The sequence below is a fragment of the Microtus oregoni genome, unplaced genomic scaffold (genome assembly GCF_018167655.1).
Source record: "Microtus oregoni isolate MIOR12 unplaced genomic scaffold, Mior012 000054F_ref0000373, whole genome shotgun sequence".
NCBI lineage: Eukaryota > Metazoa > Chordata > Mammalia > Rodentia > Cricetidae > Microtus > Microtus oregoni.
In genome coordinates this window covers 6,615,041-6,759,219 of record NW_024543830.1, presented here as the reverse complement: position 1 = coordinate 6,759,219, position 144,179 = coordinate 6,615,041, and the positions used below count along the sequence as shown (strand labels likewise).

General features: G+C 43.3%; 2 protein-coding genes and 1 non-coding gene across 3 annotated transcripts in view; 1 reads left to right on the top strand and 2 right to left on the bottom strand.

The window, feature by feature from the left end:
• Positions 1-2,139, bottom strand: part of Tbx15 (T-box transcription factor 15) — a 99,266-nt gene extending 97,127 nt beyond the window's left edge. Inside the window, exon 1 of the mRNA XM_041638165.1 lies at positions 1,544-2,139. Coding sequence (XP_041494099.1) covers positions 1,544-1,748 — 205 coding nt within the window. The 5' untranslated portion in view covers positions 1,749-2,139. The remainder of the gene's footprint in view (positions 1-1,543) is intronic.
• A 35,954-nt stretch (positions 2,140-38,093) lies between these two features.
• Wars2 (tryptophanyl tRNA synthetase 2, mitochondrial) lies at positions 38,094-114,348 on the bottom strand. The gene is made up of 6 exons (XM_041638041.1): positions 114,219-114,348; positions 66,635-66,892; positions 52,644-52,724; positions 49,831-49,916; positions 40,705-40,823; positions 38,094-38,914 (listed from the first exon to the last, which is right to left on the bottom strand). Exons 1-6 carry the CDS (start codon positions 114,306-114,308, stop codon positions 38,466-38,468), a joined length of 1,083 nt encoding a protein of 360 aa, XP_041493975.1. The 5' UTR covers positions 114,309-114,348; the 3' UTR covers positions 38,094-38,465.
• Positions 114,349-143,560: 29,212 nt separating this feature from the next.
• On the top strand, positions 143,561-143,672 carry LOC121438131. The gene has a single exon (XR_005973072.1). It is a non-coding gene; the product is annotated as a small nucleolar RNA SNORA44 (small nucleolar RNA).
• The last annotated feature ends 507 nt before the right edge of the window (positions 143,673-144,179 follow it).

Here is a 144,179-nt window from a genome sequence, read left to right as displayed (position 1 = left end):
CTAGATTCTCCCCCAGGGAAAAGCTCCTTTGACAAGACATCAGTCTTGCTAAGTAGAATAATTTCTCCCTTCTCCACTGTTGGGGAAATAAAATAAAAGTGACTCCCAAATCGAAAGTTGTCAGAAGGCCTGAAACATATTCCACTAACTGTACCGATGCCTTAGCGAAATTCTCAGAACAGATCATTTCGGAGAGGAAACGGGCTCTCGCGAAAGAAGGGGCGCACATTAGCCATGCGTTCCATCCTATATTGCCCACGCAGAGGTCCGAGTGGACCTGTCCTCTCTCCCAAAGAGAGAAAGTCGTGAATGGACAAAATAAATCTCCTTTTAATTTTCTTTTCATCGACTAATAAAAATAATTCCCCAGCACTAACGCGAAATTCCGTAACGAGCTGCAAGAACACGGAGACTCTCTAAAGCTCTGTCTCCGCGGGTTCCAGGCTAATCGCGTTATTATTAGCCTCCGGAGCGTGGAAACTTAACTGTCAGAGCCGAAAGAGAAAATGTAAGCGACAGCTGTCCCTCTTCGGGCTTTGGCCAGCTTTTAGGCCAGGATCTCCAAGTTCTCCAGCCTACTGGCTTCTCCCATCCCTGTGTGGGTGGTTGCCCTACTCCACCTCCCCTCCCCCAAGCCGTAGGAGCTGGGTCTGCTACTTCTGGATTTTAGCTGGTACAAAGGGACACCTCCTGCACGGTTTTAGAAGTCTGGACTGAAAATACTATTTGCTCTCAAGCCGCTAAACCATGTTGTGACTGTTGTGTTCGTGTGCTGTGAATACAGGATTCTGACAACAGCTGTTCCCCCAGGCCGGTTTGCACTGTTGAAATCTTGGCACTTAATAGAAGATGTGAGGCTGTTTTCCCCCTGCTAGGGTTTGTTAAAATACACACATTGACATCCGCCTTGAGTTTTAACTGTTACGTGTGTATTGTATGTGTATGATAAGGATAGATCCAAGACAAATTAGTTAAAACATTCACCCACCCAAATACAGAAATGAGGGCCCTGAATAAAGACCTAAGTTTCAGGATATAGCGTATAATATGTCTCCAGTGAGACAGAAATACAGTTATTCTCCGCCATCTAAATCTTAGTTGGGAGAGAAACTAAATGAGAAAAACGGAGCATTTCCCACGACCACGGTAAGGGCTTCACAGGCCAGCACCCCAGAGCTCTCAGAAGCAAGTCTCAAATCAACTGGGCTCTTTCTCCAGTGTCTTTGACTGCGCTCTTCCGAACCCAGGGACCCTTAGCCCTTCAGAGTGGGCGCCTCAAAATGCTGCTTGTTCTCTGCTACAAGAGAAGGGAACGAATGCAAGAAGGCCTGCTTGAAATTGGCTATTAGCATGCAAGGCTCGGGCCAGCCCCCCAAATTGGTTCCGGCGAATTTAGGGAGGCTCAAGTTATTTATGCCAAGAAAAAGAAACCCACGTCGAAGCGAGGCAGGGAGTCAGCAGGCCGGGCCTCTCTCCACACGCGGGCATATCATTTGGTATCCCTTCTCCACCCGCCTCCCCTAGTCCGATCTCACACACTCACCCGGGTGGGGCTCCAGGCCGTGGGTCGCCGGGTCGTCTGTGTCTCCGAGTGGGCCTGCGGGACTCAGCGCCTCCATGGACAGGTCCAGCCCTTTCTCCTCCCAGTCTCGCAGCTTCCGCTTTTTATTTGAGCCGATCAAGGCTTCAACGGAGAAGGCATGTGCTCTGGAGCTCAGGGCGACTGCAGATCTTCTCCTTTCACTCATTTTAGCCGCCCGCACTCGGGTCCCCTCTCGCCCGCGCTCTACTGAGCTGGCAGCCCTGCGGCCGCACGCTCGGAGCGCTTGCCGGCCCGGCCCTGAAGAGGCGGCGGCGCCGCGGCCGAAGCTGGGGCGGCGGCTCCGCGGGTGATCTGCGCCCTCCCTCCGTGTCCTCCCCCGCCCTCGACCGCCGGATCAGACCGGTGCCCCCAGCTACCCCAGATTCTAGGAACGAGCGCCAGGAACGCCGCCCGCTCGCTGCATGAGCGCTGAGTCCAGTTTCCCACCCACCCGGGCAGGCGCTCACAAGCCTTGCAGACTGGATTTCATCTTTCTTTCTTTCTTTTTTCTTTTTCTTTCTTTCTGTCTTTTTTAAAAAATCTCTCCTCCCTTTTTCTTTTTTCTCCTCCCTCTCCCCCCTTCCCCTCTCGGTCTTCCCGTCCTTCCCCTGTTCCAAACTTCAGGGAAAGTTTTTTCCCCCCTGAATTCCTCTCTTCCTGAGGAACAGGGGGTAGGCAGTGAGCTCCTGTCCGAGGGGTGAGGGAGAAGGGAGGGGGAGGAAGAAAAAGACAGAGGGGAGGGAAAGCCAGCCCCCAACCAATGGCAAGAAGGGAACAAGAGAAACCTCGAGAGCTCCGGCCAATGAGGAGAAGGGAGAGACTGAGGCTGGGGCCAAGGCTGAGCGCTGGCCGTCCCTGGGATGCTTCCCTGCCAACTTTAACCCCTGGCTTCCCGGTGCCCGACCGGTTTCTTGGGGGGGCGGGCAGGGAAGGGCAGTCGGAACAGCTGAAAGTCAAACTCTGATCTTTGTCTTTATAGACTCGACCAAACTGCAAATCCAGATTACAAACCCTTACGTTTTCCTTCCAAATTCTCTGCGTCTAATAGACCTGGCTATTCATAATCAATTTAGATGCAAATCTGCAAAGTTGGTGCTGTGACAAAATGCTAACCTGCCCCCACTCCAACAAAACAAAACAAACAAACAAAAAAAGGCAGAGTAGGTTTCTGATCACGTCACCCTTGCCCCCCGGGGGTTTTGAGATCTGCCCAAATTTCTCCACACAGGTTATGGCTCTGTTCCCCATCAATGTTTTCTGAGCGGATCTGGTTAAGGCAAAACGAAACAAACAGAAAAGTCCTGTTGCCATCCTAAGTCTTTTATGTGAATATGTCAAGGCTTTACTCTCCTTCCTCCTCTACCTAACGAAGGGAGGAGAAGGGCAGCGGAGACCTGAGATACCAGCGTGGGGCGCTGACCTTACCTCGGGTACAGCAAGCTTACCCTGCTGGACTGGGCCCGCACCACACAAATAGTAGCTTCCACAGCGCAGCACGCTCTGAACTGCCTTTCGCCTATTCCGGGCTCTTATTCCAGAGAACAGAACCACAGCGGGTATTGGAAGAGAGCAGCTAAGAATTTTGATGGCTAAAAAGGAGCCTTTCAAATTTCTTTCAAATCCCCTCACCTCCAGAACTTGGCTCTCACCTCTCACTATCTCCCTTCGCGCACACTCCCCCACGCCAGCCCCCTTAAATCTTTCAGGACAGTTCATTCAGCACGGATAGTCAAGGAACTTAAAATCCAACCTTCCTTACCATTCCTCCAGTCCACTGATTCACGGGCTATTTACCCTAATTGCAAATAGCATAAAGGCCCCAGCACAGACTTATCCCGAGCTAGCTCAGTGTCCCGCCAGGTAAATAAATAAATAAATAAATAAGAAGCTCATATTTCGGGGGCAGAGGCCTAAAAGCCTCATTTCCCCATTCCAAAGACCTGGTCAAAATAATTCTATCCTGGGGCTATGATGGCGGAAGATGCTGAAAGCTTAGCGTGTAGTGGGAGGCCCAGCAAAAAAGAGCCTAGCCAGGTACTGAGCAAGGTCTGAATAAGTAAGCTTATATGAAGGGGTGCAGGGCATGTGAGTAGCTCCAAAGAACCAGCTAAGGCGGTAAGGAGTGAAGGAAGACTGTGTCACCTCTGAAAGACCACGCTATGATGGCTGCCCCAAGGACCAAGGAAATTGAGTTCCTGCCATTCTCCCTGAGGGCCTCTGCTGCTGGAAGCGACATCCACATCCACATGGTGAGTGTGCACTGGTCTTTAGAGAACTACGTTTAAAGTTCAGTTTTGGAATTTCCCTCAGTTTGTGCTCTAGCCTGGCCAAGAACAAGCTGGTGGCATAGCAAATACAATAGGCCTTGTAGGAATGTTTCCACCAGTCCTGGGCTCTGGTACCTTCCTGGGGTCTTCTTCTCAGACTTGGAAGTTCCCAGGCAGCAAGGATAAGAATTTAGCGTGTCTGGAAAGCCAGACATTACCGTGATTGTTCCTGGAGACTCTGAGAAGCAAGTGTCAAGGTGCCCTTACAGACCAGCATTTCTTGCAGGAACTATGGCTGAAAGTAACCAGAGACAAGGTAACCCAGGAGCCCTGCAAATCCCTTCCCCAGCAGCTTATGTCTTGCTCTGGGCTTCTGGTCTCATGGAGCCTCTCCGAACCCCTTATGGTGCCTCTCCCAATTCTATAGCTAGGAGCCAGCCTATATCTGGCTTAGTGAGAACGCTATGGGTTACCCTCTAGATTTTCCCAGCTCTTTCCTCCACTCCATTGTCTCCCATCTCTCTTTGAAATCCTCTTTCAATTCTTTGAGAGGCCTGGCCAGGACTGAGAAATGGATATACCATATAGGACAGACACCCTCTGGGAACCTACATTAGTCCTGTCCTGGGCCCCTCCTACTACCTTGAGTCAAAAGGAGGCCTGAGCTGGCTTAGTCATTAGGGCGCTTGCCTGATCAGGCCCAACAACCTGTGTTTGATTCCTGTGACCCACAGGGTGAAAGGAGAGTGCCAACTTCTACAAAGTTGTCCTCTGACCTCCACGTGTGCAACATGGCATTCGCATGTGTGCATGTGCGCGCACACACACACAGAGCCCATATAAATGCGATTTTTAAAAAAAAATGCAAAAGACCGTTTAATCATCAACTAGTCCCAATATAGGTCCAACAGCACGAGCCCACCCATATGGCAGGCCACAGACAGAATGCCTCAGAAGTAGCAGCAGTGCCTTCAATATAGGCCACTACACCCCGCTCCATGGCTCATGTGTGGGAGAGGCTTCTCGGAATGACTTGGCCTCTTCTTTAAGCTGCAACAACTCTGTCCCATATCCACCCATACCCTACAGTCGCACAAAAACCAATCCATGAAAATGAAGACTAGCAGACTTGGACCAATGAGAAAATTGAAGTTTCCCCAAATAAACTGGGAGGAACTTTAACATTCGGTGTTCCCACTGGAGTTCATCTAATCTACCCCACTAAAGGTATGCACTCCTTAGTACAAAAAAACTATGTTGATGGGAAATGTGGGGGGGTTGAATAAGATGATTTAGTATGTTTGGCTCGGGTACATACTGAACAGTCAACAGGAGTGGAGAGGGAGTTGTGGGGTCTAACTAATTTTTCTTCTATTGATTGCTCAAAGGGTTTCCAAAACCTACTTTGGCTACCTTAGTTTCTTTATCTTTTAACTTTTAGGGATAAGCATGGGGTCCCCAGTTTTGAGGCTAATATCTAGGCGTTCTCCAGGCCTCCCAGCTACAGGCTCCACCTTGTGACTTAAACAGATTCTACAGGCTATAATTCCACCTCAAGTCTATCCCAGGCCCAAAATCAAGCCAGAGGCATGAGCTCAGCTCCTGCTTGAGTGTGAGAAAGAAGGAAGAGTGTTAAACCCTGAAAAGTCAGAGGAGATCCCCCCACCCCAGTCACCAGACACCAGAAGGGATATATGTGGACATGAAATCTAGGCCTAGTCATAACAAAGGACACCAGGAAGAAAGGGCAGTGCAGGGACTGCTCTACTCAAACTGGCCCAGCCCAGTTACCAAAATTTCACAGGTAAAACAGAGTTGGCAGCAAGAGGATAAGCAGGCATTCCCAGAAGTGGAGCCCCATGCCCATCCTCCATTTCTCTTCGCCGGTTAAAGCACTCTAAATACCACCTTCAAGTCGCTGCCTAATGCTTCTAATGCTTCAGTGCGGAGGTGACCCACCAGCCGGCTTTGATTTCAGGGAATTTCGAGGGAGTAATTGAAAACAAAGTTAAGAACAACTGGCCAGCAGGACACGTGAGGCTTCCCCTAAACACGTGGGAAGGACATTCTGTGGGGGCAAGGGGATCGTAATGAACTTGGCCATCAGGGGAGGTGTAAAATATTATGAGGCGACTATGGGGTGGGAAAAAAATCACGGAGACTCTAAGGTGAGGTAAGCCTGGTGATCAGTCCTACCACAACCCCAAACTGTATGACCTTAGGCGGGTTGATTAACAGGCTAGGACCTCAGTTTCCCTTCTCCGGAGTGCAGAGATGGAAAGGATTTGAAGCCAGGAATAAGCAAGTTATTCCTAGGGGGCAGAAGGCCCGGCAGACCTAAGGTTTTATTCTGGCTGAGATCAAATCATTCTGGCAATCTGGAGCCAGTGTTTACCTCTTTTCAAGTCTGCTTTCAAACTGGCGCTCTAGAGAATTGGAAGAGCGCGAAATGGGACAAAGTAAGTGGTCTGGAGCCCTACGGTGCAGCGAGGAAGAAGAGAAAATTTTGAGAATCCCTGCCCAAGGCAGCATGGGCTTTCTCATGCAGCGCGCACCTCCTGGGCTGGCTTTGGTCCACAGCTAAGACACTGCCTAAGTCCTTGGCTGTCCCGAGGAACTCCTGCCCTCCACAACAGAGTTGTTTTTTTTTTTTTTAAATAAAAGTCCACGGGGGCAAAAGGTCTTTAATGATGTTTTTTTGTTTTCGCGAAATAAAAATCGTCTATTTTTATTTTAACCCAGCAGCGTGCCCACCTCTCGGTCCTTCCAGATGTTTGCAATAAAATCGCAGGTTTTGCCTTTGGGACTTGAAATAAAATTTAACGGCCTTCACCCCGTAATTATTCTCTTAGCTCGCCCTTCATAAATTTATCTGCTTTCTATCGGCGTTGGGGCAAGAGGCGAGCGAAAGGGGGGAAAGCCCCGATTTTATATTTGTGACTATAAAAAAGCGCCACCCGGTTTCCTCGCCTTCGGCCTCCGCCGCAGTGTGGCCCGGCAAGCCGGGCAGGCGGGCCGCAACATTGCACTATTGTTCCCCCGACTTGGGTCTGCTCTGGAGCTCGGCCCCTCCACAAAGGGGGCCTTGTGTGGCCCTGCCCGCTGCGGCCGCGCCCAAGAGGCGAGGAAATCCTGTTCCCTCAGACTCAGCTCCTCTTTCCCTCCTCGGTTTGAGCTACCTTGCAGCCGGGTTTGCGCCTTCCTTGGGCTTCGCAGGAAGCGGAACTTCCATTTTATGCAAAGTTCTGGAGGAACCTGCTTGAGGATTCCCAGGCAGGCTAGGTAGGGTTGTTTGTCTACAGGAGAACACAGCCAAAGTCAAAGTGGAGGGGGCACTGACGTCCCAGATTTGGCTTAGTGTGCACCCCAACCAGTATGTGAAGCTGATGACTGTCTCGCCACCTTGTTTACACCGTGTACATCCCTCTATCCGCCCATATGCCTTTCTAGACTTAAACACAGGCACAGCTGATAGTTTGCTAGAGTGCATAACGTCACTGCGCAGACTTGCTGGGAAGCATCCTGACCTCGCCCTCCTAGGCTCTCAGAGCCTGCAGAGGCAGCACCTTTGACATCTCTTTACCCAAACTTCAGCCACAAGCTCTCCTTGATCTAAAGTTTAATCCGGGTGCGTTGTTTTTTTAACCACTTCTTCTTCACCTATTAGGGACACCTTCATGTTCAAACGGACAAAGCCAGCTGACCAAAGGAAGAAATGGACCCAGCATTCTACCTCCGGGGCTCAGTCCTTGTAGGAGTCACCCGTTGCCTATGGAAGACCCTAGCTTTTGGCAAAGCTCCAGGAACCCCACTAAGGACTGGGAAGCCTAAGTAGGAGAAACTGGAGTTCCAGTTGGAAGCAGCAAAGCTTTGCTTGCTCTCAATCACATGCCCTGGGATTCTGGCTTGAGCCAGCAGACCCGGAGCCAGAAAAGACAAATTCTGGAGCCACACACTATGGTAGAAAGTTCTTTGGGGGTGCTTTCTGGTCCCAGATCTTCTAGGTTTACCTCCTAAATGTAACTTCGTCTCCTTCCTGGTAGTCTGACAGGTGCCTGGTCAAACAGCTCCCTTTAGGATTTTTTGTTTTTGTTTTCCTGTTTGTTCATTTATATGAAGAGGGTGAACCATCTAAAAGCCTATTGGAAGAGGTAAAGAAATATCAGACTCTGCAGCCTAACTCCATAGCAAATTTGAGACATAAAGATGGTGCCTCCGGTTTCTTGGGTAAAGGTGAGAGGGTCAGAAATGAAGTAGGCCAGAAGCACAACAGCTAGTGTTAAAATCTGTTGGAGCTCAAATACCAACAGCTAAATAAATGTAAGCAAACAGTTTGGGGTATTAACACGCTGATATACTGATGCCCCCACAGGTACACCAGTCGTGGTTAGAATTCATTTGTCATCAATAAAAGAGCCACCTAGGAGCAAAATGTCCTCAGTGGAACTGTGGGAGTCTACCCCCAGAGACCATCACCCACAAAGACTGGCTGAGAACTTTTCCCCTTCCCTTGCCAGTGGAGAACAAGCTATCACTCAGGGGTGGACAAGAATTATTCATGGTGGACAACTGTACCACTGCTGGGGAAGGGCTGGTGGTCAGAACATCTTGCCTGCCAAGGTCAATGAGACCAGCACTACTGGACTTCTGTTTACATTGCTTTTGGAATCAGGTGGAGTTGCAGGAGCTACTTAAGGAATGAACTAAGTCACAAGGAGCTTTGACTTTTGACCTCAAATACATGGACTACTTTGTGGCCCCAAGACCAAACCAAAGCAGGTTGGCACTGGCATAGGCCAGAACCATATTGCTATCATCGGTTCTCCTGGCTTCTTCACTATTGGAAAGTTCTACACGACCCAAAAAGGAAAAAAAAAAAAAGACAATGTTATGCATAGACCACAGTTTCCAAGAAAGCCATCCAAAGAAAGGATAAGACATGTGCATCCCCCCAGCCTTGCTCTCACCACCCACCCTTATCTCCATTTCTTCCTTCTGGTCTGCATCACATAAAGGCTTTTGGAGCCTGTGCTAAGTGCTTAGCATGGACCAGCTCACTCCACCCACTTTGACTTCTGTGAGCCAAGAACCGGTATTACCAGCCACATTTTACACGCGGGGAAACTGTAAGGTGAAAAAGAGTTATGTAACTTGGCAAGGATGTCACAGCTTTTAGTGCAGGTAATGTCACTCCAGAGCCAGCATTCTTAACCCTGTACACCCCTGGCCTCTCTTCTTGCATGTTTCCTTAAGCAGCTTGCACACCTAGGTTCTCCCAAGGCAAAGTTGCTGGTAATTGGGAGGCACCAATAGAATTGTCTTATAAGAGGATGAAGAATGTCCGCCCAGTTATAAATACACACTGGAGCCCTTCCCAGTTCCAGCAGGGCATCTATTTTAACATGGGGGTAAGAGGCAGGCACTCACTTTCCATCTTTTCCCAATGGGAGAAGCAGCCAGGTGCTAGGCTAAGCGGGTATCATTGTGCATGTACCCATGGTTTCCTGCAGAAAGGTAACTCAAGGTGCAGGCTGGGTTCAGTCAAGTAGGATCCCATGGGAAAGCTTGCTTTTGGCTTCTTGGGCTCCAGGCCTGGGCTCGAGCAAAGAATCATTTTCATAACAGTAACCCATTAGTGATCCAGTCTCAGAAACATCTGTCCCCTGCCTCCTATCCACCCAACCCCACTAATAAGCAACTTGGGCGATGCTACCTATATTTGCAGCTGAGAAGGGTGATTCGAACTCAACATGAACTCTCTTCTCTGGATCTACCTCATCTTGAAGAATCTGTCCATCTCAGAAGTGTGGAGGACTGTAACCAATGCCCACAGACAGGTGGGTACTTCTTGAAGACAGATGTGCTCACTCCTGCAGTTTGAGAGCTACCTCTGAAACTCCATGGTCACCAGAGAGGTGCTTCTGCCTCGGGAGGAGCCTTCAGTACTGCCAGAGTTCCCACCTTGTTCTCTGCCCCTGGCCCTGACACAGACACCCAAGATTGGACTGGAAAACCATGGTATATTTTGTCTTGTCTGTGACCTAGATGTACTTAAAATGAAAAGGAAGAACAAGTCTGGTTGCTCACGTGAGTACCAATCACTTATATTTGAGGATCTAAAGCCTCACAAATCAGGTTGGGAGGGAAGATCCAGAGAGAAGATCCTTCTGTTGTTGGAGAAAAACTATGATGAGAGGAAGGAGAAAGTCAGTGGTCTGATGGTCTGATTGCCAAAGGGGCTCACATAAGGCCAAGTAACCCATTTGGGAAGGAGCATCCTTGAAGATGCTGCAGTCTCTCCCTGGCCTCTGGATTGTGATACTTCCCTAGTTGACTGGCCTTGTTGCAGCATCCAAGTGCTTCTGGCTCCCATCCCTTCCAAAGCTTAGTCCCCCTCCACCTCTAGCCTCCAGCAAGGGTGGGGAAATCTGTGAGTAAAATGAAGCCAGCTTCTGGGACAGCCTGGACTCTGTGGCAATCAGCTGCTTATGCTGTCTAGAGGAGCGGGACAAGAGCAAGATGCCAGAAGACACACACACACACACATACACACACACAACACACCCTTGATTGCAAATCCTGTTTCACTGGAAAACCAGTTTTCTTTGAAGTGATTAAAATATCACTTCTTGTCAAGGCAATGTAATGATGCCCAGGGGTGAGCTGGGTGCTGACCCTTAACCCCGCGGCATCTTTGTCTGCTCCTAAAGGGAAATCTCTTCACCTCTTCAGATGCTGTTTCACCCACCCTACCTTTTCACCTGCTCCCTTACTGCCTGGAATTTCTCTTTGCCTATCTCCATCAAATTTGCTTGCATTTGAAAACATCACTGCATCACGGGTATGCCCAGCTCCCACAAATCCTCCCCCCCCCCCAGCACACAAGAAAAAGTGTGTCCTGGGAGGGCCTCTCCTGGGCTCCAGAGGACATTAAACACCCAGCTTTGCTTTGCTGGTTTACCCCCTGAGTTCAGTCCATGTGCAGCAGGTGAGTAAACAGGGCCACTAGTAGCCTTCTCAAAGGCAACCTGAAGCAGGTGAGCTGTGGGCTTTAAGGACTACGAAGGGAGACTTGAGAAAATAAAAGCTAGGTGAATGTTAAAGGGGCAGAAGAACTTAATGGGAAAAATAAAAGGGAAATAGAAGAACGGAAAAGTAAGAAAGGAAAAGCAAGAAAAATAAATGAATTTAGGGCTATGACCCCAACCTAGCATAAAATGCATGTTTTCAACTGCCATCTAATTTCCCCCAAGAAGCTGGGCACAATAAAAATCTAGGGTGAATCTGCCTGTCCTGAGGGACTGGAAGTTCTGCAAGAGTCTCTGTGAAAAGCAACCAATGTCGAAATAACAGCTACACCAAAGCAGGGGCAACCAGAAGGAAGCCTGAAGTGCTCCACCTAGGGTTCTTAACACTGCGAGACTCCTGCTGTGACCTGGCAGCCTAGAAGGCACCGGTGAGCCTAGGGAAGGTGAGGCCACCTCCTGCTCTCCTTCTTCAAGCATTGAGGTGCAGCATCACCAGAAAGAAAGAGGCAGCTACGGTGGGGAAGGGAAAAGGAGAGAAAGCCCTAGCAACTGAGGGTCTCCGAAAAATGGGAGCCATGAAACCGGGTTTTGCTAGTTTGGCCTAGCAGAAAATTTAAGAGCCCTTGAGTTTTGCTTGAAGAGGGTGGTGGGCGGGGACAGGGGAGAAGTGTTGGGGAGGAAGCCAGGAGTGTCTGTTGTTTTGTATGTCTGTCCTCCCTTCCCAATCTTTAATCCAGTTTGGGGTTGTTAAGCAAAGTATAGAAAGAGGTTTCACATAGGTCTAATTCTCGGCAAGCTCACTGAGATGAGCTTGGATGAGAGCTCACTGATAATGGCCCTCCCTAACCCTTGCCCTACCCTCCATCCCCTCCAATGCTCTCTCTCTCTCTCTCTCTCTCTCTCTCTCTCTCTCTCTCTCTCTCACACACACACACACACACACACACACACACACACACACACCGCCCGGCTCAAGTAAAGAAGAGTTTTCATCTCTGGCTGTCCCTCAGCTCTTTCCAATTCCCGCCAGGGATCTGGATGGGCAGTTTTCCCCTTTCCTCACCACACCCCTCCACACCTTCACTCCCTGAAGGTCGTGGTCAAAGACAAATAAAGCCTGGCTTCCGGCTTCGGCTTGGGGGTGGTGGTGGTGAATCACACCACCGGTCCTCCTGAGGAGAGAATCAAAAGCAATTGGCAAGGAGGAATGAGTGGCAGGCAAACCCGGATGACCAGATGTGCCTGGTACCCTAGACCCTCACTGCTGGGCTTGGGCCCGGGCCTGGAAGCTCTTCTTGGCGCTGCACCCGCGGAATTACATTATTTTCCCCCAGTCCAATCATTTTTTAACAAAAAGATATTAAAGAAATATAAATTGCTGCTTTGAGGGATCAAAGTGTCTGTTTCTGGTGCATCTGGGAGAATGGGGGAGGGGGGTGGTCACGGTTGCCCAACTTCAAAGTGTTCCGTTCAGCGAGTTTGGGCCATAATATTTGAATTCTCTTTCCTTCTAATATTGTGGGCGGCGCAACAGAGAAGTCATTCTCCCCTCTGGTTCTGGACGCGCTCGAAGAAAAGTGAGCTGAACTCATCGCACTTTCGCCTGCCTCTAGGCTCAGAGGCCCAAGGCTCCTGCTGGTCCCCAAAACACTGAGGGCGTAGGGGCGTGGTGAGGGAGAGGAAGGGGGCTGGCTGATCCGAGACCGACGAGTTAACCAAATACTCCAAGAAATAGTCGAAAATCCCGGGGGTGGCAAGCCGGGCCAGATCTAGCTGTCAGGGGCTCAGGTCAGCTTCCCAGAGCCAACTGCTACGCCGCAGGGACTGAGGAGAAAAAGGTTAAGATTCACGCTTTTCGGACCATCCGGGTCAGTTCCCGGCTGAGGGTCCCGGGACTCTCGCTAGTGTTTTGTTTCCACATAACCCAGACATCTGGGCGACAGACTCCCCGGGACTGATGGGTGCCGCCAGACTTTCCTGGGACCCCGGGGCATGTATGCCATCCTCGACCCGTATGCCACGCTCAGGGCAGTTCTGGATGGCGGGGGTCGCCCTCGCTAGATCAAGCAATTCGCAGGATTAGGGAGTTTGGGCGACCGAGTAAGCTGGCCTCAAACCGCACTGAGGACCCGGGAGAAGTTGGTCACCTTCCGATTTGCTAGGGAAATTATCTGGGGACCGAGGACAAATGGCGCAGAGAAGGGTCCTTCGCGCGCGCTTTAGACAGACCTGCCTCCGAGCAGATCCGATGCACCGGGACAGCTACATCCCCCACCAAGCTCCTTGCAACCTTGTGGGGGACCAGCCGGCAGTACAGCTGCACAGCTCGACCGTGTTTCTCCTCAAGCGCTGGGTCCTTCCCGAGAAAGACCAGAGGAGTGATCTCAGCCCCAGTGCGCTTGATCTGAATGGCTCCTGGGTGGCCGCTTCTGGTGTTTGAAAGTTCAGATTGGATTTCCCCCATCCCACTAAAATAGGGCAGATTAAAACAACCTAAAGTGCTCCTTATCGTTTGTTCGTGTCCAGGATCTCACAACTCCCCAACCGACCGCTACATCTTTCCTCAGACCAAAGAGACTTGTCATCCCATTGAGAGGGAGAGGACAGCATGTTATTATTCTCAATAAGGAAAACAAAGTCTCTACAACTTCGTTGACTGGTCCTAAGTTGACTGGTCCAAGTTAGGACTTTTATCCGGATCACCTAAATATTCTTGCTTTCCCACTCCAGTGATGCATCCACCCGCCGCCGCCGCCGCCGCCGCCGTAGTCCCTTCTCCCGCCCGTCACCGGAGGTCACCGACCCCTGGCAGCCCAGCAGCTGGGCGCTGTCGGGTGAGCATCACCCTCACCATGCCGGGCATCTCACCTCAGCCAGGCAGGTGCAGGGGTGGTGGGCCAGGCAATCACAGGTCCGCCGGCCGGCCGAGGGGCAGGAGTAGGCTGGGTGCTTGCCTCTTTCTGCTGCCCGGTGGCTGAGGGACAGGGGAGGGGGGACGGGGCCGGAGAAACCGCCGTCAGCGGGTCCCAGCCCCGCCTCCTAAACACGTCCAGGAAAACTCGGGAACTTTCCATTGTCTTTGGAGCGTCACTAAACAAATTGTCCCTACAGCTATAAGGCTGCTGAGAGGAGATGAGCAAGGCAAGTCTTTTGCTCAATACTTCTGAGGATTATGACTGAAAGCCCTCTGGCGTCCCCGTACACGGATGGAGGTAGAAGCACAGTCTCGTTATCTACTGACAGGAGGTCAGGAAGTTAGATTCCTGTCTTTAAGGACTTCGGAGGAAGGAGCTGGATGCCTGGACCCTGGGGATCAAAAGGGGCAACAGGCGCCTGAGGCGAACCCGTCAACCAGGGAAGACCCTGGCTAGGCAACTGATCCCAAGCCCCAGGTTTCCCGGCTAGGTTTCAATTCTCACGATACTAGCCCCCCCAACCCCACTACCACCATCCTAGACCACTTCCTTGTCTGCACAACACACACACACACACACACACACACACACACACATCTTTCACTTCCCACTTTTCTTAGGAAAAGACTTCCCACAATGTACACATCCTTAGCCCCAATCCACTCTTAAGGTCCTTGGGGACTCGCTGAATCTGAAAATTTATTCTTATCAGCGCCTTGGGTGAGAAACGGGCCACCTTTCTCTGGAACTCGTGAGACTGCAGAGCTGATCCTCTGTGACCACCCAGTCGGAACTGACTATGTGAGTCTCTCATTGTTAAATTCAGACCGGCAGGACGGCTCATTTGTTCCTAGAATCTGTCAACCTTAGGCCCGAGTGTCCTTCCGAGTCTGTATGGCCCGTGTGCCTGTCTACCTTTGAGTCCTGCCACCTGTACACCGCGCAGACACAGATCTACACAACTCCTTTCCTGTTTGCTGGTTCTGCTCCGTGATTAACGACCCCAGATAGTGTAAGGAATTCGACTTTTCAAGCTCAGCGTTTTCAATTTCTTAATTTGTCCCCAGGTAACCGTTAGCAATCGGGGCTGTAGATCACATCGGGCAGGCCAGGTAGAGGGAACAGCTGATTCAACACTGTTGAGTTGGGATTTGGTTTCGTTTTTTAAAAGGGTATCCTGAAAAGTAGCCCCCGGAGTACTTCAAGAAGGCAGCAGGATGCAGCCTGCGGAGGTCCCTGCTCCCGCGCTAGGGTTTGGGTTGTCACCGCTCTCCTTCATCACAAATAGCAAAAAGCAAGAGCAGGATGCTCCTTGGGCCTTAGCCTGCCTTGTGGGTGGGGCAGGTGCTCGAGAAAGCCCAGCAGCAGAGCTTCCCTGCTTCTAGACTCATTAGCAGAGCTTCTCTGTGACAATCCTATTACCAGATTCTGGAATACATTTTCCTGGGCATTAACTGGTAAACACGAAGTAAAAGTAAGATGCTCACTTTAGGGCTTCCCTAAAGCTTACCACAGCTTGGCATTCTAGTAAACCTTTGGGCTGGGAAGTGAGAGGCCGCCTTACCCTTGTACCTTCTCTGGCATTCTACCACCAGCTACAATGATTTCACTTCATACTTCTGGATCTAAGAGGAGTTTTAAGAACGCATTTTTTTTTTCCTCTTCCCCAGCACCCACACTGCAGCTTAAGCAGGCAGATGATCTGATGGTAAACCCTTTAAAGAAGGTTCCCGATTTCCCAAATGTTAGGAAAGCAAGAGACTGGGGAAAGGAGAAGAGGGGAGAAAAGGAAGGCGGGTGACACTGTTTCTCTGGGTCTTCCTGACTTCAGTAGATGGAGCAAACGGTTGCTTCTTTCTTCCTTCCTGATGCACCCTCCAGAAAAGTCTTGGAGAGATGGGAAGAGAGTATCTGTATGTCAGCGAGGTGGCAGCCGGCCTAGCTGGGGACTTTCCTGAAAACTTCAATCAATGCATAAACGCTGGCTGAGACTGGAGCTCCAAGACAAACAGAGCCAATCTGCCCATCTGCGAACTTTGTGAGACCACAAAGCGTGCCTCCTACAGAGCTGTGTGGACCAGAATAAGGGTGGGTGTGTGCAGGATGAAATCAGCTGAGGAGCCTCTGTGGAAACATGCGTGAGCTCTGGCAGGGACATGGGAATATGACCCAAGCAAGTCTTGGTTTTTCTGGCCAGTTGACAGGCTTTGGTGGGGGAGTCTAATGGCTCCAAACTGGTTGCAGAGACCCAAGCTCCTTGCTGAGACGTAGAAGTGTGAAGAGAGAAAAGTGATAAAAACAACAAACCGTCCCTGTCCTGTGCATGTCACACACACACCCACAGAGAGAGAAGCTTAATCTTTTAAAAAGGCTGCTTTTTAAGCCTGAATAGATATGCATATAATTTCTCCATTCCATAATTACTGAATTCCTTCCACTAGATGGGCACTTTGTTATACTTTCCCATCTTTATTATTATTATTTTTTTGTTTGGGGAGCAGACTTGGCAAGCAAATCGCAAGCTGGCCTCTTGAAAGTGTTTAAGAATCACAGCTCAAAACCATCAGAGTTATAGGGCTCAGGGTTGAGGCTATCCACACTTTGGATCAGAAGATGGCTGATGCCCTGGGAGTCCACACTTTTCATCCTGAGTTGTAGAAATAGAAAAGGAACAACCTTTGGGTTCCAACTTCAGGTCCCGCCCGTGAGAGTGATGCTGAGTAACCATTTAAACAAATCCCTTTAAAGGAATGCTTTGCCTTCCTAAAGGCTGATCTTTTAGGAGTGTGCCAAGGAGTTCGGGAATAAGAAACCTAGCAATCAATGAATTCTTTTCTAATCATATAACAGAGAGAAGAAAAGATTAATTTAGGGCACAGCCACACACTTCATCAGCACCCATGCATACAGGCACACGGGCAAACTAATGTACACACTCCCACAACCTAGAAAAGGGGTTGAACAAGGGTTTCCCAAATCCACAAACTCCAAAAATACACATAAAATGTCACTTAACTTTCAAAAAGTTATTGGAGACATTCTGGGTTTTATGTACATAATATGAAATACTTGTGCGTCATGAAATGGTTTGACATATGCAGCTATGCCTTATATACTTATTTTATGATGAAAGCTTCCTAACAATTTTCAGGACTAAAACTACAGTTGCCACACTATAGTATAGATCTCCTAAACTTACTCCTAATTAAAGTTTTGTATCACATGACCAAACACTAGATGTTTTATTTCTCCTTCTTCCAGATCTTCCATCCTTTCTTCCTTAATTTTATTTTTTTAATTTCTGAGTCAGGATCTTACCATATAGTTCATGCTGGGCTTGAACTCTTCAACCCCCTGCCTCATCCTCCAGAATGCTGGAATACCACAAAACAAAACAAAACAAAACAAAAAAAACCCTAATTTTTACATGCCTTATTATACCACTGCAAAACCAGAGCTGCAGACACCCACCAGGAAAAGCAAATGAACTAGTTGTCTTGTGGCTCCACAGAAAAACCCAACTGATTCTCCACAACAAGAAATGCTTGCTTAGCCTGCCTAGCAGAGTTAGAGGAGGAGCCTTCAAGGGTTGGTGTAAGCATCCTCTAGTTCAAACATATTCCTAGGCTGTGACATTGAATTCCACTACACGGACCAAGCAATGAGGTAGCCAGCCACAATCACAGTGGAAAACATGGCCACTGGGAAAGTGGGACGTGGGTAGTGGCCAAAGGTGAGGGTGGAGGTTGAATACCACCGGAGCTTGTCCAGATAGACGCCAGTTTGAATCAAGCCCAGTGAAAACAGCACCTTGCTAGATGCAGTTCTCCATCTGATTGAAAGCAGTGGGGAGTGGGCCATGCTAATGGAGACGTTCCTTTCATAGACTCAGTGGACCTTCTAAACACGACCCCTGATGGTTCGTTCAACCCAGGTATGTCTAGGGAAATACATTCTGGAGAAAACCATCCAGCCCTGAAAATAATCCCTTTCACCTTATTGGCTAAGCAAGCAGGTTTGCTTTTGATGAGCACAACTCGTTCCCACTTAGTTTACCATCGTTTCTACACGCAGAGGTGGGACAAGCTCATACCCTTTGCAGTGTTGGGTCATTAAAGTTACTTAACCAGGCATCTATCACTTAGGGGGAGCTCCAACTATGAGCTTTCTTTTTTGGCCAGAGTTCAGCAGGGCGAAGAGATGCTGGCCAGTGAAGGAGGCAGGTCTTAGATAGTCTGAGCCTTGGACCTTGGTGGGGAGTGGAGTCTAGACTCCCAGCGTCTCAAGATAGGAATCAGGAATGCCCTGATGCTTGACAGCAGAATCAAGGATGCCTTGTGCCGAGCCAGCAGCTCGGTCCTTACTGCTGGTTTCGTAGAAGTGCATAGCCTTCGTTGGCATCCAAGGAAGCTTAGAGCGCAGAGAGCGCGCAACTCTTGGAGTCCTTGAGACTCAGACGCGGACAGAAACGAACTGCCTTTGTTCCAGGCGGGCTGCTGCTGCTCCGAGCTCCGGTGGTGGTGGGGTAAGGGAAGGGGAGAAAAAGATGTTGCGGGGCTGAATTTCTAGCCAGGCCCTGAGGCCTGATCCAAACTTTAACGTGCGACTGAATTCCCATGCTTTGGGTCTAAGGCTTAAAGGCCGGCAGGGGCCGAAGCCCGCAACCGGTTCCACAGTGCGGATGTGCTCGCCCCTGCAGTGCTTCTCCAAGAGACCTGGCGGGCAATGAGGACCGGCACCAAGTGCTTTAGCTGTTTACAGCCAAAGAAGGGCTAAGTCTCTTGGCTCCTCTATCTTAGTCGGGTATTGCATACTTCTCAGTTTTCTGGAGGGGGAAAATGTATCACATTGAACGTTAACTATTCCCTTTTATAACATTTTCCCCAGACAATCGCCCTTTCCTTTCTAGAAGGGCCTAACCTTACAGCGCGACGGCCAGAGGGTGAGCTCATGTGATTTCCTTGGACCTCAGAGCTCTGATGTAGTTGTAGCTGCGTGGATCTCGCAGGGACAGGGCAGCGGACTACAGGCGTCCTTGGTGACGCCTCTGTCCTGAAGGTTGAGGCCAAATCAGCTGCAGAGTTAAGAACTCAAGAACAATGGCAATGGGTTTTTGATCCTACTGCATGTACTGGCTTTGTGGGAGCCTAGGCAGTTTGGAGGCTCACCTTACTAGACCTGGATGGAGGTGGGTGGTCCTTGGACTTCCCACAGGGCAGGGAACCCTGATTGCTCTTAGGGCTGACGAGGGAGGGGGACTTGATTGGGGGAGGGGGAGGGAAATGGGAGGCGGTGGCAGGGAGGAGGCAGAAATCTTTAATAAATACATAAATAAATAAAAAAGAAAAAAATAAAATAAAAAAATTTTAAAAAAAGTTCTCAGCCCAACCTTTCCCATTTTCCTGACTTTTGAAAGTGTACCTTATTTTGCAAATCAGGTCTGTGGTTTCTTCCCTCACCTACCAGCGCTGGAAGACAATCTCCACCACCGTTTTGGGAAGCGAGGTTTTGGCTGTTTGCTGTTAGGGCTCTCGGGTTTTACTTATCTATTCTGAGGTGCCCCAACACCCAAATACATAAACTGGCAAATTCTCTCTGGTCTTAGGGTTCTGGGCCAGCACTGCTGACTCGTGTGTAAGGGAGAGGCCACAGAGGCCACATGCAGCTTCGTTTCGATGGATTTTAACCTCCAGATACACAAAGATAAAGGACATTAACTCCTCTGAATGTGAAACAAAATCAGAACGGAAGGTACTGATGCTGTAATGTCTTGGATTGTTTTGAGGTGTGTAATCTAAGAGCCGGACTCAGCTTCATCACACAGTTCCTCACACCACCGCCGCTGACCTCCTGGTTCTGCCAGGAGCTGAGGCAGGCCTTGGGCAAGCTGTTCAACCTCGACAGGTCAGGAATGCCAGGGAGGCCAGGATGCTCAGATTTACACGGGGTAACCCTCTGTGGCCGCTGCTTAGACTTCAGTGAGTTAGTGAGCAACCTCCTAGGGTCCACACTCTGCTCATCCCTTTGCTAACTAGCTTCTTTGAGGTTGTGAGAGTCACAGATTTGGCCCTGCAGCGCCGGGCAGGAAGTCCCTGGCCCGTGTGCACAGTGATGCAGGTACAGCCTGGACCTCTTACCCACTGTGGTGTGCGTACTTTTCCGTTTCCTAGACCCAACATTAAACTATGGTGACTGTTCTGAGCTTTCTAGTGACATCACCGGACTGGCGCAGTAGCGTGCTCCCGTAAAGCTTACTTCCTAAGCTCCCTTTCCCTTTGCCTCCCCTCCCCCTTCCACTCACAACCTCAGATAAAGAAACCGATTACATGGAGGAGATAGAGTTGTAACAGCTATCGTCGTGACACAGGAAATTTAACAGTCACAAGGCTGCCCCCAAGTGATTGTTTTCAGAATGACATCTCCGGGCTACTTTGGGTTGCTTTGGAGCTAATGTCATCTGTGGCAGGATAATTATTGGATCTACTTGTTTTCGTTAATTCCTCAAGAAAAGGAGGACCGGCTCCGAGAAATCCGCTGCCCGAAGACTCAAGAGTGTTCATTCAATTTGTCTTTCAGCTTTATTACCGTTAGCCTTTTAAACTGCACTTTCAAAATGAAACTCCTCCCCAAGAGGCAGCATTCCCTGACCCCTCTACTCTCTCCCCGGTCTTCCTCCTAGTTCCCTCTTTTTTGAAACAATAGTAAGGCTTTCTGGAGTTGGCCTGATGATACAATCCTTAAGGCATCCACAAGCAGACCGGGGGCCTACTTATCAAAGGCCTGAGCTTTTTCTTCTGCTTTTTTTTTTAAAGCTGTTTACTATTCAGGAAATTTGGTAATTATTTTTTTTCCCTCTCCATGTAGTGGTATTGCCCTCTTCCTTTTGATATTAGATCCTCTATGGGCCCCTAGCTTCATGCCGTAGAAAAAGAAGGAAGATGAAGGGACCGCATTCATTTTCCTTTCTGTCATCATCGCTGCTGAAGACCAGCTGAGGGCTTCCGAGGCACAGGGAGCCCAGAGCTTGGAGAGCCCTCAGGCTCCCAGGACACTACAGGCTTTAGTACTGCATCCCAACAGGGTACCTTCAGTACTTTTATAATAGTATTAAAGACACATCATGAAGGGGAAAGGAAGGTTGATAGATAATTTTTAAAAATGCTTTTGTTTGGAAAGTTCCATATAGAAACGTATGAGGGAAATTTTTCCCCACATGTGGGGTGTGAAGGTTATTGCTCAGTTTTAACATCCTGGGTAGCTTGCCATGCTTATTTTGATTTCTTCCATGACAGATACAGTGTCCTGCCCATCACAGGTGACACTCAGTAAATATTTGCTTGTAGAATTTGGAGGAAGAGCAAAGTAAAGGAGCTCCCAAAGAACTGGACGTTTAATTCAATTCAATTTTTTTTTAAAAAATCCTTATATGATACAGTTCTTGAGATAATATGGTTTTCAAAGGAAGACTACTTATGCTGGGTAGTGGGAAGCTGATTACATTTGAAGGGTTAACGTTCTGTCTTCCCCACTAAATTGTACCATAGAGATCAGAGACCCACTGCTAATACTTTCATTACAAACAACATCTTATACATTATTGGGCAACTGGTCATGTTGGAGAATGGTTAGGATAAGACTCAGTTCAAAATGGAATGTATTATGTGAAATTTAATGAGCAGACATCCTCTTGGAATGTAAGGTACCCTAGGAGATGGGTAACTCTGGTCCAGGGCTAAAGAAATTCTATTCAAATCCCTTCAGTTTAATTAAAGCTTTCCCTACACAAATTATCTTCAAAAATGCACTCTCCTCCCTGTCTTCCCACATTAGAGTATAAAGCCACAGAGAAGGAGATGCGCTGAAGTGACGGTGACTTCCGTATTGTCTCTAGCACAGCTATAGTGTACACAGTAACGGCTGGTTGGTTTAGGGAGGTTTGGTGGGCTAGCGACCACGCCACTACCAAGGTTCTATCACTTGAATATTTGTTTGGACTTATGGCTATTTGGTCAGAGAACTCTGGAGACTAGCCACTCCTTTACTTGCATACGATGTCTTGACAAAGGTAGGCCAATCAGTGGATTTCCTCTTAGGAGCTATGATGTCACAGGTTGCTAAGCCTGTGACAGGCTGAAATAAATAAAACAGACATACTTCCTGGGAGCTTTCTGACCCACTTTATTGTTCATTGAATTTCTCTCTCATAGTAAACAGGCACTTCAGATTTAGCAATGGCTTTCTAAGCAGAAAGACTTCTGCTTTCTGGAATTGCCACGCCATTAGCACCACACACGTACATGTAAATAAAGTACAATATGCAAACAGTTACGCTCTCGGCTTGCTTTGCAATGAACAGCTTAGTCTTTGACTCTCCAGTACATGTCTGACTTAGCATGCAAGAGCAAGCCGAGGTAGTTGCCTTGAATACTGGCTAAATTGGAAGGCAGAGAATGCTGGGTTTAATTCTAAACCTGACAAACTAGACCTCACCTCTGCATCAGTCACAGGCTTGATTATCACATCATGGTGAAGGGAAGATTCCAGCCAGACAGCATTATTTCCTTTGGCCAGTTCAGAAAAGAATTAAAGATTTTTTTAAACATTTTAATTTCATGGGTATAGGTGTTTTGCCTGCATGCACAGCTGTGCAGCGTGTGCATCTGTGGGGACCAGAAGAAAACATCAGACCCCTAAAACTGGAGTTAGCCATCATGTGGGTGCTAGAAACAGAACCCTCAACTTCTGCAGCAGGAGCAAGTGCTCTCAGCTGCAAAGCCATCGGGAGCCTGAAGGGAAGACATCTTAAGGATTAAAATCTAACTGTAAAGTGGTGAGGCGCATGCACACATGTACACATTTGCATATTCATAGGAGAACTGTCCCTCAAAGGCATTATCCTCAGATTCTGCATCTTATTCCGATGACTCGTCAGAACATCTTTGGAAAGCCTCCTTCGGAGAAAATGACTGCAGAGGGCTGTTAGCCTCCTAAAAAAGAGAATCTTAATCCTCACTTATGCAGTAGTTTTTCCCTTTCCTTGTTAATATGGATGCATTTATTCTTTCTCTAGAAATAGCGTTTCCTTTACTATACCAAAGATGATGATGATGATATATTTTTTTTTTTTGCCAAAATCAAACTTTGTCATGACCAAACATCTTTGCCTGCAGTCTTGATGTCATTGTGGTGGTTTGAACAAATGGCCCCATGGGTTCATATGCTTGAATATTTGGCTCCCAGTTGGAAGAAATTGGATGTCATCATTTACCCAAACTGTTCTGATCAAGCTCTCTAGTGACCTCCTCCCCCCCCCCCCCCCCCCCCCAGTACTGAATCTACTGATCCTTCCCGTAGGACATAGATAGTTTTCTGCCTGAAAGTTTCCCACTTGGCTTTTGAGGTAAGGTCAGTCGTCCTCATGAACTTAGACCATGAAACCCAATATGGACGAGTTCAACAGAACCGCCATATACGGGCTGCCCATGCATGCTTCAGCATTGCCAGGGCATCAATTTCATTTTCAAAAATTTCGTTTTTTGAGGTAACAGTCTCCCCTTATTTTCCTTATACCACAGCAGTTCAATTTTCCCTGCATATTTTCTGCATTCTTTCTGGTTACCTATACTTCTAACTATACTTAGTCCTTTGGCTTCTCTTTTTCTCTGTCCACCCATCCACTTGACCTTTCGTTAACATTCCCAGGCTTAGATGCGACTAATGACTTACAAATTACTGTCTCCAGCCTGGATCACTCCCTGATTTCTGATTTCAAACATTCAATTGTCTACTCAACATCTCCAAATGGCACAACTTGAACTCTTAATCCTTCTAGATAGATATCCCTCTTGTAATCGCCTCCTACCTCAATAATCGGCAGTTCCATCTAAGCTCAAGCCAAAAACCCTTTAAATTATCACAAGTTTTCTCTCTTTCTCATATCACAACCAAAGCATCAGCAGATCCTTTCTGTGCTGCCTTAAAAAGAATTTTGAAAATCTGACTATCCTATTGACCGCTTCATTCTTGCACTGATGATTAAAATTAAAAAAAAAATAGCATATCTGATCTCCCTGCTTCCATCTTTGACCCCTACAGTCTTCTTTCTAGCATGAACTTCTTTTTTTTTTTTTTAAATATTTATTTATTATGTATACAATATTCTGTCTGTGTGTATGCCTGAAGGCCAGAAGAGGGCGCCAGACCTCTTTACAGATGGTTGTGAGCCACCATGTGGTTGCTGGGAATTGAACTCAGGACCTTTGGAAGAGCAGGCCACTAAGATGGCTCTTAACCACTGAGCCATCTCTCCAGCCCCCAGCATGAACTTCTTATAACTTTAGTCAGCCACAGCTTCTTAACTCCATATGTTATACCACAAAGCCGGACATCCCTCCAATGGCCTATAAAGCTTTAATCTCACTTCTTTCCCCCTCTGACCTCATCTCCCACCCCACTCCTTCTCTTTTGCCCTCTTCTACCACAGCAGCTTCCTTCTTTCTCTTTAAATGAGTCAAGCGTGCTTCTGTTTCAAGGCCTTCGCATTTGCTACTCCTCTGGCTGGTTGGGTTTTCTCCCAGATCATACACTGCTGTCTTTCTCACCCCATTTAGCCTTCTGCATACATTTAAAAATAATTTTTGAATATATATTTTTTTATTTTTAAAAATAAAAAATAATTTTCCCCATACAGTACATTCTAATCATAGTTTTCCCTCTTCCAACTCATTCCAGATTCTTCTTGCCTCCCCTCCCACCCAAATCCGCACCCTTTCTTTTTCTCTCTCTCATTAGAAAACAAACAGGCATCTAAAAATAAAAAACAAACAGAAAGAAGAGTCAAAGAAAAAGCACAAGAAACACACATTTGCAAGCACAGAAATCCCACACAAACACAAAATTGCAAAGCATAATATATGAGCAAAAGATCAGCGAAGTTAAAACATAACAAAGCAAAACAACCTCTTAAAAATACTACTGATTTACCAAATACTTTATAATAAAAAAGTAAAATAAAATAAAAAAATACTATTGAGTTCATTCTGTGTTGGCCATCTACTGCTGGGCATGGTTTGTATATCTAGTGTGACTCTTCTGAAGAAAACTAAGCTGTATGGGATAATCTTTTTGTGCACTGTGAAGATGTGCCTTTGCCAAGGTGCCTTCTGTTTAGTTTAATAAAGAGCTGAATGTTCAATAGGTAAAAAGGAAGAGATTAGGTAGGACTTGCGGGTAGAGGGGATGAATGGAGGTGAGACAGAGATGCCCAAGGACATGGAGAGGAAACAGGAGGTAAAAGATGAAAGAGAGGTAAAAAGCTAAGAGACAAAATGTAGATTAATATAAATGGGTTAATTTAAGTTAAAAGAGCAAGGGGATAAGCCTAAGCAATAGGCCAAGCTTTTGTAATTCATAGTATGCCTCTGTGTCATTTTTGTGAGATGTTGGCCCAAAGGAAAGCCCGTCTACACTGCTTTCCTTTGCTAGTGTTTATCAGCTGGAAAGAGCTTCGAGGTCAGGGATCCATTTTCTTGCTTAGATCTACGCAGGCTCTGTGCATGCTGCCACGGTCTCTGTGAGTTCATGCGTGTACCAGTCCTGTTGTGTCTAGAAGGCCTCATTCCCTTGGCATCTTCCCTCCCATCTGGTTCTTAAAATCTTTCTCCCTCCTCTTCTGCAGAGTTCCCAAAGCCCCGAAGGGAGGAATCGGATGGAGACATTCCACTTAAGATGATGTGTTCCAAACTTTCTCACTCTGCACCTTGCCCAGTTGGGGGCCTCTGTATTGGTTTCCACCCACTGCAGTAGGAAGCTGCTGATGGCTGAAGGAGACACGGATCTATAGGTAGAGCAGAGTATGGTTGGAGTTGCTATATTTGCAACTCTGAATCGGTTTGCCGGGGCTGCCGCAACAGAGTAATACCGGTTGGGTGCTTTGACTGACACTGCTTCACAGTTGTGGAAGCTAGAAGGCTGAGGTTAAGGTATAGGCAGGTCTGACGTTTTCTGAGGATGACTTCTGCCTGTGTTCTCATGTTCCCTTTCTCCATGTGCACACTCCTGGTGACTCTCGGAGCACCTTATGAAGAAAGGTACCCGTTTGATGGGTTGCAGTACACTCTAACAGACTCAGTTTTTAGACTTTTAAAACAATATACGTACTTTAAAAATACATACATACATACGTACACACACACACACACACACACACATATATATATATATATAAAATTTTGTGTGTATGGGTATTTTGCTTGCATTTATGTCTGTGCACCAGGTGTGTGTCTGGTGTCCTTGGAGGCCAGCAGAGGGTATTGGATCCCCTGGAACTGGAGTTATAAATGGGATTGTTAGCTGCCATGTGGGTTCTGGGAATCAAATCCCAGGTCCCCTAGTAGAGCAGCACCAGGGCTCTTAATCACTCAGCCCTCTCTGCAGGCCCAACACAGCAAACTAATTTTAATTGTAGTTATCTCTTTTAGAGGGCCAATCACCCCCAAATAGTCTCAGTACAAGGGAAAGATTTTTGTCTCTCTCTTTTTTTTTTCTCATTGCTGAATAGCCAGTGCCTATATAGTGGCCAGCATGCATAGCAGGCGCTGAATAAACATTTGTAAAATGATGTAATACGTTTGCGCACTTTTCTGCCCCCCTGAAACCATTTGAGTTGGCAACCTCTAACCTCTCTCCAGTCAAGTTATTTTCAGTCACCAAGTCTCACTTTTGCACCAATCCTCTGTGCAGTGATGTGCTTCACACGGGAATGATCTGACAAACAAAGGCAACAATGAAAAGAAACCAAGTCTTTTTCTTTTTGCAATAATTTAAGCCTGGAAGTGCATAAAAATACATACATACAAAAGAGGCAAAAAGAATAGTAACATGCAGTGCAAACTTAAACCTCAATAAGCAGGGCAACTTAGCAACCAGGGAAAAATTATCAAAAGAAGGGGATAATGATTCTGATGTATCAATTGAAAACAAAAATCAAATATCAGGAATGTATTCCAAAATTATGAGAAGAAAGACAGAGGTCTCTGGAAGCCATTCGAGGCCTCCTGTGGATGATTTTGAGGCTCAGGAAGGAGTTGATGTGCCTGGTAGTGCCCAGGGTACGATGGTGCTGGGCAGTAAATGGAAGTAGATCAGAGATGTAATTCCTGCAACGTGAGTGCTTGTTGAGGTGCAACAGGAGGGCATGGTAGAGCCGTATAGAGGAGACCCTCTTTAGTCTCCCGCCCAAGTTCAATTTACTCTCCATAAAAACGCAATAAAAAAATCTCACTGGCCTCCAGACTGTGGAATACTTTTGATTCCAATTTGGAATAGAGATTGTAACTAACAATATTTTTGGAAAGAACTTAGATGTTCTTTTTTTTCTCTTTATTTCAGTTAAATTTTTTCATTTATTTTTACATACCAAAGGCAGTTTCTAGATGAAGTTCTTGAAAAGAGAAAAAAGTAGAGGGAGGAGACAACACAGCACTATTTTACCAGAATGGATAGCAAGGAGTTTAACGACCCTGCAAGATGTTGAAAAACATAAAGTCGGGGCTAAAATGATTTATTCCAGCAAATGGCAGATGTGCAAAGTGAGTTTTGAGTTCCTGATAGTGGGTGGGAGAATTTAACATGTGCATAGTTGGGAAGGAAGCTGGGAAATACTATCAGCCACCTCATCATCATCATCATCACAACTTAAATTCAAGGAATGCCCCTGGTTTCTGATGCACAGAACACCCCTTATGCACTGAGCCTTCTCTCTAGCCCCTCTTGCCTGAACACTCTTCTCTATGTTACTCTCTCCAAAGTGTAACATTCTCATGCTAAAGATAGAAAATAATTTTGCTCTGTATACTAATAACAGCACACACACACACACACACACACACATATATGAGACAGGGTTTCTCCTGTAACAGTAACAATGAGGACTACTGAGAACTCAAGAACAATGGCAATGGGTTTCTGATCCTACTGCACGTACTGGCTTTGTGGGAGCCTAGGCAGTTTGGATGTCCTGAAACTTGCTTTGTAAACCAGATTAGCCTCCAACTCACAGATATCTTCCTGCCTCTGCCTCCTGAGTGCTGGGATTAATGGTGTGAACCACCACCACTTGACTAACAATAACACTTAAAATATTTATTTATCATTTATGAATGAGCGCTCTGCATGTTTACTTGAAGAGGGCATCAGATCCCATTATAGATGGCTGTGAGCCACCATATAGTTGATGGGAATGGAACTTAGGACCTCTGGAAGAGCAGCCAGTGCTCTTGCCTGTTGAGCCATCTCTCCTGCCCCTAATAACAGCATTTTATTAGGTGTTGAGTTTGTTGGTTTTCTGTTACTGCTAAAACATCTGATGTAGTCAATGAATAAGGAGGGAAGGTTTATTTTGGCTTTTGGCTTTGCCAATTTCAGCCCTTGGTCAGTTGGACCCATCAGTGTTGGGTCTGTCGCAAGTCACCTTATCATGGTAGAAATATGGAGAAAACGAAAGCAGAGAAAGAGGAAGGGATTGGGGTCTCTAAGCTTTACCTCTTACGTAGTTGGGACCAACCTAAGCTTTCGGGGACAGTTATCCAACTCAAAGCAGAATTATCTAGTTATTTTAATCATCTAGTTTCTCTTGCTAATGAGAATAATGACATGCTAGCTTTATTCTCAAAACACAATTCTTTTATGAATTGCATCTACTGTATCTTTTCCATTAAATCCTCCATCCTATCTAAAACGTGAAGAGATTTTACATGAGATATGCCAAGCACAGGCGTCTTTGCTCTTAGTCTACTTTACAGGGCATCTCCCGCACCACATTAATCTAGCCTGGGCTAGCGTTCTGAGCACTGAATGTTAGAAAAGTTTCCTTCTGTGATGTCCCTGTCGGCCACGTTCAGAAAGAATGTGAACATTCCTAACTTGTGCTTAATATAATTTTATGACTTTCTCGCCCATAAATTTAATCCACGCTCAACTGTTTTGATTTCTAGACCATATAACCCTTTCCCGGCTAATAAGAACTGTAATTTTACTACCCACTGTGTGAATAACTACCTCTTCTGACTTGTCTCTCTTGGCTTCAGGAACTCCTTATTAATTCCAGTATTGGGGAGTCGAGGGTCTGTTTACTTTATCTACAACTGCAACCAATTATTTCTCCTTTTATGATTTGCATACACTCAAATGACCTTGGGTTTTAAAATTTTCTGTGATCACATCTATAAACAAAAGCAATCTAAGATAAACTCTCCTGAGTGAATCTGATTCTTTAAAAAGGAAAAGACAGGAAATAGCAGAGAGTCAAGATAACAAGTGTTTTTATGACTGATTAACTCTCACCAATGCAAACATGTTGAAGATAGAGACTGGCTTTTATTAATTCTTGCAGGGGGGGGGGGCTCAACCTCAGCACACTGGTTCTTAAATGTCTATATCTCTTTTTCACCTCGACTTAAAACCACATAGCTAAGCTTCATCGCCAGTTCTTCATGCAGTAGCTATTACGTGGAGACTAGATTTGCATAGTTAACATGTAAGTGCCCAGGAGACTTCGGCACATCTGGCATGGGGATCACAGTTGCTGAACCTCTGCCTTAGCACAACTAATGTTACCTGCACAAGGCTAAATAGAACAAGCTGTAGAGGGGCCATTAGGCAAGAAACTAGTATGGCTATGGCCTAGTGCACGTAACACAGAGAGCCCAAGAGGAAGCTGCTTAAGTGTGGAAGGTAAGCCAGGCAGATAGTTAAGAGAGGCAGTAGGGCTTGCTTACTGAGCCCAGGCATCTGGTTGCAGGGTTAACTCTTCCCATCATTCCTTTCTGTTTTCCATCAGTGAGTCAAATGTGTTGCTCTAGGAAGCAAGACAAGGAAAAGCAGCTTCCTTTAAAAAAGAGATGCTCGTTTGCTTTAAACGTCTTGGCTATCGGCTAGAACAAACTCATTGTGTTTGGTAGTTTTAGGCCAACTACACACAGGTGAAAGTCATCTGAGAGGAGGGAACCTCAATTAAGAAAACGCTGCTGGCAGGACTTGTAGGAAGAGCCAACCAATGACTGCCCTAATTTGAGGCCTACTGCCACCAAAGGGAGCTCAAGCTCGACACTTACTGTCTGTGTGACCAGGACCCAGAACCTGGATGGTCCAGAGACTTAGGATAGAAAGAGAATCAATAAAATGTTATTCCTATGCCATTCTGCTATACTCACAGGTCAGCGCCTAGTCCAATCATCATCACAGGGGTTTCCGCCGGCAGCTGATTGGAGCAGATGTAGTGACCTGTAATGAGTCCTTTTCTGTCCCACCAGCCAACTTCCAAATAACGACATAGAGACTTCCTATTAATGATTAAAGCTTGGTCTTAGCTTAGACTTGTTTTTAACTATCTCATATAACTTAAATCAACCCATTTCTATTACTCTATAGTCTGCCATGTACCACCCATCCCGCTTCTTCCGTGTCTCTTGGTATCTCTACCTTTCTTCTTCCCAGAGGCCTCTCTGTCCCCAGAAGTCCCACTGACCTCTTCTTGTCTAGTCATTGGCCATTCAGCTCTTTATTATGCCACTCACAGCAAATACATCTTCGCAGTGTACAAATATCTCAGAACAGAGATCCATGACCAAACATTAGGCAGAGAGAGTTCAAATTAGAGATCTCTACTGGGTTCCTCCCCTTGGAGCCTGGGGAACCCTGCAGAAGAGGGGAAGAAGGACTGCAAGAGTCAGAGAGATAGAGAACACCAGGAAAACATGGCCCATAGAATCAAATACACAGTGCTCATAGGGACTTACAGAGACTGACGTCGTAATCACGGAGCCCGCATGGGCCTGTGCTAGGTCCTCTTCATATATATTATGGTTGTTTAGCTTGGTGGTTTTGTGGGACTCCTACCAGTGGGGTGAGGGGTGTATCTGACTCTTTTGCCTGATCTTGGGGCCGTTTTTCTCCTACTGGGTTGCCTCGCCCAGTCCTGATATGAGGGGTTTTGCCTAGTCTTATTGCAACCAGTTATACTGTGTTGGGTTGATATCCCTGGGAAGCCTGCTGTTTTCTGAAGAGAAACAGTGGAGGAGTGGATGTGAAGGATAGGAGAGAAGTGGGGGTGGCAAGGTTGGGAGGAGCGGAGGATGGGCAACTTCAATTGAGAGATATTGTATGAGAGAAGAATTAAAAAAAAAAAAACTTGCCTCTGTAAAATCAGGCTGTAGGCAAGCCTGTAGGGTATTTTAGTGACTGATTTGGGTAATCAGTAATTGATAGGGGCGGACCCTAGCATATTGTAGGTGGCTCCATCCCTGAGCTGGAGATTCTGGATTCTATAAAAAGGCTGATTAAGCCAATAAGCAACAAACCCTTCCTTCTTCCATGCCCTTATACAAGTTTCCAGCAGAAGGCGTGGCCCAGATTAGAGATGGGTCTTCCCACCTCAAAAACTCTAGATTAAAGGCGTGTCTTCCCACCTCAAAGAGTTGGGTTAGAAATAGAATCTTTCCATTCAAGCTAAGCACAAATCCCTCCCAGTTACGCCCCTCTAATTTTGAGGTTTTAGTGAATTCCAGATGCAATCAAGTTGACAACCAAGAACAGCCATCACATTTACTTCACTGCAAGTTGGGAAATGTAGGAGCTACCTGGGGCTGAGAGAGCTGCTGAAGTTCAAAGAGAGATGGTTCCATTACTGACAAGAAAGAAGGGGCGGGTGGATGCTGGAAGAGGGTTAGTAGTTACTCAAAATCCATGACAACTCTATGAATATAGTAGCAAAAACCTGAACAGTAAGCACAATAAAGTTTGTGTGTATGTGTGTGTGTGTGTGTGTACACATATATTCATTCTTTCTAAAAAAAGACAAGGAAGAAATTTGTTCTTAGTGCTAATCAATACTGAAGTTGTTAATTTGGTGTTGGTATGGATCAAGCAATAAAATCCTTTCTGTTGACCTCAATGTGCCCAACATAACACAGTGCATCTGAGAAATGCGCTTAACTTTTCCTTAATAGTTGGATGTGGATCAAAGATGGTTTGATGAGTATCCATCCAGTTGTAGACCATGCCAGGCCTGGCACGGAAGTCACAATAATGGCTGGCATAGCAATGACCATAGGGAGAGCCGTGAGGCACACGGGGTTAGTTACTCTAGAATGGTAGGAAGGGCATAGGCGTCCAGGCATACTGTGACTACACAGAGGTCATGCACTTTGACCTCAGTGGCATCAAGTATCAGAGAAAATAGTGGAAGAGAGGAATAAGTGTAAAAACATCTCAGGAAAGAGCTTCCCTTTAGTGACAAGCTGCAGTGTGAGTTATAAAGCGATAAAGCGCTCACCTTGAAGGGCTGCTTGGCCTTGGGAATGTATTTGTTTGGTTTGCTAGTTAAAGAAAGTGATGGGTAAGAGAAGCAGGGGCAGGGGCCTAGTCTGGCATCATCTTAGATGTGGGGACGAGAAGCAAATGTGAGGTGTCCCAGGGGCAAAGGTGCATGACTGTCCTGCACACTTGTCAGAGAATTGTTTTTGAGCTGAGTAGGACTGAAGCAGAATGGAGACCAGCAAGCAAAGAGGGCGGGACTAACAAAGAAGAATCCTCCAAAGGGCCAACAACTTTCAGGATCTCATTACTCACTCATTTCCTCTGTAGGGACCCAGGAAAGAGGCTGACCCAAAGCAACTTGGTGGTCTTGTATGCGCATGAGTGGGCCTCCTCTTACAGCACAAACACTTCTGGAATAGAGCTTAGGAACAGGACACTTCTTGCTCACTGACTGTCCACAACCGGAACACTTCTATCCCTAGGGCTAGCTCCCATAGTCATGTCTATAAAACTCACAAAGTTTAATTTTAAAAAGCATCACATAACTCCCTGTTATTGGGAGCAGGTTTGGAGAACTCAAGGCACTCTTGGGAGAGAACATTTATTTGAATTAATAATGCTTGCAAGGCTCTTCTGAGGACACGCTAGTGGTGAGACCTGGTAGTAAGAGCTACCCACAGCACCGCTTCATCATGGCATCCATGTGCCTGAAATGGACACGGCTTTCTTACAAGATGGAGCTTGTTACTCAAAAAAGTGAACTCTGTTAAATCACAGTTCAAGATAGACTCATAAGACATATCATCCACTTTTTAGAAAATGATAACTGGAGGCCTGATATATATGTGGGTTCGGGTAGGGAGGATCTAGGGAAAAGTCTTCCACAGAGCCAAGGCAGTTATAGTGGATATAAAATATTTCATTTATGTGAAGACCACTGAGTGTGTCATCTTACATGGTTTGAATGTGGATTCGTTCTGAAGCTTCTGGTGGGCCACCATCCCAGCTGTGAGGTATTTAAGACTGTGGAAACACAGGCTGAAGAGATGGCTTGAGGGTTGGGAGCACTCGCTGCTCTTGCAGAGGCTCTGAGTTGAATTCCCAGCACCCACATGGTGGTTCGCAACCATCCGCAACTCCAGTTCCCCGGGATCTGATGACCTCTTCTGACCTCGGTGGTCACCAGGCATGCAAACAGTGGACACGTACATACAGGAATAAAAAACCCACTCATTTATTATAAAATAAAATAAAAAACAAGAAAAAGAAAAGAAAACCCTTTCTCCTCTCCCTGATCTGTGGCATCTTTCCCCTGGTATCCATGTTAATTGCTCACCCCCAAGCTTATCCAGCATTGCTAACTTGCATCTTTCTGTGTCTTCTGCTAAGTAATGGGTATATTGCATCTCCCTCACTGCCCTCACCAGACAGATCCATCATAAAGATGATCACAGTGTTGAACTGCATATCTGAGGACAAATTTGTAATGCACTGGACCCCAGTCTCCTTCCTAGAGAAAGAAACAATCCCCATGGAAGCAACAAAACAGGGTTGTTGAGTTAACAAATGAGAGCTTAAAAGGATGAGCAGTTGTGCTCCTGGCTGTTGTGGCCCAGGGTGCTGGAAAATCCTAATTGCTAATGATAGGCAATCTGTTTTCAGAGCTGTCTCAGGGAGGAACTGGCTCTCCCCATGCAAATTATTTCAAAAGAGCCACCAAGCTGACAGACTGAAAACAAGTGATCACATAGGGATAACACATAGTTAAGGATGACATAGATGGATTCTCATGCTGAAGAGAGAGACCAAGAATGGCCACATGGCACAGCCTTTCCCTTTAACTCACAGCAGACACAGGCCACTGGGGAACAAAAGCAAAGGGCAGTGCTGGGTGCCTGAATGAAGTTCTGGGGAGTAATTAGAAGAACACTGAAACAAGTGGGAACAACAGGAGAAGCAGGAGGGGCAGAGAAGGGAAATGTAAAGCCTGAGAATATAACAGAACATAGGAGAGAAGACTGTGGACCAGCCAGGGCAGACCACCGCTTTGAGCTTGCTAGTCAAGGTTTATCTCAGGTTCCCAGTGAGGAGCCTATAAGTGAGAGTGGGAAGGGATGTGAAGAACACATCCAGGTTGTAGCATTGTTCATTCATCAACTTCCTGAGTGGGTGTAACAGTTGACATTATATGTCAGCTTTTGTTACACAGGTAGCTGGGGAAACTGATTTTTTTTTTTCTTCACATTTTTGGTGTCTTATGAGGGTATTTCTAGAAAAGACTGGAAGTTGAGTCAGTAAACACTCACCAACCAGTGTACTGAGAGACCATTTCAAAAATTTGGGAAAGGCCAACCTGTTCTTTCCTTAAGCTGATCCATGTTGAAATATCAAAGTTTGTGATTCCCAGGCCTTCAGACTCTGGGGCTTACACAGAAGCTCACATCCCAGTCCCCCGGTTCTGAAAGCCTTGGACTGAGTGAACCACAGGTGATTTAGCCTTTAAATCTTGACGTGATGCCACAACTGTCCTGAGTCCCTAGATTTAAGACAATATTCTACGATTTTTTTCCCTCCAGTCTTTGTGATCAAATCCATACAACAAATTATTATTTAAGGATTTATTTTAATTAATTAATTTTAATGTACATGTATATACTGTGTGGGTATGTGCATATGAGTACAGGTGCATGCTAAGGCCAGAGATATCAGATCTTCTCAGAGCTGGAGTGACAGGCAGTTGTGAGTTGCCCAACCTCAGTACTGGAGACGGAATTGCATGTTCGTGGCAAGAAAAGTATATGCCATTAACCACTGAGCCATTCTCCAGTCCCCAATAAAGTCTTTCTTCTGTTTTCTAAGTGTCCTATTAGATTTGTTTCCCTGTAGAACTCTCAGACATTGGGCAAGGATTTTAATTATTAAGGCAAATTCCGATTTTATGCACTAGGAGTCTTAAAGAAGCAGGCCACAGCACAAGAGTGTTATCAGGACAGTGTGCAAGAGCTGGTTTCCTTCCAGGGGTCAAACTCAGCTTGTCAGGCTTAGCGGCAGTCACCTCTACCTGCTGAGGCCCCACCCCAGCACCTCTCCACTTTCTCTTTGCAGGAAGCCTCTTGGGAATACTGGAAATTATATCTATCACACCAGTTGCCTGTTTATGTGTGTGGTTTTTAACCCCTTGCAACACTTCTGTCTACCAAGAATTAAAGGCAACATGGAAAAGATCCCCAAAAGCAGGGAGGGGAGAAAAAGCATTAGAACAGGATAACCTCTAAGAAGCAGAAATAAACTAAAATGCAAGTCCAAAGATCCTTGTAAGAAATATTTCCAGTGACATCCTCAGACTATAGGCATCTCTGACGAAGACCTAAAAGATAAAATGTAAGGGCCAGTGAATGGCTCAACAGGAAAAGGTGCCGGATGCTAAGCCTTTGACCTGATTCTGATTCCTGGAAACCTTGTGATAGAAAGAGAGAACTGGCCCCACACACCACCCTCCAACTCTGACAGACATCTAAGGGAAAAGGCAAAAGCACTTTGGCCTGACTTTAGATTTCAGACTTCACCTTGTAGGGTAAAATAAAGTTTAGGTTCCCAAGCTGAGAACTTTGCAGTGCCTGAACAACCTCCTCCCTAAACCACAGAGATAGTTATGCATCTTTAGTTATCTAGTAACATCTTGGCTGTTCCCAACAACAGAAGGAACAAGTGAATCTGATTGGTTGGACTGAAAAGCTTGCATTGTTGACAATGATGGCCTATTCAAGGAAGCCCCTAATCTCTAAATCCTTACTGGTGAACACTATAATTCTTTGTGTTTATAAACCTGCTTCTGCCCCCCTGCTCGGGGCTGTCAGGAGAAACAAGGCTCCCAAGTCCCTGTCCTGCAACCCTGATCCACCCTCTTATGTGATGATTTAATACAATCTTTGATACCCATGTGTCACCTATCCCCTTCCTCGTGGCATGTAGTGGGCTAGGTATAGCAACATACCTTGGCATGATCCTGCTCATAAAAATACAAGCACTAATAAATAAATGAATTAAGAAAATAACTGGCTGGAGAGATGGCTCTGTGGTTAAGAGCATTGCCTGTTCTTCCAAAGGTCCTGAGTTCAATTCCCAGCAACCACTTGGTGGCTCACAACCATCTGTAATGAGGTCTGGTGCCCTCTTCTGGTCTGGTGGCATCCATGCAGATAGAACACTATTCATAATAAATAAATAAATCTTTTTTTAAAAAAAAGAAATTAAAAAAAAAAGAAAACAACATGCCCCCCTCCAACAACAACAACAAAAGTAAAATGTATCCTTTCCCTGAGTCAAGTCTGTTTTAATATGGACTTTGGGAAGCAGTGTCTCCTAGTCCCCATTGTCTAACAATGGTTTGTGTTCAGTGAAATTAATCTTAAAATTCAAATTTAAACATTTGTGTGTGGAAAAGCATGTATATGCGTGTAAGTCTCAGGACAGCTGCGGGGAGCCAGTTGTCTTCATTTACCATGTAGCTCTCAGGGACTGAACTCAGGGGTCAGACCTGGTTGGCATCAAGTGCCCCTTCCTGCTGAGCCATCTTGTTGACCCTTGCAAAATTAAACTTGGTATTAGGCCTTGGTGCACAAGCCAGGACTGCCATTTCCACTTTCAGGTGTGAAGAGGGAAGTGCAGATCTATGTTCTGGGTGGTTTGTCATTTCCTAGGGACTGAGGCAGACATGAGACAAGAAGCTTCCCTTCACTGGGAATATAAGAGGTTCCAGTCCTCGCTCCCACTGGAGTCCGGCAGAGACAAGCAGGTGTCTCTGCAACCTAGATGTGAGGCCTTGGGACCCACCTTTGGTGTTTTGCGGGGTAAATGTGACCAAAGTGAGTTGGATCCAGATTTTAAACACACAGCTATTGGCTGAGTTAACACCGACAACATCAGTACTTCAGGCTCTGTCCTTCTAGTACCCACGTTCAAAACTGGAATGTTTGGAGGCTCAAAGCTTGGCAGTCACAGCTATCCGGAGCATCCTTACAAAGCACTAGTCGTGGGAGTAGGGAGAAAAGGCTTCACTCTTGAATTTGCTTCTTGCTTACTGACCCTGTACAAGCTAATCCTGTGTTCTGACCCTTGATTTCCCCGTGTGTAAAATGTAACTCCTCTCAGTGTGCTCCAGAGCAAGGGGGTGGTGCTACTAAACTGTGATGAGTATAAAAATAAAAATGCTTACTAAGAACATGAGCCAGTTTGGAGGGGCGGGGTGCACACCTTTAATTCCAGGTGGATCTCTGTGGGTTTAAGGCCAGCCTGGTCTACCAAGCAAGTTCTGGGACATACACACACACACACACACACACACACACACACACACACACAAAACAACAAAAACAAACAGAAACCTCTGTCTCAACCCCCCCCCCCCCCAAACCAAAAAACAACCAAACAAAAAAGAACACCAAGCCGGGCAATGGTGGCGCACGCCTTTAATCCCAGCACTCGGGAGGCAGAGGCAGGCGGATCTCTGTGAGTTCGAGACCAGCCTGGTCTACAGAGCTAGTTCCAGGACAGGTTCCAAAGCCACAGAGAAACACTGTCTCGAAAAACAAAAAACAAACAAAAAAAAAAAGAACACCACTTGGGCCCCATATAAATGATATAAAATATAAATAAATAAATGAAACTGAGGCAATATAATGAATCTGAATTTAAGAACAGACATTTGTTGGTTTCTTAGGAAACAAATGTAAATTAAGTAGATTATTATATTTTTACTTATTTGTTGTTGGTGGTGGTGATGTGTGTGTGTACTTATACCATGGTGTACAAGTGCAAGTCCGAGGACAACCTGCCAGCCAGCGTTCTCCTTCCACCATGCTGGTCTTGGGGACTGAGCTCAGACTGCCAGGCGTGGCAGCAGGTGCCTTGAGCCTGAGCCATCTCCTGGCTCAGATTAAGTCGTTCAAATACAGGAGGACAAACATCATCTCAGTGACACGTGAGCTGTAAGCATCAACCTGTCTTTATGAACTCCAAATAGAAAGGGGATTCAGGCTTACAGCACCGGGCCTCTATGCACAGCTTTGAGAAGGGCTCAGAAACAGACAGAGTGCACCTGTCACAGGAAAGCCTGCATAAACAGGCACAGATCAGAGCTCAGGCACCGTTAGCTGTGAAGTGTGTGGGAATACTTCAGACCCCAAAGTGCGCCTCAGTTAACTGGGGTGTAGACCCGAGTCTGCTTCGGCTCTCCTGATCATAGCATTTGAGACGGAACTGGAGCATCAATTGGAAGCCTTCATCAAACCAACTGTGTGCAGACTAAAATCTGCCCATGGACAGCGTCTTGACTGGAGTGTGGTGACTGGCTGCCATTCTATAGGATCCCCACCAATTTTTTCACCTCCTCGAACACAGGGTAGGCTAATTCTTTGGCTTTTGCAGATCCAACAAGTAAAATCTTCTTTAAATGGTCCTTATCCTTTTTCAGTTTCTCAATCTCACTCCTGATTGGAGCAAATTTCTCAATCACAGCATCTGCCACCAACAACTTGTAGCGCGCCGTGTCCATGCCTGCACTGCTGCGCACCGCCTCCTCCACCGAGAGGCCTGACACGGCTGCGTGGATCGCCACCATGTTGGAGACGCCAGCTCTGCTGTCTGGCTCGTAGGTGACCTCCGATGTAAAGTCCGTCACAGCCTTCCGGAATTTCCGCACGATCTCCTCTGGGCTGTCTGTTATTCCGACAGTGGCCAGTTTGTCAGGGTCCGATTTTGACATTTTGGCAGAGGGGTCACGGAGGGATTTCACTTTCTTCATAGATGCTAGTGAAAAGACACGTCATTAAGAATGTTAGAGTCTAGATCAAAAACACCAGAGGTATTATCTGATTGTACAAATTGCACACCTGAAGAATGTGAGCAATTTATCAAGTGTGAAGGTAAAGACACCAGAAACAGGTCTTGTTTAGTGCAGCATCCACAGCATGGATCAGCAGTGATTCATCCAGGGTATAACTGACACAAATGGAATTATGTTGGCTATATTACTTATTCTGTGATGTGGAAGTGTCATATATCAATCTGTTGATTTCATTGGTTAAGTAATAAACAAACTGCTTGGGCTCATAGCTTAGAACATAGGTGGGTGGAGTAAACAGAACAGAATGCTGGGAGGAAGAGGAAGTGAGCTCAGACTTGACAGCTCTCCTCTCGGGGGCAGACGCTTCAGAGAGACGCCATGCCCTGCTCCCGGGCAGACACATGTGATGAAGCTCCGACCCAGGATGGACGTAGGCTAGAATCTCCTTGGTAAGCCACCTCGTGGACTACACTAGAAATGGGCTAGTCCAGGTGCGAGAGTTAGCCTAGAAGAGGCTAGATAGAAATGGGCCAAGCAGTGTTTAAATGAATACAGTTTGTGTGTTGTTATTTCGGGCATAAGCTAGCCAGGCGGCCAGGGTGCTGGGATGCAGCCCCGCCACTCGTATTACTACAATTCTGTGCACACTTGTGGGTTCCAGGGAACCCAGGTCCCCAGCCTTGCATGGCCAGTGCCTTTATCCTCTATGCCATTTCTTAAGCTCTGTGAACACTTCATATATTTTGTTAAAATTTTGTGTTTGCGGATGTGTATACAGATTCACATGTGTCATGGTGAATCTGTGACCACAGGACAACTTCTGAGACTCTGTTTTGGTCATCCACTTCATTTTGAGGCAGGCTATGGCTTCCTTCTGCCATTAGGCAGCATCTCCTAGGCTAGTGGGCCATTCTCCTGTCTCCACCTTGCTGTAGGAATGCTGAGACTTTAACCATCTGTGGCAATCCTTCCATGTCGCTACACAGTTACATACTTACAGACACATGCACACACATAAACAGTCACAGAAACCTACACACACAGAGGGGATGGCAGGCTGTGCTTCATAAACCAGTGTCATTGATAACTGCTAAGTTTACGGCTATTAATGGTGAAGCAGGTAAAAAGCAATGGGTTGAACATTGAACTCTTACTGCTAATATGGAGGTGACATCAGTGTGCGGGAGACCCTAGCAGAGCTGAGGCTGGCATTTCAGATGCAGTGGTAGGTGTCTGTCCTAGCTCTCCTCTTCATTCAGAAAACAACATTTGGGGATCATCAGTTCTCTCTTATTTGTCTGGACTATGACTGGGCAGTTCTCATTCTCCTGGCCTTTGTTTCACTGTGAACGTTAAGAAGGGTGAGATACGTGGGTTCTGGGATCAGCAGGGCTGACAGGGCTCAGCTTGGGATAGCTAGACACATGACTTGGACACAGCGTGAACTTTGTTGAGCCTTGTTCTGCTTATGTGTAAAATAGGGTGTGTAATTTGTTCTATCAAATAAAATCTTCATTTATACACACAATCTATTGACAAATATTTTAGAAACTAAAAATTATGATTTTTAAAGTTTTTCCCCATATTTCACATTTTTTTAAATGTTCCCACATAATCCGAAACAATAAGGATTTCAGCTAAGAATCGTGAAGCCTGTCAGTGAGAGAGCCAAATTTAGTCCCAGCAAAGTTCCTGGTCTCTAGTCCACTCTTCAACACGAGCCCAGTTTCATAACCATCCGGTTGTTACTTACTGAGAATGGACTTGGGCAATGGAAAGAACTCCCCATACTTCTGGTTGAAACTCCGAGCTAGATCCTGGACAAGTTCCATGTGCTGGACTTGATCCTCCCCGACAGGAACGTGTGTGGACCTTTAATAAAACACAGACAGAGAAACTCAGCAAGGCTCCTTCTTAGCCGGAAATGGTATTGCAAGCAGCTGCGTGTCCTGTGCCTACTTCACCGTTGGTGTTCAACAAATGGTCACCGACTACAGAGGGAACACGGAGACCCGAGTCTTCATCTGTGTGTCAGACAAATGCTGAGGAGATGGGTGTCTGCTCCGGTTCTGTCTCTCCCATCACAAAAGAGTGCAGCCATCAACACCAGCGTGACAGGATCTTGCCGGGAGGGAGCCATGGCATCTTGAATAGCACATGCTCTGCGTATAATTGTGTCTAAAAGCCACTCCTCATCCCTCACCCAGTCAGCACAGATCACTGCAACCTAGACCAGATGCTTTTACCTCAGAGCTGCGGCTCACACTTGAAAGACACCCCACCCATTCTTCAAATTAGAGATGGCAGACGGCTCTTCCGGCCCGAGCCGTTCCTCCTCATCAAAAAAGGAAGGATTCAAGATCTTTCGGCAATATGTGCCTCCATGTTTGAGGAATTGTAATCGGAGGTCAGCTAATATGTGACGGGGGACGTCAATGAAAATCTCAAAGCACAACGCAGCTGGGTCTAAGAGACAGTGCAGCCCAAGGAGAGTGAACTGCAGGGCGTGTGAAGAGCACACTGACTCTGAGGTAAATTATGAGAGTCTAGGTTCAAATGCAACCTATGTCCACAGATGCACAGGTCTGTAATGATACAGCAACCTGGGAAAGGCTGACGTTCCAGGCACTGGGTTGACTCTCGAGGACTGACAGATAACAATGATGATCACGATGACAACGGAAGGAGAAAGACATACCTAAGTCACCTCACTGTAGCTGCTTCGAGAGAGCAAAGAAAATGATTTGAGAAAAGGAACTAAGGAAACTTGAGTTTTATCTAAAAGTTTTTATTTATTAAAAAATGAGGATATGAAAAAAACCACTCAGAACACAAAGAATTTATTATTTATGATGGTATCATTCCTGCACGCGCAGTTCAAAGCACAGACTCCTGGGGTGGAGACGGGTGGCTTTAATGGTTAATGCTGGGCTGTGGGGTCAGGTTTGATAAAACAGCTACAGCTTCTGACGGAGGAATTTTATTTTAACCTGGAAGAAGCAGTGAATGAGCATCACGGGGCCCTCCCTCTTTGCAAGCCTTCATTTCCTCTGCAAACAGAGAAAATGAAGGCACCATCCTCTTCCGGCTGTTTCCGGGGTTACCAAGGGTAGCTCCTGAGAGTAAAGGCTCACTACATCGAAGCAACTGATATGGCAAGCACTCGTTAATGTTGGCTACGACGAAGGGCAAAATGCCAAGAGAGACATAAATAGTCTTATGGGAGGCACACTGGTTTCACTAATAAGATCATCTTTATTTTAATGGCCAACCTGGCAAAACAGAGAGTCCAATGCTCCACCCCAGAGATGGCCATAGACCTGGGGACAATCCAGATTTGGGTACAAACTGTATGTGAAACTGACAGGTGATCCCCAAATGTAAATTATGAACTGTATAGGACTCCTGAGAACTCTGACCTAAGAAAGCCAGAACACTGAGTAAAGTGGCTTGTGAACCAGGAAGTGCTTCCTCCTCTCTGGAGGTCAGCAGAAGCAGTTCCGGGAAACTGCAAAGGGCCTGGGAGAGCTAAAGTCTCTGGAGCAGAAGGCCCGTGGCTCACTGAGTGGTAGAAGTAGCTTGCTTACTTCGTACCCTCTGCTCAGCATGGGCTCCTCTCCGGAGTCCACAAGCACACAGCCTGCTTTTGTCGATTTTTCTTCGACTGGTCTCTGCTACTCCTACCTGGTAATCATACTGATGCCCGTAAGCAGAGGTCACCTTGGCTCCCTGAGCCCAAATTAGCCAGCAGAGCAGGTTAAAAAGCAGTTACAGTAGCCCATAGGAAATCACAGTGGACTGCAACTAACACAGAAAAACAATTACCATAATCAATACACTTTAAGCACATCAAAATGAATATTTCCACATGTCAAAATGGTTCCAGATTCACAAAGTCACCCCCTCAACAGAAAACATATTTAGTTTTCATAATGACACTGTGTGCCTCTTGCCTTATGTCGGATCCTTGACTCTTTTCTTACAGTTCTGTGGGGTTTTGATTTTTTTTATAAGAGGATTAAAACCATTTTAATTTTTTTCACCTGGCCCCGTTGCTCCACGTGGCATCTGCATCTGACTCTGGTTTGTTTGTTTCTGGTCCCTCCTCCCTCGGCGACCGCTGCCGCTTTCACCTCCTGTAATTTATCTTGGCCTCTGCTTCTCATGCACGGAGTTCACACTCCACATTACCCAGCCTGGCTTTGATTCCGCTCACTCATGGGGCTTATTCTCTTCACGTTTGCAGCCGCTCGCCTCGCAGTCTGCCTTTCACTTCAAATAATTTAGGGCTGCGCTTTTAAAATTTATATCCGACATAATGATATCCATATTAATAGGTCCACTCTGCCTCCCCTGCCTTTCCATTCCCTCTCGCCCTGGCTGTGCTTTCTCAGACACAACATAAAACAAAAGTCTTTCATAATTTTGATTGTTATAACTTCTGTCACATAATAATGCCTCTGATCTTCTTCTCTGGTGACTGAACCGCTTTTCTCCTGCTTCGATCCTTATTGCCTGGAGGTTTGCTTGGGCTCTGCCCCGCCCCTTCGGCAGCATCAGTGTCCAGATGAATGATCATTGCCTGTGGAGATCTTGCTTTCCTACTGGCTTGGCTGTGCCTGTGGGGTTTCAGAACTGCTGCCTTTACTCAGCAGGCCGGGAAAGGGGTCTGGGGTTGTCTTTTCTGTCACAAAGGGCTGGCTCCCCGTCACTGATTGCTTACTGGACATGCGGCAGTGACTGATCATCACAGCAATTAGGTATCAGACATTGATACTCAGTATACATTGGGAGGAGCTGTGACTTCTGACGAGGCCTCTCCTAGGACTGCCCACCTCAAGCAGGGCAACAGCATAGTAAATGTGAGGTTTCCCTGACACAGGACCCGTGCACAGTCGTGCTACTGTGAAGTTGTATTTCCTTTTCTTTACCATCACTACCATGCTCTAGGCTGGTAAGACAGCCTCGCAACAGACTGGCCCAGCTGCTGTTCTCTTTAATCCGTCCTTGCATTTAAGGTTTCCTTTGGAAAGCATCGATGACATCCAATTCGCTGGTCCTTAAATTCCACTGACAGCCTCCCGTTCTGGGAGCACACATTGGTTAGTTTCTTGTCAACCACAGTTCCCTGCCCTCTGCGAGCTCCCAGTGTCCGGGACCAGAGCCTGGAGATTCTGTGCCTGACTGCCTTCCAGTGGAGTTTGATTTCACAGAGCACTGTGCACTATAGCTGTTCCAGAAGAACAGAGAAGGGATGCCGTGCAGACAGCATGGTAGAATGAAGTTGGTACAGTGGCTTTCAGGATCACGGAAGAAAGATTCCAGGCCAGCCTGGGCTCACTGGATAAAGTTTAAGAACCCTAAAATTTTAAGACGAGCTCTAAAAAAGCATACTCCCAGGGCAGCACTTCCAACTCCAGACAACAGGAAGACTCTCAAACTGAAATTCCAGGCCACTTATTCTCCTGTCTACATTTTTGTTTCTTGGTTGTACTTTAACTGTTCCCCAGAGACCATGTGCTAAAGGCGTGGGCCCAGTCTATGGTGCTACTGGGAGATGTGGGAGCAGGTGGGCTAGAAAGAAATTAGGTCATTGGGGTGTGGCCCTAAAAGGTGATTTGGGAACCCTGGTCTGCCTGGCTAGCTTATGCCCGAAATAACAACACACAAACTGTATTCATTTAATCACTGCTTGGCCCATTTCTATCTAGCCTCTTCTAGGCTAATTCTCACATATTAATTTAGCCCATTTCTAATCATCTGTGTAGCGCCCCTAGGTGTGCTTACCGGGAAGATTCTAGCCTATGTCCATCCTGGGTCGGAGCTTCATCGCGTGCGTCTGCCTGGGAGCTGGAAGCATGGCGTCTCTCTGAGGCATCTGCTCCCGAGAGGAGAGCGGTGGAGTCTGAGCTCACTTCCTCTTCCTCCCAGCGTTCTGTTCTGTTTACTCCTCCCACCTATCTTCTAACCAATGAGGGCCAAGCAGTTTCTTTTTATTTAACCAATGACCTTCCTCCATCATATACCTGTTTCTGGTCACCATGGAATAAAGCAGCTCTGTCCCACCATGTGTTTCCACTACGACATCCTGCTTCACTCTAGACCCACAGACATGAGGCCAACCAACCACATTCTGAAACTGCTGACACCCAGGCCAAAGCTGACTTCACTAAAGACAGCGACTGACAGAGTTTGGCTTTCTACTTACAGCTTTTAAAGGGCTACCTCCTCATTCTGTGCCATTTCAGAGTTTTTATTTAAAAAGTGTACTTTGTGTGTGTGTGTGTGCACGCATGTGTGCATGGTATGCTTGCAGTCACAAAACAACTTATGGGAGTCAATGCTCTCCTTCCATGCGGTTCTTCGGCTTGTGCTTAGGTTGTCAGACTTGGAGACAAGTGCCCTACCTGCTGAGCATGCCCACTAGGCCCATCTTATCCTCTGATTTATGGGCTCAGCTTTTTCTTCTGTTTCTCCTCAAATTCTTGGGTCTATGAAGAATTAACAGATTTTCTCTGAGAGTTAATTTATCTCTTTTTTAAAAAATGGGGAGAGATCTCACCCACCTATCTTACAGAGCCATCATGAGAATTTGAATGGCATGTATCTACCAGCTATTGGATGCTCTGGAGACCACTGCTCAACACTTCTCAGTCTTCCCTTCTCTTCCCTCCAAGGGTGTGTACAGCAGCACTGCCTAGAATTATTGCATCACAAGTACTTAGACAACCCTGCTGAATATAAATACATTGTGCATATCTCTATGTATATATATATGTATATATACACACACATATATACACACAAGAAGATAAACAAAAACAAAGAAAAATAAATATTTATTTAATATGTGGCCAGCTATTTAATTTTTTGAGAATGTCAAGAGTATCACATTTACATCGACATCCTTTCCACTCTTCCTTCTCCCCCTCCAATCTTCCCATGTTTACTCCAACTCACTATTAAATTCAAGACCTCTTCTTCTATAATTGATACACATAGACAGACTGACGGACAGACAGCTACACACACACACACACACACACACACACACTCCCTCCTTACTGAGTCCATTGAGTGTTGCTCCTATGTTTATGTGGTTAGGACAGACCAGTTGTGACTGGAAACTATCAGGGCGCTTGTCCCTGGAGAGGACTGAGTCGCCCTCTTTGCCTACAGCTCTTCATCTGAGGTTGAACCCTTCGAATTCTCTCATTCACAATGGTGTGCCATCTGGTGTTGTCATTTTGTAGGTCTTGTTTAGGTGACCATATTGTTGAGATGTCATGGGTACAGCTTCCCTATCATATCTAGAAGACATTATCTAGCAGCTGGCCTTCTGGTCCTCTGATGGTTAGCTATTTAAAATTAGGCATTCAGGGCTGGAGAGATGGCTCAGAGGTTAAGAGAACTGACTGCTGTTCCAGAGTTCCTTAGTTCAATTCTCAGCAACCACATGATTGCTCACACCCATCTATAATGAGATCTGGGGCCCAGAATATTATATACATAATAAATAAATTAAAAAAATAAAATTAGGCATTCAGATAAACAAGAAATGTATGAATAAAAATTAAGAACTTTTGCTATTTTGCTATTTTTGAGTGCTTTTTCTTCATATATTCAATATATATATATATTCAACATATGCTATTATCATCGATATTATTTTGATAGTGCTAGAGACTGAGCCTAGGGCTTCATGCACACTAGACAAGCTCTCTACTACTGGGTTACATCACCTACCCTCTTTATACTTTTATTTTGGGACGGGGTCTCACTAAGTCACTCAAGCTAGCCTTGAACTTGTGACCTTCCTGCCCAGTCTGATGAACAGCTGGGATCACAGACCTGCACCTCCAGGCTTGGCTTAAATTTCTGTTATTTATCATATTCTCCAGATAATATCATCTCAGTTCTCCAGTCCTGGGTTCCTTAAACAACTCCTATGGAAACAATTACATGTCTTTTATAAGCCAATCTGAAGCGGCTTCTCCATTCCTGGTCCAGTGTTTGTTCTCTGGCCTACCATACCACTTATTCTAATGCTGACTTTGACAAAAACAAATACAAAACCCATATTGGACTTGCACCAGCATTTTATGCAGAGGACACACAGATTTTCTGGTGGATAGAAACCACAGATATTTTACCTGTACTTCAATCTATCAACCTACCTATGTTTGTAATATAAATATTCCTAGACATGACTTTTCCCAAATACAGAAAGACATGAAACAAAACAAAAATAAACAGAAAATACTCCCAGCTGCATAGGTGGTCTAGCCTGAGACTAGACAGAAGGGAACACTGGGCTGCTTCTCTTAGTAAAGGGGCATGCAGATGTGCACATCTGTAATCCAATCATGGCATTAGATCTGGCATGTGATTTCTAGGCTTAGGAAGGAGACCACCATCTTGAAGACAGATAATCACCTGGTTTTATAGAAAAGCACCTTTTATCTGTTTGCATGGACAAACTGTATATATCAGAACACAGATGAGAACAGAAGAATTCTGCCAATATCATCCACCCTCCTTTCTGAAGCCCAGAAGAAGCACTATTCCAGCCACTAAGGAGATCAGTAGAAGTTAAGGAACTCTTACAGAATGGGAAAGAAATACCTATCTTGGAAACGCTAAGTACTTCTATGAGCGATCCCTGCTGATGTTGGAGGTAGATTTGCAGTGGCATTTCACTTGTAATTTAATAAATAAAACTAACCTGAAGACCTGGAAAGCACAGCAGCCAGCCACTGGCTCTTACCTCGACCTCCGTCTGAAAATGGCTATCCTGCTTCCAGGAAACCTAGGAATGAGACTGAGACTGAGAGCTGTCTCCTCCCATTTTATAATCCTTTCTAGTTCTGGGATTAAAGGCCTGGACCACTACCACTTGGTTTCTATGGCAAGCTATTGTGATTACTATTGGGATTAATCTACTGGGATTAAAGGTGTGTGTTATTGCTACCTGGTCTATAAGGCTGAGTGGCTGTTTTACTTTTCTGATCTTCAGGCAAGTTTTATTTATTAAAATATAAATGAAATATCACACAAAGACTAAGACAGAGAAGAAGCCAGCAGAAAACTTTAGGGTTTACCTGCCACATCTGAACTACTTACAGCTTTGTGTATGACATGAGGACATTCACAGAGTGGGACTTGACCCTAAAAACGGTGGCACATAAAACATGCTTTGAGATCTTAGCAAGTTGCTTTGCTAATGCCAGCCTTCTAAGTGTCCTCCTAGATCTACAAACGATGAAGTTTGTATCATATGCTACTGATCCTATGTAATTCGTTCAATAACTCTCAGAGGTGTCTATGCTTATCTAATTTGCAAATAAAAGGACTGCAATATCATTTTGCAAATTAGATTTTGGGCAACTGATGAAAATATACATCAGTTGCCTCTTACACAGTTTTAAGTTTTGCAGCTACAGTTACCTAAAAACCAACCGAGGCATAAAAACGTACAAGAGAAATCCCAGAAATAAGCAGTAAGTTTGAATATGCATGTTACTGTAAGCAACACACTGTCCTTCCCTGCCTGCCATCAGTCGGCAATCAGCACTCCCATGACAACTATGCACCCCGACAGCTATATGCGCTCTCAAGTCACCATTGTGCATTGCCTGGGCACAGCCTCACAATGACTAAGTTACAGCACACTGGTCCCAAAGTACGCAGACAGTGCTGCTGGCAAATCAGATATATTAGAAGGGACCTGGTGAAAAGATGAGCGTTCTCAACTTCAGAAAAAGAAAGCAATCATGTATTAAAACAGATAAAACCTCTAATAGGGACTAATCGGTCTGAGAAATTACAGAGTTGGGAAAAATTAAGTCTGTGCTAATTTTACCAAACTAAGAAAGCATGGTAAGCACGTAAGCCCTGCCACCACAGCTTCAGCTCCCTGGTGTCACCAAACAGCATGAGAAGCAAGGCAGATGACAGCACAGTAAAATAAACTTAGAGCCGGGCCTGGGCACAGGCTGTAATTCCAGCTACCCAGAGTTGAGTCAAGAGGAATACACATTTGAAGACTGAATTCATACAGTGAATTCAAGGCCAGTCTGAACAACTTAGCCAGACCCTGTCTCAGAAGCCAAAACGCAAGAATGGGACTGTAAATCTATCACAGGGTTCATCCCCACTAGAGAAAACAAGACAACTGCATACACAGAGCCCACACTCACACAACTGCCATTGCAGGACAGTGCTATGCCTGTTCTTGCCCACTGTCCTCCCTTCCTCCTTCCCTCTTCCCCTCCCCTTCTCTTCTCCTCTTTTCTTCCTGGTCACAAGATGAGCAGTTTGAGCTACTCCCTATTTCTTGTCACTGCCACCCAGCACCCCACTGCAGACTCAAAGCCACAAGCCTCCCTGACCTTAGATTGGGAGCACCTCTGGGTCTCAGATGCTGACTCCAAGCTTTTTTAGCTATGGTGACTCTGGATTTGCTGCTGACCACGCTGTGCCTTGGCTTTCTCTTCTGAACAACAGGGTGATGATGATAAACTTCACAAGGCTATTAGGATTCATGTACAGAGATGACTCAGAAAGGTCCTTAACACATAGTAGGCCCTCCGCACTAGCTCCAAATAGTCAGTCACTGAAACACACACAGATTTAGTTCGCAGTGCTGTCTGGTACATCTGATCCTTTCTGTAGCCCCTTCTCCGCAAGTCAGACCTTTCCCTGAGATGTTAAGAATACTATTGTGTGGCACACGCCTGCAATTCCTGGACACGTTCACCATGAGCATGGGCTGCGCAGTGCGACCTTCCCATGAACAAGCAAACGACACTCACACACAGCCTTTCTTCTCATGGAGAGGATACACAGGCACCAGAGCGGGGCTGGCCTCCCTCCTTACTTGTAGCACAGAATGTCCGCCGCCTGCAGCACCGGGTATGTGAGCAGGCCCACTGTCCCATCATGCTTCTGCCTTGCAGCCTTAGCCTGCAGAAACAAGAGAGAAGAGAAAGAAATCTGACGTGGACCCGATTACACCGCTCAGCTAAGACACTTTGAAGGGAGGCAAGGAGTGCTCTGGAGGTCCTGCAATAACACACATCCAGGGCCTTTAGACCCTCTGGCATCACCTGCCACTTACCATGGTCATGCTCCAGGCTCCAGGAGAAGCAAGGGCAACTTCTCACCATTTGTATCTAAGTTTATTCTCGGAGCTGGGGCAAAGCCCACCTGAGCTCTACCACTGAGCTACACACAGGACCCCTTGCCCCAGGAGAGATCCTGGACCACCTCTATTTCACTTTCATTTCACTAAGGACAAAGGGATTTTTTAGATTCCAAATCAACTATGTTCAGAAATGAACTATATTCACAAAGCCTGATGAGCCAAGTTCCATCCCCAGGACCCATACTCTGGAAAGAGAGAGCTCATTCCAGGAAGGTGTCCTGTGGTCTCCACATGCCATTGCTCACCCTCCCCCAAGACATGATAAATAAAAACATTTAAAAAGATTAAAAACTACAATTACATTAAATTTACAGATAAATTTTTACTTCTTTCTTTCTTTCTTTCTTTCTTTCTTTCTTTCTTTCTTTCTTTTTCTTTCTGTGTGTGGTCTTGTGCCTATACATGTTGGCATGACAGAAGGTATATGCCAGAAGCTTTCATGTAGAGGTCAAAGGACAACTTTTGGAAAGTCAGTTTTCTCCTTCCACTGTGGGCTTTAGGAACTGAATCCAGGTCATCAGGCTAATGCTGAGTCATCTTGCTGCCCAATTTGAGGATATATTAGTACTATTATTTTTATTTATCTATTTCTGTGTATTTATGTATGTACATGCCACATGTGAGTAGGTGCCTGCATAGCCAGAGAGAGGGTGTAGGATCCCCTAAAACTGGACATACAGGCTGTTGTGAGCCACCTAATGTGGTGCTGGAAGAGTAAAAAAGATCTCATAACTTTTGAGCTATCTCTCTAGCCCTTTACTTTTTATATTGGCATGCTGGCCTTGCAAGGTGCTGTGGAAAACACTAGTGCTTACTGAGTGCTGTTAATCTGCAATCCAAGCTCTATCCATCAACCCTCCAGATAACCCACCTCAGCAGCCCTGCCCCACCCTTCACACCACTCCTGTGCTCACTGTTCCCGCCCTTCACACCACTCCCCTGTGCTCACTGTTCCTGTGCTCACTGTTCCCGTCCTTCACACCATTCCTGTGCTCACTGTTCCCCGTCCTTCCCACCACTCCTGTGCTCACTGTCCCCGCCCTTCACACCACTCCCCTGTGCTCACTGTCCCCGCCCTTCACACCACTCCTGTGCTCACTGTTCCCGCCCTTCACACCACTCCTGTGCTCACTGTTCCTGTGCTCACTGTTCCTGTGCTCACTGTTCCCGTCCTTCACACCATTCCTTCTGTGCTCACTGTCCCCGCCCTTCACACCTCTTCCCCTTGTGTCATTGTCCTCACCCTTCACACCACTCCTTCTGTGCTGACTGTTCCAGCCCTTCACACTACTTCTGTCCCTTTGCATATCTTCCCAGGGTACTCAGAGAACTTTTTACACTTAATTATTAGATTCAATCAGAAATTAGTAGTATAATGTTGTACTAAAATATCAAAGTCTTGCCTAAATTAAAATATGTTAGAGAGTCTTATAAAACCTTTGTTTCCAGTTCCTGGCATGTGGTCAATCTGCAGCCTCCCCATTAATGTCTTATTTACCAGCTCTTTGGACATTCACAAGATACCAATTTTTGTTGTAAGCAATAGAATAGACATTCATTTTTCCTAGTTCTGGATGCCAGGAAGTAAAGGATTAAGACAAAGACTAGAGCTAGGAAAGAGAGCCCCTGCCACAGCCCACACCCCACCTCCAAGACTGGCCAGTGGTGCTTTTTTATGTGTGTGTCCTTATTTCCTTTGTGAGAGAGGTAAAGAGACTTATTTTAGAACATCAATCCCATTCATGAGGAACCCACCCTTTCCGTCTGACCACCTCTCAAAGTCCTGGCTGCTAGGGGTTGGGTTTCAAGGTAAGGATCTGGGAAACAGGCACCCCGGTACCCAGACCAGGCACAGGCACTTGGGGGGGCGGGCTTCTCTCTGCAGTTTAGGGAATGGCTTCTGAAAAGCAACTTCTGAGGCAATGAACGGCCCTGAAAATACGCTCAAAAGAAGCTGAAACTACAGTGAGTGCCGATATAATTGGGGCTACCCAATTCAAGTTAGCCAATTGCAAAAGTAAATGGCAGTGAAGCACTGTGGATTACCTAATTTATCTTCTTAGTGGAACTTCTGTGGACTTGAACCATTGTCTAGGCTCAACTTGTTTAAATGTTAAAAATATTGTTTCTTCTCCCCATAGAGAAAACATTCTTTCCAGGATGCTTGTTGGTTCCAGGGGGTATTGGAGGCAAAATCAGGGACCAGTACTCTAGAGATTCTGATTGTTCATTAACTATAACGTAGTAGGTTCAAAGCCATTCCCAAATCTATCCAAATACAGATATAACAAATAGGTCTGAAGCTGGAGTCCTGGAGAACCCTTCTGTTTTCTACTCCACATTGTGACATGGAGAGGTGGGTGATGCTGGTCCAGCCTACAGTGAGTGGCGGACCAGGGTGGTGAGTCAACTCAGGACTCCAAGAACCTGGCACAGCAACAAACAGACGCCTTCCTTTCCATTAATAATCCTGTCCTGGCATTTACCTTCCACTGGTGTAAATGCTGCAGCCGGGGCAGTCTGACCATGCAGGTGAGGATCCAGCTTAACTGAGTGTGTTCAGGCACCTAAGGGAAAAAATAGTAATAACAAAAAAACAGTAAAAAAAAAAAAATATATATATATATATATAGTCAATGTCTTCTTGTATAAAAGCAGAAATAATTAGACAAGATGGTTAGCTCAAATAGTTGAGAATGACCCAAGTCAAGGTTATTAAAAGGAAACACGTGAAGGGCCGGGCTATTATTTCTGATGCATAGACCCTTAGGTCAAGGAGAAGAATATGAATATATATATATATATATATACACACACACACACACACACACACATATATCCACCACTGCTACCACTAAAAACACCCATCCAAACTAATACAAATACTAGTCTTTTGTTTAAGTTCTCAACATCCCTAGTAAGGAGGTGACCAGGGATGTTTCAGTATCTTCAATGTGGATTTTACTACATCCTAGGGTACCCATCCCCTTGAAATGTCAGGCTTGTCAATAAATCTCCTTTCCTCATTTCTTCTCTTGTCTCTCCCCTTCACTTCACTCTCCTCTCCTCTCCTCCCCTCCCCTCTCTTGCCCTCCCTTCCCCATCCAAAGCCCTCTTTAATCCTCTTTAAATCCATGATGATAGCCACAAAACTTTTCATGTAGACAGCAAAGAAAGGCACCTCAGCTCCAATGAAAAATTTGGCCTGTTCAGATCTGCAGTGATGAGAAAGTAGACTGGCTGCATCACCTGTCCACCAAAGGAGAGTTGTAAAGATCCTAGCTCTTCCTCTTTTGAGTCTTTCTTCACTTTCTTTTCTTTCTTTTTTTATTGTATTGTTTTGTTTTGCTGCAACCACCACTAATCAACAAGAAAATACAAACTCGCCTCAACCTAGTTTTGTTTGAATCAAGTTTAATCAAGTAAGCAAAACCTGGCAACAATTGGGACGATTCTTGGGCCCAGGCCATATTCTAACTGATGACCTAGAATGTGAGTCCTAAGAATCCCATTTCTGAGCCCTGGGGATTCCGAGTCTATTGATTGTGGCATTCTGTGTCCATATGATTCCCTTAAAAAGCAGAGACTCTTGCCAATTCTGCAAAGTGGCCCCAAATGTGTTCTCTGTGGGTTTTGCAAAGGGAACATAAAGGGATGGGGATGAACCAGCGCAGGCCTGTTTCACTAGCAAGGAGCTGACATCTGGAGCAAGAGAGTTTCTCTTTTTTTCCCCCTTCAAGTTAGAGAGAAGGAAGAGTTGTTTTTCATGTATTTGACAAGGAATTGCTTTTAAAGTTTTGCGAGTGGCTGGGTGGAATCTGTCATCTTTCTTCTAAGGGGTTTCAGGGAAGGCAATGGCTATGACAACACTGCCCGAGAAAACTGCCAACTCCTGCTGCAGACAAACAAGCAGTGACCCAGCATGTCGCCAAGAGGATTAGAGTGGCTTCCAGTCACCGCGAAAAACGCATCCCATCCGAACACAGCTAGGCACAGAGAAGAGTGAGAGAATCTTCCTCTTTATTGAAGGGAGGGAAGGAATGAGAGTACAGCGAGTGAGTGTGGGTGACATGTGCGGAGAAGCAAGAAAGGCTTAGCCTTGGCGACATGATAAAAAGCTTACCACTGTGTCTCCATGAATGACAGTATTCTGCTTGGAGTAGCTTTTTGTTTGGCCAGATGGAATGAGGATTATTTAACATTCTGCAGAGATTTTGATGTTTTCAAATTAGCATTAAATTAACTCAAATAGATTCCAGTAGAGAAATTAGGTAAAAGGTCAAGACCAATTAACTTTTTGCCGTTCGTCTTCAATCATTATAAGAGAAATAATATGAGAAATAATTGTCTCGGTCAAGACAATCACATGGAGAGGTACTGATTTCTATTTGAAAAAAAAATTCAAAGTGGTAAATACTTAAATATATTATTTTCCTATGCTGTGAAGCCACAAACAAAACAATCATATGATCTGTTTTAGCCACAGACAAAGGTCAGGGCAGGGAATTGACCTATTCGCCATCCACAAACAAGACTGCACCCACCCACAGAACAAAGCACAAGCATTCTTCAGCCACTGCAGTTTGCCTGCCTTGTTCGTCCCTGTAAAATACAGGCTGGTGCACGGTATATACTAGGCACTGGCTGCAAGTATGACATTCACCAGAAGCTGCAGAAAGAACAGCGTTGCAAACCAACTTGTTGATACAGGGAAAAGCAATTATCAAGAGAGTAGCTGCAATGGGAGCTAAATTATAGCAGGTGAAGGGTAAGGCTATCAAGCAAGGTATGAAGAAGTTCACACAAGGATTGCAGTGGGGCTTAAAGCTAACTTGAAGATTCTATCCGGGGAGCACAGGTACTTTTACCCCCTTGGCAGAAGCATGGTCCTCTTCTGGGGGAAGGCTGTCTGTCCCCTTGGACTGAGTGTGTAGCTTCAGGAGGAATTTGCATGGGACCCTTGCCCAGCTATCCAGATCACCTCACACCCAAGAGCTTTTGTCTTTTGAAGGAGTTGACCTGGGTCTGAATCCTAGTTCTGTTCCTTAGCTAGGTTACTCTGGGTAACTTGATACTTTAGTATCTAAGTAAGTTCTTTGGGTTTCAGTTTCATTATCGACCAAGGAAGGGTAACAGTAATTTCTACCTAAGACTGCTCAGAACAATACCTAGCTCAAAGTCAGTTACTATTACTATAGGTACTAAAAAAATACTGTCTCCTGATTTCACATGTCTTCCCCTCCCTCTTTGTTCTTGTTATCTCGGAAGCTGGCCTTGTTGCCTTCCCTCAGACACACTCCCACCTCAGTGGCTTTCCCTTGGCTCTTTTCTCTGAGAGGAATTCTCCTCTCTAACTCCTTCACCTTAAGTCTGCTCAACCATTAGCAGATCCCACCATTAGAAACAGCAACCTGCTACCTTCCTATCTCATAGTGAGTGTAGCTGATTCCTTTTTACGTTACTTATAACCTAATCTGATGGTCTGAAGGAGAGTGGCCTCCATAGGCTCAAATGGATTAGGACATGTGGCCTTGTTGGAGGAAGTGCGTCAGTGGGGGAGGGCTTTGAAGTTTCAGGACTCTTCGGATTCCCAGTGTGCTTGTGGATCAAGATGAGAGCTCTCAACTGCTCCTGCCACCATGCCTTTTCTCTGCCATCATGGATGCTAATGCTCTGAAAATGTAAAACAATTAAACAACTTCTTTATAAGTTGCTTTGATCATGGTGTATTGCTGCAGCAATGAAAGTAACTGAACCTTCTAATTTAATTTACTGTTGTCTTATGCACTATTGTTGTTATTTATTTTTCTAATCCAGCAGAATTAAAGATTTTTATTTGAATTATTCACTGGCACAGCATAAGTACTTAGCAGAGCACTTAGGATTTACATATATTCATTGAATACTTGCAAAATTTATAAATAAGATTACAGGCTTACTAATAGAGAAATGACAAAATCAAGTGTGATCATGCAATGACACATGTAGCTGTTAGTTAATTCAACTGTCAACTTGATTTGATTAAGGTGTTAATGAAGTAGAGTAACAGGTATGTTCCTGAGCAGTTTCCCCAATGATCACTAACTGAGGAGGGAAGTCTCACATGAATGTAGGTAGCACTGCCCGAGGCTGAGGATCTAGATGGTACAAATGGGAAAAGTGGGTACTGACATTCTCCTCTGTGTTTCCGGGTCCACTGAGATGTGAGCAAGCAGCCCCAAGTTCCTGCTGCCATAGCTGCAAACTGTCCCTGCCCCCATGCTTTCTCAGCCATTGATGCACTGTATCCTCAAACTGTGAGTCACAGTAATCCCTTCCTTCCTTTAAGGGGCTTCTTCTCAAGCATCTGGTGATAGCAACGAGGAGTGTACTGAATGCAGTAGTGTACTGACAGTCTGCACAGCTAAAGAGACCAGCCAAATCGGAACCTCCAGACAGATCACAGAAACAACCCACTCTTCTAGGTGTGGCAGCACACATCTTAAGTCCCAGTTCTTGGGAGGCAGAGGCAGCAGGATCTCTGGGAGTGTCAGGCCAGACAGTGTTACAGAGTGAGACCCTGTCACAAACAAAAGACTTTGCCAAACCCAAATCACTCCAGACCAAAACCAAATAAACTATTCTGTGAAAAAAAGTGTGAAATGTACCACAATACATTACTTTTGCAAAATGTTTTTAAGTCACAAAACCAAAAAGCATTATATATTCTCAATGGAATTATAAGTACAAAATATGAGTTTGTGGGAAAATAAGTATCAATTATGAGCCACACTGATCATATGAAGTTCAAGATCATGGCTATCTATGGTGAAAGAATATGAGGAGGAGAGATGAAAGGACTGTACAAGGAAAGGATTTTTAAAAAGTTCTACTTCATCTACAATTGTAAAAGATGAAGCACTGGCTGCTCTTCCAGAGGACAAAGGTTCAATTCCCAGGACCCATATGCTGACTAAAACCCATCTGTAACTCCAGCTCCGGGGAATTCTACCTCTTCTTCTGGCACCAGACATGCAAGTGATACACACATACACACACACACACACACACACAAAATAAAAGTTTATGTGTATATGTGTGTGTGTGAGAGAGAGAGAAAGAGAGAGAGAGAGAGAGAGAGAGAGAGAGAAGAGAAGAGAAGAGAGAGGCCGACACTGGGTATCTTTCATCTATTATTTCTTCACTTCATTTTTGAGACAGGGTCTCTCACTGAATCAGGTATCACTGATTTGGCCATCCTGGTTGGTCAGTGAGCCCTTACAAGGTCCACCTGTCTCTGCCCACTTAGTACCAGGGTTACAGATGTACAACTGGCTTTTATGAGGGTGACAAAAATGGGAATCTGGGTCCTCAGGTTTATATGGTAGGTACCTTACCAATTTAATCATCTTGCCATCTCCATCATCTGTAACTTTTTTTAAACTAAAAGGAAGTGAAAGTAGTATGAGAAGATATTAACAACATTCATCTTTGTGCCGAGAACATAGATGTTCCCTATGTATTTTACTGTATTTTTAAAATAAAAAAAAGAAATTAAGAAAAAGAGCCCAAGGAAGCTGATTCCAAAATATGTACTTGCTAGATATCAATCATACCTAGCCAATGACCCAGTTCGGTAATTCTTGGGTCAGATCTCTAACACAACCTTAGGGCCCCTCAGGAAGTCCCTCTTTCCCATGTAAACGCTACCCTCCCATGCATCAGGTCCTGGAAACTTTAGTTAGGACGCTTGGAAGACTATTCAGACTCACAAACTCCCATTTACTGCTTCCTCTCGGAAACGGGCAATTTCATGCTGAGTTATTTTTATTAGACTCTTATCATCCCCATGACAAATCCCTTTAACAAGAACCTTGTTTGGGGATCTGATTTTAATTAAAAGAACGTTCTATCAACGATCCACTCTCACTCTCCTCAGTTGGATTGCCTCCTGTCAGGACCTGAAATGCCAGTGAATATTGGTCCGTATATATCATGAGTTCACTTTTCTCTGTCCAATATTTCCCAAGCTAAATATGCTGATTCTATCTGCCTGTTCCTAGTTCAAAAGTCAACCCATCTAAGTCCTGGGGCTCATTGTATGCATACTTACCTCTGCGCATACCTCTCCTTAATCTGAAGCATTGTATCAGCTGTAAGGACACACTGGGTAAGAGTTGCTCTTGATTTGAAGTGCCTCCCATACATTGTCTCTCTTTTTACCTTCTGACACCTACAGATTATACTTCACTTTGTCTCTTCTCATTTCAGAGTCTAATGTGTGGGATGCTTCAAGATTGTTGTGATAAAGAGAAAGGGATCAGAGTTTGATACCACACAAAAGTGGGCAAGTGAGGAAGCAAGGGTAAAGTGGCTACAAAACAATAGAACAAATAATGAAACTAAGTTCTTCTGTATCTGAAACAACCTGAATAAATGGATCAAAGTCACCAAACAAAGGATACACTGGCTGAATGGGTAAAAGAACAAGATCCACCTATATGCGGCCAATGGGAGACTAAGAAACACATAGCTAAAAGTGAGAGTTTTTACATACAAACAACGACCTAAGAGAATTAGGTGGTTTTATTTATGTCTGACTAAACAGCCTTCAAGTACCACTCCTGCTTGGATATGGTGTGCACTCTGCTCCTCCCTTTCCAGTGGCTAAGGCAAATCGGTGGATAATCCCACTTCAAGGAAAACCAGAGGATGTGGCTAGTAACGGCATTTCTGCTTTCTAGTAAAAACTGGAATTTTAGGAAACACGTACCCTTCATTCCTCAAAGATCCCCTGAGATCTCTGATGACATTAACAGCATGGCCTTTTACCACTACAAATGAAATGTGCAGGACTTCCCAAGTTTTATATAGCTCAGTCTTAAGTGTGAAGAATAAAACTTAAAAAAACACCCTGGAGATAATACAGAATAGTTCTCCAACGCTAAGCCGAGAAGAATTACTGAAAACACACATCATGAGACTCAACCGCAGGAAAATAAAGGCTGCTTTTCCATAGCTGGCTTGACTTGTTTCTGCAATAAAATGCCCAGGAAAAGCAACGTAAGACAAGGCTTCTTTTGGCTCACAGTTCTAGAGTGCTGTATAGCAGGGAACGTGTGCCCGCAGGAGCAGAGGGAAATGGGCCACACTGAGTCCAGTTGGGATCAGAATGCAATGGACACACACCTGTGTTCAGCGCACAGCCTTCTGTTGATTAGGTTCAGGAACACAGCACACAGAATGGCACTGCCACACTTAGAGTGGGTCTTCCCACTTCCATTAACCCACTTAAACAGGCACCACACACACACCGAGAAAAGACAGTATATAACAAAGGCTTAGTATCCAGAAGATGTAAAAGACTTCCTCAAATCAATAAGAAAAAACAACGAAAGAAATGGGCCAAAAAGAGATATAAATCACAGATGAAAACAGAAGGGTTAGGAGAGAAAAAAAAATTAACTTCAACCAAAAGTGCCAATCACAACAAGATAGCATAGTGTATAACGGAAAAAGAAAACCAGCTAACAACACTAATATTGCTGAGGACTTAGAGGAGCATAAGAGTGTCTGGGGTGGGAATGCAAACTAGAATCAGTGTGATCTGGCAGCATGAATAAGGCTCATCCTCATGATTATACTCTTGATACACGCACACAGAAAAAAATCGTCCAGGGCCAAGAGTAAGGGTGCTTGCTACCAAACTTAGCCATTGAGTTCGATTCCTCATGGCAGAAAGAGAGAGCCCCCTTTTGCCAGTTGTCCTCTGACCTCTATATGCAGGTCAGTGTGTGCATGATCCCCCACCCACACAAATAAATATATTAAAAAAACAAAAACCCTTTCTCATCCAGGTGGTGGTGGTGCACACCTTTAATCCCAGCACTTGGGAGGCAGAGGCAGGCATATCTCTGTGAGTTCAGAATCTGCCTGGGCTACAAGAGCTAGTTCCAGGACAGGCTCCAAAGCAACAGAGAAACCCAGTCTCTGGGGGGAGAAAAAGCCTTTCTCAAGTACACAAACGACATTTTCAATGAGACAGATGGATCTCTGTAAGTTCGAGGCCAGCCTGGTCTACAGAGGGAGTTGCAGGACAGGGTCCAAAGCTACAGAAAAACCCTGTTTCGAAAAACAAACAAGCCCAGGCTGTGTCTCTTCCTCCCTGCTGTCTGTTGTTTGTAGTTATAAAAAAAAAAGTTTGAAAAAGAATTCTAAGTATTCTTGCCAAGAAAATCGGTAAATACATTGTGACAGAGCCAGAAAACTCTGCAGCAACAACACAAATGAACAAATCTCAGAAATGAAATGAAACAAGGACCAGATAGCAGATACAGAAAGATAAGCAGCAGGACACCATTGACTTAGTTTGAAAATGTGCAAAGAAATAATACAGATTATTTATGGCCATATCACATTCAATAAGAATATAAACACATATGCGGGAATGATAAATACCAAATAGACAAAGGGGCTGCCTCTAGGGGGTCAGAGCATGGAATGAAATTCAAGGGAGCTAAAAAGTTTCTCTTGTATTTGCAATGTTTTATTTTGGAATCAAAACCTATATGAAGGAAGTTAATATTTCAAAAGACAGCCATTCATCTTCGTACTTTTTGGAATGGTTGAAACATTTTTTTTTTTTTTTTTTAGTATCCAATACTCTTGGATATCCAAAATATTCCTGGCACAAAAAAAAAAAGTAAGCAAAAAGTTTCTTAAAATATTTTATTAAAGAAGATAAAAAAGATAGCCATCATCTGGATGACCATCTGTTAGTCCACTTTATACAAAACCTTTGCCATATCAAGGAACCTGGAGACAAGGACAGGCTCACAGTGACTGGTGATAGAAAGTTAGTCTTTCCCAAATATAACACATGGTTTTCTTAACCCCCTATCGTAGACATTAAATAGGCTTCAGAAAGAATTAGTTACTTGTCAATTATAAGAATAAAAAGAGATGTCAGTGACATTCAGGCCACTCTTGCTTTGAGTATAAGGCAAGACCACTTCCTGTAGATATTGTCCAGCCGTCCTATCCCTTCTCATCCAGTCATACAGAAGCCCGGATGGAGGCCAGGAAGGGGCACCTGTGGTCTAGGTGAGAACTCTGTAGAGAAGAAACATACGCAGACTCTGGGTGTGGAATCGCGTCTTCACCATAAGTCTACAGCACAGGCCACTCGGAGACTCGTTTCCCCAGGAACTCTAGAGGTATTGCCAATTTTACAAATACATTCCAAAAGGCCGTTAGTCTACAGATGTTTGTTCCCTTCCTATTAAAAGCTGAGCACGCCCTCCTTTTTGGTAGCTAACAACCTGGAGAGTTCCACAATCATGAATTCATGCTCAAATGCACTTGCAAAAGACCAGCGTACACAGAGCCCATGGGGGCTCCGCCTCATTTTAGGATCTGGCTTTCTACTTCTCAGGACAAAGAGGGGAGTCAGGTATAACTTTGTGTGCACAGACTGGGCCAAGATCCATCTACTCAGTTCCTTTGGCCTTCGTTCAGCAACTGATTCCCCATAGTACCCTTTAATTTATTATTATTATAGATTTCTGTTTCCTGGGAAACAAAATATAACTCTAATTAGAAAAGAGGTTACATTCCAGATTCAGATTCCTTCCTGCTCTGCCGACTTTTCCTGGACAGTTCTGGACCTTCAGTAACTTGATATCCTGATACCCCAACCCCTCCTTTTGTCCTGACCTCCGCTGGAAGCCAGGGCTGAGGACTGAGTCTTGCATTTTTTTTAATCTTCCATCTGCAGGGTGATTATATTGCAGGGATGCTGTCGGGGAGAGATGTGTGGACCTGTCCCTCACAGACATCTGGGGGACTCAGGTTGGATCTGTGCTCAGGTCTGCCAAAAACAAAAGGCAGTGACTTTGGCTTTGAGACGGAAACCTCTGCCAAATACACATATAGGTATTCTCCCCCCCATCCTCCCCCTCCCCCAAACAAAACGTGCTTGTGAACACACTTATGTGCACATACACACTCATGTACACATTTTCAGACGAGGTCTGAAAACGCCCCACATATGGCAAACATATTTAGGAGAAGCACTGGAACTACAAGCCAGTGGGAGAGGAAGAAAAGGAAAATAATGGGGAAAAATCTTCAATATGTCTAAACTGTTCCAGTCAGGCTGCAAAGGACTGCAGATGAAAATTATTGTTAAAATCAGCATCACAGCATAGCCAAATTCTTTTCCCATTTTAAATGATTACTAGGACTTTTCCTAGTGCACAACCAGGGCACATGGGAAAATCGTCATGTAACCAATGGCTACACTACCAAGAAGATGTGACATGCTAGAAAACAATACTCTTATCTAACTCACAATTTCAAAACCATTAATTCTACTTGTGAATAATTGTGTGGGGGTGTCAGGTATAAATGCTCTTAACTGGCCCCAGTTCCCAAATCTTCCTAATTCTTTGCTTTTTTAATTATCAACCAAATGCTCACATGGTACAAAACTGCCAAAATAAAGGAAGCAACAGTAGGGGGGAAAGTTTAAATGATGTACATAAATGATCTGTATATCACCTGTTACCTGTCTCCTATATTGGGGCTTAATTTATCCAAATTAAATTATTTTTCTGTATATGCTTCTGAAAGTTATTGATGAGAGTCAAGCAGGTCACGAACACAAAACAAACCGGTGCTAAGTTTATGTCACCTTGGTAGTGTGGCACAAAGGCTAGGCTGCTGTCCTCTGGGGCATTACTGCTGGAAGTTTTAGCTAAATTGGGGTAGGTTTGGCCCCAGGGCAGGCAACTAGCAGAAAGATGCCTGCAGCTACCACACAGGTGGTGGACTGACATTCTGTGAGGTGAGAGCAGAAAGTCTAAGGTGGGTCTCCCACCAGCCCTCTGCCTGCAGCTTCTGAGGAAAGCACACCAGGAGGGTCAGCAGACACAGGCAGGAAGGTCCTACCCATTCGCTCTATGAACATGACCACAAACTCTTCCTGCAGACCTAACAAGATGGTTCATTTCTGTCCTCGGCTTCACAGGTTCGTCACCTCATATCGCTTTAGCTGCTGCTGTTAAAAAGTCAAATGATCACGTATGCTGGCAACATGTGGGAAAAGGAAACTCCTGCCAGGCATTGGTGGGAGCGAAAAAGTACAGCCATCTTGGAAACGAGTGTGGAGGTTCCTAAAGGAGACCAAAGAAAACACCCACATGACCCTACACTGGGTCCAAACCCCAAGACTGTGAATTCAGGATGACAGAGGTATCTGCCCTCCCAGGCTTACAACAGCACCTTTCACAAGTTATAGACCCAAACATCAAGATATGAACAAACCCGCCCGATGTCTATCAACATACCAATAAACTGCTACTATAGAATACTATTCTGTCTTCATAAAGAAAGGATCCTGTCATTTGCAGCAATATGGATAAACTGGGAGGGTATGTGCTAAACAAAATAGTTCACATACAGAAAGACAAATGTCTTGTGTATCATATATAGAATGGAAAGAAACTGAACTCAGAAACAGAAGGGAGAAGGGTGGTTATCAGGGGATGGTGGAGTGAGAAATGGGGAGATGTCAAAGGGTACAGGCTGCAAAACTACAGTTAGACATAAAGAACAACTTCACGAGACCTACTGTAGGGTTGGTGAGGTCACTCAGTGAAGGCACTTAGTACACAAACCTGATCTCCCGAGTTCCATTCCCAGAAGCCACAATGGAAGGAGAGATTCAACTTGCAAAGGAGTACACACACGCACACACTCCAAAACAAACAGAACGCCCAACGTGTGGCTCTGGGTAGACCACTCGAAATAATTTTAGGATTAAACGGTAATGTGTATTTGTCACCAACTTCATTAGGTATAATGATAACATGGTATTTATATACAAAGTTTTCTTAATTTATAGAGAGGCACACTGAAATTCTGAAGGAGAGAAACGCTATTGTATGGGATATCTACTTTTAGTTATTTCACTACAACCAAGTGAACAACTGTTAAGAGCATGACAGCATGGCCTCTGACCTGTTCTCATGAACACCTCTGTGTGTTCTGTGTGGATACTAAAAAGGGGCCTGGGAGATCCAGTCCATCTGTGGAGTTGGGACACTGTGACTGTCTAAGTTAGAACAGAGGGAACTGCCCAGACTGGGTATGTCTCATGGCTACACAGGCACCTGAGGAAGCCGTTCACACTGGCTGTGAGGGCAGAATTGCAGCATGTAGGTGAGATGAGTGTGTTCCTCAGAGTTTACAGTCAGACTATCAAGACAGAGCGGAAGTCAAGGAAGGCAGCAAGGAAACACGACAGCGTAAGAGGACGGACGCTGAGGCAGGCAGAGCCCACTCTGTGTCATTCATTTCTCCCTGACCTAAAATACTAGCCACCTGGGAACCAACGAGTTCCCGGGCTCCTCAGTTAGGAGACAGTGCACAAAGCCTCTCATACTGTAGGTTACTCTTTCTTAAGTGTTATAGGCTACAGAAGTTATCTCAATGACTGCACATTTTATATACCTAAAGAGGTCACTGGCAAAAGTCTATTACAAGGAAAAACATTTATAATATGCTAATGTGATGTTAAAAATGTTATCACAAGGACATTATCCTTGGAGGAAGGAGCTGAAAGGACAACTGTTGAATGTGGCTTTTGAAACGGTCATTAATTTAAAGATGACTTCAAAAGCAACTTGGCAAGCAGCTATTTGGGGGAGATTAGATGTATTTACCTCCAAGAAATATGGAAATAGTAACTTGTGGCTGAGAATGCAATTTTAGAAATAACATCAAATAAGGATCAAAGGAGTGCCTGTATCAAAACCAGCTTGGAGGGAGTGAAGCTGGCGTGCTTCGCATGAGGTGACTGGAAAGGTGCAGTGTCAGGGACAGGCGATAGGGTAGAAAGAAACAGGCTTCTAGAACTACAAGCATCACAATCCTTAAGAAAGAAGGTGAAATGCTTCCCAGGTAGGATGACTGACAAGGCAGGAGGACTGGGGACCAGCAGCATGAACAAAGTAAGACTGAGGTAGGAGAGAAGACCCAGTGGTTAAGAACACTGTTCTTGCAGAGGACCAAGGTTTGATTCCCAGCACCCATGTGGCAGCTCACAAGCATCTGTAACTCCGTTTCCAGGATATCTAGTTCCCTCTTCTAGGCTCCATGGCTACTGCATGCCTATGGTGTACATACATATACATGTAGACAAAACACCCGTATACATAAAATTAAAAACAAAACTTTAAAAAAGTAATATAGGACAAAGATGGCATAATAAATACATACACATATTTGATAGGCAGACGTGCAGAAGATACAGCTGGTTTACTGCTGCTTTTTAAAAAGCCAAAGCTAATGAATGTACGGAAATCATCAAGAAGTCTGCATTTGCCCAACACAGATATGTACTTTAGGTCTGCCTAACACTAAACTGGAAAAGCCATAAGCAAAAGCTTTCTGAGCAACTGTAAATCAAAAGTAAATCTGGGTAAGTTGTCTGCATGATCCATTTAATGATGACATCATTTCACATATGCATATGAGTGACAGGCTTACACTGATAACTTTATTAAGGATATTCTTTATTTAGTGTGCGCGTGTTCATGTATGTCTGTGTATACTTGTGTGTTTTGCCATGCTGGGGATTCAGCTAAGGACTCTGAACTATTAGATAAGCATTCTACCATTGAGTGACAAGCCCCTACACCTACTGTATATTTTCAGCTGGTTACTCTGCAGTAAAATCTGGGTTAATAAAAAGGTGTATTAAAACTTAGTAGCAGTGATCAGGAAAGGGGACCCCTTGACTGGGGCTATGCTGCAGGTTAAAGCGGATCTGCAGTAAGGGTGTGACCAGCAGGAGTTCTTATCGTCTTTGCTAGTGTGTGTCTAAATTGCTCTGTTTCTGGGTAGGATCGCTCCCTGTCAAAAGATAACTGACTCACCCATCGTGAAGGTATGAGTCAAATATTTTGGCTTCATTTCTTTTGGCTTTCTGAAGATTTTCTTGGCTTATACACTGATATTGGGACTTTGTCTTCAAATATCCTGGCTTGCTCCATCAAATCCTTTCAAAAGCTATTATACAAAGAAGGGACAATGAAATTATCCAGTAAGCCTTCCAAGTTCAATATCCAATAAACCACCATTGGAATTACGAATAATCATTGATCACAAAATTCAATCCCGATCACAAGGAGATTAGTCAACAGTGGGAAGTCATCAGACTGAAAGTAGCCAACTTAAAAAAAAATGCCAGGATCCAAAGAACTAATGCAGCATAACTTTGGGGAGGATGAAAGACCATGAAGTATAGCAGGAATAAGCTGAAAAACAGTACTGAAATACAAGAATACTTAACGATATAAATGCATGTAAATATTAAACTGGAAACATCACATTAGATGATGTCATCCTTGAATAATTTTAAAAAAGATTGTGAACAGGCACGTCAAACAACATAAAAACCCAAGCCCTCTGGGCTCTGGTCTGAGGAGCTGACCTGAGACTGCTGGAAAAGGATACTTTTCTCTGGGTTTATGCCACAGGCAAGAAGAGCAGCAGTCATGTCCAGTATGCTCTGCTGGAGGAGGGCGGGGTCCTGGGGGACAGTGATGGAATGGAGGTCAACGATGCTGTACAACACTGTGCTGTACTCCTCTTGCAACTTCACCCAGCTCTCAATGGCTCCAAGGTAATTGCCCAGGTGGGGGATTCCTGTCGGCTGGATGCCAGAGAACACACGTTCCACACCATTCTTCTGCAACAGGGAAAAGAAAAACAAACATAGTTACTTTGGAGGCAGCATCCATGCATTCTGTGTACCTATTACCGTATAGTCCTGTTTCTGTGAACTACAGCCTGATGGGCATCACCATGCATTGTTGGGTATGTACTCTGCTTAGCTCACTATGCTGGTGCTATGGAGACAAATGGACATTAAAAATGGTTTTTCTTACTTCAAAGCATACAAAGATGCTTAGGAAGAGGTCTGCTTAGCCAAAAGATAGCAATCTAGTTGACAATGTATGCAATGTATGTTGACAATGAGGTACAAAGTAGCAAGCAGTACAATCATGAACAGAATGAACCAGAAATGGGGTAAATGGATAGCAATTCCTAATAGGGAAAGCTTGGCTTTGGTCCCAGGGGTCACCATGAATGCCTGTGCACGAAGAGGCCATCTCATTAGAGATTAAATGAGCCTTTGGATTTTGCTTGTGATTTCATTTTTTGTTGTTAAAAATGAAGGCCACAGCATTAGTCTAAAATCTACTGAGTTGTTTCTTATTATTGATATTATAATTTAATGGGTATGGTTTTAGGCTAGAATTAAAGAATATGTACTTCATTTTAATATTTTAAATCTAAGGTTATTTTCATGTTTATTCACTAATTGTATTTAGGTTTTAATTTGTTAAGAAAAATTTAAAATTCTGCATAATTTTCTAAATTATAAAAATATTTTTGTCTTAGTCATGTCTTCCCTTTGAGTCACATTTTCTAGTGTCATAAAAAAATGAGAAGGAAAAACTAAGTGAGAGGACAGTGACTTTTCCTGAGTGACTTTACTATGTAGTGATGACTCAGCAGTTGTGAGCAGGCACCAGTAACTGTATGGACTAAAGCTTCTAAACATCACATTGTTGCTGTTCCAGTCAGCCCTGCAAGAACATCTTAATAGTCCCCATGTTTACTGGACAGTTATGCTGCTAAGATTTACACTTTATGCTCAGTTCTTTTCTTTCCTTCCCTGTTTAACAGCCCTAGCTGTCCTGAATTCTTTTTCTTTTTTTTATTACCATTTTTTCCCTTTATTTTACATACCAACCACAGTTTCCCCTCTCTCCTCTTCATTACCCTTCACTCCCATCTACCCCCTCTCCCTGTCTACCTACTCTCCTCTGCTCCTCTGCTGTCTCCATTCAGAAAGGGGCAGGCCTCCCATTGGCTTGAACATAGCATGGCACATTCAGTTGAGGTAGGATCAAGCTCCTTCCCCTGTATAAAGGCTGGGCAAGGAAATCCAACATTAGGGAAGAGGTCCCCAAAGCCATATGCTCCATTCTTTATATATAGGAACACATTTAGTTGGGTACCTAATATAGCAGGGTTTACTCTTTCCAATTTGCAGATGAGAAACCAAAGGTCACAGATATATCAATAGATTGATTACCCATGGCCACACAGCAAGGAAACAGCAGATGTGGGATTTTAAAGCCAATATGTGGTCACTCTATTCTTGTGGCAGTTTGAATGAAAAGGTCTCACATATCCTGGTGTCGTGTTTGAACCCTTGGTTCCCAGTTGGAGGCACTGTTTGGGGGGTTTGCGGGGTGCAGCCATGCTGGAGTAAGTATGTCACTGCTGGTGGACTCTGAGACCACACAGCCTTGCCATCTTATAGTTTCAGCTTTGTGCTTGTGGTGGAGATGTGATCGCTCAGCTTCCTGCTCCTGCTGCTATGCCTCCTGCCACAATGGACTCAACCCTCTGGAACAGCAAACCAAAGAAACTCTCTTCTGTAAGCTGCCTTGGTCATGGTGTCTTTCATAGCAACAGAAGAATAACTACTACAACTACCTATGTTCCGCTCAGCATCATTGATTAAGAATTTATTGCTTTTGGCAAAATAATTTTGTCAATTTTTCTATAAGTATAAAAATTTGCAAGATGGTTACAGAGGAATGAAGACCACTGCCATACATATATTTTTGTGTGCCACTAGCCAAGCTTCTCTATATGTAGGGTGGAAATGCAAAATCATAAGGTATACACATGCCTCTTCAACCATGCTATAGCCTGGTGAACTCCTCCTAAAAATGGATCAGTGTGAACTCTCTACCACCCCTTCCCGTGCCTCCAGAGTCCCATCAACCCTGAGCACTGCCTGTCCCAGTCTTTTTAGTTAACAGAACAGACACCAAGTAGAATCTCACGAAAGTTTAACTTCATCTCCTTAATTACTAAAGAACTTGAAAATCTTTTATGATTATTGTCCAGTTCTACTGCTATTGTGAATATCCTGTTCAAGCTAGTCTATGCTTTAGTTGGATGAATTGTCTTTTACTAGTTAAGAATTTGTATATGTTCTAGGTACTGTTGTTAATTACAGGTAGAGGAAATACATTCTCAGAGGAAATACATTATGTACTTACTTCTTCCCATTATCTTTGATGAAGAGAGGTTCTTTACTAGTTCAATAAACATAATGTACTTTACTTCGGACTTCTGTGTCATAGAAGAAATCTTTTAATATAATGAGGTCCTGAAGAGATTTGTACGCACACACATATATGCATATTCAATAAATTCCACGTGTACACTTCAATGCTTTATCTATCTTTCACATTGAGGTCTGCATCTATTTGGAGTGTTTTTGTTTGTTTTGCATACTGTGTGAAGGAGACATTCAGTTTTCTTTTGACGACTAGCTGATTATTCCAGTACTATGTGTAGAAAAAAGTTGTTTTTCTTCTCCTTGCTCTGAAATGCCATTTCTGTCATACAAGAGTGTGAAGAATCTGGTTAGAACCTGAAATGTGACCGTTTGAGGCAGAATGGACACCTTCATGTTACAACACTCTGCAACCATGTTGAAACCATACAACATCCTACAGCTGTATCTTTTTACCTAACAATAGCTCCTGAGAGCTAATCTACTTTACATAAGTGAGTGTCAAGGCTACTTAAGTTGTTCTTTTTCTCTTTCACCAAGAACTCCAAATTTTACAAATGTAATTTGTTTTTTTTTTTCAGCTAATAAGATGACAGTGTCAAAATAGAATATTACATCATATGTCTATGGTCCAGCATTGAATCTCATCCAAGCAGTCAGGAGAGGATCCAAAAGATTTGTAGCTCCAAGGATATAAAAAATGTCATTCAAGGAACTATGAAAAAATATCATCAGACCACTGACAACCTCATCCCCCTTCACACACACGCACCCCTTCAATGATATCTTCAAATCATTACTTATAAACAGTTCTTAAAAATCATTTTCCAGTTGCGAATCGAGGGAAGAGGGAAAAGGAAAGAGAAGGGGAAAGAGGGAAGAGAAGAATGGGGTCAGAGAGATGGAGAGGGAGAGGAAGTAAAGGAGAGCAGAGGGAGGGAGAGAGAAATGAACACAGACTAAGAAGGCTTCCTCCAGCACCCAGGGACCATGAGCAGCTCCGATATGGGAATGAGCAAGGGGTTTTCAGTGCACTGAAAAATGATTAATGGGCGTCAGCGCTGGCTGATGGAGAGGGAAAGTAAAGCAGAAAAACAAATTCGGAACTTCGTAAATGGGAGCAAAAATACCATCCAGAAATACTTGACCAGGAAGACGAGTGGCTGTTTATGGTAATAGAAAGGGTTGTGGAGACCAGGAATATTAAGCTGAAAAAAAAAAGGAATATGAATAATTCCATATAAATTCCTCTATGGTCAAAGTCAGAAACTGTGCCCCAGGAGAACTGGAGAAAATAAATTCTTGAGAAGACGCGAAGAGAAAAGCACAAGAGGATCGACTGTGGGAAAAAGGCATTGTGAGCAGTGGGAATGGATTAACCATGAGCTAATGCATCTTTTCCATCCTCTGGTTTCCGAGATTCTGTACATCAGCGCAGAGGGAATGATGTTACCAAGACATAAGAGCAACAAGAAATGTTTTGTTCAGTTTTCAAGGAGCCTTTAAACAAATACAGCCTCTAAATGGGATCTGGATCCCTGGTCTTAAAAATATACAGAGAGCGACCTGCTCTTCTGTGCTGAGTTTACGTTGCAGTCTGCTCCTCAGCGAGAGCCAGCGGGCGGTCTGACGGCATGGCAGGGGAGATATGCCTGGTACCATGAGATCATGGAGTTGGAATGTGGAGTTTGGGTGGTGGGAGGATGGGGGGCGTTCTGTGTTCAAAAGCACTGTAGTCAGAGAAGAATGAAAATGAAAGGCGCATGGGCTCCCCAGTGGACAGCAGGCAAGCCACAAAGAAAACAGCTTCGGGACTGGCCCACAGGCATGCACTCACTGGAGGGGTGGATCCCACTGCGATGGACAGAGTAAGCGACTGTGTATGATACCCCCTCGTGTTCCTTTCAGGCATATTTCCTTCACAGAAGCCACCTCCAAGCAATTAACTGGCTCACTGTAGAACCAACACCAGCAACGGACAATGATGTAGTCCTGACAAGAAGGTGAGGGATCCACCAAAGCTGGCACGGGTTCACCAGTTTCACAGAGCTGAAACTCTTCTTGCCTAAGATCCTGAGCATATCCAAACCTATCATATTAGTAGTGTTAATAACTGCACTCAGAAGCAATTGAAAAATCCCAAACCGTGAATTATTGCAAAAGACAATGCTTGAGACCACTCAAGAGAACTTCTGCTGTTGATCCCAAGTAAGTAGGTTACATCAAAAGGGTCAGGTTACCTACTAGCCCTGACACGGTTTCTTTGTGTGTGTGTGTGTGTGTGTGTGTGTGTGTGTGTGTGTGTGTGTGTGTTAAACATTTTATTTATTAGGGGACATGTGCACGTGCAAGTCAGAGGACACCTTTCAGGAGTCAGTTCTCTCCCTCCAGCACGCCCCTGTGAGGTCTGGGGATCAAATTCCAGTCATCAGCTATGGCAGCCAGAACCTTCACCTGATGAGCCATGGCGCCAGCAGGGTGAAACCCACTAACTTGAAAACAATGGTGGGAAACAAAGACTCAGTCGTCCCTACAAAACCCTGCCCTGTCTACCTAGAGCATCAAATGCTCAGTCATCAGACTGCTTTTAATTGTGTTCAAAAGAGGCAAACACAGAAACTCGGCTGAACAAGCTCCATGTCTTGTTATCAGAATGGCAGGGAAGGGCCGGTATGGCAGCACTCCAGGCCAGGCAAGGCTACATAGTTGGACCACGCCTCCAGAAGTGTTTTAAAAAGAATAGCAATAAAGATTATGCATGTATGTATGTATTTAGTATGTGTGTTTATATGTGTGTATGTGTATGCGTGTGTGTGCACGCACTCATGAGTGTGCGTATGTGGGGCACACATGGACCATAGGGTGCAGTTTCATGGGAGCACATCAGAAGACCTCTTGCAGGAGTTGGTTCTCTTCTACCACATGGATTTGGGGAAATGAACTCAGGTCTTCGGTTCTGTGGCCTGTGCCTGTGCCCACGGAGCCACAGACTCCAATAAAGTCATTATTAACACTACCAGCTAACGTGGATGGAAATATCTTTTTACAAGTCTGTTTGCTCTTCTGACTGCATATAAGTTAAAAATACTGTTTAAAGCCCCCCTTAACGCTCTGCTAGTTTCTCCCTTTGCCATCTGTAATGTGTCACTATCACACTCTAGACTGTTGAAACACACCTTAACACCTTCACCCTTTCTGAATCTCTCCACTGTCAGTTAAAGACTTCAGAGTCGAAGCAGAGGAGACTGTAGTGGCATTTCAATTGTATTTTAATAAATAAAGACCACCTGAAGATCTGAGAGTAAAACAGTACCACTGCTCAGCCTTACAGACCAGGTTATAGTTGCACGCACCTTTAATCCCAGTATCCACACTAGTTGCCATAGAAACTGAGTGATGCATGCCTTTAATCACGGTGGTGCACACCTTTAACCCCAGCCCTAGAGAGGAATATAAAATGGGAGGAAACAGCTCTCAACAGGCACTCTCCTTCTGAGATTCCAGGAGGCAGGATCGCCTTTTCAGACTGAGGTCAAGGTAAGAGCCAGTGGCTGGCTGTTTTGCTTTTTGGATCTTCAGGCTGAACCCCAATTTCCAACCCTGCATTTTTATTAATCGGCTTCAGGAGACCCTGTGTAGAAAATCATCAGGCGGCTCTCTGGAAGCTTTGACTGGGCCCAGCACTGTTCTGCTGCAGTCAACTTCAGCTTCCACAAAGCATTAGAACATTGGACTGTTGAGAAATGCTCACCAAAGAAAGTAAGTTCACTTCTGCCTAGAAACAGAACCAGATGCACAGAGAGGGGAACCAACATAGTAAATGCCCAATTAGTACAAAACACAGCAAATCTTCTGCCCCCACCCCCGCCACCCCACTCCCCAAAAAACAATACACAGGCAATAACTAACACTTAAGGAAAAAAGAAAGAAGAAGTGAGTAACCTATTAGAAAGTAAATTCTTACAAACATCTATGATAATTGCTTAAATACAATGCTAATCAGGGGAAAGGCTGTAAAAGAGATTGTTGGTCCAGACTCCAACTCCCAGCCTGCCAAGCACTTGGACTCCAACTCCAACTCCCAGTCTGCCAAGTGCTGACCCCTCCCACAGGGTATTTAGGCAGGGGCCCAGAGGAGGAACAGGTGGTTTTGGGTTTGTGTGTGCGCTCCCTGTGTAGTTACCCTGCCATGCTCCCAGCTACCCGGGAGTCCATCATCTATTAAATTCGGGCATTTAATTTGGTTTAATCTGGCCTGATTGGATTTCTTTGCACCAGCGGAAAGGTTCTGTTAAAAAATATTCCTAACAGAGATAAACTTAGATTTTCGAATAGTTTCTACAGGCTTATTTAAACCTCTGATTTTCCTTTTTTTTTTCACAGTGTGCACTGTGTCACCTTCATCTGTGAGAGAATGTTTTGGCATCACTTCCCAGCAAAGTTCTAAAGAGCATTCTTTAGGTCTAAGGGAGCCAGGTAGAGGGACGTATGTTCTCACCCCTGGGCTCTGGTTCTGTGCTCCTTCTCAAAAGGCACTGCATTCAACTTGGGAATGGCTGGCACCTCCATTTGTACCATCTTCTGTCCCATTCCACTTCTCAGAGGAGGAAAGTATACTTTAGCAATGTTCAAAACAAAACCAAGAGCACATCTCTGCTGGGACCAGAACTCTAGCCAAGCAATGGTTCATTCTGAAGACACTGGTGCCTCCCTCTTGCTGAGTAAGCACTGGTCACCCCGTTGAAGCCTTCTAGAGTGGGGTTAACTCAAAACAAAGCCGCTTCTTTTTTTTTATTCTTAACACATATAGCGTTGGGCTTCAAATGCTTTGCCAAACAAAATTTGGTTTTATTAGTTCTGTTCCTCCCTTCATTCCCCAAGTCCCTTGGTCCCCTTGTGCCCTCCCACCCTTCCAACAGTCCCCTTTCCCCTTTCATGTCACGTGTGTCCTAATGCTCTCCCCACATCCTTCAGTAACCCCTCCTTCTCTCGTAGTTTCCTTTTTCATTTCATCAACTATACCCACCCCTACACACACACACACACACACACACACACACACACACACACACCATAGCAGGAGCCACATATGGAAGAGAATATGAGATTTCTGTCTGAGTCTGGGTTACCTTGTTTAATCTATGATTTTCCACCTCTTTGCTTTTTCCTGAAAATTCTTTTTAAGTATTTAACGATGCTTTCTCATCAATGGCATCCCCGTGGGAATTCCCAGGAAGAAGCAGAGCTTCTTAATGTAGCTTCCTCAAATGGAACAGCATATGATATGGACATACGAATTTGGACAGTGAGTACTTATAAACTCTGGATTTCCCTTAGACGGATAATCAGTCAGCCCTGGAAGCTCCAATGAGTGAGTTTGACCTAGCAGTTGTGGACCAGATTTACATGAAAGATGATGTTACAGCAAAGGATGCCACCGTGAGAGTGGAACTCATGATCAGAAGCCACGCTCCATCACTGAAGCTGATGTGCTACATCCTGATGGATATTCCGCTGATGGGAAAAACAACCATATGGAACTTACTGTACTAGTCACACCATCGAGACCCAGAACTCAAGTAAGAACTCCTGACACCTGATCAGGAGACCTGGGGAAGTCCTCGAGCCACGCAACCTGTGACCACCTTGCTTGTTATCAGAGTTCTAAACGTCACACTGCTGTCCCTACCCCCAGAATATTTAAGTTTTAAATCTTGATGGCCAGAATGCAATGAGTACAAGTCTTTAAAATCGTGTTGTTGTTTTTTTGTTGGTGGTAGTTTTTTTTTTGGCAGCAGAATAATGAAAAATGAAAGAAAAAGGCACACATGGGATGGCCACTCTCTGGCTATTGGTGTTGAGTGTGGTGTTTTCCACGGCCTCCCTCTCATAGCTGCCAAAAGCACTAGGTGGAAGGAAGCAGAATCATTTAGGAGTGCATGCACTGTTACATCTAGGGGTCAGATATCTGGCAAAAACTCCCTGCGTGTTCAAGTGCTTCATGCCACTCTTGCTGGGGAGCAGAAGTGCTTACAGGAAAGCCTTTTACTATATGGACCTTTATAACTGCCATCAAGACAGTTCAATTGGTTTATGCACAATATAGCATTTCTGTAAGCATCTTCCCAGCCTCCCCGCAGACAAGGCTTTGCTATCTATCAGGGCTGTTCTAAGAAACTGTTCCAGAATTCTACATGTCTTCTTTATAGAATACATCCTCTACTACAGTGACTGAAAACCAATTTCAAGTTCATGCAGAGATTTTGTTTTGTTTTCCCTACCCTTCATAGCAAATAAATTTTTTCTGCCACACACAAATAAGGAGAGAATAGGGTCTTTGGTAATGTGAGAAGGATTAATGTCCTTGCAAAAGAGACTTAAGAGAAAACCCACTCTCTTTGTTCTTCCATCCCTTTGCCACGTGAGGATGCTGTGGTCACTCCGTCCCTCTGGAGGGGAGAACAACAGTGCGGCACTGGAAGCAGAGAGCAGCCCTCTCTGGGTATCAGAGAGGATCTGGGACTAACAGCCTCTAGAATGGAGAAAATGTTTGTCCTTTATAAATTAATCTACAGTATTTTGTTAAAGACATGGTTTAAAAAGCAGGTTTGAGTAGGGCATTGGTGGTGCATGCCTTTAATCACAGCACTCAGGAGGCAGAGGCAGGTGGATCTCTGCAAGTTCGAGGCCAGCCTGGTCTACAAGAACTAGTTCTAGGACAGCTGGGGCTGTTATACAGTGTTTCTATGTATAACAAACAAAAAGCAAACCAAACCAAACTAAAACAACAACAAAAGCAGGTTTTTACGTTTATAAAATGTGACTCTGTAGCTAGTTCTTTGAGAACTTAAACATCTCGTTGGACTATTTTCTTTGGGTCTTTTTCTCTTCCTGTCATTTGGCACCTAAGTGAGATCTCCTTTCCATCAAATAAAAATAATGAAATGGGAGGGCGAGCAAGATGACCAGGAGATAAAGACACTTACTCCCAAGACTCATGACCTGAATTCATTTCCTGGAAATTGTCTCATGGAGGGAGAAAGTAAACTCATGTAAGTTGTCCTCTGGCCTCCACCTACATGTGGTGGCATGTATGTGTCCACACATAAAAATAAAATAAAGTCCAACAGAAAGCCAACACTGACCCTCACAGAAGAGAAAGTGGGAAGTACACTTGAACACACTAGCACAGGAGACCACTTTCTATATATAACCCCAGTAGCACAAACACTGAGAGAAACAATTAATAAATGAGACCTCCTTAAACTAAGAAGCTTCTGTAAAGCAAAGGACGTGGACATCAAGACAAAACAGCAACCTACAAAATGGGAAAATATCTTCACCAACCCCATATCAGAGGATTGATCTCCAAATATACAAATAACTCAAGAAATTGAGAACAAATCAAAAGAACAAATAAGGGGCTGGAGAGATGGCTCAGTGGTTAAGAGCATTGCCTGCTCTTTCAAAGGTCCTGAGTTCAATTCCCAGCAACCACATGGTGGCTCACAACCATCTGTAATGAGGCCTGGTGCCCTCTTCTGGCCTGCAGGGGTACGTGTAGGCAGAACATTGTATACATAATAAATAAATAAATAAATAAATATTTAAAAAAAAAAAGAACAAATAATGCCACAAAAATGGAGTACAGATCTAAACAGAGAACTCTCAACAAAGGAATCTAAAATGGCTGAAACACACTTAAGGAAATGCTCAGCATCCTTAGCCATCAGAGAAATGCAAATCAAAACAGCTCTGAGACTCCCTCTTATACCTGTAAGAATGGCCAAGATCAAAAACACTGATGACAACTTATGCTGGAGAGGTTGTGGGGAACAGGGAACACTTCTGCATTGCTGGTGGGAGTGCAAGTTGGTACAGCTCCTTTGGATGTCAGTGTGGCGATTTCTCAGAAAATTAGGAAACAACCTTCCTCAAGACCCAGAAATACCACTTTTGGGTATATATCCAAAGGATGCTCAACAATGCCACAAGGACATGTGCTCAACTATGTTCACAGCAGCATTGTTTGTCATAGCCAGAATCTGAAAACAACCTAAATGCCCCTTGGCAGAAGAATGGATGAGGAAAATGTGGTATATTTACACAACGGAAAAAAATAATGACATCTTGAATTTTGCAGGCAAATGGATAGAGCTAAAAAATATCATATTGAGTCAGATAACCCAGACTGAGAAAGACAATTATCATATGTACTCACTCATAAATGTTTTTTAAACATAAAGCAAAGAAAACCAGCCTACAAATCACAATTCCAGAGACTAGACAACAATGAGGACTCTAAGAGCGACTTACATGCATCTAATCTCCATGGGAAGTAGAAAAAGACAAAATCTCTTGAGTAAATTGGGAGCATGGGGACCTGGGGAGAGGACTAAAGGAGAGGGGAGAGGCAGGGAGAAGAACAGAGAAAAATGTAGAGCTTAATAAAAATCATATATATATATATATATATATATATATAGTCATGGGATTTAGTTCTTAGGGAAGATTACTGTCACCTCACAGGGGGCTAAACTTCATTAAATGCAAAGACTATATGAAACACATAAATAGGATATAAATCCTTTTGTTTTTTATTAAAAAGTTGGTTATAAAAATAAATTAATATAACATCTAAACAAGATATACATAAAGTTTTTTTTTCATTTCTTAAGATTATTTATTTTTATTGTATGCACATGATTTTTTTTTAATTTATTTATTTATTAAGGATATCTGCCTCGTCCCCACAACCGCTTCCCATTTCCCTCCCCCTCCCCCGATCAAGTCCCCCTCCCTCATCTGCTCGAAGAGCAATCAGGGTTCCCTGACCTGTGGGAAGCCCAAGGACTGCCCACCTCTATCCAGGTCTCGTAAGGTGAGCATTCAAACTGCCTAGGCTCCCACAAAGCCAGTACGTGCAGTAGGATCAAAAACCCACTGCAATTGTTCTTGAATTCTCAGTATTCCTCATGGTCTGCTATGTTCAGCTAGTCCAGATTTATCCCATGCTTTTTCAGACCTAGGCCAGCTGGCCTTGGTGAGATCCCAATAGAACATCCCCATTGTCTTGGTGTGTGGGTGCACCCCTCGTGGTCCTGAGTTCCTTGCTCGTGCTCCGTCTCCTTCTGTTCCTGATTTGGACCTTGAGATTTCTGTCCGGTGCTCCCGTGTGGGTCTCTGTCTCTGTCTCCTTTCATCGCCTGATGAAGGTTAATATTCCTGAGGATGCCTATGTGTTTGTCTTTGGATTCACCTTATTTAGCTTCTCTAGGAACATGAATTATAAGCTCAATATCCTTTATTTATGGCTAGAATCCAAATATGAGTGAGTACATCCCATGTTCCTCTTTTTGGGTCTGGCTTACCTCACTCAGGATAGTGTTTTCTATTTCCATCCATTTGTATGCAAAATTCAAGAAGTCCTTGTTTTTTACTGCTGAGTAATACTCTAATATGTATATATTCCATACTTTCTTCATCCATTCTTCCGTTGAAGGGCATCTAGGTTGTTTCCAGGTTCTGGCTATTACAAACAATGCTGCCATGAACATAGTTGAGCATATACTTTTGTTGTATGATAGGGCCTCTCTTGGGTATATTCCCAAGAGTGGTATTGCTGGATCCAGGGGTAGGTTGATCCCGAATTTCCTGAGAAACCGAAACACTGCTTTCCAGAGTGGTTGCACAAGTTTGCATTCCCACCAGCAATGGGTGAGTGTACCTCTTTCTCCACAACCTCTCCAGCAAAGGTACCACAGACACAGAGGAAATTCAGAGAATCATTACATAAAGTTTTTAATATCTAAAAACACTGCTTGCTAAATCAGTCATGCCATACACATCCTAATCACTACTACATAATTTATTTGTATATGCAAAGTGGGGTGCAGTGCTTACCAAGTGGTTGAGGAGTTCCCTGCTCTTGCAAAGGACGTGGGTTCAATTCCCAGCACCCACACAGCAGCTCACAACGGACTACAAATCCAGTTCCATGGGATTTGTTGCCCTCTTCTGGACTTTGCAGGCTCCTGCATGTCCTGGTGCATAGAAACTCACACAGACAAACACATATACACGTAAAACAAGTAAATAAATTCAAAAAAGGAATAGTAGAGACAGCCAAGAGACAAATAACAAAAAGTTTTAAAGTAGAAAGAAGATCATTCAAATGATTAAGATTAATTTTTCCTTATAAGAAAATTCTCAAGTAGTCTTATCTGTTAACCATGGGAAGATACAATTTTATTGTTACCTCTGGTGGCCAATGAAAGGTTTAACCCAAATCATTGTTCAGACATCCCCATTAATGTCTGCCTGAAGTCCCTGCTTGTCTGAGAACATTTACTCTTTTGCAGCATGGAAAGGTGTCTTCAACTTTACAAATGTATAGAAGGAAATACTATGTATGAATGAAAAGGAGATGATTCTTTCTAAGCCTCCCCCCCTTATCAGTTTTCCTTCAAAGCTTTAAAAGACATGATTCTGATTTAGTCACTCTGATATTTGACATTAGCATCTTAAATTCTAATAGCACTCCAGGTGATTCTAATGTGAGGTCAACATGGAACAACCAATACTTTGACAATTACTACATAATTATTCTCCAAGGCTTCTAACTTGATCAGACAGATAGACACAATTCATTTGTTTACAATTTGTATTACAATACAACAAAACTTCTGAAACAATTCATCTTTAACGGATAGTCAGAAGCAGCCATGTGGCAGCCACAAAGGTTAGTAGAGTAGGACGGAGTCATTCTGATCTTATAATGAATGGAAAGAGAAGACACGCTGACAAGCAAGTGCACCATCTTCAGCAGCTGACGAAGATGCCAAAGTCTTACTTGGCAATGTCCAGTTCTAAAAATCTTACATGGCATGGGGATTCAGAAAGCATGAACAGCCTGCACTTCACAAAGAGATCTTTAAAACACTTCAAGTATAAGCACAAGACAAAAATTCTCTATGGCTAACGGCTCAGTTCTATCCATGTCTCTGTCTGGCAATCCTCGTTGGTTCCTAATCTCTCAGCAGAGTATAGATTCGGTACTTACTCGCTTTCATATTTAAGTGATGTTGTAGCACTAGATATCTCATATTCTTGTATGAATATTTATAAATAAGAATTATAAAAATAAAAAAAACTTGTATTTCTGATCCCCAAAGATGGTTTGGTAAATTCTGTAGGGTATGGGGTTAGGTATTATGATCATCAGTTCAGTTGGCTGACCCAAGCCTGAACCAGTAACAGGTGACTTTAGTCAATTGAAGCTGAGATACCAAAAATCTTTCACAAAATGCATGAAATCCTAGCACTAGAGAGGCAGACGCAGGCAGATCCTGACTTGGAGGCCAGCTCAGTCTACAGAGTGAATTCCAGGACAGCCAGGGCTAGCCAGAGAAACTCTGTCTCAAACAAACAAACAAACAAACAAACAACTCTCCCCCAAAACTTATGAGTTTTGGGGATCAGAGAGTGCTAGGGTCAAATTCCTTCTATGCCCGCTAATATTATACTTGTATCACTTAATGTGTCTGACGCTACTTTTTTATTTGAGCAAGGAGTCCCAACACTAGCTAACATTTGGTGAGAGCTTTCAGTGGATACCATTGCAAGAGCTATGAATGTTGTCTCAATCTTTGCAAAAGCTCCTCCGATGTAGTCGTTTTACAGAAGAACAAACTGAGCCGCAGGAGGATTGAAGGAGTGGCGAATGGATGGTAGACAGTAGACAGGCTGTGAGTCAGGTATCAACTCTGGCTGCAAACAACTCTAAGAAGATGGGGTTCGATAAAGTTATTTGGTTTTACCTCTTCGAGCCACTAATATTATCCCTACCTTCTAAAATATAAGACTTTAATTTTATGTCATGAATATCGTCAAAAGGGATGTGTGACTCTCTCGCCTCCCTAGTTCCCACTAGAGATAACTGCTTCATGTACGTGTTTTCATTGAGGACTGGTGGCCCGTACCAGGGCAGGTGACAAGGACAGTGGTTCTTATTCATGTGGGCAGCAGCTTCCATGCTAATTCTAAACACAGGTGGTGAGAGAGACAGCCAACAGGAAGGGGGAAGGACTCGCCGCTGACACGAGCAGCTTGGAAGATTGATGGCTTCCCTCTCCCCTTTTCCCCAATGCGTCAGCCTGGGGGCAGAGATGGAGGAGCTGCTGTGCTGGGGACAGTAAAATACACAGTACAGTGTCTGCCCTGCTGCAATGCTGATTAATGAGAGCAAAATGCCACTGAAAACAGGCGCTGCGTCGGGAAGAGAATTCACAGGCATTTCTTTCTCTAATGGTTTTGACAAAGCGGTTCCCACAAGCCGTCAGGTTGAGGGGATAACCTGTGGTTAGAGGGATGCAGGGGGATGTTTGTAGGAAAGCTTGGAGTACAAGGTGAGACAGGGCTTTGCGATGAAGTCCATCCACTTATTAGCCAGCTGGCTCCCAGCGTGTCACAAATTCCTCTTCTCTATGTGGCTGAAAAGCTCCACGAAGTTCTAAATATGGTATCTACTTACCTAACTTAAAAAGGGCCCTAGAATACACAATCGCAAACAATTCACCCTGTTTAAATTACTATGCTTTTTAGAAGACAGTATTATTTTTCATGTTTCACTGAAGCCACATAAGATATACAATCAAACACTATCGTATTATTCAGAGCAGACGGATGCTAACAGGAAACACCACCGCCAGCCCTTTACAGCCACCAACGTGGCATATTCGCGTGCACTTCCAGCCGGCGGCCCATCAAGCATGACACTGTACCCCAAACCCATCCTTCCAAACCTGCTCAGTCTAGGAATGACATAATGACATACAACCACTCCTAATTCCTTCTTCCTCACTATGTCCCATGTATTCAGTCTCTGGCTCCTCTCATCCTTGCTTGTGTAATCTTTATTGAGTATTTATGACTCACTGTCTTCGACTTCATGGGATTATTCCATGGATTAAACATAGGAGGAGACTGAAAGTGCCTAGGAAGCACTCGGTAATATTATCTAGCACCATTATCAGCCAATCAGCTACAAAAGCAACAGGGATCATGTTCATTCCCCATCTTTCCTCAAGGCTTTAAACTGCTTTGGACTTTGTAGAGCCCATACCATCATCTCAACTGTCTTTTCAAAATAGTGACCACATTGTTCTTTTTCCCGATTAATTCCAAATCCCTTGTTTCAGAGAATGACTTTACATGCCACCAAAGCATGGCAGAGGTAAGTGTCTCCATGAGCTGATCTTAATTAAGCAAATGAAAACTCCCATGAGAAACTCTGGGTGAGTGATTTGCCTTTAATCCTTCATTTTTAAATTAAGCACCCTTACACTAGAGTCAATGCTATGTTCGACTGACATGGTGAGAAGAGTCAGTGTTCTTTAGGATCTGTAGTCTAACGTCCAAAACGGAAGAAATGTTTATATAACAACTGACATTGTTTCTGGGTAAATTTGAATTTACAGAATTTCTATTGCTTAACTGCTCCCCTGCCAATTCATGTCTACGTGGATCTCCATAATATGACCTTATTTGGAAGATGAGTCTTCGCAGATATAAATAGAATGAGGCCATACTTGACTGGAGTAAGTCCTCATCATTTACCTTATAAGAGGAGGCAGTAATAAAGAGGAAAGGCAGCCATGTTTGATGGAGCGGTTGGAGCGATACAGCCCCACGGAAAGGAAAGCACCCTAAGATGCTGTCTCTGCCTTCGACGCTAGAGCTGTAAGAGATGCTTCCATTGCACTGAGTTCCACTTCACAGGGCTGAGTGAGGCACGTCATTTGCAGCAGCCAGAGGAAACAAGCAAGCTCAGCTAGCACAGCAAACAGATACGCGGTCTTCTGAGATCTGGCTGCCATCCCTTCTACAGTGAGCCTGGCCACTGGACCTCCCTTCCAGAGCTGCAAGGACCAGTGCTGTGGGCAAGGCAGAGCAGGATAAAAACTCTGCCCTGCCTCTGGTGATTGGCCAAACCACAACTGTGTATAGGTAGTGGTGCTGTGTTGCAAAGCAGCATTATTGGGCAGACCACATCAAATAGACAGCGCAGATCAACTCACAGGGTGTAATCATAGATGAAGTTGCTGTTATTTTGTTCCAGGATCAGTTCAAAGTTCTAGGGTCATATTTGCATTGATTCCTTAAAATTATTGCACATGGTTTTGGCTTTAACTCCACTTATTGCTTCCATTTTAAACAGCACTGCTGGAATTTCCATTATGGGTAATCACTCAGAAAAATGTAAATGTGAATTTAGCAAATGACATTTTTTTTTTCTGGTGAAAGGTGCTCACGGTACACCGTCTTTGTAATGGAGTATCAGGACACACACTACTTGAATAGCCTGATCTACTGCTGTTCTCTAAAACAGCTTTTGTTCCCTTTGAATTTTTAACAGATTTTTTTTTTTGCATAACCACTATAGTACAAATGGTTTTGAGATATAGGCTTCTTTTAAAGAAAACAAACAGTGAACTGTTTCTTTAACTTTTGAAAAACCAAGCACACATGTCTGATTTTTCTTTGAAGCTCTTTAAGAAGAGTTCATAAAACTTTGTGTGTATAATTAATAAACTGGGGGGAAGGGATTTCAAATTTGCAAGCCAGTGTCAGCTGATCATTAATCCACCATCCCTCTTTATGTTCAAAAGCGCATGTCAATAATCTCTGGAATCTCTCAATGACAGCCCATAACGTTAGAGAACAAATAGCCCAATATATTTTGACATGCCACATTGCTTCCTGCAGGTCCTATCTTTGGGTCTCTTATAAAAGCTGGGAATAAGGCTGGTAACGTGCATCCAGACGCAGAGAGGATGCTATCAAAGAGGTGCCCGTATCGAAAGCATTTCAGAGTTCACAGTTCCCCAAACTCACTAATCAACATTAGTTTTGCACGTGTGAGTAGTTCGCCCTCTGAAACTCTGCCGTCAAGGTCAGTTTTCTATGTCTGTTCAGCGGTGACATCCTGATCACGACTTGCACTCACTGTGTGTTTGTACGTATATAAAACAACTCAGTAGCCTTAGCTGTCTTTAAGTCTGACCAAATTCAACATCCTCTAATTGAGAAAGCTTTCCTCACTCGATTGTTTTTCATTTTTTCATTCTGTTAAGTTGGCTCCCCACCTATTAGTGGTCAGAACTGAAGCCAGCCCTCACTTTACAGCAGCAGCGTGATTTTGGTGCCCTCCATCTAATGATGCCTTTAGAACTTGTGTGCTCTCATCGTCATCAAAGTGTGAGTACATAAACCAAGACAGCTCCCCTCTTTCCTATTTTATTTTGACTTTCTAACTCCAGAAGGGTGCCTCTATTCGCCAACGGATACTTCTAGATTGCTTTTGTAGCACAGCTTTTAGCCCAGTACACCTTCTCCACAGATCTTATTTTATTTTATGTTTTCTATAGTTACATATTTTTGAAAATATGCTTTGAGTCAATATCAATAATTTTTGTCGAAACAGCGTCATCACAATGTCAGTATTCCCTCAAACCATAATGTTTTAAGTATGAGTTTCTAAGATTTCTTCCCCATTAGAATGTTTACATTGTTTATAATTCTCTACAACTACATTTTAGTACATAGGACGATCAGCATAAACACCGCGGCACCATTCTTATTCTTTGCCATGCCACGTGCCTGCTTTGAAAGCATATCTTGCAGGCGACAAGCGACTATGTGCTGGGCAGTCACTCAGGGTAAAATATTTGGTGTCACAAGAGATGGTACTGCTTGCCCCAGTCTCAAAACCTTGGGTAATTTTTGTAAAAAACACCAGATACTTGCTTTGATATTACTGTTTAGACAAAGGGAACTGTACATTCCCCTGCATGGTGCTGGAAACAGGGAGGGAGACTGAGGAATGCAGAGATGGAGTGGCACAGAGCTGTTTTCTGTGGACAGCCAGAGAGCATGGGGAAGACCCGAAACGTCCGGATCTCAACTGGAAGGGATTTTTCTCTATTTTCCAGACCTGAGAACGGTAATGAACACACACACACACACACGCACGCACGCACGCACGCACGCACACACACACTACACAGTCCAGCGACCTATCAGATGATCTGTATAACTGAGAACTTCTCAAATCCCTTGTATTTCTAACAATCTCAGCTTCCTTGCTGATGTCCCATTCAAGTTAACAAGACTCCAGCTACTTCCACAACCTTTTTCTCCTAACCCTAGGATCTATCTGTTTACTTCCTTGGAAAAGCCAAACTCTTTCTAAACGCTAGGCCTTTACACATACAGTGCCTTCTGCCTGGCTTCCCTTCCCCCATCTCATGAATTTCAAGTTACTCTTTACAATGTTATCCTATCCTGGCTCTTCTCTAAATGTTCCAGATAGGAGAAGTTCCTTACTCAATCCCATAGTCACTTATTCATCATGCTCTAGCTAGATCTCTCCTCTCTCTCCCCTCTCCTCCCTCTCCCCTTCTCTCTCTCTCTCTCTCTCTCTCTCTCTCTCTCTATCTCTCTCTCTTATATGTAACCACACTGTAACTTCCCATGGTGTTCTCACTCAGTCTCATATGTAACACACTGTAACTGTAACTTATTTACTCTACATGTCTCATTCTGGTCCCTAACACCACCAGAGTGGACCAGTCTCATCACAGTAAATGAATAAAGCGAATGGAGCAGAAGCTAAGACTCCAGGAGCTTACAGACTGCAGCAGTTAGAAGTCTGGTCCTGGGTGCTGAGGCACTTGGGGTCCTAGCGTAGAGCAGGATAAGCATCCTGACATCAGCAAAGGGGATTTTCAAAGAATTGCTTTCAGGCTGCCCACGCAAAAGCAACAATATCAACAACACTAGAACATCTTCCTGTAGTTTTAAGGCAATAGAATGTTAATTGAATTTATAGTAAAATACTTTCAGAATAATACATACTTAACTACTATCTAAACTACTCAACTCTCCTTACAGTGCAAGGAATCCTTGAAGGTTCAGAATGCTCTCATGTGATACTTTGATGTTTATTTTATCAATGTGCTCAAACAGGTACCCAAAGGGATACAGAGAGCTCTGGGTATGAATTCAGCCCGCTTTGATGAGTTCTGCACTTAGAGTAAGTATATGCCTAGTCTACAACACAGGGCACTTCCGCTGTTCCGGAGACAAGCACTGTGTGTGTCCAGCAGGCACCCAGGGGCAGTCCTAATCCACGGATGGGAGGAACACAGCAGGGTGCCATAGGAGCAGGATGTTTTGAGTTGAGTTATGGGATGAGGTTCATGGGAAAACTGAGTGGAAATGTGTTTATGTTTTTAAAATCTGACTCTTTAAAAAGAACAAATTAAGAATCTCAAAATCAGAATCAGATGTTGGGTGATGACTTCAACACAACAAGTAACATCTGAAAACAAAATATTTTGAAGTCTAGTTCGTTCTTTGTTCATCTGTTGCTGCAGTGGTTCAAGGGGTCAGGGCTTCTACCGTGGTGGTTGCTAACAACCAAAGGAACAGGAGAAAGGCTCAGCCCTTCCAACATCCTCCAACAGCAAATATCTAATGCTGACTGCTATACAGAGGAATGCTCGCTGAAGTATCATAATCGTTTCAACTTTCTTTGTTGGAAACAACCAATGTGGAGTATTAGTGTGTTGATTCAAATCAAACAAGACACCAGCACTTTTTATGAAGAATATTTAAAAAATGCAAACAAGCCTCACTTTATAAAAAAAACATTCTCTCTATATATATTATAGTTGTTCAACATATAATTACTATTGTTTTTAAAATGAACACCTTTGTGTCTATGTGTTTATTATTTTCATTTGAGTTTTATCACTTGTGTTTCTGTAGCCAATGATTGAATCCAGGACTTTGCACATGCTTAGTACATCCTGATGCCCTCACTGTAGTAACCCTGGATAAATGAGTAAATAACTGGTAATCACTTTTCTTTTCATTATGATAGAGAAATTAGAGGCCGGAAGCATCCTTATTTTCTTTACTCAAAGACTATCTTTCTTTAGGTTGGAGAGATGGCTCAGAAGTTCAAAGCACTTGCTGCTCTTCCAGAGGACCCAGGGTTGGTTCCCAGCACCCACACTGTAGCTTACAACCTCTGGAAGTCCAGGTCCACAGGAGCTAATGTCCTCTCTGGCCTCTATGCTCACCAGAAATAAACAGCGCATACATACATTTAGGCAAAATAATCACACACATAAAATAAATACATCAATAAAACACACACTACCCATCTCTGTCCTTTCCCTCAGTCTTTCCCTGATGAAAAGGCATATGCCATTACATCAGCAACCCTGATGTAATGAAAGTGGACCTCCTAACGCACGGGCGAGACCTTTGTTCAGCTTTAATAAGAAGGTGTGAGTTATCTCTAGGTTTCTAGGACATTCTAATGAGGAGGTAAGGGCCAGGAGGTGCAGGTTCCCCAGCTCTGACATGTGTCTGGCATTCCAAGCAGGGCCATTCAGAGCCACAAGAAGCAGGGTGAATGCTAGTTCTAACCACTCTTGCTTTTTATTTAGGATTGCTCAAATGAGATTTTTCCACCTTTTAAATTATAATTAATAAATTCATTTCTGAGACAGAGTCTTACAGTGTTGCTGAAGCCGACTCTGTAGCCCAGCCTGGCCTTAAACTCATGACAGTCCTCTTGCCTCTGGCCGCTGAGAGGTGGGATTACAGGCGTGTGCCACCACACCTAGCTTCCTTCCCCCACCTGCTTACCAGGTACTTCAAGGGTTTCTTAATATGTGGAAGCAAGCGGAGACAGGCCCTGACCTTTGGCTAATTCTCCCTCTCACCTAAACACGCCTACGAGAGCCCTATATCTGCCATCCACCTTAATTTTGCCTATAATTTGGTTTCTTACCCATAGAATTACTAAAACTCTTGAGGCAGGACCTCACTATATAATCCAGATTATCCTCAAACTCCCAGTCCTCTCAAACACTCCAGTCTCCCGAGTGTGTTGGGCTAGTTACAGCCTTTCCTAGCATTTCTGGAACCACCCATGCCCTTCACCCTAGTCCAAGCCTTCCTTGCCCTGCTGTTGTCTTCCTCACAGATCTCTTGGACTCTCTCAACTGACACCACTGTCATCCTTTCAAAAGTCTACAGAAATGTCATGACAAAATCCACTATTTTATAAATTAACTAATGAACAGTATCAATAAGAAGAATTGAAAGAAATCAAAAGCCACTGTTTTCATTTCCATGAAGCTCCACTGTGTGGTTTATAAATTAGGACCTTTCATTTCTCCAAGCTTGACTTTGTTGTTGGTTCCTGATTGGTTTATTCTCGGTGAGGAGCTGCCCTCCAGCAGTCTCCAGCTTCTCCTGATCTGGCAGCTGATGTCCCCCTCTCTTTTCCTGCTCTTGTTCTGGGCTTGGATGGGAGGATGCTGTGTGGAAATGATTCACTTCCAGACTGTGGCTGGGCTGCGTGTTTACCAGAGCTCTCAGCCTACAAGTCAGCTCAGCCTGGCCAGCTTTTTGCCTCTTCCCAAGACAGCAGCACAGATGGGTCTCTTGCACCCTCTATCTTAGGCAGCTGGTAATTAACACTCCAGAATTGGGTTTAAGTTTAGGGTGGAAAGGCTTGGGCAAGTCAAGGTTATCAGAGTCACACCGTGGAGCATCAGACCCAGGCCTCACGGACACCAGGGCAGTATTTTGGTTCCCATATGCTATTACTGCTGCACATGTATCTCCACTGGGACTTTCTGGGGAAGCAAATGCGTAGCTAAGGAACATCCCCAGAGCTTCTGTCCGACTATCTGCATTCTTTTCTCCTCTTTGCTTCATTCGATTAAAATAAGGCTACAATATTTGTTTCTAACAACAAGCCAAATATAGAACCACATAAAGGGCTTAAAAACACCTTTTTCCCTTCTTTTATTAGACCTGGCTGAAGCCATTAACACTAAGACCCAGAAGTAATGCTCATCCATGTCTTTACCAAAAGGCATGTGACGAAGGCACAGCAACAAAACTGCATGCATGTATCTATCACCTTGCATTGGCTTCTGCCTGTGCTGGCAACATGCCAAGGGCATCCTTCCGGAGCAGGCCATGGAAATGTAGCAAGTCTTTCCTGTCACCCCATGTCCACGCTAGCAGGACCCTTCCTCTCTCGGGTCTAAAAGCCTTTCTGGTAATCTCCTTGCCTCCATTCTTGTCCTTCTGAGAATCAGATGGCACAGGATTCTTTAAAGTTATAAAATCAAACAGCGGCACAATTACTACAGGCTTTTTAAATATAAGGTCCTAATATTATGGAGCTTAAATACCAGAAAAAGACCTGAAAAAAAAAAACAAGGAAAAAATAAATGTGATAAATGAAGGATGTGATTAGGAGCAGGAAGAAAAGAGAATGAGACAGCATCACAGTGATGGAGCGTCTTCTTCAGGCGGAGCATGGGAGATGAATATTGGAGCACACAACATCCAGACTTTTGCCTAAAGAGTAGAGAGTAGGAGAGAAGCCAGGCATGGTGGTGCGTGCCTGTAATTCTAGAATTCAGAATGCAGAGGCAGAAGGACTGAGTTCTTGCCTCAAAAATTTTAAACTGAAAAAATAAGGGAGAAGCTATTTTAAGAAGTGAAAGGCAAAAATAAAATCAGTAAGAACAAAACAGAGACCTGTGTTTCTCGAGTGCAGTGATCAAGGGGAGACGAACACTTGGAAGGGAGACTAAAGAGCGGGGACCAGCAGGACTGAAGTTCGGTAGGGAAGTGATGAGATTTGCATCTTTTAAGGATTGCTTTGGTCTCTAGATCAAGACAAAATGGAAGGCGATAAACAAGGCAAGCAAAGAAGTCCCTGGAGGAGCAGAGGCAGTGACAGTGGCTTTGATTAGTGAACTTGGAAGAAAACAGAAAGTAAGGGTAGACTGGACTCATCTTTGGAAAGGAACTACTAATATTTGCTGATGGGATGAGCAAGAGAGATGAAAGAGGGAAATGGAAACTGGGGAACATGATGGCACCAAGGATGAATCCTAAACCCTGCTTGGTAAAACTAGCACCTGGGAACATTTTCGGTAATTGGACAAAAAAAAAAAAAATCCACACATGAAAAAGCATCAGAAGTTCTTTCTCGTATTTTCTCTATTTTATTCCTACCCCTTCTTTCCCTCCAAAGCTCCTCCCCCATTTGCTTCTCAGAGGACCTGACCCAAACTCCTAAATCAATTTTAGCTGGAAGAAGCCTGTTTATAAATAGCTGTTTGTGAAAATAAATCACTGAAATAAAATTTAGAAGTTCTACTTCAGAGAATGAAAGTGCAGGTGTTCCCTAGTTTTCTACATGGGGATGCTGACCGGTGATGGAGACACATGCTGTGCATGAGGGAGAGCTGGAGTTATCTGGAATGCCATCAGCATGCACTGGCCTCTAAAGATTCACTTATCTCTTTATCAACAGGGTTTCTCTGTGTAGCTCAGGCTGTCCTAGAACTCGCTTTGTAGACTAGGGCAAATGCTCCAGGATCTCAGCACTGGAAATGACAGTCCAGAAAGGACTCCAGCAGCTGGACGGTAAGAGCAAGAATAGCGCACAGGACTACAGCAAAGGCTTCTGTGCAATCTCATCACAGACGAATGATGAAACAGAGACCTCAAAAAAGGGACGGAGGGGCAGGAACTTGCAGGGATTAGGAAATATGCATGAGATATAACTATAAAATAAAACAGTTCTGATGATTTATAACACAGAATGGCAACAATAGCTTATAATGTTTTATGATATATTTCAAAAGGATCTGAAGTCTAAAGTTTCCCAGCACACAGAAAGCATGCTTGGTAAGAAGCAAATGTTAATTATCTAGATGGCAATACATATTGTAACATTAGTAAAATCATCATATGGCCCTGTCTATATGTACAGATATTATATATTAATTTATGTATAGATATTATATTTATATAGATATATCTCATGTTATATATTAGATATGTGCACAGATACTACATATTAATTTAAATACATTAAAAAACTTTTGTATACCAACATAAAAAGAAACACTGAGTGAAGAGACCGTCTACAGAACAGGAAAAATATGCCTGTTCTATGATAGGAGAGTACTACCCAAAACATAAAAGAACTCAAAGCTTTAAGTAACAAAAGAAAAAACAATCCTATCAGTATGTGGAAAATGGACTTGAACAAAAAGTTTTCAATGGAATAAGTAGAGATGATCAATAAATACACAAAAGAGCGAAAAGGTGAGTTAGGCATCCTTAGCCACCAGGGAACTGTAAATCAACACCCACTAAGATCCCATCATTACCTCAGTTAGAATGGCTACTATTAAGAAAATAAAAGTTGGTGAGTGTGCAGGAAAAAAAAAACTCCTACACACATACACACAATGGAATTTTAAAAAGAATACATTCCTATCATTTGTAGGGAAATGGATGGAACTAAAGATCATTATACTTAGGGAAATAAACCAATCACTCAAAGACAAAAATCACAGGGGCTGGAGAGATGGCTCAGAGGTTAAGAGCACAGGCTGTTCTTTCTGAGGTCCTGAGTTCAATTCCCAGCAACGACATGGTGGCTCATAACCATCTGTAATGAGATCTGGTGCCCTCTTCTGGCATGCAGGTACACACACAGACAGACCACTGTATAAATAAACAAATCGTTAAAAAAAAATCAAAGAAAAGACAAGGACACAAAGCTGTGCAACTGAGAGGTGTGAAAAAGAACAGGAAGGTAAATGGAGGATCCCTACAGATGTGGAAGGCAAGCGGAAGGTGGTGATGGGAAGAAAAGCAATAGAGAAGTGAATCAGTAAACTGTAATATATGTATTGCAGAAATATATAAAAATGTCATAAATGAAGAAAATGACACTAATCAGTAATATAAAAATAAAAAGAATATCACAGTAATGCACACAAAAAGATAAAAAACAATCTTATGAACACAGAGCACTATGTCCACAAATTTAATAACATAGATTAAATGGACTGAATTCCTGAAATGCAAAATGTGTCAAAATTTATACAATAGGAAATAAACAATTTGAATTGGACCACAACTCTCAATGATCTAATAAGCATCTATATCAACTCTCTACAGTCCATATAGGACAGAAGCTGAGGAAATAATCTTTGACTCATTCTGTAAGTCTACCATTACTCTATACCAAACATAAATATAAAAATACAAGAAAATTATAGATCAATATATCTTACGCACATGGATGTAAAACTCCTCCATAAAATATTAGTGAGTCAAACCCTACACTGCATAAAAAGGATCACACACAAAGAAAGAGAATTTATCATATACCTATTTGTTAGAAGAAAATTCTTGCTAAAATCAGAAACAAAAGATTAATGTCAACTCTCACCACCCATTTTCAATATTACAGCAAATCCTAGATAATTACATCAAGAAAATAATCTAATTTAAAAGGAAAAATATGCCTTTGTTCACAACATGACTATCTACACAGAACATCCAAAAGAACTGTGATGATGATGATGATGATGATGATGATAATAATAATAATAATATAAGCTCTGCCCACTAGAACAAGAGATTCCAGATAGGTGGCAGGCTACAAGTTGAACAAACAAAAGACAATGGGGTTTCTATCGGCAGCAATAGCAAGTAAAACCTGAAATTAAAATATAGCATGAGACTGTTAAGACAGCTCAGTAGGTACACTTGCCATGAATGTCTGACAACCTGAGTTTGATTCCTAGGAGAAAGCCAGATTCTGTGATACACATCTGCAATCCAACATTGCAATCATGAGATATGAGGCAGAATCAGGCGACTCACGCAGAAGCTCTCAAGCCAGTCAGCCTGAGTATGCAATGCAGCAGAAACAAGAGAGACCTGTCTCAACAAGGCTGAGAGCAAAAACTGACTGCCCAAAGTTATCCTTTTGACTCTCTACATACAATATATGTGCATGTTCTCTTTCCCTCCCCGTCATACTTTTATTAGCACCTCCCAAAATGCCTATATATAACTTTTAAGATGAATATGTGTGTAGGTGTGGGAGAGAGAGAGAGATCTACAAGAAGTAAACAACAAAACTCTGGTAAAGGATATCAAAGAACTAAAATGATAAAGAGATGGTCCATATCCATGTATAAGTAGTAAAGAGTCAAATCAATCCTAGTTCAAATTTCAGCAAATTATCTTGTATATTTCTACAAATGGACTCTAAAGTTTACATGGAAAAACACAATAGCCAATTCAGTTGAGAAAAGAAAAGAGATGAAGGGCTAACACTGCCCAATTTTAAGACATTACATTGCTACAGCTGTAAAACAAAACAAACTGTAAAACCAAACCAACAAACCAACCCAGCATTAGAGGACTAGTCCTCCTCATGCTTATGGTACCCCATAACAATCACGACAGCACAGACTGGCGAAAGGACAGAGTGGGGGGAGGGGGCTAACACTACCTGTGTTTAACACAGTACAATGCTACAGCAATCAAGACAGCGTGTATTGGTAGAGCGGACGGAGCATGGAGCAGATTAGGGTGCATAGTGTCAACTGATCTTTTCATGTAGAAAGAGACAACTCAGCAAAGGAAAGAGTCTTCAACAATCAGACCCCTGTGTACAAAACAGACACAGGTATTAAACCTTTGACAAGAAGTAACTCAAAATGAATCCTAAGTCTAAATACAAAATGCAAAACCTTAAGTCTCCTAAAAGGCAGGAAAACCTTACCAACTGTGAACATGGTGATGATTACTTGGTACCAAAGGCATAATCTATGAGGGAAATAATTGATAAACTGTATATAATTAAAATTATAAACTTCTGCTGTAGGACAATGGTCTTTTATCCTGTCATTTGTATTATTTTTAATAAAATACTGATTGGCTAATAGCCAGGCAGGAAGTAGAGGTAGGGCGACCAGGCAGGAAGTAGAGGCAGGGCAATGAGAACAGGAGAATCCTGGGAACAGGAAAGAGTCAGTCTGCAGTCGTCACCCAGACACAAAGGAAGCCAATTCAGAGAGCAAGCAAGATGTGACTGCCTTGCTGAAAAAGGTACCAAGCCATGTGGCTAACACAGATAAGAATTATGGGCTGATATAAGTTATAAGAATTAATTAAGAAGCCTGAGCTACTAGACCAATCGGTTTATAATATATGTAGACTTTGGTGTATTTCTTTGGAAGTGAACAGTTGTAGGACCACACAGGACAGAAACCACAGTCAACAAACTTCAGTTCACCAAGACAGAATGAACATCATGATAATGAGAAGACAAGCTACAGGTCTGGAGAAAATATTTTAAAAGATGTAGAGCCAGGGAGACGGCTTAGTTATCCACTCGCCACAAAGCTCAAAGGTAGGCACAGTGAGTCCTACTGCTGGAGTCTAGTAATTGTGCGCTTACTGTTTATCCTACCTGAGTGCACAGAAAAGGAGGGCAGTCTGCTCAGTTTCTATAGCAGAAGAAGTGGTGGGTGCTACTTCACACCAATGTTTATGCCAAATTGGAATTTACTGATACTAGGAAAGAGAACAGCAGTTGTCTTAAATATGTGTGTATATGTGTACAAGTTCCAAACATGCTTTCTGATGACAGCCAGAATTCAGAGACAGCCCAGCTCCCTGGGCAGGAATTCAGGACCTGCCATTTTGTTTGAGATATCAAATAAAATTTGTTTAAGAAAGCAGCCCGAGGTTCACCCTTGACACAGGAAAGTAATTTTTATTGTCAGGGTTTTGAACTTTTCCTGCAATCTCTTCTCACTGTAAGGGGCAAAATGACAGTTCCCTAAGTTGTTTTTTTTGTTTGCTTGCTTGTTTACTCCAGCTATAAATTTATGAAAGGGTACATCCTGAAAGATCCAAAACAATGCTGCTGTATCAAAACCTAGCATTAGATGGGCTCCAGCTCCCTTAAAATTCAGCCATATGCTCTCTGATACAGACACAGGACATGTCATTGCCATTGCTTCCTATCCACATTTAATAAAGTAATAATAATAATAATAATAACAACATACCAGCCACAATTGGCTCCAGTTGGTGTGAATAATGAGATGTGGTTGTCAGATTCCTGGATAGCTGCCAGCAGTGTCACTGGCTGGCCAGATACTAGACCCCCTTATAAAGATGACGATGAATACTGATTTAAATGAGGTCAGTTTTAAGAAGATTTTAAACTGGAGGCTTGGGTATGGAATGAAACAGTCTATGGTTTAGAAGCCTTGCTGCAGTAAGCAAGAGCTGTCCATGAGAAAGGAGGCAGATTGTAAGGGAATGGAGGCAAACGGGCTTTGGAAATCAAGCTTTGCCCAATTAAAACACAGTCCTTTGTGGGGATGTCTATGATAGAGGAATCTTAGCTCTGACAAGCTGGCAGTAATCCTTGTGATCTATTTTACTGGGATATAAATTGTCACTGCAAAAAATGAAACATACTACAAAACTGGAGTGCAGAGCCTGCCTGTGATCATTAGCCAGAATGGACCAAGAGCCTCAAGCCTTTGATGCCCTGACATATTATTTTCTGGATGGTGTCCAGCAACCCAATGCAGAATAGCTTTTGCTCTACTGTATCCAGATGGTAAATGGAAGAGATCAAATTCAACAGTTTCAGGGCTGACCTTAATGGATGTGAAAGGCTGGCTCCTCCACTAGCTTTCCAGGGATCGACGATACAAAAGGCCTTTGAACAAAGAGACAAATAATTGCTCCCCCCCCCCCCACACACACCCCTCTTTCTTCATAGAAGTGGTAATCTGGTTCAAATCCATCTTTTGGTTGGAAAAGACAGCCAAATATCTGATGGATTCTAATCACACATTCTGAGGGTACTTTCTGCAAAGCTCAGACGGATGTCAGTGCTAGCATTCCCTAAAGCCTTTCACTCTTGTCGGGAAAATATTTTCACTCCTATTGCCATCAGAACTAGTGTGTGTGTGTGTGTGTGTGTGTGTGTGTGTGTGTGTGTGTGTCTGTGTGTGTCTGTGTGTGTCTGTGTGTGTCTGTGTGTGTGTGTGTGTATGCACAGGTTCCTAATGTTTAGGCAGCATCATCTTATGGTACAGGCTTTCTTACTAAAGGCTGAATTTCTGAATCAGCTAGCAGCCTTAGACATCTGTGCTACCATGTAAGTCGACTTTACTAAAAGTCATATGTAGAAGGCATAAAGGTCTTGAGGCCAGTGGGCCCAGAGGTTTTCCTTACTGAAGCATCAAATACCTCATCGTTCACATAAAATCCTCACTGAAAGGCTCATGGGACTAGTTTCTAGGTAAACAGTGAAGAAAAGCAAAGAAAGCAACAGTGATGAAGAGGGTCCAGTACTTGAAAGGGGGCTGTTTATCTTTTTGATGTTTTTCCATGAAACAGGGAAATATCACCATGAAGGTGTGATCTCTCTATATATATGTATATATATGTATATGTAGAGAGAGAGAGAGAGACAGAGACAGATATGGAAGGGATTGAAGGTGTGTGTGTATGAGAGTGTCTGTGTAACTATGTGAGTGTTTGAGTGTGCAAATATATGTGTGCACACATGACAGTGTGTAATTGTGTGTGTGCATGTATGTGTCCGTGCAAGTGTGTGAGTGTGTGAGGGGATATACGCGTATTGTGCAAGTGATTGAGTGTGTGCATGTATGAGATTGAGCATGAACAAGCACATGCTCACAGTAATCTGAAAACAGCTTCTTAACTTGGTTTTCAGGATACCTCTTTTTGCTTTTTTGTTTTATTTGTTTGTTTATTTGTTGTTTTGTAGCAATGTCTCACTATACAGTTCTGCCTGGACGGGAACTCTATGCATGTGACAGCGGCTCCGAATGAAGGCTTTCCTGCCGCAGAATCCAGAATGCTGGCGTTGCATGTCTGTAGCCCAGGCCCAGCAGCTACTTTATCTTTCACCTATTTGGCTACTACAATCTTGCTTGGTTTTTCTCATCATCCTGACATCTTTTATTTTAATTAAAAAAAAATTACCCCCACCCCCACCCCATGTGTGCGTATGTGTGTGTGTTTCTCTCCTTCCACCATGTGTGCCCAGTCACACTCAGGTATTCGGGCCTGGTTGAGTTCACAGATCCAGTCTCTGGACTGCTTTTCTCCTCTCTGCTCTATCCCCTCCCCTTCTCCTCTCTCTCTTCCCACATCCTTCCTAAACAAACTGCGATGGCATACCCAACCTCAAGGTAACTTTATGTATGCTCTATTAGGAACTCCTAATCGCCTAGCCCCATCTAGGCCTCTCCTGAGCTCTGGTCTGAGGTATTTGGTTGCCTGCCTGACAGTTACACGGAAGTGCTCAACAGGCATTTGAAGTCAGCACACTAAGTGAACTCCAGGTTTCTCTCCAAATCACGTTTCTGTCATACACAGTGTGTTACCATCTCAGTAAGTGTGAATTCCTTCTGTTCACTTAATTGTTCTGGATGGAGTCCTTAGAACCCCAGTCAGGAAACTGTGTTAATTCTACTTCCATTTAAAATACCCAGACTCTTTCACTCCACCTCCTCCACCCTGCTCAACTCAAGGCACTGCTGTCATTCACTTGAATCTCACAGTTGTCTCATGTCTGGTCCCTGACTGTACTCTTGCTTTTTTACACTAAACTCTTTGTCAAAGCACCCACAGTGAGGCTTTAATGCCCATGTCAGACATTACCAGGATAAAGCCTTCTAATGACTTCCCAACTCAATCTCAGCAAAGGCCTCTGTATAATAGCCCTGGCTGTCCTGGAACTCACTCTGTACATCAGGCTGGCCTCGATCTCACAGGCAGAACTGTAGATCCGCCTGCCTCTGCCTCCCAAGTGCCAGAATTAAAGGCATTTTATTTTTTAAAGACTCATTCATTTTTATTTTATGTGTATGGTTGCCCTGGAATTGGAGTTACAGATGTTTGGGAGATACCATATAGGTGCTTAGAACCTTGATCCTCCCTGAGAACAGTGAGTGCTCTTAGCTGCAGAGCCACCTCTCCGACCACGAGGCTACCCTTCTCTAATTCTCTGACCTCATGTCCTGCTACTAAAACAAGGCAGCACAATGCAAGGCCAACCGAGGGCTTACAAAGACACTCAAAGGTGTCAGAGCGGGAGAACTGGCCCTGCTCCTTGCTCCCTGTGGCACTGGGCATTGACTGAGCTAGCCAGGGCAGTGCTGGAGAGCTCACCCTCATAGTGAAGATTCAGGAGAGCTGGCGGGCTGACCAACTCAGCTACCACCCAGATTCAGGGCTATGAGTTGGCCCACCCCAATATCTACCCCATTTATGAACTGCTAGAGCACATGAAGAGGCTGGTCCTGCAAATCCAAAGCTGCATGATCTCCACACCACAGGGCAGCAATACTGGTATCTATCCAAGAGGAGGCCCAGTGATGACACAGTGTTGATGGTGTAGCAGAAGCCAGGGGCCTCAAATCAGACTAAGGACTCAATGCAATGAACATTTGCAAAGATGTATGGACTAAAGGGTCTACTGTGTGACTCACCATGACACATTACAGCTTCTACAATGAGATTTTTTTCTTGTTTTTTTGTCTTTTACCTTTATTTTATTTTGGGGAGGGAGGCTGCAAGGGCAGAGGCAGATATGAAGGCATGGGAAGATGAGTGGCATTGGAGTACACTCTTATTTACTGCACATTTGGGAATCTTGTCTTTGCCAAGCTCTACTCTCCAAGAGAGTTCAGCTTGTAACTCTGTCTGCAAAGACATTTAAGCCATTTGGCACATTAGTTTTTGACACACTTGTTTGATTTCAACTCTTACTGTCTATTCCATGCCATGCCAGAGTTCATATCACCATTCTGCCATTTTAACATCATAAACCCCAGTGCTCTTCTACTGAGACTGTGCATCCATGAGCCACCTCAGTCCCCTTGCCACTGTGTCTCAACAGCCCGGCGAGACTCCAATCGTCGATTAAGGCTAGGAAGTTCTTTAGATACTAAATGCTAAATAGTTTTGGCAACAATAAAAATGTCAAAACTCTGCAGAATTTATGTATAAAACCAATTTCTAGTTTTAATTTCAGCTAGGGTCGCAACACTGCTTATAAAACATTTTTTTAAAACTTGGTCTATACAATGTACCTGGTGCTGTCCAGGATCCCTATAACACTGACTCATGTGATCCTCACAGCCACCATCACAGGCAGAAGTAGGTATTACTATCCTCATTTTACAGATTGTAAAAGAAGAAAACAGTAGTGGAGCATACGAGGCGCAAACACTGGCAGGCTGGCTGTCGAGGTCAAGCTGTTAACTCTGGTCTTGCTCATCTTACAGATGAAATGGGCTCTAGATCCTAGTGTTTGCCCCAGAATCCAGCTTCCATTATCTATCAAATGGAAGAAGCTGGACGAGAATAGTGTCTAAGTTTAGAGCCCACACATTAACCCATTATCTATACTGCCTCCTCAAATCTCACCCCTTGGAAGAGTTACCTACCACCCAATAGTTTTGGAGTCCCTCCATTGACTGCACCCTTCCAGAAAACTCTAGACCCACACCCATCTCTGCCTCCTCCCAGAGACAGCTTTCTTTCCTGCTGTTTACAATTACTCTGGACAGCATTCACTCATTCTTCCCTTTATCCCCCAAGTTTCCATCTTTACGCTTGATATTATAATCATGCTTAAGTTTCCTCGAGCCTAAAGACTACCCTAAGAGTTGGCTTACGATGTCATGTCTACAGCTCCCTTCACTCTCCGAGACAGTTTGTGCTCAAGCAGCTATTTAAAAGGGCAGTCCTCACTTGCTCATCTTGTCTGTGATTAATTTTCAGGCTCATAACCATTCTACAATTACTGATGCTACCATCCCTGGGTATTAATCAATTGTAAATGCTTTTAATAACTCTCAGCCTTTATTTACTATATCAGTAATATATAGTATTATTATATATTAATATATAGTAATATACAGCCTTCAGTTGACCTTTGGCATTCTAGTCCCCTTGGAGACCCTAGATTGACCCTCTAATGATTCTTCTACCTATTTTCCTTTTACAGTCTTCAACTTTTGCCTCTAACTCCAGGTTTTTAAATCTTTTTCACTTTATATACCCACCCTCACTCTGTTCCTACCTGCCTTTATTCCTTTCCTGTGTGTGGTGCACATACACAGGAAAGGTCTGTGAAGGTCGGACGTTGGCATCAGGTGTCTTTCTCCATCACTCTGTGGGGTCTCTCACTGACTGTCCAGCCAGCCCCTGGGATCATTCTGTCTCTGTCTCCCAGCACTAGAATTACAGGCACACAACCATGTCATCTATTTTTTTTAGTCATAAACTGATTGGCCCATTAGCTCAGGCTTCTTAGTAACTCTTATAATTTATATTAGCCCATTATTCTTGTCTGTGTTACTGAGCCACGTGGCTCTCTCTTCCTATTCTATCTAGCATGTGAGCCAATGGTCTGGTCCTGTATCCCACATCCACATGATCTAAAGTGAACATGTAACTTTCAAAATGAAAAATACCATTGAAACCTGATCAAAAGGCCCACTAGTTAGAAAAAAAGTAAAATCAGAGAACAAGCTATGTCTCTATTTAAGTCATAAATATGTTAATATATTCCCAATCAAAATTAAGGACACATGGTCAGCTAAAGAATTTCTGCTCCATTTTAGAAGTGAAAAACAGCTGCTAGATGTCGTGTCAATGCGGAAACACTGGAACATCCAACACATTTCAAAGATTTTCAAAAACTAGTCCTGTTTTACAAGATGTTCGGCCACTGAAATCACACACTAAGATAGACAATGTTTGCGAACCCCAGGACTTTATGTTGAAACTTAGTCACCAATGTGATGGTACTGGAAAATGAAACAGGGAGGCGCTTAGGTCACGGGAGTGGGTAAGTCTCACAGATTACTGTCCTATGAAAGATCCTAGAGAGACCCCTTGCTCCTCTCACCAGTGAGATGCCAGCTCCCTAGTAACTAGAAAGGAGGCCCTCACCAGCACCTTGATATTGGACTTCTCAGCCTCCAAAGTATGAAAATACATGTCTGTTGTTTAAGCTACCCAGTCTATGGCACTACTGTGGCAGTCTAAACAGATTAAGGCACAGGAACTGTTATACCAATCCCATTCTCCCAAGAAACATGATATCCCATAACTATCCTGTGATTACACTGGGTTGATTTAAGGTTTTATTAAATATATACATGACAAATTAGTACGCGAGTATAGCAATGAAGCTTCTCTGACCAGATGTCAGAGCTATTAGCCACTTTGAAAAAACACATAAATTGTTTGCAGTACATGGTCATACAAAATTTTGCATTATGCTAGCCCTCTCTTACCATGGTGCAACTAAAAGCAAGGCACATTACATTACAAGTTTAGGCCTGGCCTTACCGTGTCTATCACATAACTGCAGTGAGCAGCAGGGTTGCTTTCTATGCAAAGCACACCACTAACAACAGAGCAAAAAGTGCTAGGTATGGTTCAACGAGCTGCCTTAAGGAGACTTCAAATGTGTGACTGAATATGAAAAAACTACAATTAATACATGAGATCTCATCTCTTTCATGAAAGGTAAAAAGCAAACCCTTAATTATAATAGCAAAAATATAATAGTAATTATTTTATAGGTAACACAGCACATTTATTGAACTAGGCAGCCCCTGAAGCAAAATAAAAACTTTTCATCTCAATTGTGAATATGTTCACACTTACCTGAACACATAGGTAGCAAACTTCAGTAGAAGAACAACAAAAGTAAACAAACAAAAAGCACAATGTAATTAGCAGCACTATGAAGACTAGAGCAGGCAAAGTAAACTCAGCCACAGGCAAGAGGTTGGAAACCGATAGCCTTCTGGTAACATAAAAGCCTAGATACACTGGGAAACAACACTCACTGCCTGCAGTAAACATTTAACATCAGATGCAATCGATTAAACACAAAATACATTAAAATGTATGGTTTCTATTCAACAACACGCTTGATATCAATGCTGTAGATTTTCTCATTTATCACTGCACTGATTTGGTTTTTACTGACTTCATTCAATAAATAATTACTGGGGTTTCTATGGTAGGAATCATAATACCAAGGATTTAAGTAATACCTCATTTATCACACATATACTTATCATAGCTACCACTCAACAGGAAGGGCTCTTCCTCAGTTTTTAGGACATGTAGGGGTCTCCAAGAAGATCACATCTTGGGAGCTCTCTGTGCTAAGTGAAGCCTATAGGTCATCTGTGAAACAACGTCTATTCAACTGCTCTTGCTGGAGTGTCCAAACAGAGTCTGCAGAACAAAGTCATGCACTCCCATCTATTCAAGTCGACTATAAAGAGGTGTGCCAGCATTTCTATAGACAGGAACGAAGTCTCATACAATTTCAAAATGGGAGATCTAATTTCAAACTGGAAGCGATTACCCCCAGCTTCAGAAAAAAAAATTTCTACAAAGTTTTATTAGAATTCTTCGCTGCTGCTTGTCTTAAGCCGCTCTCTGACCGATGTACAAAAGCTGCACCTAGTGTTTGGAAGTGGTGAGACAGCTAGGCAGCATGGTGCATGCCCAGTACCCTAGCATTTGGGAAACGGCTAGGCAGCATGATGCATGCCCAGTACCCTAGCATTTGGGAAACGGCTAGGCAGCATGGTGCATGCCCAGTACCCTAACATTTGGGAAACGGCTAGGCAGCATGATGCATGCCCAGTACCCTAGCATTTGGGAAACGGCTAGGCAGCATGGTGTATGCCCAGTACCCTAGCATTTGGGAAACGGCTAGGCAGCATGGTGCATGCCCAGTACCCTAGCATTTGGGAAACGGCTAGGCAGCATGGTGCATGCCCAGTACCCTAGCATTTGGGAAATGGCTAGGCAGCATGATGCATGCCCAGTACCCTAGCATTTGGGAAACGGCTAGGCAGCATGGTGCATGCCCAGTACCCTAGCATTTGGGAAACGGCTAGGCAGCATGATGCATGCCCTGTACCCTAGCATTTGGGAAACGGCTAGGCAGCATGATGCATGCCCTGTACCCTAGAATTTAGGAAATGGCTAGGCAGCATGGTGCATGCCCAGTACCCTAGCATTTGGGAAACAGGCAGAAGATTGCAAGTCTGAGCCTAGTGAAAGCTACGAAGTAAGATCCTGTCATAAATCAAGTAAAATAAAATTAAAAAGAACGGTAGAATAGAGAAAGATATAGATGGGAAGAAAGGCCCTTTAAAAATATATCATTAAATGAACAGGTGACTCTAACCAAAGCAGAATTTTATGTGACTCTGGGTGAAGGATCCATCTTAATAGCAATGGTCTGGAGAAGATTTTAAAAGTCATGAGGAGGACAAACTTTATGAAAAATCACAAGTCTGCTCTGCTTTGGGGAAATTAACTCCTTGGGTGTTGGGAAGGAAGGGCTGTGTGGTGATGGGAAAAATATTATTAGGGTATATAAGAGTGGGAACAGTCCTCTTCAAAGGGAAAGATCTACTGAGTACTAAATATTAGCCAAGGGACTTTATATATGTGATAGATGCTTAAATCCACATAATAGTCCTACAATGTGAACATTATTGACACTTCTGAAAGAGAAAAGCAAGTCTGATGAGCTCAGGTAAGTTACGTGGCATCACCGACATGCCGTGGGATCCAATAGTCAGGCAGATTCTGCAATGTCATGCTTCCTTGCGATAAACAGCCCAACAGAACACAAGGAAGGATGTGTTCTGATGTCAAGATAAACATGTGAATGTTTATCCTTTACAAACTTTCTTCACAGTTCCTGACCTCGCATGCTCCAGTTAGTGGCATGTGGCGGCTGGAGAACGGCTGGGCACTGGAAGCCAAACTTGTCTGCATTGATTTTTCTTTTCAACCAAAATCTCACTATGCAGCAGAGTGCAGCTGCTTGATAGTCTAGTCCTCACTATCCTTGAGACTCCACCTCTTTGCTGGACAATGTTTTATTAGTCCCCCAGCCCAAGGGACTGTTTCTATCTTGCAGTATTTTTTTAACTACTTTTAAGACCAAATCAAGGATTTAAGCAAACAAATCCACTTCCCTTCACCACTGTATTTTTATGCCTTCCTGAAGGACTCCTGGGTGAGACTGAATATGAATGTCCAGTCTCCACCGGTGGAGACTGTCAAAAAAAAGCTACCAAGGAGGCCTTTGCTAGTGTAGTGCCAATGCTGTCCAACTGTGCTGATTTAAAGCCTCATTGCATGCTAACAAGTTGGCAATCACTCCAGTCCATACTCTGTAATTAGTGAACTGCAGTCCTCTTTAGAGCTCCATTAACAAGTGAGAATCCTCTAGAAAGGAACTCCTTATTCTCTGCAGAGGGGGCCGACAGCACTAACTCCCACCTCTCAAGCCTTGCCACCACTGCTTCTACTCCATGAAGAAAGTATTCCAGCCATAAATCACAGTACAGCCAGACAGCGACCCCCGATCCACAGCAGATTTAGCACTCTCCGTCTCTATTCTGCCTGCAGGGCTCCGTCCAGGATGACCTTCCGGCTACAGACAATACATAAATATAACTTCCTACATGCGCCCTGGGACTCGTTTTAAAGCCTTATTTTATCTAAGGTAATCTTAGTGGCAGTGACCAATGGAGACAGAGATAAATGTACAAGACAGCTTTGCTCTATTTACATAATTCATGCAGCCAAGCAACACCACAAGAACAGCAATAACAAAGGTTGATTCAGAATGTTCATCCTGTGTGTCATCATGACAAGAAAAGTAGCTTCCATGGAGTACTTACAAGTTTTCAAAGAGGTTATCAGCAAATTACCATGCATAGTTTCTTTTTAGATACTTCTGCCATTTTATAGTTCACATATAGGGTTTGCAGTCAGGATAACTGGGCTCACGTGTTGGCTCTTACACTTGCCAATTACATGGCCTTGAGTGACTTATTAAATCCTCCCAGAATTCTTATCTGTGGACCTAGTTGAGTTCGGAGGATTGGTGTATTTGATGCCTTTACATCCTGGGACAAGGCAGGTGTTCAGTGACAGTTTGTGGGCACTGCATCCCCGTCACTACCCTTAGCAGCGACTGAAAGCCTAAGTCCTATCAGAATAGGGCCCAGATGAGTTAAGTACTACACTGATTTAACAGAAATAGGAAAACACTCACTAAATTAAAACTTAAAAGAACACTGATACTTACTTAGATTGCTCATTAGCACTGAATTGGCTTTTAAAAAAAAGAGAGGGGGGGAAAGCATAATGGAATTGTTATCAGGGAATAAAAATTTTGGACAGCTAAATAATGAAATTCTGTATCTGATGTAGGAGTCCTCTCTGTGTGCTGTGATTACCATTAATGAATAAAGAAATTGCCTTGACCTGTTGATAGGGAAGAGCTTAGGTAGGCGGGGAAGACGAAACTGAATGCTGGGAGAAGGAAAGAGTCAGAGGGACGCCATGGAGCTGCTGGAGGTAGATGTGCTGGAACTTTGCTGGTATGCCACGACCTCATGGTGATATACAGATTAATAGAAATGGATTAAATTAAGATGTAAGAGTTAGTCAATAAGAAGCTAGAGCTAATAGGCCAAGCAGTGATTTAATGAATACAGTTCCTGTGGGATTATTTCGGGGCTGGGCGGCTGGGACAAACAAGCAGTCTCCTTGCAACATATATTTTGTATTCAAAATTAGATGGGAATATCTGAAATATTTTGGGCAGTACAGAGTGTTATATTTGAATAATATATTATTATTGAGGAGCATGGATTCTATTTGAAAAAGTATACAAGGAGAGATTTGTTAAAAATCTACAATTAACATTCTGAAAAATGAGATCAGGGAGGGTTGTACTTGATCATCCAGGACTATACTCTCACAGAAGCTGTCTTACCAATGAGTCGGTCAGAAGAGGAGATAGGAAAGAGAAGGAGTTGGAACCTGAATGCTGGTTGCTGGTCTGGCATAGGGATGCAAGTGGAACTAGTGAGAACCCTCATGGGTAGACATCACACTGACTTGACTCTACTCAAAAGGCAAAAGAGCAGCAAGAAGCCAGCTTGTTAGCCAATCAGATGTAAGCTCAACAGGTAATGAAGGGGCAGTTTGAAGAGAAAAGATAAAATTAAAAAAAAAAATGGCTGTCTCAAGAGAAAAGAGAGTTATGGACGAATTTCAGTAAATGACTGGAGGACCAAGAAAACTCAAGTGATGGGGCAGTGCAATAACCTAGATACGACCTTGCTCTGCTTGGTCAACGCCGAGATGACGATAAAAGACAAGACTCACTGAAATGATATAGATGGACGTCTGCCAATGCCAGGCTGATTAAGGCAAGCTGGAGTCAGTGAGTCGTCTCTGTCTGTAAACCATCTCTGCACCTGCCATGCTACCCCAGGGCAGAGCAGCTTCATCCTCAAAGAGCACATCTTTCCCGAGAAGAATCTAGGAGGAAGTCTTGGGCGTGGGCCACAGTGTTTAGAAGAGAAGCTCCCAAACACTAGGGTGCACTAATGTCAAGAGCACAACTGGGGTGGGGGGAGGGTGTTCGTTGTGAGGAGGCTCGAGGCCAGGCCAGGCAGAGACCCAAGATAAAGCTGTAGCATTGCCTTTTGCGTAACGACCAACAGTCCGTAAAGAACAAGCTCCGAGGAAGCAAGATGATAGGAAAGAAAGAACAGAGAAGATGGAAAACCCAGAGAAGAAGAACAGTACTTGATGACTTCCCTATACTCATGGAGCTTTGGTAAACAGAACCAATACCATATTCTACTTATATATTTCAGGACAGCTTTCTAAAACATAATCTATCCATCAAATGTAGACTCAATCAAGAAACTCCCTTTTATTCTAAAGGAAGCTGCAGCCTGAACTTGCTGATCATTTCTTATAAGCTGGCAAGACTTCCAGTGGAGGGATTGGGAGCCCAACCCAGGCTCAAACCCTCTGACCTACAATTTTCCCTGCCTAGATAATATGCTGGGATAAAGGTGGTACAGAAATTATGGGAGTGGCCAACCAATGATCCAGCTTGCGATTCATATTATGAGAGGGAACTTACCCATGCAACTGTCTGGAGGGCTAAATAACCCAGAGACCTGGGACTGAACTAAACATGACTGGCAAAAAAGAAAAAAAAAGTCAGTGAAATAATTCCTAATGATAGTCTGCTATACTCACAAATCTATGCCTAGCCCAACTGTCATCAGAGAGTCTCATCCATCAGCTGATGCAAAAGATGCAGAGACCCACAGCCAAACATTAGGCAGGGCTTGGGGACTCCGGTGGAAGAGGGATGAAGGATTGTAGGAGCCAGAGGGGTCAAGGACATCACAAGAAACCCTACAGAATCAACTAGCCAACCTCATGGGGGCTCACAGAGACTGAACTGTCAACCAGAGAACTTGAATGGAACTGACCTAGACCCTCTGCACATATGTTACAGTTGAGTAGCTTGGCCTTCTTTGGAACTCCTAACAATAGGGACAGAGGCTGTCTCTGACTCTGTTGCCTTCTTTGGGGACCCTTTCCTCCTATACTGGGTTGCCTCATCCAGCTTTAATAGGAGAAGTGCCTAGTCTTACTGCAACTTGATAAGCCATGGCTGACTAACATGCATGGGAGGCCTGCACTTTTCTGAAGAGAAAGGAGGAGAGAATGAAGGAGGGGTCATGGAGAGGGACTAGGATGAGAGGAGAGGGGAGCTGTTGGGGCTGAAGAAAAAAAAATTAGTTAATAAAAATGAAAAAAAATAAGAATGAAATTCACTATTGTATCTCAGGGGCCCTGGAGAATAGGAGGAGGGATCAGACAAGAAGGGCTATAGGTGTCCCTTTACCCCCTACACTATTTCACTGATAAGAGGGAATTTCTAATCAAGTGAAAAAAGCAGAGGCAACTCTGGGTTTGCACCCCAGCACCTGTCTCTACTAGCTCTGTGTTTGGGGAATGTCAACTATTTTCCCCAAGTTCAGTGTCTTCCTTCATAAAATGCATAGAAATAAGAGTTACAGAAACTCTTGGAAGGAGTAAGATAAGGCTCGCCTGGCACAGGTCATGATGCTTCAGCACACATCATGTGTACTATTTCCTCTTCTAAAAGATACCACAACACATACATGTATGCCAATGCAAATATGCATATCTATGTACACACACACACACATACACACACACACACACACACACACACACACAGAGTTCCTTTGTGAAGACAGCTCTGCACATGCAGGTATGAAAATAATAAACTCAAAAGGAATCTGGAGGGCAGCAGCGCTCTCTCTCTCTCCAGCACTCCCTGCTTGTGGCAGCCCTAAGAATTATCTATGTTTTTTTCCTCTGTGTTTTCAGCAGTGGTTTTTATTAGCTATCCAGAGATGTTTTCAAAGACTTGAGATATTTATATTTACATTAACTCAGTCCAAATAGACAACCAACCTAAGGGGCATTTTCAACAAATGTATTTACTTCTTGAGATGAAAAGAAGCTGTAGGTGGATCCACAACGAGCCCTCTTGCACTGCTTAAGAAAGCAGAACTGAAACAGTCTGATCTAACTGGCACAGTTCTCAACTAACAAGACTCTGAACCGACCTCTCAGCTCCTAGAGCTTCCCATACAGAGGGAGCAGGTGATGGACAGGGCAAAGACAGAACTGGAAATGAACTGAGTCAAAAGCTACCAGGAAAACCCCAATTTCATGGCAGTATGATCAAAGAAACCTAACCAACAATAATCATAAAATGTGGAGCGGAACACCCACAGTAAACTTCACCATCTCAGTTCCACCAATGATCAACTGGGAAAGGATTTAAAGAGACCTTATTTTCTAGTTCTTAAAGTGCTAACACCTGCCTCATGACCTAGACAGAAACTTCTTCTCTGTGTATTCTACCAAATCCGTAACTCTGGTCTAAGCATGAGAAATCCCTAGGAGAACTCACACTGAGCCACCCTACCAAGCATGACTCGTACTCATCGACAGCAGCCAAGGTGCTCCTTTCAATAGTGAAAACCAGAAAGTAGTATGATAGGGCATCTCTTGGGTATATTCCCAAGAGTGGTATTGCTGGGTCCAGGGGTAGGTTGATCCCGAATTTCCTGAGAAACCGCCACACTACTTTCCAAAGTGGTTGCACAAGTTTGAATTCCCACCAGCATGGATGAGTGTACCCCTTACTCCACAACCTCTCCAGCAAAGGCTATCATTGGTGTTTTTGATTTTAGCCATTCTGACAGGTGTAAGATGGTATCTTAAAGTTGTCTTAAATTGCATTTCCCTGATCGCTAAGGAAGTTGAGCATGACCTTAAGTGTTTTTTGGCCATTTGAACTTCTACAACAAAAGTAAATGCTCAACTATGTTCATAGCAGCATTGTTTGTAATAGCCAGAACCTGGAAACAACCTAGATGCCCTTCAATGGAAGAATGGATGAAGAAAGTATGGAATATATACATATTAGAGTACTACTCAGCAGTAATAAACAATGACTTCTTGAATTTTGCATGCAAATGGATGGAAATAGAAAACACTATCCTGAGTGAGGCGTCCCAGACCCAAAAAGAGGAACATGGGATGTACTTACTCATATTTGTTTTCTAGCCATAAATAAAGGACATTGAGCCTATAATTTGTGATCCTAGAGAAGCTAAATAAGAAGGTGAACCCAAAGAAAAACATATAGTCATCCTCCTGTATAGTATGAGCTGCGGGCCTGCTTTTCATCCCACCCGGCTCCCGCACGGCTAGCTTTACACCAGAAATAACAACACACAAACTGTATTCTTTTAAACACTGCTTGGCCCATTAACTCTAGCCCTTACAGGCTAATTCTCATATCCCGATCAACCCATTTCTAATAATCTGTGTAGCATCAGTCTTACCGGGAAAGATTCAGCATGTCTGACCTGGCAGCTTGCTTCATGGCGTCTGCCCGGGAGAGGGAAGCATGGCCTCTGAGCTCACTTCCTCTTCCTCCTAGCATTCTGTTCTGTTTACTCCTCCCACCTATGTTTTAACCTATGAGGCCAAGCAGTTTCTTTATTACTTAACCAATGACCTTCCTCCATCACTCCTGGATATTAACCTTCATCAGGCGATGAAAGGAGACAGAGACAGAGTCCCACATGGGAGCACCAGACTACAACCCCAAGGTCCAAATCAGGAGCAGAAGGAGAAAGAGCACGAGCAAGGAACTCAGGACCGTGAGGGGTGCACCCACACACTGAGACAATGGGGGATGTTCTATTGGGAACTCACCAAGGCCAGCTGGAGTGGGTCTGAAAAAGCATGGGATAAAACCTAAAACCGGACTCGCTGAACATAGCGGACAATGAGGACTGCTGAGAAGTCAAGAACAATGGCACTGGGTTTTGATCCTACTGCACGTACTGGCTTTGTGGGAGCCTAGGCTGTTTGGATGTTCACCTTACTAGACCTGGAAGGAGGTGGGAGGTCCTTGGACTCCTCACAGGGCAGGGAACCTGGTCTGCTCTTCAGGCTGATGAGAGAGGGGGAGTTGATTGGGGAAGGGGGAGGGATATGGGAGACGGTGGCGGGGAAGAGACAGAAATCTTTAATAAATAAATAAATAATAATAATAATAATAAAAAGAAAACCAGAAAGTAATCCAGGTTGGAGAATGTACAACAATGAAACATGAGATTCTGCATCAAATCGGATGAAGCAAAATGAGTGCTGGAAAAACTGGCAAAATTAGGACCTGGTTCATACCTAAGGTGATGGCACTGTACAGATGTTAAGTTTCGTTTTGATAATCATGAGTGTGTAGTACAAAGTGTATCACAGGCTAGACAGGAACTAATTCTGCAACTCTGGAGATCTTAAGCGCTTTTAGAAGTTTTGTCGTGTAATCAGAAATTTAAGACAGTGGCTCTTTCGTCTTTTTGAAACATGTTTCCTTCATCTAACAGTTACATTTTGACTATCGGCAGGAAGAAGAATAAGGCAGTGTTGGCCAAACCTAGGATGAGGAGGGCTAAAAATGAACCAAGGGCTTTTTATATGTGAGCTGAATGATTATAAATAATCTGGCAAAAAAATCTTCTAACCAAGACTATTTCATTGTTTTCAAAATACAACCATGAATGAGTGCTTAAAGAAGGACAGGTCCTGTGTTTGGCCAATGATGACAGGCTTCACTGGACCTAACACCACCGGCCTTTAAACAGCATGTCAGATTGTCATTTCTCTGACTTTGTGATTACTCTCATTTCGTCAGGTTTCAGCAGTTTTCTGTCAAGCAACACCTGACAAAATAAACCACGATTTTCACATAAATTGTAGACATCCACAGTGAATATGGTATGATGTGCTCTTATTCGTATTTTCTTCCCTTGTGCCCTTCTTTAAGATATCAGAGACAAAACCCAAAATCTCTCCCGAACTAGGCAAGCACCTGCCACGCCTCTAGCCCTTCTCTCGCTATTTTGTGTTTGAGTGTACTTGTAGCCTTCAGGAGTAAATATGTCACACTTCTTACCAATGCACTTCTTACATCTCTTAGTCAAGATATTATTTAAAAAGTTCCCCAAACATTGAAAGAACTTAGGAGTCTCAGTACATCCATTCTAACAAAGCACAACTATGACTCATCTCACCTCAAAGCAGACTATTGCTCCCACTGAGCACCTTAGGGGGGCACAAGCACAGCCTAAACCAATAACCGAGTAACTTAACCACTTCTTGGTTTGATAAAACCACCTATATGATAAATATGCAATCCTTTCTCTTATAGTATGCTCTTACAAACTATTTTTTTGTTTTGTACAAAGGTTATGAGATGTCATAAAAATGTCCAGTACATCTGGTTTGAGAATCCAATTCTTCCTTCACATATTTCTGCATCTGCTCACAAAATCCCCTGGACTTCAAAGGAAGCCTTTCAATAGCAAAAGAAGACCCACACAGGAAAGTGGCCATAAATTTTTAGGAGTCCTTTTCCAAGGCCACTTTAATAATGGCAATATAGGACAGGTATCTCTTTCAGAAACCTAAAATGCCAAAACAGCATCAGTGACTACAGGTTTGCATGGAGATTTATGCTTTCAAACTTTTCTGGTTATAAAAGTGATAGAACTGCAACTTGAAACACATGAGACAAATGCTTAATGTACACTTAAATTATTCTTAATCCCCTATTTAGGATGAACAAACATAACAAAAATGTTAAAGAAGGCTGTTTCCTTCCAGTGTTTTTTCTATGTGTAAACACTTATGTACAAAAACTACTGCAATATTCTGAATACAATGTTTACTCTTCGCTATCAGTCTTTCGGCAGGTTTCACTGGTGTTTCTACACCTAGGTCATCATGTGCACTGCAGAAGCACCCTGACACTCAGCTACATGTCCAGTCATCTTCTTACTTTTTAGTTTGAGACAAAAAAAATCGCACTTAATCACCCAGACTGACCTTGAACTTTATAGCCCAGTCTGGTCTCGAACTTGTGATTTTCCAGCCTCCACTTCAGGCTCCAGAATAGCAGGAATTACAGGCCTCTGTCATCAGGCCAGGCTTACCGTAGTCTTTCCTGCCATCAATTCTAAGTGATATGCATTATGACACTGCAGAAACGGTACTTTAACACTTAATTATTTTTATTTAAAGCTAAATTAAGGGTTTTAAAATAGTAATCTGCCCTAGACTTTCTTGGTTCCATACACATTAAAATGCCTATCATTTTTATTCTGAAAAATCAAAAATCCCAGACCTCAAGAAAAACAGCATTTGATAATTGCAGCTGGAATCATTTCTTACCGAACACTGTTTCTTAAAACTTAAAGTAACATTTGAATAGTTGCTTGCTGAGTCTCCAGTATATTGTGTCTTTTATTCTTACGGAATCTTGTGAGGTTTACATTAATGAAGAAAACAGAAGTTCAGAGAATGAGTAATTTATGGGATGATTAGAAACACAATCTTACATGTTGGTTTTCATCTACACTCACTGGCTATACTTTATCTTCACAGTGATGAACCCACAGGATTTCCAGGCTTGGAAATTAACATGCCAATCAGTTCAGGTATCCCATCTGCTAAAGAAAATAAGCCCAGAGGATGGAGACTCGATCTGCAGCACAGCTAGCAAACATCCGAAAAAAAAGTCAGGAACTTTTAGAATGTTTTCCTAACTTCTAGGCCGGTTTGTTTTTCAATACATCGGCTATGATATGACATTCTCAAGTCACATCTGTCTGTGCATTAGTGGCGATGAAGACGCAAGGTGTCAGAATTCATTCCTCAAATTTCCTTCCCTCTCTCAGACTCTACTGCCGTGATAATTTAAATCAAAAAGCTTTGGTGCGTACCAGAACGAATGACAACATATCTCCTGCCATGCTTGGCTTTGACAGTAAAGTGCAAATACGGTGGGTCTCAACACAAGGTATCACGCTCAGTGCTGTCAGGCAAGCAACAGTATGAAGCTTCTTGGCAGTTTGTTGCTGTTGGTTACAGTGTCAGCTAGATACAGGCCTAAGGATGAAGAAAGAACCAGAGTGGTGCACCGGTATTTGCGCACCATCCACGCTGCTAGCTACTGCACGAACCTAAACAGACCTTTTCTGACTTCTCCGCTGCACCCCCGGGGTAGCCGTTAGGGAAAGGAGGATAAAAACATGACAGACCAGCTTGTAGAACGACCCCAGAGCAACTAGGTTTCAGACACCCGCACGCTCTTTCAAGAGCCGGCTTCCTGCGTTGCCTGGCAACGGCGGCCACGTGGCCGGTCGGCGGCGCGAGCCTCCCAGCAGCAGCGCCTTATTCTGTCACGTGCGCTTGCGACGTCCCCCACGTCGGGGACATTCATAGGCTAGTGGACCTCGGAAAGTGCGGAGGATTCTTTTCGGGAAACAAGGAAGGAGAAATAAGTGGCCGGAGGGAAGGGGCGCGAAGAGGCGCTGGCGGGACCGGAAGCCTGCTGCAGAGGGCCGGCTCGGGTTACCTGAGGAGCAGGAGTCGCTGCGGGTCCTTTGTGAAGTGCCCGGATGAAGCTCCAGCACCCACGCGCCTTCCGCACGGAGCACAGCGCCATCTTGGGAAGGGCGGAGCCGCCTGGCCCGGAATGACGTCGACGGGCGAGCCCGAGTTGTGCTTACTGCGCATGCGCTAGCCTTCAAGGTGCTTGCCGGCTGATCCAGCTCGTTAGGGACGTATCCTGTGTTTGCAGAGCAGGTGCGGCCTGGAATGAGGTGGCGCTCGGCTTTAGTGTTCTTCCTACAACCGTCCTCTTTGTGCCAGCTTCCTTGAAGGAGACTATCTGCCCTTGCAAATAAGTTGTTGCGTGTTAGACACGGAAATAACAGGAAATCATCCACCCTAAACAAGGGCTATAAAATAGACCCCAAGGTTCCTGGAAACATGCAGCCCGCGGATTTCCTTGGACACTGGAGATGGCAAAAATAGGCAATCTTCCACCCTGCCGTCTCGAAAATCAGTCACTGACTCTGGCAAAGCCATGCCCACTCCCCCTCACATCCAATTCATCCCCCCACCATCCCTTTCTACTACAAAGACTTGTCAGACCCCACATGGCTTGCTCTGCTATACTTATGGATACTGAACCTAAGGGCAGTGACCTCCAAGACCATTAAAAATATGATCACAAGGCTTTGAGGTCAAACTGAGCCTATTCCCTTCCCCTCCCTGACTTTACTTCTTATAGAAAACAAAACAAAACAAACAAACAAACAAAAAAAACCCAAGTAGTTTGTTTTTCTGACCTAGCTACAAGATGAAACTTTCTATTCATGTCTCTTAAGAATGAAAACTGCTTCTCCTATAGGACCATAATGGCTTTTTGAGACTTACGTGGTGGTCATAGGGTCCCCAACTATACTCTCATACCCTGAGTGGAAACCACTGGTGGTATAAGGATATGTGTGCATATCTTGCCTTTGCAGATAAATACATGGTGCACACTGAGGAGGTGGTGTGGAAGCAAGCACCACATTCAGGAGACAATGCTTAGGGCTGCAGTGTTTGCTGGTGGCTCACTACCAGCTTAATGACACCAATGATGCCGGGAGGAAGACAGTGTTTCATGTTAAGATAGTTGATTTCTGTCAGTGGATCTGAAAACTCTCAGATTAAGAATCAGTAAAAAATATAACTGAAACAGATATGGCCCAATCCTATTGTATTTCTTATATTAGTCTAAGAGATGTATACTAGAAATTACCAAGGGGCCATGGCAGGTTAAGGTGTATATGAGGTGTCTGTACTCCTAAGGAGTTGAAATCTAAGGTTAAGATGGGATTCAAATCATATAATAAAATTTCCTAAGTGTGCAATTGACCCCGAAGTTCAAGCACAATTGCTGTAATTGAAAGTGAACAGGGAAGGAATTACAGGTATGCATAAGGTCATAGTTCATTCCTTAACAGAACAAACCAACGTGATTTTGGTTTTGTCAGTTAAACTCAAGGTGTATGTCTTTCCAAGTGCAAAGCATTTTAACTACACAATTGAGTGTGGACCTGAGGAGAGACTGGAGCCACAGAACATGGTATTAGGAGCCAAACAAACAAAACTGAACCAGATAGAATTTAGAATACAAAAGTGGCCCAGAATGGAAATTTAGTGGCCATTAATTAATGAATTAATAGAAAATGAATAATGAATTAATAGAAAACCAAAGTGTATGGTATTAGCTGAAGCGCAGGACAAAGCCCATCAGGAGAAGAGACAGACAATATCCACTGCCACGTGGGGTTGATAAATGACTTAGGTGTTTAGTCTTCCCACAGGAAGCAAATCATTACAATTTGAGTCAATGAGATTATAACCTTAAGAATTAGCTTTAGATTTGTAGCATTCCTGGTCATCCAGATTGTAGAATTAAAAAAATAAACCTAGTAGTGAGACAGTTGGGCCAGATATGTTTTGGAATCTTTTCCCCAGGCTATGACTGGTAATACTTTCAGGGGAATATTTCCAGGACACGTTCTTAGTTAAGACAGTTTATCTTAACTAAGACTCTACTTCTGTACTGTGACTTTTGAATAAATCATTTGCTCTGGTGACACATTATTATGGGAATATCTCTTATATTATTATGAAAATATCCCTACATACTTTCACTGGACCTCACAGCCAGCAAATTATACACCTTGAAGTTACTTAAGACTTCTATTCTACCATGTACTCAGCCTGTTTGATTAATCTGCCTTGAAGAGAACAAGGGAAGGAGGAAATGATATAATTGCAAAAACGACAAAAGAGAGGGGGAACCATGTAATAACCCACATCGCTTGCCTTGAATTTCCCATGCAATCACCTGAGTTAATGCATAGTTGCAATCTTACGATAAATGTTCTTCCTTGCCTATGATCCAGAAAGCAATGCGTGTAGTTATTGGTGTGTTGTAACTACACATTTGTTGAAAGCAACAAATAGGTTGAAAGCAACCTTATAAACAAATCACCACAAACACTGGAAGCAGAAGTTAGATATAGTAGATAGTTTTTGTTCATTGCCAGGGTCAGTTTGAGCCAGTAAAATTTCATCCTTTGTGAAATTCTGTTCAAGTTTCCAGTGAAGTATCCATCCCTCCTCCATGAAATGCTTTCTTTGTTGTCCAATAAATACAGAACAAAAGCCTTTGCTAGGGACACATAGACACAAGGACAGATTTCCATGACATAATTCAGGCAAGCACAGATTCAGGCTCATGCAGCAGAAAGATTGCAAACACAAGGCAATGTAAGACAAAGAGAGAAATCTGGACTTGCTCTTGGTAAAAGATGTGTTTATGTTAACACACCATCAATGTATTTCCAATACTTTGAGGTAATCATTTATAAACTGCAAGATGTTATTAGAGATTTAATAGCTAATTGTTGCCAGGAAAAGGACTACGCAATATTTATTATACTATAAAAACTTCACAAATATTAACATTTCTCCAAATCACTTAGGAAAGTACCTTGCACAGAGCAGTTATATGTTCTAAATCTAAGTTTTATTTTTTAACATGTTATATGACTTATGGTTTTAAAAAATGTTGGAAAACTTTTAACAACCAGAATCGACAAAACTCATTAGAGCCAGTTCTGGTCAGATTTTTTTTTTAACATATTACAATAGTGTTTTAGTATTGAAGGAAGATTGACCAAAGACCTGCCATCCTCAAATAAACCATCTTCCAAAATAAACAGTATACAGGTGTTGCTTACTTTAACAAATATCTTTAATCATTGTAATTGTCAATCTTTAAAAAGTTGTATAATGCACTTTTAAAGTGTTTTCATACACAGTAATTATACTTAAAAAGGTTACAATGCTAAACTTACTTATACAGAAATGTATCGAGGAATGCTGTTTAAATGGTACACTGTGCTTAACGGCAGCATTTTACTTCTAGGATCATTTGAGTAAGATGAAGTGTTTTCTTAAAATGAGATATAAATTAGTTACCAGAGCAGTCTTCGAACATTCTTAAAATATTAAGCTTTCCTGTTCTTAAAGTTGTAGCACCCACCATGTGTGTCCACATGTGTTCATGTTTAGGTGCATGAGCACTTGTTTAAAATTTGATTTCTCATCAACACTTTTATTTTATAGTAAGTTCTGGTAATTTTGCACTCTTCTTAACGTTCCCTGAAAATCCTCTCTTGCTAGAAACAACAGATTAAAACCAGACTGGCAGTCGAGGCGCTGTTTCTATTGCAACCATGTGTGTCAGCAAAGAGGATTGGGTTTCCTCGTCCACGAACATCAAGGGAACCTCCACCTCGGTAGACACACCTCCACTCTTCAGTAATGGAGAGTTTATACCTAGTTAGATTTAAATGGGATAAGGGAAGAGTTTAAACCCACTCTTAGCTGCAGTATTATAATCAGCCCCCAAGTCTCAAAGTATCCAGTTTTGTTTCTCTAATTTAATTCTCAGTGTCACATTGGTATTAGGTGCTGATCAAGGTAATGGAGAGTTGCCCTACACATTTATTCACTTAAAGAAGAATTTTTCAGGCTGCAAAAATTAGATGGCAATTGTATTCAAAACTTACTTTAAGCATAACCCACTCACCCCGGCCCTTCATATTGAGTATGTCTTGTTTTTTTTTTTTTTTTTGTTTTTTTGGTTTTTTTTTTTAATGTGGAGGAGATTCTGCAATAGAAGAAAAATTGATAATTATGGCTGTACAGCAACAGTTTTCTGACCATACCATTTTAGTCTGGATCCATTATGCACAGAGGAATAAAAGGGACTTGTGGAAACCCACCCTTGTGTAAGACAACCGCTGTGCACATAGAAGCATGGGTGAGCTGAGATGATGAATTGGTGGCTGTTGTTTTTCAGTTTTGGCTTAGCCTTCGTTCTGTGATGCATTTCATAGATCATGAAACTGGTCCATAGATAGCACTTTTCACAAACCATTTCACACATAGGAGCAAGAACACAGGAGTGCGCGTGCGCAAGTAAGCTCACGCACGCACGCATGCACGCACACACATAGGCTTCAGTTTCCATTTCCATGCTAAGAAAACCGAGGTTAAATCTGGTCCAAGTGAGGGAAGGTTTTACATGAAGCCACATCCCGTGTGTGGTCAGACCAGTGAGTATCTGGTTTTTAGATAGGTAATGCTGGTCTCTTCCTTGAATTTTCTGTTTTGGTTGATCAAACTATTTCTTGTTCATCTCCTGTCTCTCTACAGCCGTGGTTCTCAACCTCCCTAATGCTACTATGACCCTTTAATATAGTTCCCCACGTTGTGGTGACTTCCAACTATAACATTACCTTTGCTGCTCCTTCAGAACTGTAATTTTGCTACTGTTGCAAATCATAATTTAAATATATATGTTTTCTAATGGTCTTAGGTAACCCCTGGGAAAGAGTCATTCCTCTTAAAAGAGGTCGTGACCCATAGATTGAGAACCACTTCACTGTGACTACCAAAATTCACACAAAATATTTATTTCTTCATCTTCCTGGAGTTAAAAATCAAGTGATTTTGATCTCTCTAAAAATAGCCTATCAACCTCACCCTTTGGCTGTCAAATTCCATTTCAGTGCATTAGAATCCATCAGACTTCCCCAAATCCATTGACCTATAATCGGCTATTTTTTCTTTCATGTTTTCCCTTCAATAAATGGAATAGCAAAAATTTGAGAAAATCTGCACGCTGGCCTTGTTACTGATGTCCACGAGTCATTTAAACTTCGCACGTCTTTTTCCCTAAATGTAGAATGGATGGGGAAAATGGATTGTTAGAGGATACACATTACATCACGTCTGTCTAGGCCACTGGTTTCCGATGTCCTAAAAAGGAGTGATGAGAAAGGCATTATCGGACTCACATCTATGGACTCTGTGCTCACAGGCAATACGAGGAGACAGACACCTGAGAAGGACTTCTCCAATCTGATTCAGACAGGTAGGCCCAACTGAATGAAACCGCCCTACCTGTCATATCAACATGGCAAGTTTACACACAGGAGAAAATAAACTTCTCAGCCACCGTGAACCTAGGAGTAGTGTTTTTCACAAGCCTCAAAGGGTTGAGAGGATATCCTGGCTGGACTTTCCTCTCTAACTTCTCTAGGAAGCAGTTCCCTTAGCTCTCAGCTGTTTTGCTGTTTTTCTTTCTATTTGAAATATACTTAAGATTTTCTTATTGACAATCACAATGGTGTATATGACAACTGCTAATCAGAGAGAGAGAGAGAGAGAGAGAGAGAGAGAGAGAGAGAGACAGAGACAGACAGAGAGAGACAGAGAAAGACAGAGGGAGAGGAAGAGAGACAGAGACAGAGAGAAAGAGAGTTCTTGGAGAAGGCATTTAGGAGGGAACCGGCATCACCCTCCAGCACCGGCTTGGTGCACTGGCGTGCATGCCTGTTCCAAATTAAATACCACTGCTTCTGTCTTCTCTCACCGCCCCCACCCACCTTCTGATGTTTGGTTTCCTCGAGTTGTTTAACCTCACAGAGGGGAAAAAAGATTTATCTGGTCTTCAAAAGTCCCTTTACCAAGCCCAGAAAGAGAGGCCAAGATGGAGATGGTGGGTGGTGGATCTGGAGGGGCCAATGGACACCCTCAGTACAGACCCACTGCCTGTTGACAGAATTACAAAACTGTGAGGAACCCTAACTCTTAGGTTAACGTTTATTGTAACATCAAAACTTCTAGAAATGAGACTTTTACTATACTAGACTTGTTTGGCAGAGTGTTCGGTATATCCAGGAGGGGATCAGTAAATATGGTCAGATTGATTAAATGAACAAAGTGTGTGTGTGAGGGGGTGGAGGCAGATCTTTGCTGGGATATTTTAACGGTATACAGTTTTGAGAGTTAAAGCAGAAAGTGTGTGGTGTGTGTGTGTGTGTGTGTGTGTGTGTGTGTGTGTGTGTCTGTAAGCTAAACCCTGGAAGCATTTTAAAATTCTACGATATATGCTTACTTTCTTGTGGTTTGCTCGTTTGGCTAAATCAGTGTATATACAATATTCTGATTACTTGAGGGATATTACTTAGGTTCCAGTTAATGTTTTCTAAATAAATCTAAGTCACAATTGGCCCTCCATTTTGTTCCTCTTTTTGTTTGGCCAAATCCCTGTGGGAAGAAATAGCATTCCTGTGGGTAAAATAATTTCTGTGGAAATTATTCAAAATCTACTTTCAGTAAATAGTCCATGAAGATGTAATGTATTTCTGGACCAGGTCCTCGAGCTTGCATCATCTCCCTGCTTACTGAGAAGTTCTGCTGGCCAGATCCCAATCAGTTATACATACACAGTGGATAAATGTCCCTTGGGAGGGTAAAGGTGATGGGAATCCAGAAATAATGTTCCCAGAGAGAGTGAACGCACTAAACAAACAAACAAATAAAAACAGACGTTGTTTCCAGCAGGACTGTACCATCACCGGTAGAGGCCTTTCCTTCTAAGCCTGTTTTGTTGTCTGAATAGTGGAAGTGACTGAACCAAATGGCCCTCACACTTCCTTTCAGTCTTCTTATGTTCAGGTAGGCATTGTATTTGTAACCGAGTGACCTCTCATGCTTTGGAAGTAACACCCAAGGATGTCTAGCCAGAGCCCACCTCCAATTTTGATAAATGTTTCCACTACAACTTAAATAATTCTTTTACTATTGAATTGTTAGCATTATTCCCCACCACACACAGGCTTCGGGATCTTTCTGAAGGAAAAATGGTAAGAGCTAGAGGCTGTAGGTGACTCTGTGTTAGCAGTATTTTCCGGGCAGAGCAGGGCAGGTGTTTGCTATGCTGTCACAATTACCACCATCTCGCCTTGGGTATCATTGCCTATTTTGTATTTTCTCTACATCCTACCTCCTTCACAGCCTTACTTCTAAAAATTATCAGTCACATGTTGTAACATGAACGGGGGCCTGCTTGTGGTTTGTGTTTTCTGTCCTCGCACCTGGTCCCCACAACTGTTTAGCCCCAAATAAAATCACACATAGGTCTCCATAAATTATAAAGCTGATTGGTCCATTAGTTCTAGCCTCTCACTGGCTTAACTCTCACATCTTGATTAACCCATTTTTCTGATCTGTGTTAGCCATGTGGCTTAGTACCTTTTTCAGTGGAGCAGATCACATCCTGCTGCTTCGGTGATCTGGGCAGCAGTGGGAGGAATCAACTTCCTCCTTCCCAGAATTCTCCTGTTCTCAGTACATCATTTCTACTTCCTGTCTGGCTTTTCTGTCTATATTTCCTGCCTGGCCAGTCATCATTTATTTCAAAACATGACTGACAGATTACAGACAATTCTCCCGCACCAACATGTTATTAAAATTCTTCTGCCTATGGCACTGATGTTCCATGAAAAACCAAGAAACTATGCTTCTCCATCGAGTATCACAAGGGAGAGTTCACTAGATCGTAGTGGCACATGCCTTTAATCCCAGCACTCAAGAGGCAGAGGCAGGTGGATCTCAATGAGTTCGAGGCCAGTCTGGTCTACAGAGTGAGTTCCAGGACAGCCAGAGAGACCCTGTCTCTGTAAATAGCAACAAAAACTAACAAGGGCGATTTCTTATAAACTTATGAAACTATAATAAGGTAGAGGCATTCTAGAGCTCAGGCTTGGCAATTCAAGTTTGCCACTCAGTTATTAAAAATAACTTCAAGTTAGAAACTCTATGAGCCTGAAGGGTTACAGGTGGGATAAAAATGCATCCCTTGGTGTCTGCTGTGCTTTGGGTGTGGTTTGTCCTTCAAGGTTCTTTTACTGAATGGTGATAGAAGCATGAATATGTAAAGCTTAGTGAGAAAGGTCTTTAGGTCTCTGGGGCCATTAGACTCAAATTCTGGTATCCACTTCTGCCTCTCTAGCTTCCTGTTTAGACATGTGATCACTGCCTCTTACACGTGCCCCATAAGATGCTCACCAGAGCTGAGCTGATGGCAGATTCTTACCTATGAATTCTCAGAACTATCAGTTAATAACTTCTTTTCTTTATAAAGAGGTTTTCTTTATATATATAGTATTTTTTCTATATATACCTGCCTCTGGCATACCATTGTAGTAATGACACCTGGGTTGGAAGAAAGAGCCATGAGTCAAGGAACGCAGAGAGAAAAGAAGAGACCAGGGTTGACTCTGGAGTTCTCAGATGGAACACAAACCTTGACCTCAGGACTGCTTATTGCAAAAGCTATAGGGTAATGTACTGTACTTAAAATTTTTTTTTTGTGTGGGTATCGGTATTTTGTCTGCATGTATTTCTATGCACTTTGTGCCCGTTTGGTGACCACAGGGGCCAGAAGAAGGTGTTGAATACCTTGGAACTGGAGTTGCAGGTGTTTGTTGGATACCACATGGGTACTAGGAATCAGACCTAAACCTGAGTCCTCTGGAAAAAACTGACAGTGTTCTGTTTTGTTTGATTTGGTTGGGTTTTGATTTTTAATTTTTGTTGGTTTTTCCTGGAACTCATTCTGTAGACCAGGCTGGCCTTGAACTCAGGGATTTGCCTGTCTCTGCCTCTGGAAGCCTGTGATTAAAGGTGTGGGCCACCACACCCAAGCAACCAGTGACCTTAACCATGGAACCACCTCTCTCTAGCCCCTGGAGTATGCTGTTTTAAGCTACTACACACTCAGTTTGTTGCACCTTAACAAAATATCTGGGGAGCCAGGCAGGGCCAGTTTGCTAGTTCATTATCCCATAACTAACAACTGAGTACCCTTCCTTCCTGTTCAAGATGCTGTATTTGCTCAGATAAGATAAAGAACCCAGTTCTTGCCCTCAGAAAGTTGGCAAACTGCAGAGGCAGCCCTGGTGAGCGCCATTTCCTGAATTCAAAGGGGATAGGATTTCTACCTGACTAGAACCTGATGCTTATGCTTCTGGGCAGAGCTCTGGACCATCCTGGGGTGTTTCCTGTCCCTGCATCTGCCCTCCAAGCAGCCACATACTTGGGGGGAAAGCAAGGCTCACTGCATGCCTCTCAACCAAGGAAGGGATTGCAAAACTCAGCTCCACTGAGGCTGTGGGTTGTGCTAACCCCCGGCGGTGTCAGTCACTGCTCCTGGATCCTTTAGGTGTCTCCTGCAGGCTGGCTTGTTTTTCTTTTTGCAATTGTTGGTTTGCTTTCTTAATTATTTATTTTCTTCAGTTATGGTCTTACTCTGTATCCCAGGTTTGTCCCATATTTGTGACACCCCTTCTACCTCAGCCTCTCTGTGGCTGGGATTAGAGCATGGGACACACCTGGTAGCTGGCCTGACTTTGGACAGTTTTTTTTCCCTAGGCTTGTAACAACTCTGCTAGACTCCTTTGTTCACTTGTATTAATCCACCCATTCAGACCCCACGAAGTGCATGGACATCTGTTGTCATGGACAAAAAACACCAGAGAGGACATGAAGAACAAGTCTGTTTTACTTTATGTGACACTTCCTCCCCAAAACACTGAGACTTAATGTATTTATCATCCCTTAATTTAGTGATTTCAAGTATGTGTGTATCTGTGTTAACAGTAGTTTTAAACAGAGAAATGGAACTGGAGAGATGGCTCAGTGGTTAAGAGCACTTGCTGCTCTTCCAATGGAACTGAGTTTATTTCCCAGTACCCACATTGGACAGGTGACAATCACTTGTAACTACAGTACCAGAGAATCTGATGTCCTCCCCTGGCTTCCCTGGGCATATACACACAGGTGATGTATGAACACACACACACACACACACACACACACACACACACACACACACTTTAAAAGTCTTTAAAATGGAGAAGCATTTTTGAGTGACTTTGAGGCAGGCTCTGTGGTTGAATTGCACACAGTACGCACACGTAGAAGTGCTGTCCAGATTTCCTAGAGCAGCCTGGCTGTTGTAGGTTGGGGCCATCTCATCTGCCTTGCCTACCCATGTTCTCAGCCCTTTTGCTAACCAGTACCAGCTGTGCTGCGGGTTCCTTTTCCTGGGACCTGGTGTCCCTGCTTAGCTCCATCCCCCCTTGCCTCCCATGTCCTAGCATGAAACAGGCCTCCACAGTGCTTTTCCCAAGAATCTGTTTAGAGCTGGTGTCCTGTGCAGCTCATGAGGAGTCACAAACCCACGGTGAGATGAAAGGAGGAATTTGGAAGAAAACATTGAACATTGACAAAGCCAAGAACAAGATGCAAGCAGCATGTTCTTCTTTAGCAGTCTGAAGATGTAAAGCCACACGAGATACACCCTTCTCCCAAGGTGGAGATCATACCCCTCCTGGTGTCCCCTTAGTGCCCTGTTCTCAGCATTTCACAGGCTTTCTCATGCATAGCCCATCACACTATTGGCTGACTGTATTCTCCATGGACCTTTAATATCTTCCAGAGAAGTGACCGGCCTCACTCAGGGCTATACACCATAAACAGCACTGTGCACAGCAGATGCTCAGCAGAGAGTTGTTGGGTTGAGCTGAATGAGATAAAAACATGTTAGCAATATCTTGGTCATACTTTAAAGGGCCTGAAGTCCAACTACCATTTGGAAAAACGAGAAAATCATTCTCAGTTCTGAGTATATCTAGAAAACGTAACAATAGTCACACCTTTCTCAGAGAAGTATTCATCAATGGCCCTTTAACCCTGTTTGCTGAAGAGGCATTCATGCAAAATGTGTCGTAAGATCACTGTTGCCATCACCGGTTAGCTCATGTTTGTGTAGGAAGAAGGGGCATAGTACATGTAAAAGAAGAACATGTTCCACAGAGTCTAAAGTGGGAGACAGATGTCAGTCTGTTTCTAGATATCAGCAGAGACACTGGTCATGCCTTTGGTCAGGCATCCATGTTCAGGCCGGACTGAGGAGCCCTAGGAGGGTCGACAGTGGCTGCATGTAAGGACAGGTGTTCTCAGGTGGTCTGGGGAAGTGTTTCCACAGTGGGAGTAGCCAGGGTGGTGTGAGAAGTGCTTGAGCTTTAATTTCACTTGATCAGTATCAGAGGATTTTAAGAACTCTTTCAATAGCAGCATGCTTTGAGAGACAGCTCCTTTGAAAAAACTCAAGCAAGTCACCGTGCCGCGAGTTGGTGTTTGGTATCACATCTGACTCTTGTAAGCAACTGAGGTGATCTGGCAGCTGATCTGTACTTTACAACAAAAAAGGAGCTCCCTGTCCTCTGTGAACAGCAACCTACTAATAAATATTCTAAATTGTATGTTGAGTTTTTGAAAATTACATAGGTCACCCGGTAGTTAGAGCAGCTGTGCAATGTGAGCAAACACCATGCTGCAGCTCCTCAGGGTGCTGAGGGCTTTGCCCTGGCCAGCCTGTGAGGGCTAGCCTGGCCTATCACTCTATGTGGCTGTATAATTGGGGGTTCAAGAGATTCTGGTGAGTTTTAAAAATTACTGGTCCTCAAATACATATTGAGCAAATCTTCTGTGATAATGAAGCAATTATGAGCTCATGCTTTTCAACACTAATGTGATTTGTTACCTAGAAAGTAAACCATTAGCAAAGCTAAGTTTTATTTAAGGGGGTCAGATGTTCTGTGCACTTCCATTCTAGGCTTTCTACAACTTTCAGATTTCTTGGTAAGTTGCCTGGGAGCTTATGTTGGTTGGTTCTTATAGTTGAGCAAAAGATAATTGTGTAAAAAAAAAAAACACCCTACTTCAGAACTTGTAGCAGCTAAACAATGCATGCTGATTTTTCTCTGTTTTGAGGACAACTATTGAAAAGTAATGATAAGGAAAATAATTTTTTTCTGGGAATAGCTCTGCACACGAACCATCTCAGGAGGGAAGGAAGGAAGGAAGGAAGGAAGGAAGGAAGGAAGGAAGGAAGAAGGAAGAAACAAATGAAGGAAGGGGGGGAAACAAGGGAGAAAAGGAAGGGAAGTAAGAAAGGAAGGAAGAGAGAGGAGTGGAAGGAGAGGTAAAGGAATGAATGAATGAAGGAGACAAGGAAGGATGGAAGTGCAGGAAGAAAAAAGAAAAGAAGGGATGATAAGAAGGAGGGAAGGTATAGCAGATATTTCTTTGGATTGCCAACTCCCAAATAATGACATAAAGCTTCTTATTAATTATGAATGCTTGTCCTCAGGCTTGTTCCCAACTAGCCCTTAAAACAGCCCATTTATACTAATTTACATTCTGTCATGTGGCTTCTTACATCTCCTTAGTACTTTATGTCCCGACTTCCTCAGTGTCTCCCTGTCCAATTCCCCATCTCTCAGATCCCCTGAGTTTGTCTCTCTTCTTGGAAGTCCCATGTATCCTCTCCTGACTAACTATTGGCTGTTCATCTCTTTATCAAACCAATCAGAAGTTGCCTTGGCAGGTGCAGTAAAACAGAGACATCATCACACAGTGTGATCAAATATCCTGCAACAGAAAAGGAGAGAAAAAAGGAGGGAAGAAAGAAATGAAGGAAGAGAGGAAGGGGAGGAAGGAAGGAGAAGAGGAAAGGAAAGAATGGGGTTGGGGGGCAGAAAATAAGAGGAAGAGGGTAGACGGAAATTTGCTCTTTGAAAATATTTTTAATATTAAGAGGAACACATTCACAGGAAAATTCAAACAGTAGGGTCAGCATGATGGATCATCTGGTGAAGGAGCCTGAGTTCAATCCTCAGAGCCTACAATGTGAAAGCAGAAATAACTTCTATGGGTTGTCCTCTGTCAGCCACATGTACACCACAGCATGTGCACAGCCTAGAACACACACCGCACTTCTTCATGACCCACAATTTAAAGAAATAAAAGAATCAAATTGTAAATAAAAAGATAAAACAATTTATCTTGGGATAATTTCTCCACTCTTTCCTCACGTTGAATTCCATTGCCATGAGAAACACTGCTAGTGGTTGGTAGTGCCTTTTACAGAACTATTTTATGTAGATTCTAGAAAGAATAGCACATTCTAGTGCTGTGGTTCTTAGCTTATTAGTCGTGACATATTTGGGGTCCAAAACTCTTTTCACAGGAATCACCTAAGACCATCAGAAAACAGATATTTACATTATGATTCATAACACTAGCAAAATTATAGTTATGAAGTAGCAGCAAAAATAATTTTATGCTTGGTGTCACTACAACAGGAGGAGCTGTATTAAAGGGTCGTAGGAGTAGGAAGGTTGAGAACCACTGAGCTAATATTTTCTTCCTTGTAGAGTATTACAGCTTGATCTTCCCCTATTCTGGTGGATCTTTATCTGTATATAGATCAGGCTTCAAAGGGTAAGAGGCAGAGGCAGTCCATTGAATGTTGACATCATTGTTCATGCTGTCGTCTTCTAGTAGTGGCTAGATTTGTTGTTGTTGTTATTTGCTTTCTTTCTTTCTGGGATTGAATCCTGGCTTTGTGCCTGATATGTGGGGGCTGGAACCACTGAGGTACATGCCCAACTCTGATTATCTTTAGATGGCTATACGCTTCAAAGATGGTTTATAACTATTGTAAATATACTAAAATAAGGCTGGCATTTTAGAGTAAAATTCTAAAATTGAGATGACTGTGAGATTATATTTTTTATACCTTAATAAATACCCCTTAATTTATCTCCAAAAATGTTAATAGTGCATGAGGACATATTTTCAATTTCTCCCATCACTGAGAATTTGTTTTGTTGATTTTAATAGACCATGTATACAGTATCATGCCTCTGCATTCAGGGAACAACCTTTGGTGTTTTATTTTCATAGATTTCTGTGTTAGCCAGATTCCTGTTTTGGTGACAATTTACCTGAGAGAATCTATTCAAAGGGGGAAAATTTGATCATGGTGACACATACCTGAAACCTCATTCCCTCAGGAGGGAAATGCATGTAAACAGAGACTTCATTAATCACACAGAAACTATATTAATTACAACACAATTTGGCCAATAACTCAGGCATATTCCTAGCTAGCTCTTACATCTTAAATTAACCCATGTCTATTCATCTATGTATCACCATGAGGCTGTGGCTTACCAGTAATGTTCTGGCATCTTTCTCCTTTGGCAGCAAAATAATGTCTGCTTGACCCTGCCTACTCTTTATATCTCTGTTCATATTTCCTACCTGGCTTTACTCTGCTAAACAAGTGGACAAAATAACTTTATTCATCAACCAATAAATGCAGCACATATACAGAAGGACATCTCGCATTAAATGCAGGCAGTGGGATCTTGTATCTAGTGTGGATTATGTAGAAAAACACTATTTTACAAAAAAAAATTGTGAGAGGATGGGGAAGGGAGAAGTTGGCAGCTGGGATGCAGAAAGAAATAAACGTGGGTCCAGGACCCCAGTATCCTTTGGAAGACTATGCCTTTGATATCTTAACTTCCTCCTACTAGATAACAGCTCTTGAAGGTTCCACAGCTCTCAATAATGTAAGCTCACATGCTGGGGACCTGACTTTCAATATATGAGCCAGTGGTGAAGAGTTACAATTCAAATTATATCAGTGGTTATGCCATGTAAACTTGATACAGAAAGAAGTGGGGCTTTTGGTAATAAAAAAAAACAAGAGATTCAGAACATTTATATACAAGGGTTTTTAGACTGAATTTTCACTTGCTAAATAAAGACCTAGAACAACAGATTATTTATCACAAAAAGACCATGGGAATGAGTTACTAGAGCTAACATTGGGCAGTGTACAAAGCCTATAGGGCTGGAAGGTTGCTCACCCATGAGAACTACAGGTCATACTGTTTGTTATCCAAATCCAGGAGGCCAGAAGTAGCTGTAACAATAGATAGCATTGCTGCCTCCCTAGGCACACAGTCCCTAGGATGAGAGTGCACTGTAGAGGACATTCATCAGTAAGAATTATACTTCATTCTTTTTTAAAATTGTTCTTATTGAGCTATACATTTTTCTCTGCTCCCCTCCTTTCCTCCACCCTCCTCTTCTACCCTATCCCATGGTCTCCACACTCCCAATTTACTCAGGATATCTTGTATTTTTCTACTTTCCATATAGATTAGATCCATGTATGTCTCTCTCTTAGGGTCCTATTGTCTAGTCTCTCTGGGATTGTGGCCTGTTGGCTGTTTTTTTTTTTTTTGTTTTAAGTCTAAAAGCCACTTATTAGTGAATACATATTACATTTGTCTTTCTGGGTCTGGCTTACCTCACTCAATATAGTTTTTTTTTCTAGATCCATTTGCGTGCAAATTTCAAGATGTCATTATTTTTTTACCACTGTGTAGTACTCCATTATGCAAATGTACCACAATTTTCTTTATCTATTCTTTGGTTAGGGGGAATCTAGGTTGTTTCCAAGTTCTGACTATTACAAATAATGCTGCTATGAACTTACTTGAGCACATGTCCTTGTGGTATGACTGAACATCTTTTGGGTAAACACCCAACAGCAATATTGCTGAGTTTTGAGGTAGATTAGTTCCTAATTTTCTGAGAAATTGCCATGTTGGTTTCCAAAGTAGCTGTACCAGTTTGTGTTCCCACCAGTGGTTTTGATCTTGGCCATTCTTTCAGGTGTAAGATAGACCCTCAGAGTTGTTTTGATTTGCATTTTTCTGATGGCTAAGGATGTTGAGCATTTCCTTAAGTGTCTTTCAGCCATTTTAGATTCATCTGTTGAGAATTCTCTGTTTAGGTCTGTACCTTAATTCTTTATTGGATTATTTTTTTCTTTTGATGACCAATTTCTTGGGTTCTTTGTATATTTTGGTGATCAGCCCTCTGTCTGATGTGGGGTTGGTAAAGATCTTTTCTCACTCTGTAGGCTGCTGTTTTGTCTTGTTGACTACGTCCTTTGTTTTACAGAAGTTTCTCAGGTGTTTGTAGCTGTGTGGATTGATATCTGGGTCTTTGATTTTGTTCCATTGGTCCTCCTGTCTGTTTTTATGCCAATACCAGGCTGTTTTCAGTACTGTAACTCTGTGGTAGAGTTTGAAGTCAGGGATTGTGTTGCCTCCAGAAGTTCATTTATTGTACAGGATTGTTTTGGCTATCCTGGGTTTTATGCTTTTCCATATGAAGTTGAGTACCGTTCTTTGAAGTCTGTGAAGAATTTTGCTGGGATTCTGATGGACATTGCATTGAATCTGTAGATTCCTTTTAGTAAGATTGCCATTTTACTATGTTAATTCTGCCTACCCAAGAGCATGGGTCCTGCCCCATCTTAATGTACCAAACTTTGTTGCCTCCCCATGGGATCTCTTACTCATTGGGAGGAGTGATTGGGGTTGGCTGAGGGGGGGAAGCAAGAGAGCAGGAGGGAGGTATGGGGAGAACTGTGGTTGGAATGTAAAATGTAATTTAAAAATATTTTTTTAAAAAAAGAATAAAATAGGATTTAAAAATGTGTTTTTTTTTTGTTTATTTATTTATTTATTAAAGATTTCTGCCTCCTCCTCACCACCGCCTCCCATTTCCCTCCCCCTCCACCAATCAAGTCCCCCTCCCTCGTCAGCGCGAAGAGCAATCAGGGTTCCCTGCCCTGTGGGAAGTCCAAGGACCACCCACCTCCATCCAGGCCTAGTAAGGTGAGCCTCCAAACTGCATAGGCTCCCACAAAGACAGTACGTGCAGTAGGATCAAAAACCCATTGCCATTGTTCTTGAGTTCTCAGTAGTCCTCATTGTCTGCTATGTTCAGAAAAAGAAATGTGTTTTGGTAGTTGGCCACTCATACTCAAAAGGAGAAACATATCTGTGGAGTGGGAAATGGCGAGAAAACCCTGAAATGGGGAAAGAGTACATGTACCACACAAATTAAATGAAATTATGCTACAGGTAGTAATTCATGAAGATAAAACATTTATTTTAAGATACTGATACCATAAAAGAAAACAAGAGAAGGCAATCTCCACTTCATAGAAAATGCCAATTTTTACATGTAATGTGGATGTTGAAATTACAAATTTAACATTTTTTAACACCAGTGAAATTACTGGTAAATTAAAGGACATCATTGGTGAGCTGCCTGGGGATAATAGAACTTGCAGACTGCCATGGGTTATCACAGAGGGAAGGAGGCTTCTTCACAATGGAGACAGCAGGTGCCTCACCAAGGGTCTCAACAGCAGGGCCCGTGGGGCTGACAATGGGGATATCTGCTATGACACAATGGAGGTGCACACTGTTCCTTAAGAAGCACACACTAATTATTTAACCTGCCTCCTAAGATGAGAAAAGATTAGGACCATATTGTTGGGCATTCTTCAATACTAATAGCATGGGCTTTTGAAAAGTATTAAGTTCATGAAGTGAAAAATTTGGGTGGGGTAATCTGTTCTAGATTATAGGAAATAAAAATGCATGAAATGTGAATGCAGTACACATCCCCTCAACCTGTTCTAGTTGGTATTAATAATAAAAACCCAGAGCCAGGTATTAGGGGGTAAAGCTGAAAGATCAGAGAAGCAAAGCAGCCAACCACTAGAGAGCTCTGACCTCTATGAAATCTTCAGACTGAAAAGAGCGAGTTCCCACCTTATATTCCTCCCTAGTGCTGCTATTAAAAGTGTGCACCACCACTGCTTGGTGTCTATGGCTAACTAGTGTGGCTTCTGGGATTAAAGGTGCATACAACAACTGCCTGAACTCTATGGCTGACTAATGTGACTAGTTTTGCACTCTGACCTTCAGGTAAGCTTTATGTATTAGATCATGAACAAAACATCACTATAGATATTAACAGGTCAATTAAAAAATTGAATTTAGAGTGTGTGTTATGTGATTTTTTCCTATCAGGTCTCAGCTATATTGGTGTGAGGTCAGCATCAAACAGTGAGCATTTCATTTTTCAGGTGCGTACAGAAGTATTTAGGGTTGCAATGTCACATGCCTGTAACTCAGGTCAAGTGGTCCAGCAAGCATCATCTTCAAGGTTTAGAATTTTAAGTTGTATGTTTAGATATATACTCTATTTGAGGTAATTTTTAGCACATGTTGCCTATGCAGTGAAGCCCATCTTTTAAATGAATGTAAACTGTTAGCATATCATTAATGCAAAGACTCTTCTTTCTCGACTTAATTGTCTTTGCCTCTTTGTCCAATCCGGTTCACCACATGAGCAGATTTCTTTCTGGGCTGTCTTCCGATTCATGGATCTCACTGTCTTTCCTAACACTAGTACCACACAGCCTCTTTGTTTTATGTCTTAAAGTCAAGCAGTGTGAGTTCTTCCATATTGTTTGTTTTTCTAAAGTGCTGTGGAGTATTCTAAGACTTCTGCCTTTTCCTATAAATTTTATGACTAGTTCATTGCTTTCACCGAAGAAGCCCATAGGAGTTGGGCTGGAGGTTCAGTTGAATCACAGGTCAGTTTTGGAAGGACTGACATAGTACTTACTTAATCTTTCAATTCATGAACCATATTTAAGTCTTTTGTATTCTGTAGTTTATAGTACACAACTATCATCCATTTATTGGCAGGTTAACCCATGTTTTGTGTGATGCTAGTGTAAATAGCAGTTTGCGTTTCAGTTTCTAATTGTTGCTGGTGTACAAAAATGCAACCAATTTTGTTTATTTATGTTGTATTTAGTAACCCTACCAAAGGCATCAATTAGTTTCAGAAGTTCCTTTGTAGTTTCCTTGGGATCTCCATTGTGTACAGCTTCAGCATTGTGAATAAAGACACATTACTTCTTTCTTCTCAGCCTGGATGCCATTTGGCTCTTTTCCTTCCCTATTCTGTTACTTCCAGTATAATTTGGAATAAATGTGTGGAACAGACATCCCTACTTGATCTTGATTTCAGAGGAGAAGTATGTAGTCTTTCACCATTAAGTATGACATTAGCTGTGGGGTTCCTGTATGTGCTATTAAGTATGATATTAGCTGTAGGGCTCCAGTATGTGCTATTCACACACTCAAGAGTCATTGTTCTAGTAGTAATTTGTTGAGATTTGTGACTTTATTTCCATTTTGTAGTATTATTCTAGGGCTCAAACCCCAGAGAAGAAAAGAAGAAGCACCAAGGATGGCTACTGAACTTTGTTACATTTTTCTCCATCTATAGTTTTTAAACATTAGCTTCTGTCTTTTTTTTTTCTGTCTGAAAAAGTGTTTTGCTTTCATTTTAAAAGATATTTTAGGGGACTAGATAATTCTAGTGTGACAGTTTTACCCTTTTAATATTTCAATTGACAAGTAAAAATTACATATATTTATGGTATACATAATGCCTTAGTATGTGAACACTGTGGAATGGCTAACCCAAGCCATTATGTGCGGCTTGCCTCACACACTTGTATTATTTTATATGTAGAGTGATCATGTAAGCCTCTCTTAGGGATATCAATTTGTAATACACTGCTCATAACTACAGTCTCTGCAATGTTCAACTCATATCTTGAATTCTTTCCTCATACCTAACAAAATTGTTGTATCCTTGACCAGCATTATCACAGTTTCCCTCCATCCAAGCCTATTTTAACCACTATGTTATCCTCCACTTCAGTGAGTTTCAGTTTTGAATATCCTTCATGCAGATGAGGCATGAGCGTTCGTCTATCTTGGCTTGTTTTATTTACTCTGCTGTCTTCTGGGCTTTCATATCACAAATGACAGGATTTTTTAAAGCTGTGTTGTACATAGACATTGTACCTTCTTTTCATTCATCTTCTGATGGACACTTAGGTGGATTTTTAGAACTTGGATCATGCAAATAAATATAACTGCAACCAACACAGGATGCATACATGTATGTTCTCACCTTTTTTTAGTACATGCACAGAAGTGGGATTGCTGGATTATATGGTAATTTGATTCTTTGCCTATTCATAAATGCCTGTAGTTTTCCATAATAGTTAAACTAACTTACTTTCCTACTAACAGTAAACAAATGTTCTCTTTCCCACATTGATGTTTTCTGGTCAATACTTCTCTTTCATCTTTTTTTTATAATAACCATTTTAATTGAAGGGAGCTCATATCATACTTTTTCCAATATTCAAAAATAGTTAGTGGGAGATTTGGGTAGATTTTTATTTTAATTATTTTTGTTGTTGTTGTTTGTGTACTTTATTTCCTTTGGTTTATAAAAGATAATAGAGATATCTGATGGAGAAATCTCTGTCAGCCAATACAGAGGTAGGACCAAGTTAGGGGTGTGACCTTTAGGGTACCCTTGAGAAAAATGCTGGATGGTCCAGGGTTCTCTCTCTCTCTCTCTCTCTCTCTCTCTCTCTCTCTCTCGTTCCCACGCTACGCAGCTGAGCTTGAACTTCTCACTCCTGTTTTGTGAGTTTACCCCATATAATAAAGAAAAATATAGTTGGTCTGTCTTGTAGCTAACCTGGTATTTCTTGACCCATGATAATTTAACAGGTGTGTGTGTGTATGTGTGTGTGTGTGTGTGTGTGTGTGTGTGTGTGTGTAATTGACTTCCAAGGTTATTAGTAACAACTCTGAATTTAATTTTAAAATTTTAACATACTAATAACAATATTAACCATAAAATCTTGCAGCATTTCTGTACACATGCATATACTTGTTCGTGCAATTTGATTATAACCTGTCTTGATGCTCTCATATTTTCTAGTAGTTGAAGCATCTTGGCTATTTCTTAAATTTAGAAATATTTTAGCTATTCTTTCCTCAATATTTTGTGTCCTACCTTGCCTTACTTCCTTTCATCACACATTTACTGGTCTGTCTGAGGCTGTCCTGTGGTCCAGTATTCACCCCTCTTTCTCTTGGTGCCTTTGGTTGTGTGCTTCACAGTGAACGGTTTCTATTTCTGTATCTTCAAAGTCACATACCAATTTGCCTTTGGTGCCCAAGCTAGTGTGAATCTCATCTAGTAGATCTTACAACTCTGATGCTTTTCCTTCCATATTTAGATACCATTTCAGGTGTGGGCTTGAAATAGGGTTTTTCAATAGAGCCCAAGCTACCTTGTCTCAGGATCCTTCTTTCCATTTTCTTTTTTATTTATTTATTTTTTTCTTGGAAAAAAATTTCTGCCTCCTCCCATCCTCCCATTTCCCTCCCTTTCCTCCCACTCCACTCCCCCTCCCCCCACTCCTTTCCCCCTTCCTCTCCAGACCGAAGAGAAGTCAGGTGGAAAGTCCAAGGTCCTCCCCCCTCCATCTAGGTCTAGGAAGGTGAGCATCCAAACTGGCTAGGCTCCCACAAAGCCAGATCATGAAGTAGGATCAAACCCCAGTGCCATTGTCTTTGGCTTCTCATCAGTCCTCATTGTTCAGAGAGTCCAGTTTTATCCCCTGCTTTTTCAGTTCCAGTCCAGGTGGCCTTGGTAAGCTCCCAATAGATCAGTCCCTCTGTCTCAGTGGGTGGGTGCACCCCTCACGGTCCTGACTTCCTTGCTCATGTTCTCCCTCCATCTGCTCCTCGTTGGGAACTTGGGAGCTTATTCCGGTGCTCCAATATGAGTCTCTGTCTCCTATCTCCATCCATCGCCCGATGAAGGTTCTATGGTGATATGCAAAATATTCATCAGTGTGGTTATAGGGTAGGGCCATTCAGGTTCCTTATCCTCAGCTGCCCAAGGCACTATCTGGGGGCATCCCCCTGGGCACCTGGGAGCCCCTCTAGGTTCAGGTCTCTTGCCCACCCTAAGCTGGATACCTTAATTAAGATATATGCTTCCCTGCTCCCATATCCATCCTTCCTTTATCCCAACCATCCCAATTCCCCAAGATCCCCCCCATCCTCCCCTTCTCACATTTCTCTCCCCATCTCCCCTTACCCCTATCCCACCCCACCCCCAAGATCCCAATTTTTGCTCGGCAATCTTGTCTACTTCCCATATCCAGGAGGATATATGTTTTTCTTTGGGTTCACCTTTTATTATTTAGCTTCTTTAGAATCACAAATTATAGACTCAATGTCATTTATTTATGGCTAGAAACCAAATATGAGTGAGTACATCCCATGTTCATCTTTTTGGGTCTGGGACACCTCACTCAGGATAGTGTTTTCTATTTCCATCATTTGCATGCAAAATCGAGAAGTCATTGTTTTTTACCGCTGAGTAGTACTCTAATGTGTATATATTCCACACTTTCTTCATCCATTCTTCCATTGAAGGACATCTAGGTTGTTTCCAGGTTCTGGCTATTACAAATAATGCTGCTATGAACATAGTTGAACAAATGCTTTTGTAATATGATAGGGCATCTCTTGGGTATATTCCCAAGAGTGGTATTGCTGGGTCCTGGGGCAGGTTGATCCCGAATTTCCTGAGAAACTGCCACACTGATTTCCATAGTGGTTGGACAAGTTTGCATTCCCAACAGCAATGGATGAGTGTACCCCTTCCTCCACAACCTCTCCAGCAAAGGCTATCATTGGTGTTTTTGATTTTAGCCATTCTGACAGGTGTAAGATGGTATCTCAAAGTTGTTTTGATTTGCATTTCCCTGATCGCTAAGGAGGTTGAGCATGACCTTAAGTGTCTTTTGGCCATTTGAACTTCTTCTGTTGAGAATTCTCTGTTCAGTTCAGTGCCCCATTTTTTAAATGGGTTAATTAGCATTTTAAAGTCTAGTTACTTGAGTTCTTTATATATTTTGGAGATCAGACCATTGTCTGTTGCGGGGTTGGTGAAGATCTTCTCCCAGTCAGTGGGTTGCCTTTTTATCTTAGTGACAGTGTCCTTTGCTTTACAGAAGCTCCTCAGTTTCAATAGGTCCCATTTATTCAATGATGCCCTTAGTGTCTGTGCTGCTGGGGTTATGCATAGGAAGCGATCTCCTGTGCCCATATATTGTAGGGTACTTCCCACTTTCTCTTCTATTAGGTTCAGTGTGTTCATACTGATATTGAGGTCTTTGATCCATTTGGACATGAGTTTCGTGCTTGGTGATAGATATGGGTCTATTTTCATTCTTCTACAGGTTGACATCCAGTTATGCCAGCACCATTTGTTGAAGATGCTTTCTTTCTTCCATTGTATACTTTTAGCTCCTTTATCGAAAATGAGGTGATTATAAGTTTGTGGGTTAAAATTCGGGTCTTCTATACGATTCCATTGGTCGACTTCTCTGTTTTTATGCCAATACCACGCTATTTTCATTACTGTAGCTCCTTAATAGAGTTTGAAGTCAGGGATGTTAATGCCTCCAGAAGTTCCTTTATTGTATAGGATTGTTTTGGCTATCCTGGGTTTTTTTGTTTTTCCATATAAAGTTGATTATTATCCTCTCAATATCTGTGAAGAATTTTGATGGGACCTTGATTGGGATTGCACTGAATCTATAAATTGCCTTTGGTAGAATTACCATTTTTACTATGTTGATCCTCCCAATCCAAGAGCAAGGAAGATCCTTCCATTTTCTGGTATTCTCCTCAATTTCTATGTATTTCACAATATAGAAACAGAAGAGTCATTGCCAAATTCCTTTTATGAAGCTACAGTTACTCTAATACCAAAACCACACAAAGACTCAACCAAGAAAGAGAATTACAGGCCAATCTCACTCATGAACATCGATGCAAAAATCCTCAACAAAATACTGGCAAACCGAATCCAAGAACACATTAGAAAAATTATCCATTTTGATCAAGTAGGCTTCATCCCAGAGATGCAGGGCTGGTTCAACATATGAAAATCTATCAGTGTAATCCATCATATAAATAAGCTGAAAGAAAAAAACTATATGATCATTTCATTAGATGCTGAAAAAGCATTTGACAAAATTCAACACCCCTTTATGATAAAAGTCTTGGAGAGATTAGGGATACAAAGGACATACCTAAATATAATAAAAGCTATTTACAACAAGCCGACAGCTAACATCAAATTAAACGGAGCAAAACTCAAAGCCATCCCACTAAAATAAGGAACACGACAAGGCTGTCCACTTTCTCCATACCTCTTCAATATAGTGCTTGAAGTTCTAGCAATAGCAATAAGACAACATAATGGGAACAAGGGCATTCGAATTGGAAAGGAAGAAGTTAAACTTTCGTTATTTGCAGGTGATATGATAATGTACATAAGTGACCCCAAAAACTCCACCAAAGAATTCTTACAGCTGATAAACACCTTTAGTAATATGGCAGGATACAAAATCAACTCCAAAAAATCAGTTGCCCTCGTATACACAAAGGATATGGAAGCAGAGAGGGAAATCAGAGAAGCATCACCTTTCACAATAGCCACAAACAGCAAAAAATATCTTGGGGTAACTCTAACCAAGGAAGTGAAAGATCTATTTGACAAGAACTTCTTTCCATTTTCTGAGTGTTGGAATTACAGGTGTGGTCCATGGGTGCCTAGCTAGAAATACATTTTGTAGAAACATCTTCATTTTCTTTGCCTAATATATCAAATGAATCTCTACTGTATGTTCTCTTTGTTTAAATAATAATTTAAATATTAAATTAGCATTAATTTTGTAAATAATAATGTATTGATTTTGGTGAAATTAATAATAGAGGTGAAAGAGGACAAGAGCCAGAGAAATTGGAAGTTTGCTGTGAGACTGTGTCTCCTCGAAATGTCAGAAGCTACACCCATGAAGTCTCATCAGCATGGCTATGTTAGCCAGTTCTAAACTACAAGGACACTGATGGCCGTGCTATCGTGGAAGGCGAAGGCTTGTGGAGCCTCCACCCTTCTTCCTGAAGTACGGAATGTGATGGAGCCTGGAAGAGCCTGGCAGATGCTCTGCTGTGAGCTCTTTCTCAGCCCCTTTCTCACATTCTGAACACTTGGAATGCAGTTACCACACCTATTTCTATTAACCTTCCTTATTAATATAAGAATTTGAATCATATTAATTTTGAACATGATTTATTTTTCTGTTCACGTTTTAAAAATCAATTTTTCGTGTTCTTGGGCATTTTCCCCTAGGTGCCCCACTTCAGTTCTTTTGTCTTAAGAGGTGCTAGACACTGTTTCCGAGTAGGGCCAAGTACGAAGAAGCAAACTGATGGTGCTGATCCTGATTTAGTCTTTGCTCAGTAGGATCAGGACAATATTTAGCTCAGTTTTAATGCCTCCCCACTTCTGAGACTAGAACGTTCTCGTTACTAGCCTCAGCCCCAAGAGGTATGAGATTTTCAATTCAGGATGATGGAAGCAATCACTGTCCTGGCCCTCTGTGCATCCTGGGACATCAGAGTTTATTGCTTTTTAAGGTAATTAACTCTGCTTGAGCACTTCTTAGCTGAAATCTTGCAAGAGACTACAAATCCCAGAAACTCTCACTGGCCATCTCTCTTTCTCCTGGGGCTCTTTGTTCTGAAAACTTTGACCACATTGGCTTCACTGGACTCCAGTGCCTCCTCCCAGAAAGACCACCAGGACTCTACCCTGCCTTCCTAATTGTGTATCTTGGGGCAACCGTGGGGGTCACCTACCTTGTTTCTATAGAGAATACCATCCTCTACCAATTATTCCCAATGTCAAGAAAGCTAGTATTACGTGTATTTATCCAGGGCTTTACATGGGAAGGCTAATCAAGTCCCCTTATTCCACCAGCACAAGGAGTAGAAGTCTCATGAGATAGATGGTTTTTAAGCATTTAAAAATATTGTCCAAGGCAAAGCCCAGGAGATGCTCTTTCCTAGGCTTTCAAATTACTTCCCAGATAATGATTAGTGGTGATGTTCATTGCTCTAGCTACAGAATTGAATACGCCTTACCTCCCTCTTTTGTTTTAAGCTGTGATTTTATAATACACAATGTTTTGCACAATGTGTTATGTAGTTGTGATTACAGTCAGCTTGTGTAACTAAAGAACTTGACCAACTATTTTTGTTGTTATTCTGAGTTTTAGTTTGAGAACTTGAAACCAGATCCTCACTCATGCCAAGTATAGGTCATCCTTCTGAGTTGTACTCCCAGCCTGAGGAACATGTACAATTTTTATAGATGATTGATAATACACATGAAAAAAATCAGAGAACATATAAGGACAGACATTTACTTTGGATCCTTTGAGGGCAGGTTTTGCTCTGTGTCAGTTATTCTTTGTAGTGATGGGGAGCAGCGGGCTGCATTCTGCCGCCTTGCTAGCTTTACCTGAAATAATTACATGGAAGCTGTATTCTTTTAAACACTGCTTGGCCCATTAGCTCTAGTCTCATACTGGCTAACTCTCACATCTTAATTAACCCATTTCTTTTTTTTTTTTCGAGACAGGGTTTCTCCGTAGCTTTTGGTTCCTGTCCTGGAACTAGCTCTTGTAGACCAGGCTGGCCTCGAACTCACAGAGATCCACCTGCCTCTGCCTCCCGAGTGCTGGGATTAAAGGCGTGCGCCACCACCGCCCAGCCAATTAATCCATTTCTAATAATGAATGTAGCACCACGAGGTGGTGGCTTACCAGGCAGGATCTTAACCTGCAACCATCTTGGAGAGGAGAGCTATAGCATCTGCCTCACTTCCCTTCTTCCCAGCATTCTGTTCGGTCTACTCTGCCTATCTAAATTCTACCCTATTAGGCCAAGCAGTTTTCTTTATTAATTAACCAATGAAAGCAACAGATAGATAGAAGACACACCCACATCAATTCTTCACTTTTGCTTCTATGATAGAACGAAACTCACCAAACTCCTGGTCCTGCTCACCCAGATCCTAAAGTCTGAATTCGGCCCTCTAAGTGTGCAGTGTCTGCTAATGACATTACTTCTGCTCTGTCTTTCTGTGATGTTGTCCCTCTTTGCATAGAAGGAGATGAATGGAGGGAAACCAAACAAGATGCTTCAGATCCCAGAGCTGTTAGCTTGTTCTCTCGGAATTTCAGATCAAGATCTGCTTGAGGAAGAGTTTCATGTGCCTCCTCTTGCTTTGCTTTGGGTTGTGAATTCTGGCCAGCTATGCACACAATGATGGTATGGAACACAGGAAGCTTTGTGATGCTATTCTCCTGCAAAGGCTCCCTTAGCCGTTTGTCTGCTCAAAGAGAAGACAAGGAAAGTCGTCTGGGATGAGACTGTTGAATGTATGTCCACTTTGGCTGATAATCCACCAGGGGTGTTTTGAATTTGCTCAGGGATCAGATTGGAGCTCAGACATTCCACATGACTGTATTTCTACCTGAAGAGAAAGATGAGTTTTAGTTTTAGTCAGCAAAGAACAGTAAACTCAGAATTTTCCTGAACCTATTTTCTTATGAATTTCTGTCCAAGCACACTCCAGTTCCAGCAATGCAAAGAGAAACACGCTCGCCCTAGAGGCTTTCCACAGCTGCGCAGGGCTTCTCCTAGGGGAGGTCTAAACTGAATGAAATTTGATAAAAAGTTTGATCTCACAAACCTTCCTAATAATTTTGTGGTATGGGTCAAGCAGGAATGTTCTTTGTAAAAAAAGATGATAAAATTATACTGACCCCACGATGGCCTGCACTGGAGCTGTCCCTTGTGTGAGAACTCCATAAACAGAGAGCCGATTTCACATGACTTGGGGGTAAAGTCTGAGCCTGCAGGCGGGAGCAGGGGACTTGATAGAGGAAGAAAAAGAACACCAGCCCAGATTGTCTGCAGCAGGGGAAAGGTTCATCTCGGCTGCCTCAAGACTGGATCAAGGCTTAGCATCAGGTCATTGGTGCCTATCACTGGGACAAAGAGGGGTTATTTTTATTAAGTATTCATGTTTGTGTAGGAGCTTTTGGTCATTAATCATTTAACTCTCAGGGCTCATGGGACTTTTGCAATGGGCAAGAAATAACACCATCTTATTTTACAGCTACAGACTTGGGAACAGCACCATCCACTGCTGTCCCACCTAAGGAGCCAAAGCCACACACAAGAATCTGGGAAGCCAGGTCAGGAGGCCTGAGGATTTCTGTCCCACACTGACGTGAGGTGTTCTGTTTTGATACAAAGTTGACTGATTTCTTTTTCATTTTTAAGGTAACGTTATAGATGCTGAGTTGCATTAAAGCAAGAAAACAAACAAAAACCTCGCCTCATTTCAGACATCTGGTTGGAAATTCTGCTGGGTCCTCACAATGTTTAATTCGAAATGTCCATTTATGTAGCAAAGATCATAAGGCATTGCTTGCTCATGCTATCTTCTCAGAGGAATGAGCGGATGTGCTAACACCCCGTGTAGATGTGAGTAAACAGAGGACTACAAGAGAATTGCACGGAGCTTGGCAAGCCTACCGTTCATCTAGTGGCTTCCTGGAGAAAGTGTCTTTTGAAGTTCAGTAAAAACATACCTAAATCCCTGTAGCTCAAAATCCCTTCAGCCCAGGTCCTTTGAAGTAGCTTTCCTATTTCTGTCTACAGGCTGTAAACACCAGGAAGTATTACAAGATGGTGGATTTTTCAGAGAAACCCGCAAGAACATGTAGCAGAGAAAACGAAGAGAACTCTGACCTTGAGAACTTTACAATCTATCAACTGGCCCTGGTGTGGTGAGTCAAGCTTTTAATCCCAGCTCTCAGAAGGCAGAGGCAGGAGGATCTCTGTGAGGTTGAGGTCAGCCTGGTCTGCAAAGAAAGTTCTAGGACAGCCAGGGCTGTTACACTGTCTCAACCAACCCACTTCTCCCCCCCCAAAAAAAATTATCTATTAATTGTGAGGCAGGAAGGGGGCACATGCGTACAGTGGGGGTGGTGTCAGTGAAGTCACTGGATCTTAGATAAAGCACAGAAAGATCCTCAAGGTTCAGCATGCTCTTGGGTGGGGTGGGGGATGAGTGAGGGTTAGGATAACTGCCTTCCTCCAGCGTAAGGCAGACCTTGGTTCAAATCCATGTAGAACTTTGTGGCTGAAAGTCTCAAGTCAGGTGGTATGACCAGAGCCTGCCTTATAACCTAAAGATGAAAGTAAGAGTGTCTGGGAAGTGGACACATGGCACAAGAGCAAATTCAGAGGATGTGGGTTTGAGACTCATTCAACTCTGGGAGTCTCCTTTAGAAAAACAATGCACAATTCGGACATTAATATGAGGGAGCTGAGTAAGTGTTTAGTAAGGAAGAGAAGTCGCCAGCATGCTTCCAAGGGCTAGGGATCTCCAATGCATGCCAAAGGAACTGGAGAGACTTTGACAGCCCAGGTCAGCACAGTACCTGTAGATGCCACTCAGTTATCCTATATATGCTAAAATAGAAAAGAAATAAAAAATGAGAATTGCGCATTGTTAATATGGAAGAAGCTGACAAACAGTACGAACATTTGCAAGTCCAGGCAAACAGCACGATGCTTTAGTAGCTGTCTGTCACGAGCAGATGGCAACCACTCTGAAGATTCTCTCAGCGGACAGATGAGAACTGTTTTAAAGTGACATACCGGACAAGCAGAATAGGGACATCCCAACTCTCCTCTTCAGTGTGTTTAACCAAACTTGCTTTTTATTGCTGATAGCTTAGGAAACTTTCTCGGCGCATAATCTCATGGCTTGCAGGGCCACTCATGCAAATTTAGATCAGATTGAAAATGCTTTTCTCAGAACCTTGAGTACTCCAAGAGTCATGTGGTCTAGACAACTTTTCCATACCAGCTGCTGGCTTTGCAGGTCAAGTCTTGTCTCTCCTCCACCATCATCCTAATTCCAGAGCTGGGCATTAGAGGATGCGCTCATGTTCCAGGATGACAAATCTTGGCTA

Bases quoted from the DNA above. Each gene is read 5' to 3' on its own strand.
- Wars2 (XM_041638041.1), bottom strand. From the start codon at position 114,308: ATGGCGCTGTGCTCCGTGCGGAAGGCGCGTGGGTGCTGGAGCTTCATC. The intron at 52,725-66,634 runs GTCAGCTCCTCA...TTTTTCCCTTAG, and splicing joins TCCTTTTCCAGCAGTCTCAG to GTGCCTGAACACACTCAGTT. The intron at 49,917-52,643 runs GTAAATGCCAGG...TTGTTTCTGCAG, and splicing joins AGCATTTACACCAGTGGAAG to GCTAAGGCTGCAAGGCAGAA.